At 45.6% G+C, this 143,466-nt stretch overlaps 7 protein-coding genes across 8 annotated transcripts in view; 4 read left to right on the plus strand and 3 right to left on the minus strand.

The window, feature by feature from the left end:
- Positions 1 to 30,912: 30,912 nt before the first annotated feature.
- On the minus strand, positions 30,913 to 34,007 carry IBSP (integrin binding sialoprotein; the record flags this gene model as incomplete). The annotated part of the gene is made up of 6 exons (XM_080344000.1): positions 30,913 to 31,479; positions 31,767 to 31,868; positions 33,386 to 33,439; positions 33,630 to 33,701; positions 33,820 to 33,870; positions 33,954 to 34,007. 6 exons carry the CDS (start codon positions 34,005 to 34,007, stop codon positions 30,913 to 30,915), a joined length of 900 nt encoding a protein of 299 aa, XP_080200126.1.
- A 10,065-nt stretch (positions 34,008 to 44,072) lies between these two features.
- On the minus strand, positions 44,073 to 46,399 carry LOC308040020 (uncharacterized protein; the record flags this gene model as incomplete). The annotated part of the gene is made up of 4 exons (XM_080343829.1): positions 44,073 to 45,362; positions 45,513 to 45,746; positions 46,186 to 46,233; positions 46,346 to 46,399. The coding sequence occupies 4 exons, from the start codon at positions 46,397 to 46,399 to the stop codon at positions 44,073 to 44,075; spliced, it is 1,626 nt and encodes a 541-aa protein (XP_080199955.1).
- A 272-nt stretch (positions 46,400 to 46,671) lies between these two features.
- SPARCL1 (SPARC like 1) lies at positions 46,672 to 83,986 on the plus strand (the record flags this gene model as incomplete). The annotated part of the gene is made up of 10 exons (XM_080343830.1): positions 46,672 to 46,803; positions 72,357 to 72,410; positions 75,131 to 76,291; positions 77,382 to 77,451; positions 78,077 to 78,195; positions 78,776 to 78,896; positions 79,700 to 79,836; positions 81,445 to 81,593; positions 82,390 to 82,538; positions 83,958 to 83,986. The coding sequence occupies 10 exons, from the start codon at positions 46,672 to 46,674 to the stop codon at positions 83,984 to 83,986; spliced, it is 2,121 nt and encodes a 706-aa protein (XP_080199956.1).
- A 3,315-nt stretch (positions 83,987 to 87,301) lies between these two features.
- NUDT9 (nudix hydrolase 9) lies at positions 87,302 to 94,614 on the minus strand. Its single transcript, XM_080344027.1, has 8 exons — positions 94,321 to 94,614; positions 92,101 to 92,340; positions 91,329 to 91,424; positions 90,444 to 90,530; positions 89,190 to 89,301; positions 88,649 to 88,795; positions 88,350 to 88,434; positions 87,302 to 87,892 (listed from the first exon to the last, which is right to left on the minus strand). Exons 1-8 carry the CDS (start codon positions 94,449 to 94,451, stop codon positions 87,717 to 87,719), a joined length of 1,074 nt encoding a protein of 357 aa, XP_080200153.1. The 5' UTR covers positions 94,452 to 94,614; the 3' UTR covers positions 87,302 to 87,716.
- Positions 94,615 to 94,801: 187 nt separating this feature from the next.
- LOC308040258 (estradiol 17-beta-dehydrogenase 11-like) lies at positions 94,802 to 104,192 on the plus strand. The gene is made up of 7 exons (XM_080344163.1): positions 94,802 to 95,534; positions 96,854 to 96,961; positions 97,599 to 97,730; positions 98,424 to 98,530; positions 99,799 to 99,936; positions 100,196 to 100,312; positions 103,620 to 104,192. Exons 1-7 carry the CDS (start codon positions 95,325 to 95,327, stop codon positions 103,705 to 103,707), a joined length of 900 nt encoding a protein of 299 aa, XP_080200289.1. The 5' UTR covers positions 94,802 to 95,324; the 3' UTR covers positions 103,708 to 104,192.
- Positions 104,193 to 108,970: 4,778 nt separating this feature from the next.
- On the plus strand, positions 108,971 to 115,630 carry LOC308040356 (estradiol 17-beta-dehydrogenase 11-like). The gene is made up of 7 exons (XM_080344321.1): positions 108,971 to 109,418; positions 110,709 to 110,816; positions 111,454 to 111,585; positions 112,150 to 112,256; positions 113,370 to 113,507; positions 113,764 to 113,880; positions 114,992 to 115,630. The coding sequence occupies exons 1-7, from the start codon at positions 109,209 to 109,211 to the stop codon at positions 115,077 to 115,079; spliced, it is 900 nt and encodes a 299-aa protein (XP_080200447.1). The 5' UTR covers positions 108,971 to 109,208; the 3' UTR covers positions 115,080 to 115,630.
- Positions 115,631 to 139,039: 23,409 nt separating this feature from the next.
- The window catches only part of KLHL8 (kelch like family member 8), a 14,718-nt gene continuing 10,291 nt past the window's right edge, over positions 139,040 to 143,466 (plus strand). For both annotated transcript variants that reach the window (XR_013922056.1, XM_080343224.1), the window contains exons 1-2: positions 139,040 to 139,429; positions 142,399 to 142,947. Coding sequence is in view for 1 of the 2 variants with exons in the window: in XM_080343224.1 (XP_080199350.1) it covers positions 139,223 to 139,429; positions 142,399 to 142,947 (756 nt within the window). In the remaining variant the exon portion in view is untranslated. The remainder of the gene's footprint in view (positions 139,430 to 142,398; positions 142,948 to 143,466) is intronic.

The raw sequence follows: 143,466 nt of genomic DNA on the forward strand, positions 1-143,466 counted from the left end.
TTCATTTGTAGCCCCTCTAAGTCTCTTTTATTTTCATTCACTCTCTCAGGTGGTTTAGTTGGGTCACCTGCTACAGATGCCTGCTGCACCAAACCTCCAAGGACCAGATTTCAGATATTTTCCTAGATGAAAAAAAGAGAAAAAAAAAGGCAGCTACGGCTCCAATATGAATACCACCATGACTAGCAAAGGACATCATGGGATGAAATTCCACATCTGCTATGGAGCAGTGCATTGGCCTGCTGAGGGGCAACAGATGGGCAGATGCTGCCCCATCCATGATGTGCCGTAAGACTCTCAGACCCTCTTCCATTCAGCGTTTCTTTAAAATGACAACGAGGTGTCAATCCAACACAGGAAAGCATTCCAAGGAGCCCTTTTAGAAGGCAGAATACTTGCAATTGTTTCAAAGCAGTTATCTTTCTCCTCATTTCTGATACCCAGCTAGTGTTGTGTCCTTAGTCAAGCAGCAATTAAACAGATATCTTGATGCCCCAGGCCATGTTACCAATTATCCTGTGCTTACTAACACTTCTGTGCCATGTTTAGAAACACCACGAGAAACATACTGAAGTTAGCTCAGCAACTGCCTACCGTATCATCACATGGATCTATCTAAATATATTTTAGAGCTGAGATCAGCAATAGTTAAAAGTTTAGCTTAGTCTGCTTAATATTCTAATACCCGAGTAGGTGGATTAGTTAAAAAGATAGTATGTCATTAGTAGTCCTGCATGTCCATAAACCACATATGTGTCCACCTGAATGAGGACTATCCTAGCTTTTATTTTTAGAGCTATGTGATCATTATTGCTTACTAAATCAGGAAAGACTTTTCAAGCAAAAAAGCCTTCAGTAATTAGGACTTCAGCAGTGTGATCTTCTGCAGATTTAGGTGGCTTATATAATCTCTGTGGCTCAGTGCTTCTGAAAACCAGACAGCCTACAGAAGCTCTTGAGTGCAGATGCAGAGCTGTAAGTGGGTTCTAGCTAGACGTTTAGGCTTGAGCATTATGTAGTAGCTGATACACCTAGATTGCAATACACTGTGATTAGTAACTGCTTCAAAAGGCCACTGTGATTGACACCAGGGAACCCCAAACCAGACCCTTAGGTGGCCAAGTACCTTTGATCTCAAACACCCATAGACATGAGCAGTGCAACTTGCAGCTTCCCAGCACTAGTAAGAAAAACAAAACAAAACAAAACAAAACAAAACAAAACAAAACAAAACACTTCCATCTGCCAGAACAAGAACCTGAGACACAGAGAAGCTCAGTGGCTCACACCGCTGAATGCAGGACTGGGTATGTCACATCCTGCTCTCCTGTCCTACCCACACATACACTGGATCAAATTTGGAGCCTGAAAAAATCAATTTTCTCTACCGACGATTCATCAAGAGACACAGAACTGAATAACATAGTGAAAAATTCCCTAGAGCTGTTGCCTGATCAAAACAAGAACCTTCCAGCACATGCAATTTGCATAATGGTATATTACTGTGTATCTGACTTTCAGGAAAATACATATAATGTCAGGACTTGTAAACAACCTGGTTCACCAAGTTCAGCAGCAGATGTCAGTCATGCTGATGGAGAAGCTCAAAGCCTTCAGAAACACAATCTTCCTGCAGTTTGTTAAAGACCTTCCTGTACAGGTCAATTATCACTGTGGCTTTTCAAGGCAAATGTTTTGCAAGTACCTGGAATACTTGTCTCCCAGCAGAGACACTGTGTGACCCCTAGGGAATTGTTTCTGGCAAACAACTGATATTTTCAGTGTGCTTAGCGATGGCAGCATTTCTCAGTACTGCTGCCAAAGCTATATGGTTGATTTTGTAAGAACTGAGGAACAACAGTGATGTTTTGCAGTAATCCAGAAGCAGGACGTGAAGAGACAGTTATTGCTAAATGGTTTCATTTTATGCAGGATCAGCCAGTACAGAGCTGTAGTAAATTTAGCACTTGTCTCATGCCCGTCATTATGTGGTTATTCATCCTGTAAATCATTTCATCTAGCTGAGAAATCCTTTGCCTTGGTTGGAGGTAGCACTGTCTCATTCTCTCAGGGATAAGGAACAAGCAGGGCAAAAAGGGGGGAACTTTCACCATTTTCACTTCCCACATGAAGATGCCTGATTCTGGAGAGAGCACTTGGCTGGCAGAGGCACAGCAGAAGCAACTTGCTTGGATTTGTACAGGTGGAAGGGTACATGATTTCAGCTTCCACGAGCTGTTTGGGTCTGTGTGGAACACGACAGTGACAGGCTGCAATTTGTTGCACATAGGTACATTTTCTACTCAGCTATCCTGTCAAACAAAGCTTTTGACCACAATTTCTTCCATCTTGGGCTGCACTAGGAACATGTGGTTAGGCTGCTGTTTCGTGTCACTGAGAAGTGCTATCAGTCCAACACATACCTCAGATCTTGAGCTGAGACATCGGTGCGATGCCTGGCAATGTATCTGGCCAGCATGGGAAGTCCCAGCCTGCCTGCAGTGATCTGGTCTTTCAGGACAGCTGGCTTTTTTTTAGGTTTGTTCACCAAAAAAACCCCACCACAGTTCCTGGCGGAGACCAGAGCAGCAGCATCTGTTTGGCAAACACCAAGACTGGGAGAGAGAGATTAATTTCTTCAATGGCATGAAGAACACTATCTAGTGAAAGCCCCCAAAAACCCAGCTTGGCAGTGCTCTTATAAACTCTTAACTTACAAACTGTTTGCAGCTAGAATGTCCCAAAGAAAAGCAGACTTAATAAACAGTGTTTTCTGTGAAAAACAGATGAAAATCAAGAGTTTCTTGCATTGCTACCATAAAATACTCTTGAAAAGTACCTTGGAAACCGAACATGTCAGCCGGTATTATATATCCCCAAAAGCCCTTGAATTATCGCAGTTAAAGCTTCAAAAGTGCAGAAAAGCTTACATTTGACACCTGGCAGGCTTCAGAGAAACCTTCTGCTTCTTTAAGAGACTACACAAACCACAACAGCATTCGTGTCCAGGCCTAGGAGTGCACTCGACATGCAGAAGGGATGCAAGTGTCAGAGCTGTTTGATAAAGAAATTACAGGAGAGATTTGCTCCATGCATGTGTGAGCAGGGCACCCCAATAACTCACGCTGTGCAGCACAGCCGCCTGTCTCCTGCTCTGCACCACTGGGAGCATTTCAAAAACAGAGCAGCAATCAAACCAGCAGCAGCTGCAAGAGTCTCCCAAACAAAACCCTTCATGCATTGACAGGGCAGCTCAAAACAATGTGGGGTCTGTGACCTTCCAGTCTCCCCATCGCTTCTGTTTTGTAACGCCTGGTTGGCAAGGTGAGCTCCATTTAACCCTTATTCAGGCAATACAGGGTGTTATGGTTTCTTACTTTCCCTAGCCGTTCGTGGGTGTGTTGGAGGACTAGGCACACCATGAACCTAGAACTGTACGAGGTTCTTAATCAGGACAGAACAGAGAGTTTCTGGGCAACAACCCCACCGTAAGCAGAAAGCATATTAAAAAGTGTCAGTGTTTGACAGATAGCATGTTCCTATATTCTGCGCTTATTTCCTAATAAGCTAAGGAGAGCCTGCTCTGTCTTCTGAGACTGGTTGCTACCCGTTGACATTATCAAAGGCCCTTTTTTTTAGGAAAAGCTTTGGAAATTGAAGGAAAAAAAAATATATTGGAGGAAGTGTCATACAGCTGTGGCTCACAAATCCTGGAGGCTGAACAGCCTCAGTCAGATCCCAGCTTTCACAGAGCCCAGAGGCTGCTCTTACTACAGCATAAATACAGTCCAGCTGTCTGTAGCTTCCTAAGATGGAGTCCTCCTGACATCTCCTCCCTTGACTAGAAAAAAAATTCTGGATCTTCCTGTTGAAATTCATGGATTTTAATATTGAAGTCAGTGGAGCAGCAGGAATTAAACCAGCACAGAAACATCACGTTATTTTTGGGTCATCACAGTTACCAATGCGAAGAACAAAACACCAGATACTCCAGTGCTGCTTTTGTGACTGCATTTCAGCTCTGAATTGAGAGGAAAAAAAATTGCATTTTTTTTCAGTTGGATAAATTAATAAATGCAATAATAGTCTGAACTAGTATTAGACTGGTAGTCTGAACTACTACTAAAAGCAACCAGTGAAAGTATAACATATACAGCATACCTCATTTTTTCTTGATTGTGCCATTTTGTGATGTATGTAACCCTCAAAAAGTAAATGTTTGAGAGTGGGAGAACAAAACTTTCAGCATCCCAAAGGGAGCTGAGCTCAATCTTAAGATGCTGGCTCCGAAGCCTGAACCCTGCCGCAGAGATAACGCTCCAGAATGAAGGAATGCATGCAGGGTGCCTGTCCTTAACTCCTTTATGTACTCATAAGAAAGTGGCCATCAGCTGCCAGCTCAGGGCTCACAGTCCAAGTACCGAGGGGAATTTAATGGTAGGAAGCAGCTTCACAGAAGACTGCTTTACAGACAAGCATTGCAAAAACTTTGTGACAAGTTGTTTCCTTCTCTCCCCACTCAGTTCCCCATTTCCTATCCTACTGCAAAATTTTCTCCTCCTCATAAGAAAGAACTTTAATGGAAACATCTGAATATGCAGAATGGGTATGGAAAGAACAGCATCTTCTTGCTCTGCATTGTGAAACTGTTGGAAAGTCACAAGACGCCTGTTTCACCTAGTGCAGGAACTTTTGGCAGGGCACCACAGGAACAGTACTGCACGCCCAGCACCACTCCGCTCACATCTTCACTAAGCTCCACTGGAAAACCACAAAGAGCCATGTCCTTGCTGCCAGAAACGTGAGAAGCAGAACAGATAACAGCACAAGAGAGAAGGACAGAAAAGATGAGGAGCCAACTCCTCCTCCACAGGCCTGTGCGGGGACAGGAGTTGGACTCGATGATGCTCGCAGGTCCCTTCCAGCTCAGGATGTTCTGAGTCTATGATAACCGAGGTCAGCACTGCAATCCCATACTGCACAATGGCGGACGAGTCCTAACCGTGCCCTCAATTCTTATCACACATCAGCCTTGATTTTGCATTCCACATAAATGAAGTTGAGCTCACGTCGTGTTTGCACACACAACACCACAAGGCTCACAGCACAAGAAGCACAGAGTCCAAAAAAGAGGTCACTACCAGTCCCAGAGACAAACCTTTTACAATGTACACTGTCCAAGTGCCTCCTGGAAAGGGTCAGAGCAAAACCAGATAATTTGGAGAGATGCCGGGCATTACACAACACAGGCTCACAGTCTGCATATCTGTGGTTCTCTCTACACAAGACCTCCTGCCTGCAGCTTCTTCTGACTTTCCTGTCTCCAGAAGGTCCTGAGAAGGTGAAGCGTGCACTGTACAAGCAGTACAGGACTGCTAGGACAGGTTGTGACCCCACCAGCGAACCTGACCTCAGACCACAGGCTGGGCTATGTGCCAGAAACCCTTCAGATTTCACGTGGTTTCAGGTTTTGCTGTCTGGGGCTGCTGCGGTCTGAGGTGGGACGGATGCAGAACTGAGTCAGCGTGGAAGCAAACATCTCCTGTGCACTGTGCGCTGGGGTCTGGAGCCCCTGCCAGCCAAGTAGGAGGAAAAACCCATCTGTGGGCCCGACAGAAAGGGAATTAAAGAGCTGGGGACTGGATTTGGGGAGGAAGTAGTTTGGCCGAGAAGCTGATTCGATTTTGGAGGGGGAACAGAAAACCAGCATTCGAGGGTCAAGGCCTCTGCCATCCCAACTGAGTCAGAGAGAGATTCCTCGCAGCTTGCTCGAGCTTGGAGGGTATGAGGCTTGTTTTCCCTCAAAGCCCATCCAGGCGAGCGCTCTGCTGGAACCACGCTTTACTACAGCAATGAAACATTTTGGTTCTGGCTTAGAAAGCCAGGATGCCTTCTGCATGTCAGGATACTTCATCTTAATCTGTATTGGGTAGCCACCTGTTGTACAATAAGCAAGTAGAGAACATCTCTCAGACCCAGCATTTTTTTCCTTGTGTTTTGCCTATTAAAGTTGTATTAATATTTTCAATTTTTAAAAATTAAGGTGGTGTGTTTTTTGGTTTTGTTTTTTTTTTTGGCTGTAACAGCCAAACTCACACCTGACAAGTATCACCATCAGCAAGTAAAAAAAATATGTTAGTTTTCCTAATTGTATAGTTTTTCAAGTAAATAGGATAATTGATACACCAAATGGTTCAGATGATGGGCAATACAAGTGTCTGGAAAAAAAGTAAAAAGGTTTCTTTTGCTTAGAAAGGTACCTTTTTTCGCTTTCTCTCATGCTCAGTCAGTTTTCTTTTTCTTCCCTGCTTCTCTTTCAGCAGGACTGGAACACAAATATTTTGTTTCCTAAAGTACCTGTGTGCTATGTCCTGAACTGGCAGCTCATGCTCATATACACAGGGCAGGTGCCATCCCCAGATTTGTCACCTCCTGGACCAGCCAGTCCCTGACCCTGCCCAGCACTGAGAACCAGCAGCCCACAATACAGGGGAGCTGCATGGAGGCATGCTGGGCTTGGCTGGCTGGGAGTACAGACAGACGGACAGACAGCCTGCTAGGTACAGGAGCACTGCAGCACACTTTTGGCAAGCCCCTGGTCTGTACTTCCTTGCTTACCAGCTCTCTTTGGAAGGGAGGTGGCTTTTTTGGAAAATACACAGCTGAAAGATAATCACATCCAGATTTAGGAAATAACATTTTGCACATAATTCCTACTGGCTACCTAGACAGATTATTGGTTAAGCATGTAGCTATAAATTTGGCAGAATAAATGGCAAACTGTGGTTGGCACATGGATGCAAAGCAGGAAGGAAGCTGCAGCTATACATTAACTAGAGGAAAGGAAAGCCTAAGAAACTGGATTAACCAGCAGGCTCTGAAGCAAACAATAAGAAGGGGCAGCTGATGGGGCAACTAACTCTTGAGAAGCATATGCAGCATCAGGGCTCTTTGCATTAGGAAAAACGTTACTGGTCAATAAATAACAAACCAGAACTGCTGTTTGCTCACTGAGTCTTGTTTATCAGAAGGAAGTCAAGTGATTTCTCCTCACCCATGGAAAATGTGAACACGGAGGATGACAAGCAATTTTGGGAAGCAACATCCGTTCTGTATGGAGAAACTTGATCTGCTCTACCCAAAAATAACCTATGTTGAAACACAGCCTAATTCACATCTAAGCAATTGATTAGACAAAAGGAGGAAGCACAACTGTCTGTTGGAGCTGTGTTGGTCTGGCCTCAAGCAGCAGGGCAGTAATGTGGGCTGAGCTGAACTGGAAATCACAGATATAACATTCAAGGCCAGGCTGGACAAGGCTCTGAGCAATCTGGTCTGGGTGAAGAAGTCCCTTCTCATGGCAAGAAAAAAGCACATCAAAATATTAAGAAATGCAAACTACCACAACAAGATTTTTTTTTTTTAAGTAGCCTTTCATTTAACTTTATGTCTACCATACCTGCTCTTCCCATCCTGATGTTGTAACATGTGACTTAAATAATTTTCAACAAAATTAATATTCATTATGTCTCTAATCTTGCAATGGTGCTATTGTGGGCACGAGCTTATCCTTATTGAGCGTGCAGTTATTAGGTCCTAGGTAAGGACTCTTAAACACCTTTTAAAAAGGAAGCAACTATAACATTTAATGATTTGCCCATTGTTTATCAGCTCCTGGCTCAATACTGCCCATGCCTCAGACAAGGAATAGATGCCCAAGAAATATTAAAAATCTCACTGTGAACTCACAGTTATGCTAGCATTTCTCTTAACACACTGGCATCCCATCATCATGGAGATGGAAAAGAGAGAACAATACCGAGACAGAAGAGAAAAAAAAAATTAACCTGGCCAAGTAATTGCATTCCCTAGCTGTGGGTTTTAAATACCTTTCTTTAACAGGAAGTCTTCACCACAGACTTCAGTGGAAAACAGCTATGTTCACACATACACAGATTGCATGTTGGAGGCAGGCGGAGAGGGCGGCTTTTTTTAATTACGTGGGCTACACAGACACTGCAAATTGAGGCTTAAGCAAGCAGGGCTGTTCCCATTTCACCATGATATGGCCTGCTGACAATTAGCCTGTCTGCTTGGGCTGCTCTACTTCCAAATCACATCTCCTCTAACCATCTTCTAATTAGACCCCCTGCAAAAATCAGACAGAAGGACTGGCTCCAGGTACTACTGACCCTAACAGCTGACGTTTGGCTGAACGCTGCCATGCAGCAGATTTGCTGCAAGCATTTCTTTTGTTAGTGATAACACTGGCAATGGTTCACTTCTAGGACTGTGCACATTTATTTATTGTGTGGGTTTTGTTTGTTTGTTTTTTTCTTTATTTCTTAATTTACTTTTTAAAACCACACATTAGGCAGCACAGTGCATTTTCCTAGCCTTCTGATAAGAGGTGGCTGGCTACTCATGCTTTATTTTTAAAGGAATATACCCTCCGATTTTCATTAACATCTTCAAGGTGCCATCAGTTAGTATGCAATGCTCCATTAACAGTCTTGCTAGCACTCTCATTTGCTCACTCCCAGTCATTCCTACTGAACTGGTGTTATTCTGTGTTAAAGCCATTTTCCGTAAAATCACATTGATAAGCGCAACTACACCAGCCATCTGTAACTCTAAGAACTAAATTATGCACAGGCTTCCCCATTGCTTCTTGTGAGCAAGAGATTATTCAGGCCTTTTATACAATTCAACTGCATGTAAACATGGCAGCCTGGCTCACAATTTTCAGTTGTATTCCAGCTTCTCCAGTACCACCATTAACAAGTTACATTCTTTTTTTAAGGGAGACAGCCCTGATGGCAATGTTGGCGAGGTTTTTCCAGCACCCTTCTGCTGATAGCTGAGAAATCCTTCCCAGAACACTGGCTTCTTGTCCTGCTCCAGTTTCGGACTTTGCTGCCCAGTAAATCTTTGCTTTACTGTACGGTGAGCAGGTCTGCACCCTCTAGGAAGTGTCAGCTCCCCAAACTCCACTAGGCTGCATGCACATCTCCTGGCTTCCTGGGAATCATAGAATAGCAGGTTGGAAGGGACCAACAAGGATCATCTGGTCCAACCTTTCTTGGCACAAGCACAGTCTGGACAAGATGCCCCAAACAATGTTTCTTCTCTCAATGATCCGCTCTGAACGACAGCAAGTTGACCAAAGCAGCTGAGCCTCTGATGAAAAAGGGATTGGAAGCACACATGTAATTTTAAAAATCTAGAAATTAGTACTGGGAGAAACCAGTCACAGTATTTCTCTGTTCCTCTCAATGCAATAAAAACTCCCTCTTGTCCACTCTCGTTATCCCACTCCAAGTTTTTGTCCTAGGAATCCAGAGGAATAACTTTTTGGGATTTGAAGGAATTAAAACAGAAGTGTGGGTCAGTTCCCAAAGCAGAGGACCCTTCCTGCCTGACACCTGCTCAGCATCTCTGTACGTAGGAAGCTTCACCACAGCTTGCCAGGTTACTCCATGTGGTGGAACCCAAGGGCTCTGTGCAGGGTGCCCACCTTGGTGGGGTCTCACCCATGGACACACTCCCCCTGGCAGAGTCAGAATCCGTCATGCTGGGTCTACCAACGCACCTGTACTTGGGCATCATGCAGGACCTCTGCCCAGGAGGAGCTATTCTTCATGCAGGTGGTTCAGCCATTACTCTCCAAGAAATCTCTTGGTCTGCCTAGGCCCTACTCTAGTGAGCGGTGAGGCAGAAATTAGGTTCTCCAATGCAAACAGCTGTTGGTTTATTTGTTTGGGTTTTTATTTCAACATAGTGATCTGCCCACAGAACATTCTAGGAAAGCACAAGTGAAACGTTTCTTCTGTGAAATGTAATTAACATAGTTTTCTTCCTGTCGCAAAGTATAATCGCAAATATAAACCAAAGCACAAGAATAGGGTTATTTTGGGCTATGGTTTGTGCATTTCAAAATATTGTGACAAGTTTGGTTTGTCAAACTGAAGACAGGGCAGACGTCTCACTGCCTTCCTGTTTAAGCCCATGGTCTGGGAAGGGCAGCCGTAACCCATAATGACAGCTGGCTCGCCCAAAGCAACTTGTTTCCCCCAATCTATAAATGCAGTTTTCCAAAGACTGAACATATGCCACAACATGCACATGCTTTGTGATCCTGTTCAACATGGCAACCCCCAATCTGATCTCAAGTAATGTTAAAACTTCCATAGAAATAGTTCTGACAAACCTGGTATGTGTGTATGTATATACGTATATGTATATGTATATACATACACACACTTTCTCAAACACAGCTCACATGAAGATGTGAAATATTCCTTCAAAGTCAAAGAAATGAGTCAAAGTTTCCTCTGCAAAAGCATTTCCTAACTGTGGAAGAACTTGACTGAACACAGGACTGCTGTAACATTTTGCTGTGTATTTGCAATTGCTCCCGAGGTGGCAAAGCATTTAAACACAGGTACGGCTGAGCTCCAGGAGCTGTCGAGAGAAGTGGAGCACAGCATGACGTGGCTGCAGGGTCACAGCCTAGGACAACAGTGGCAAGGCTTCTCCTAGCCAGAGGTAATTTTACCCAGATGGGTAATTCCCTGAAACGTGTCCCCACATGCAAAACGTATAATCCAAGATAGAACCCAGAGGACCAAAATAACAAATGGTTTACTTGCCCCTGCTCTCCAAACAAGGTCAATCATTAAACAAAAATGAAAAATTGCATTCTGTTGGGGAAAACCTCACTCGTATAAGTAGGTATAACACACTTACGGAACTGGCTTGGATCTGGGCTCAATAGTTAACCTTTCTGAGCCAATGTACTTTAAAAAATTATCAGATACTTCCTACCTTATTTTCTCAAGTCACTGCAGGAATTTACAAGTAAATACTCTGGCCTTCATCCATATGAAGAGACACTGCAGCACAAGTGTCTTGGCTGAATAAACCACAGGGCAACAGCATTGCACAAGCAAACTCCTCACATTGTATTAATGTTCAGGTAAAGTGACACCAGGCTGGTCTGGCAGGGACCACATGGGAGCAAAACCCCTTTGCCCGAGAGCTGCTCTCCCCTGACACATGAACACAGGAGGGCATCGCTGCTGCCCTCTTGTCTCTCTGCAGTGCCTGTCTGTCCATCTGTCCTCCTGTGCTGTCAGGGCCCAGGTGCTCTGGCCAGACTTGTGCATCTTGCAAGTGATAGGATGAGAGGAAATGGCCTCAGGTTGTACCAGGGAAGGTTTAGATTGGATATTAGGTAAAATTTCTTCATGGAAAAGGTTGTCAGGCATTGAAACAGGCTGTCCAAGGAAGTGGTAGAGTCATCATCCCTGGAGGTGTTTAAAAGACATATGTATGTGGTGCTTAGGGACATGGTTTAGTGTCAGAATTACATTAATGGTTGGACTTTATGATCTTGAGGGTCTCTTCCAACCAAAATAATTCTATGATTCTATCTTAGCAAGAAACTTGTTGCACCTTCTGCAGCAGTAGCATCACCCCTACTGCCCAGGGAGGTGGCAAAGTGACCTAGGGACACCAAGGAGTGCTTCTCCCAACAGCCAAGGCATGTGTTAGGAGGCTATAGGAGCACACACGACCAGGAAAAAGCAGTATATGCATGTAGCACATTTTTAAAAGTATTTTTTCCAGATATCAGAAGATATCTAGATATCTAACAGAAGGTATCCCCATCCTACCGGGAAGGTGTTTAAGATCTAAACCACATTTTCCAAAACAAGAGGAGCAACACAGAAAAAGTAAAGGAAGGTGAAGAGAAGGCTTTTTGATTTCCAGGTAATTGCACAAAGGCCAGTGCACAAAACCTGAAGAGCTTCTAGAACCAAATTGGTGCTGAAAGCCAGGAGCCTCAAAGATGTCCCCTCATATGTGTTTTACAATGTTTTGGCCTGTTAGGACCGGTGACTTACTCTGTTACCACACAACGTTGACAGCTAAGGCTCAGCGAGGGTTTTCCTGATGAGACCTGATGTTTCCAGCCAGCAGTAGGTTCCAGATTACTCTTTTAGTTCTGCTTGTGGAGCCTGTGACTGATCTAGCCTTGCATCAGGAACAGATGCTAAGGACACAGATGCTGAGACTGTTTCTCTCTGCAGCAGACGCACACCCCTGCCTTCCCAAAACACCCTTAAGGTGCTGCTGCCAGAACCTGCCCTCCTGCCTGTCCCAATTCAGGCCGCCTACAGCCAGGCAAGCGCCAGCCTTAGGCAGACACATTTCCCTCTTGCACAAACCTGTGACGAAAATGCAATCACACACACGTAAGTCACTTCCTTCATTAGCCACACACATGAGGAGGCACCAAATTCTAAACCAGTCCCGTTACTGGGCAAGATCCCACTGCGTTTTGCACCAACTCAAGCAGGGTGCTGGCAGCAGGGAGAGCGTCCGTGACACCCAGGGATACAGCTGCCCGGGTGGTTCATGCTCAGCCACAGAGGCAACACAGATGAGAAGGTCTGAGCGGGTGAGGATGCCAAATTTCCCCTTTGTATGTCAAACACAAAGAAAGACAAATAATTTCTGAGCCAGCTCCAGAGGTGTGACAGACCACTTTGCTTCAGTAACCTGTAAGCCTTTCAACTGGTATTTTCCAGCAGTCTTCCAGTGCTGGGCTGATGGCTTATGAATCATGTTTTCTCTGGCAAATCAGCAATGTAAATGTGTCAGTTCCTGTGGCAAAGGGGGTTATAGTGCTCTGTTGCTCACCTTAACGAGAGCAGGCTCCAGGCTGAGCAGTGCTTTACTCTCTTGAAAGAAAGAAGAGGATGTTCACACCAGCCACAGAACACCTCTCCAGCACAAGGTCTGTTTTCCTGAGGGTCTTTAAGAACAGCACATCATTATAAGGCAAGAACAACCCCAAGTGAGTCTCTCTCAAGCCCACAAACACTGAATAACCAGCAACATCAGGAAAACACAAGTAGCAATCGGTAGGTATTTACATACAAACTGAATTGAAATATACCAGCATTTTGCTGCCCATATCACAAGTCTTTATGGTTTCTGCAAGCAGCAGGGTTAAGAAAAAACATGCCATGCCACATACCTTATGCAAAACCTTCCCTTTATGCCTGCTATACTGACTGGCCACCAGCCCTTGCTAAGGGTCAGAACCTGTGGCAGGCTCTGGAAACACAGATCCTACATGCAGAAAGGGTAAATCAAAACATGCAACAACACCAAACAATTAGTTAGCAACTGTGGAGGATCAAGGAGAAACAAAACAAGTAAAATACCTTTTTTTTCCAGCTGTTTCTCATCTCCTGAGAAAGCACATCACAGTACCTGCTCTAAGTACTTGGGTTCCAGCTGCACACAGACCCAGCTGTTCCACTCTGAGCCATTTACAGCCTTGGGGCTTTATCTCTCCTTGAAGATATTAGCTTTTGACCTCTGCCTTTGCACCTCCTACATCTCTGAGCACTTAAAAACCTTCTCTATGGCCCTCATGGCTATTGGAAATCTTCTGCAGACTCTGAGAAGCAGAATGGCTGTTTTGAAAACATTCTGACAAAGTAGAACCATGAAAAAACAAAACAGCAAAACAGCACCAAAGCAAGCCCTGTGCATCTCTGGCTTCTGAGCCTAGCATCCCTGGGAAGGGACCACCTTGCTTGTTTCTTTCAGTGCTCCAGATAAGGCCCTGACACAAAGTTGAGAACTAGCCGCTTTGTCCCTAACAGTAGTCTTTGAATAGGAGGGAAACTGAGTCACATCAGTGACTGGCAAACGGGTTTGTACCCTGAGGCAGAAATACTTTACTGCTGTAATTAAAAATCCAGAGATTTCATCTCACTGCTATCCTAATGCATACCTTGTTAACTTAATGTCATTTTCTAGTTAGTCATAAACTCTCAGGTAGCATTCATGCCTTTTATTGGCCAAGGCTTTCAGGGAAGAAGCAGGGTGCATAGTTTGCTGCTGCCAAACACAACTGGTACCTTCCTTTCCTGTTAGGTGTGCCAGAGCAGACAGCCCAGACAGTCCCACACAGGACAGCACTCAGTCCCCAGGGCACTGGTGCCAGTTTCCCCACCCAAGAATCGGATGCAGTGGCCACGGGTTGCAGTAGAGAGGATGAAAGCTGCTCCCTCGCCACAAAGCTCTGCCAGATGACACAGACGCCCCCCAGTTCCCATCCATACCCCCGAGTGGAGAAATACAAGACCCTATCCCAACAAACGCCCCCACCTACCAACTCAGAGGAGACTTCTCTAGCTCTGAAACCACAAGCCTCAGCAGCCTTTGAGCCACATGAAGAAAAGGCACGGTTTTGTTTTTCAAGTGACCATAGCAATGCTCTGCTCTTTCCTGGGGTCTGTCCTTTGGTTTTAAATGGCACAGAGCCAGGCAGTCCTCATTAAGCAACAGCAAAACAGCTCTAGTCTAGCACAGCCCCTGTTAAAATCTTACTCCTGGCTCAGAGAACAGGAAGCTAAAAATTAACTACCTCCCTGGAGTACACATCCACAAAAGCCCCTTTTGTAGGGCACAGCGGTAAGTGCAGGCAAGACAACATGGGGCGAGGAATGGTCAGGGCTTATGGAGAGGCTGTACTGGGAGAGGAGACATCCTCCTGAGCAGGAAACTGGGAGAGGGTGCAAACGTGTCATGCCTTGTGTACCACAGCATCTCACCTTAAACATCTTTGGTACCCAGCACTCCATGGCTGGTGACAAGGGAAAGGGCACTTGTGGAGGACAAAGATCACTTTTTCTCCCAGGAGGAAGGCAGGGTTTCCTGCCACCCGGTTCCAGGATGGCTTACTCATTGCTGGGAAATGCTGAGAGCAGCAACGGTTCTCCAGATTTTGCACAGCAAATCCCATCTTGCCCCCAGGCATGTGTCAGAGCTTCTTTCCAGGAGGAAGCCCACGCAAGCCAGGACAGCAGCAGGGCAGTCACTGGGTCCAAATGAGGTGACAAAATCATCAGCTGCTCACGTCCCACCTCAAGCAACTTTGCTTCAGGAAATTAGCTTGGAGATCAACATACCAGCCTGTTAGTGATTCATACATTCATATATACAGTCATAATATTGATACCTTAACCTGGGTGCATGAAAGCCATCTGTGAAACTCAGGGACCTGTCTATTATCTGCAGCACAAGCCTCTCCTGCTACGTAGGGTCTGAACAAACTAACCTACAGGTCTAGAATACATTATAAATTATAAGTATGGCATTATAAATATCTCAAGGGTGGGTTTCAAGAGGATGGGACCAGACTCTTTTCAGTGGTGCCCAATGACAAGATGAGAGGTGATGGACACAGACTGATAACAGGCAGTTCCATCTAAACATGAGGAGAAGCTTCTTTGAGGGTGGCAGAACAGTGGCACAGGCTGCCCAGAGAGGTGGTGGAGTCTCCTTCTCTGGAGACATTAAAGACCTGCCTGGACACATTCCTGTGCAAACTACTCTAGGTGACCCTGCTTTAGCAGGTGGGTTGGACTAGGTGATCTCCAGAGGACCCTTCCAACCACAACTACTCTGTGATTCTGTGATATCCTACTTCTATCATCCCCAATGTAAGTAATTTACTTTTCATAGTTCATACAGAGCACAAGGTGACCAATTCACAGCAAGAACCATTCCTCTGCAATAACAATCTGCATTAATAATAAACAGGAATAAAGGCAAAGTTTTTTCAGTCAGCAAAAGAGACTCCAAGGAGATCTGCCAGACCACGGCAGTGCTCATCTCCCAAGCATCCCCCACCACATGTTCGTTTTGCTCCTGTTTTGGATCATTTCAAAAAAGCAGAAAACAAGGGCTGGAAACATAGAAGAAGCAGATACACTGAATAAGCAGGAGACAATTCCACAAAACTGATATCTAAGGAATATTGTTTGTTAAGAAATCCCCTGACGCCATTTGGCTGGGGATTTTGGACAGTTGGAGCAAGAAGGCAACAGCAGTTTCCTCAGGACGGAGCAAACTGAGAGGAGACAAGCACAGATGGAGGGCAGCACAGGGAGAAGTGAAACACCAGAGTGGGAATGCATAGCGGAAAAGGCAAGGCTGGAAAAAAAAGGCCCAAGGGGAAAAAACTGCAAACAGAGGAGGAAAGTCAGGAGGCTGGCAGGGGAGAAGGCTTGAGGCACAGGTAGCTGAGTAAATGAACTGGAAAGCAGGGCTGGGAAGCAAAATAAGGAAGGGGAAGCCATTTTAAAGGGCAGAGCTGAAGCAGAGGGGCAGAACAGGGTGCCAGCCACCCTGTCCCCACCAGCACTGCACAGCCCGAGTCTGCAGCAGTGGTCCCCACTGCAGCAGATCCGCCAGTCTCTGTACTCCTGCATCAACTCTGCTGCCATCAGACTTCTTATAATTACAGGCACCCCCACACCCTGCTTCTCTGCCGTACGCCAGCAAACCCTGTGCTGGAGCATCATCTCCTTTCTGCACAGGCTCTTGAGGATGCGTCACCTCCTGCTGGGTGCCCCCACCTGCCCTCCCCTGCCTGCAGGGAGCCAGCCCAGCCCCGCTTTGCTCAGGACACGAACGTGACTGCTGGCAGCAAGGCAGCTGAAGAACTAACCTCACGTCACAAGACATTTTTGCTTATTGCACTGTTCTCAAAAGAGGGATGATGCCACAGCAGTCAATCAGCACTGTGCTGCTATTAATGTACACATTCAGTTGCTCTAATAGAAAATAAACAGGAAAGAGTCAAAAGCCGGTGTGTTCCTCAGCTACGTGACTGATCCTCCCTGAGCAGAAGCATCCCTTTTCCAACCAAGTCTCTATTTCCAGCCCTAATCATTCATCCCTCTCTTGACTTCCAGTTGAGCAAGATGCTTTTTACAGTGCTGCTTTGCTCTGCTAAATCTTTGGCTTTCAATTGTTAACACTGTGGCCCCCAGTGCTGTCTAACTGCTCTCTCCGTAACCTTTGGCTGTGGCTGGGGTAAAGCAGACGATGGAAGAAGGAAGAGATGCTCCTCGGCAAGGATGTGGAACCATAACATGATCAAAACAAACTGTGTTTAACATGTGATGGCTGATCCACATGGTTGCTTCCCGCAGCAGCATCCCCTGCTCTCTGCCAGACAATCATTACATGCTTTTGTTAGATTTCTATATATGCTCTTTTCTGTAAATTTAAAGAGGACCTTCCCTTCCAGTAAATTACAGCTTTCTTTTGGCTTTCAGGCCAGTCTACAGTTCATGTTTTCATATAGTCTGACTCGCTCCCTTTTGGCACTGACTGTGGAGGAGGTTAAGCAGTTCAGCGGTTGAGTCGCTGGTACAAAAAATAAAACAAAACAAAAACAGGACAACAACAAAAACCAAACACAACACCAAAAACTACAGAATTCTGATCCAGAACATACTCCTAAACAACACACTACAGAGAAACAGCCCAGCTGCAGCCAAGTATAGGTGCTATTGCATTACACATCCCAATGTTTATTTACAGAGCAGCCCAAGCAGGACTGCCATCCAACCAGATTTCCTTAAACATGTACTTTTCATACTCAGAAGTTGTCCTTGGATCAGAGGTTTTTTTCTTTGTGGAAGGGGAGCGTAAATGTAGCACCTGCTGACGACAGGTTTCTCCAGCACAGCAATCGAGAGGCAAAACGTCGGTGAGCACGGGAAGTCTTGTCCATAGCTGCTGTGAACTTCAAGATACTCAACACACAGCAGCTTTCCTGCACCATGGCTCAGTTGTCACCATGGAAGAAAAAACACCTTTCCAGGGCCTCTGTGACTTTGTGCAGCCACCCTGTGGGCCATGGTCCACATGCAACAGTGCTGAGCTGGGTCAGCACCCTCTGAAATCTATGAGGACATATCTGAGGTTTGAACTGTGAGTGCTAGCAAGGGGAGGAAAGCAGTGGCAAAAATGCCCCCAAAAGGGCAATTTCCCCTAAGGGCAGGGGAAGTTGATGTTGATACCTGGAGCTGCATACTGATGCCTTTGCTTTTTACAGTTTCACAGAAGCCAGAATTTCTCTGTTCTCTACACCCACATTATTATGCACAAAGCACCTTTTTCCTAGAAAAAGAAATGGTTTAATTCTCACTTCAGCATAGCTGTAGAAATCACAGCACAAGGCAGGTGATAACCTTTCACTTTCTAAAAATGCCTCTGTATCCTCTAAAAACTGAAACAGAGTGGCTGTTAATAACACTTTTCCAGAACCCCGATGACACCCATTTGCCCAAGGGCTCAAAAGTTCCATAGACTGCAGCTCCAAGGCAACAGATTCCTAGTCACACAGGTTACAGCATCATCACCACCAGGTCAACAAAGCACTAAGAGAGGACTGAGGCCATGGTACAAGTCGTGATGGCAAGGAGAGGTGACGATAATTCACCCAGCGTGCCCAAGGATGTCTGTGAGGTACCCACAATCACACCAATTCCAGATGCAATGTTCTAAACACACACACGGTGGAGCAGCTCGCCTGATCAGATAAGCCCTGATACAGCCATGAGGCACAAAGCCATGAAGTTTAATTACAAGGAGAACTACTTTTAAGACATGTAGCAAAGGTTTAGTGTCATGGGGTGCTGTTTTGGGTGTTTGTGTGGTTTGTTTGGTGGGGTTTTTTGGGGGGTGGGTTGTTTTGGTTTTTTTTGGTCATCTCCCCCTCCTCTCTTTACAGCAAAGAAAATGGGGAGACAGCCAGGTTCCCAGTCCCTGACCTGCCCAGGTAAAAGCTTGTCCTAGGCAGGAGAGCTCAGGAAAGGCTGGCCCTGGCTTTCTCCCTGCCCAAAACCCCAAGGAATCACAACCCCTCTCACACTCTGCTGCTGGTGTCAGTACCTGCAGTGCTGCTGGCCCCATAGCTAAGAGCAGGAGATGCTGCACCCATCCTGCCCCCACAGCCTCAGGACCTCCCCAAAAAAGTCTGGAGGAAGAGGGGGGACTACAAAGGGGATAGTACCAGTATCTCTTCTAGAATAAATAAGGAGCCTTTCCCAAAGCGCTAAATACCAAAGGGCTGGGCTCAGCAGGTTTCCTTAACGAGGATGCTGCTGAAAAATGAATCACTGAAAAATGTTTTCAGCTGTGTGTGCTTCAGGGAGAGGACCTGCAACAATCCCCAGTTAGGGATGGTAGTTTACCCTTCTGGCATCTGGCCCACCTGACTCCAGGATAGCTGATACCCTTGTTACCCCGTGCCTGCTTTTTGCCAGAACTGCTGCACATACTGGCCCTGTTAACTGAAGTCCACTTTTGCAAAATCTGATGGGTTTCCACTGCCACAGCTGCTGCAGAAAACCCTCTGCACCTCACATGCCAGGGCTTTTAGGCACTAAAAATTAGTGAAGGCCCACAATGGCAGATGTTTCTCCTCTAAGCATGCCATTTACCTGAATAAACAACTGCCTATACTTGCCTGGCCACATCCCTGCAATTAGTCTTTGTAAGGGAAGTTGTGATCTTTAAGGACAATTAATTTCAGTTTCTGGACCCCTGGAAAGTGCTGTTCACTTGGGCTTATTCACTCACAGGGTGGGATGAGAGACCCTAAGGAACTTCAGCATCACCTCTGGCTGTCCCTATATGAAGAAACCCCTGGAGATAAATCACTGCTGCCCTTCAAAAAAGAAAAAAAACCAGATGGGAACAGGAATTAAATCCATGTGTATTAAAGCACTAAATTAAAGTTTTCCCCAGAAATACACAGCCCAACTGAAGAACAAAGCGCTGCAGAGGAATATGTCACAGACCTGCCTCTCGCCCAGCTGTAAGCTTGCTGCAGGTGTCAGGGCACAAGGGATGGCAGCAAGCCACTCTGTGAGCTCCCACCTTGCCAGTGTGCATCAGCTCAGGCCTTCACTGCAAAGGAAAAAAACACCTCCCTGCTCTGCTCCAGAACTCCAGGAAAAACCTTTTCCATGGGAAACCTGCAGTTTCTTCATTTGGTGGCCACTTGTGCTATGTGGCAAGCAAGTTTTGGAAAGATCACAGCCAGGCACCTTGGTGGTGGTGGTGAGGAGAGGGCCTGGGGTGAGCATCCCAAAATGCTGCATGCCCCAGCGCATAGCTCTGGAGTCACCGCACAAAAATCTATGTGCAGCTGTGCAAGGAGGTGGTGCTCTTTTGTAAATGTATGCCATTTATACCTGAACTAGCCAGCTTTATACCTGACCTCACCATTCGGGCAGGGGTCCCTAGGAAGTAATGTGGCAAGAGAGCAGCAGTGCCTGCCTTGGAACCAGGCAGAGCCAGTGATCATTCAACTGGCACAAAACTTTTCTAGCAAAAAGCTTTTATTTCCACTAGATGGTGCCCAGGCTTCGCTTATGAATGTTTCTTAATGTCCTGACCACACTCTTGTCGATGCCTGGGGACGGAGGTGCCTGGGCACCACACATGTCCCCATGCAACTGCAAACCCACCAGTCCCAGCCCTGCCAGCAGTGAGACCCCAAAACCACCCCCATCATGTGCCGGGCAATGGCACACCCTGAACCCAAGCTCTCTGGAGCATCACCACGGTCCAACAGGCTTGCGGTGTGACATGCTATGGCAATGCTGTGGCAAACTGCTGAGCTCAGGCTGTGGGCAGCCTTGCAGCTCCTTTCACTGTGAGCCAGGTGGGCTGGCACAGGAGGTCCCTGAGCCTTTGGGGGGTGTTCATGGATGCTGCCCCATGCTCAGGAAGCTACTTGAACCTCCATGTCCCCACAGCACCAGCACCAGGCTGCCTGGCATGGATCCCCTGGGGGCACCGGGGCCTGATGCCCTGATGTGGGTTGCAGAGGACACATGTAATTTTTAGCCCTTTCTACTGGAGTGCACAAGCTCTAGTAAGGCAGAACCCCAACAGCTGGTGCTACTGATAGCACCAGTGAGCTCTAGAAAGGCAGAACCCCAACAGCTGGTGCTACTGATAGCACCAGTGAGCTGCAGAGTGTTACCTTGCTCTGGTGGTCCCAGAGTCAATCACCCATGCACAGTCCCTAAGAAACCAGTGTTTGGACTGAAATGGGACCTGCCCCTTCCCCACATGTGGCTGTAGAGAGAGCAGGTGCGCTTGCAGGTACATCGCTGCCATCCTCGCTGCTCCCACCCTTTTCCCTGCATGGGCACAGTGCCCGTGAGGTGTCCCCTCCTGCATGTGCCAAAGTTGTCACCTCTCCCTGCGGGGCTTGACACTGCTCCCACTGCACCGTTTGCTCCGGCACACAGCCGAGCACTCCCATTTTAGCAGCTTCTCAGGCAGAAAAAAGCAACCTGCAATTGTATAAACAGTGATTAAGCTTGGGCACCATAGGCAGCACGGCTCCAGCATGTCGAAACCCAGCCTGGCTCACGTGCGGGGACCAGACGTGGGAATGGCGGCAGCACAGCCAGAGATTAGGGTGCTGCTGGAAGGGTGGCTGGGTGCCCAGTCAGTGTGCCAGGGGGTGCAGGGGGGATTTCCCTACTCCCAAGAGGGGACATGCTCTGTGGGGTTCCCCAGCAGGACAAACTGCCTGGAAAGGCTGGTGGCCCTGGGAAGGAGCCAGTGGGGTTTGATACCCCAAGGGAGGGATGTGCGGGGCCAAGGGTTAAGGGGTGTGCTGGGGGCAGGAACCCTCCATGTGCACAAGACCAGCCCCCCTGCAGCATGCTGCTCACAGCAAAGCAGCCACCTGAACCCCGCTGCAAACATCAAAGTCAACACAGCCTTAAGTACAGAAATGCCTTTATTTCTCTGTTAGGCTGGAAGTGAAACTGCGAGGACAGAGGCTTTTTCCTCACCCTTTATTTACTCGCTTCACATCAGTGCATGACCACCACTGCCCAATGCCGCATAGCGTGACTGCTGTTCCATGGCTGCCGAGCACGCCTTATCTACAGCAAACCTATGCACCCCTGGACCAGCGCCAGATGCAGCCCCCCCTCAAAATTAACAGCAGGATTGCATGAAATGGTGATTTTGGCTCCTGGGTTGCGAGCCACCATGAGACCCGCAGCAATCTGCGGGGTGCCCAGGCACAAGTAGCACCTGCAGCAGGGACGTTGGTGGGGGACAACATGTGGGACCCACCGGCTCCTCTGCTGGAGCAGACACCAGCAGCTCCTCAGAGGGTTCCCCGGCTCCAGCGGCTGTGGTGGTAACTCGGGGCCCCCAACCCCGAGGGCCGACGTCCCACCTGTCGGCTGTCACTGCCCTGCTCCCCCTCAGAGGACTGGCTGCTGTCAGCACTCCCAAGGCCGGTGTAGGGGCCGTGGGGGCCACCCCCTGCCCCACCAAGGGTGTAAAAGGCCCGTTCCCGGACATGGAGCTCGTCGGCGCGTCTCACCTGGTCCACCTGTCTGCTGCGGCCCAATGCCTTAAACGCCCCTGGTGCTGCAGCCCCCGGCCTCCGGCCACGGTGCCCTGGAAGGCGACTGCCCCCAGCCCCTGCTGCCATCACACTGGCCTCGCCACCTCGGCCCCGCTCCTGCTCCTCGCCTCCTGCTTTCACTCCATCCTTACCCCCTTGGTCCCGCTCCTGCCCCTCGCCTGCTGCTTTCACCCCAGCCTTACCACCTCGGCCCCGCTCCTGCTCCTCGCCTCCTGCTTTCACTCCATCCTTACCCCCTTGGTCCCGCTCCTGCTCCTCTCCTGCTGCTTTCACCCCAGCCTTACCACCTCGGCCCCGCTCTTGCTCCTCGCCTGCTGCTTTCACTCCACCCTTACCCCATTGGTCCCGCTCCTGCCCCTCTCCTGCTGCTTTCACCTCAGCCTCAATACCTCGGCCCCGCTCCTGCCCCTCACCTGCTGCTTTCACCCCAGCCTCACCACCTCGACCCCGCTCCTGCTCCTTGCCTGCTGCTTTCACCCCAGCCTCACCACCTTGGTCCCACTCCTGCCCCTCGCCCGCTGCTGTCACCCCAGCCTCACCACCTTGGTCCTCCTCCTGCCCCCTGCCCACTGCTGTCACCCCAGCCTCACCACCTTGGTCCTCCTCCTGCCCCCTGCCCACTGCTGTCACCCCAGCCTCACCACCTCGGCCCCGCTCCTGCCCCTCGCCCACTGCTTTCATCCCAGCCTCATCACCTCGGTCCTGCTCCCGGCCCTCGCCCACCACCACGCTGCCCCCAGCTCGCCCTACCTGCAGAGGGGGGCTGCCCCCCACTTCAGCGGTGTGCAGCTTCCCCTCGGCATCACTGCCACGGCTGCCAGCTCTCGCCTGGGTCTTGCTCGATGCCTGGCCGCCAGCTTTCCGGCGTGGGGACAGTGCTTTGTCCACCCTGGAGGGCTTTTTCAGCCCCACTCCCCCTGGCTGGACCTTTGCCCCTGCACCAGGCTGGCTCTCCTCGAGGGGCCGGGGGGTAGCCAGCCCTGCTTCGCCACTCCCCCCTCTCCCTGCCACAGTGCTCCCGCCTCCCTCGTGGCCACTGTTTGTCCCCAGGGTGGTGGTGCAGTCTCCCTCGCTTGTCCCAGGGGAGGCCACAGTGGTCCCCAGGCGGATGCTGGCCCTCTTGGCTGGGTCAGCAGCAGCAGCCTCCTTGTCACCCTCCTGGCGGGGGGTGGTGACAGCCGGGCGGCCCAGCCTCCCCCTGGACCTCTGCCCCTCACCTCTCACCTCCTTGTCATCATACTCACGGCCACCAGCCCCCATGGGGACAGTAACATGACCACCAGAAACCCTCCAGGGGCTGGGGGCCACCGGTCCTTCCCCATCACCGGTAGTGGTGGCACCATCCTCATCATCTCCTGTGGGACGGCTGTCTGCAGGGCTGCTGGTCACTCTGTCCCCATGGCTTGGGGTGGCTGTAGTGGCTGGTCCTTCAGGCTGCCTGCGAGCAGGGGTATTGTCATCGTCATCACCATCACGTGCAGTGGCAACATCCAACCTGGGTGTGGGGCTTCTGGTCCCCATGGTGAGGATGCTGTCATCCTCACTACCAACAGTGGCACTGGCCAGGGTGGTTTCTCGTTCCCCCACACGGATGTTGGCCTTCCCAATGAAGATGTTGACCTCGTCGTCTGCATTCGGAGAGATTTGGGTGATGCTGGTGCTGCCCACCTTTCCCTGGGTGATGGTGACACTGCCAGACTCAGGAATGTAAGCATATTCATCCACACCTTTGGCGTCAACTTGAAAATCCTCCGTCTTCTCAGTGACAGAGGAAAGAGCAGCACCTCCTGTCCCTTCGCCCTGCACAGCATCCTCCTGCCCTCGGCCAGGGATGGTGGCCTCACCACTGCCCTCATCCCCAGCCCCTCCAGTGGTGAGGGTCTTCTCCCTCCCAGCTGTCATAGGCCCCTCTATGGGGACCCAAATTGGGGCACCGTCATCGCCATCCCCGCTCCTGATACCCGACCTGTTCCCCAGCACTGCCCCGCCAGGGTGTCCGCCATGGGGGAGGATGGGAACACCACCATCAACTTCAACCACCAAATCCAGGTCACCGCTGCCCTCTGAGCTGGCTGGGGTGGGACCCACAATGCCAACACCGCTGCGCGCCCGTGTGCTGGTGCCCGTACGAGGACCACGGGCATCCCCCGCAATGCTCGTGATGCTGTGGTTTTCAGTCTTGAAGCCAGTCTCATTCTCCGTCACCTCAGTGCCACCATCACTACCTTGCTCCGGGGCTGCCCCATCCTCTGTCGGCCCTTGCCTGGCATCGTCCTCACCCAGCTGGCGTATGGGGCCGGTGCTCTGGCTGTTGGCCTCTTCCTTCTGCATGGCACACACAAGGGAGAGGTCAGGGCCACCCCAATGCCCACCAGATGTGTGGGGTCCTGCCCAACCACCTCCTCACCTCTATCTGTGTCTGGTTCCTCTGTGTCAAAAAGGAGTAGACATATTTGAAAAGGTAGAAGCCATGGTTGGCATTGCAGCCTTTCAGCAGTATCTGTGAGGGGGAGAAAAAAAAAAACCTGAAACCCGCATTTTTTTTTATTAAAAGTGGTGGGATGAGCTACCTCTGCTGGGCCCAGTGCCATAGCAGGGTCCTGCCAGCACCCACTGGCACCCATGGCACCAGAGTCCCCAGGGCGTTTTCTGTCTTTGCTTGCTTTCAGGAACTGTGAGGTTGTTTGTTTTGTTTTGTTTTGTTTTTCTGCAAGGCAGCCTATGGCTTGAATAAACGACCTGGTTGATGGTCCTATTGGATACGAGTGATGGGACCTACAGCAGCTGAAGCACTGGAAGGACAGCAGCTGGCTTGCAACAGGGAAAAACAGGCATTTTTTTCCATGCTACTCATCTGAATTTTGCTCCTGGTGCATTTGATGCCAATACATCTTGAAAAAACCTTGTAGCAACTGGGCCTGGGACTTTTACAACCTCACCTGTGGGTACATGAAGCATTTGTGTCGTGGAGCTGGGAAGGGGCTTGAAGGAGGAAGCCCTCACCTCGTCTGAGCACGTCACACCTTTCCCCTCCCCTGCCATTCATAAGGGGCTGCTCAGACATTTCTCTCCCATGTCTCCACCAAACACTGGACCCCAGAGGCGAGGAGACCACTGGTGTCTCTTCCTGCGGCTCTGCCCTCCGAAAGTGGTGCTTCCTCCCCATGTGCCGGTGCAGGGCACGCCCAAAACGTACCCGGTGCTGTCCCACGCAGTTCCCACCAGCTCTCCCAGGCAGCGGTGGCGGTGGCACCTGCGGGCAGCAAAACACAAGGAGATCTTCAGCATCAAACACTGCCCCAGCATTCAGGCAGCTGCCAATGCCTGCTGCCAGCTGCCTGTCATCCAGGGAAGGGTGGGAAAACTGTGTCGGTGAACTAATAAATTGCCAGGTACCATCTGGGGTGCTGTCTTAAAGCTTGCAATAGTAGGAAAGGTCAGAAACCCATTTTCAGGGTCTGAAAAATATGGCAAATTTTGCTACAGCATGCTTTTGTTTGTATGTTACTTTCAATAGAGTATCGTCAGTTTGCAAATACCCTTTCCCCAGATTCAGCTGCAGAGTGTTTTTATTGCAGAGCAGTTTCAATATGTTGCACCACTGCTCGTGCCACAACACTCCAACTTACAGATTTAACTGTGCTGGGAGCCTGGAGCTAGTTAACTGGGAGAAATTCCCAGCATTTGCAGTGATTAGCCAGGTTTCTTCACTTGCTTGCAAGCTTCTGGCTTCCCCTGATTATCCTCACATCTTTTGGGATCTATTAGCCAATACATCCCTTGGGGATGTGGGACCCAGGGGTGTGAGCATCCCATGAACTCCACCAAGTCATTTGGGTCATTTCCCTGCCTGCCACTCTGGTGTCAGCAAAATCAGCCCCTGAAGCACCCCAAACCCACCTGAAACAGGCAGAAAGGCACCTCAGATTATTTAATATTCCCAGGTGATTCTATTGTTTGTGAACAATGTCATGGGCTGGGTTACAGCCTCGGTTATGTGAGAGTATTAACTATCACTTTTCTGCACCCCTATCTGAAAAGCAAATCTGCACTGATTTATTGCCTCCCCAGCCCTGTGCTGCCCTGTGACAGGCCCAGTTGTGCAAGCTTACCTGGGTGGCTAAAGGACACACAGCAGGACCCAACCCTCAGAAAAGACGTGTTTTCCCTCCCTGTTGCTCAGTCAGAAAAGCAAGCCTTTGCTAAGAACATATTTTCACTCTAGCTGTGTATTTAATATGTTGGGCAACAGTTATGCAGGACAAAAGAGGCTGCTATTAAATTTATCTTAGTTTACCCTTTGTTTTGTTTATATCTGTCTGAATTTCACATTGGAAGAGCTGGAACATGACTGCAAATGCCCCTCCAACATCTACCCACATGAGTAAGACGAGTATCTTCCCCTTCCCATGGCTCCACTCAGGCTGTTCCCAGGCCAAAAGCTCTGGGTAGATCCTAAATCTGCAGAAATCAAGGGGAAGAGTCGCAGCAACCCGAACCAGTCCTTGTGCAATGCCCAGACAGCTAAATTTTAGGGATGGGCTCAGGGAAGTCAGTGCTAATATGTTTTTCCTGATGGGTTCACCTCTGTGCCTCAAAAAAAAAAAAAACCAAAAAAACCCACAACAAATCCCAGGTGCTATATACAAGTACAACTCATTTTCCTGCTACTGAAAGCATGCCAGGGCACACCAGGTAGTGAACTTTTGGCAGCACGCTGGGGAGAGCCATACTCACGGGTGTCGAGATGGCCATGCTGAGCAGGCACAGGCACAGGAGGGCTGTTTGCATCTTGGGCAGCTCCTGGGGGGCACAAAACAGAGCATTATCACCAGAGCTTGTCTTCCCAGGACTTGCCATCGCCCACACTCCTGGTCAAGCAGCAACCAAAAAGCTCCTGCCATCCCAAAGCCTCCATGGTGGCAGGGTTATCCAGTCACCCTGGCTTTCCCGGGGCTTTGCAGCACCCCTCGACATCGCTCTGCCTCTCTGCACCCCTCACAGTGAAGGAGATGCTCTTGCCTTGTGCACATGATGGTGAGGCAAGGGCATGTAGACAGCCACAGCAGTACGGAGCCTGGCACTCCCGACACCGGGCATTAAAGCTGCTAAACTCATTCCTTCAAAGTGGCTTATGTGGTTATTTGCAATAAACCACTATAGTCTGAAACACACATTTGTAAGTCTGAAGTAAGAAACTTGCATGGTGTTTTCAACAGCTCTGTCAGTTAATAATTCTTGTCTGAAATTACCAGGAAAGCGAGAAGTTTCTGAGGATTTTCTCTTTCCTTGTTTTCCCTGGTACACAAGCCTTACCCTCGCTAGCACTGACAAAGCAGTCCTGCTAACATTGCGGGGACCAATAGGCTGTTGGTTTCTTAGGCTAGACACAGGAAGAAATTTTACACTGAGGGTGGTAAAACACTGGCTCAGGTTGCCCAGAGAGGTGGTGGATGCTCCATCCCTGGAAACATCCCAGGCCAGGCTGGATGGGGCTCTGAACAACCTGATCTGGTTGAAGATGTCCCTGCTCATTGCAGGGAGTTGGACTAGATAAGCTTTAAAGGTTCCTTCCAACTCAAACTAGTCTACGATTCTATAATTCTATTATTCTATAGCTGTTACACCCGTTGGCCCTGGCTGGGGCTGGCAAGTCGAGCCTAGAGAATATTTTCAGCCATGCAAGCATTGCTACAGAAAACACGGGAGGGGAAGTCATGCAGGAGGCTCAGCAGTACAAAGTAAGGTCAGATCAAGAAAGCATGACAGAGAGATGCGCATGGCCAAGGCTTGGGCCATCTCCCTGTCCCCACCATGGCTTGCCCAGAGAAAAAGTGGGAGATGCTCTGCTCAGGAAGGGCTGGGGAGAGACAGGACAGGCAACTAAGGTAAGAAGATTACCTTTCGCTGTCGGAGGCAGATCCCAGCGGCAGACCGTGGAGGCTGTGCCCACTTTGCTGAAATTTAAAGTTGGCCCCCAGGCTCGCAGAGCCAATCAGCTCCTGCCCAGCGACATTTGTCAGGGCTGACAGCACCCGCAGATAACCAGGGGGAGTAATTTCCAGCTAAAAATGTGTTTGTGGTGGAAGACAGCTATCAAATGTTCCACCTGGCTGGATAAACAGAAAGCATGGTTTATAAATATCTGTTCTGAAGGCGAAATTGCTCGATGATTAGCGTAGATCTTAGCACGCTGCACGTCCAGCCTGGTTACTGATAAGGGGGGTGGGGGGTGCTGCAGGTTGCAGGGTGTTCACCGTGACCAACACAGGAAAGCTGCCAGGGCTGCAGAAAGGGAAGGGTGATCTACTGAGCCCAGATGCCACAACTGGCAACACTGGCCAAGCCACTAGCCACTGACACGGTGTAGCCCCCAACACTTGCTTTTTGGCTTTCAACCTCAACTCCCCTGTCCTAAGCCTGGTGAAAATTCAAAATAGAAGAGCAGTAAAAATGAAAAAAAAAAAAAAAAAAAGTCCATTTTTCCAGGCACTGCTGGCACAGGTCCCTTTGAATCCACTTTTGCTGTGGGAGGGTGTCACAAAGATGTACACAATGTAGGAGCTCTCCTCTAGTTTTGGTGGTATTGCTGGTCGCTTACGTGTACACCAAGCGGGGTTCCCCCTGCTGCGGCCATCCTGGCTCAACCGCTCCCTTGTGGTGACAATGACAGCAGCTCCCATCCCACCCACCACCCTGCTGCAACCCAAACCCTGGGAGAGGGCACAACCATTGCATTAACACCAGACGTGCTTAAACCATCAGCATCCAGCTCTCAGCTGGGAGCGAACCTTGGAGCCAGGAGGAAACTCACCCTTTTCCCTGGCTGGGGAGCTGTGGTTGGATGCTGCCCCATGTGTACCGGAGCGGCCACCATGCCTTGGCCCATGGAGACAGAGCTTTGGCTGGGTGCCCGGGACTGGAGGAGGGCCTGACGCACGTGGGGCCAGGCTGGGCACCCCGTGGGAGCAGGATGCAACCCCTAGCAGCACCAGGGCACTTTGTCCTTGCCAGTTCCCTGACGTCTTTGGATTCTCGTGTCTCCCTCACCGGCTGTGAACAGGTGCAGGGTTGCACAGCGTCGCCGGAGGGATCTGGCCCCAGGAGTGCCCACCCTGCAGGCAGCATCCCCCACCAGCTGCAGCCTGACTTGGGCATGTGGAGGAGGCTTTGTACAGCAGCCAGCAACTCGCTGCTGCAGGAACAGAAACCCATTTTGCAGTCAGACCTACCTCAGGAGCTGAACACAAGTTTCTTTTCCAGGAGCTCCAGGGCAGTAAGCTGTGAGAGCAGCCAGCATGGTGCAGAAGAGCCACAGCTTTTCCTAAATGGGGGCACCTGCCTGAAACCTGTCGGGATTCAGTCCTTCCCCATCCCTGGCGCTGAACCACACCTGACCAAGTCCACACTCCCACAGGGAGGTGATGCTCTGTGCACCACAAGCTGGTCATCCCCATCCCTGATGCAGGAGGTAAGTGAATGCCTTGCTGTCACCACAACAGCTCTACCTTGCCCTGGGGATGAGTGGGCAGGGAGAGACACAGACTATTTTGGCCTGCAGCGCCAGTGTCCGAAACACACATCTGAGGTGACTGACCCACATGCACGGTGCAGGGATGCAGAAACAAAGCTCTCATTACAGGGGTGTGCACCTACAGCTGGTGATGCATGGAAAGAGAAATTAGTGTCTTCACCTTTATTAATATTGCCTGGTGGGTGGTCAGGCCACAGGAGGCATGCTACCAAGGAGTGGAAGACATGGTGAAATTATCATTCACCCACACAGGGCAAATTCACATCGACACTACTGGATTTGCATAAGATGTGAGAGTAATGCATAGAACCATAGAATCATTTTGCTTGGAAAAGACCTTCAAGACCATTAAGTCCAACTGTTAACCTAACTCTAGCACTAAACCATGTCCCTAAGAACCTCATCTACACATCTTTTATCCACCTCCAGGGATGGTGACTCCACCACTTCCCTGGGCAGCCTGTTCCAATGCCTGACAACCCTTTCTGTAAAGTATTTTTTTCTAATCTCCAATCTAAGCCTCCCCTGGCACAACTTGAAGGCATTTCCTCTTGTCCTATCACTTGCTATAATACTTGGAGAAGAGACCAAACACCCTCCATGCTACAGTCTCCTTTCAGGCAGTTGTAGAGAGCGATAAGGTCTCTCTTCAGCTGCCTTTTTTCTAGTTGAATTCCACAGCAATGACCCCAAAAATGCCCTTCCATTTTTCAGATGGGACTCTACAGAGGCTTTCCTCATTAGCCTTTTTGTTCCTCCCTCCTTTTGTGTGCATCTCTGCTGGAATAAAAAGATTAAACTCAGTCCGAGGAGCACAAGCACCTGCAGCCCCTCAGCCCACCAAGCACTGCTCTTCACTCACTGACCCCAGCAAATTCAGCAGCAAACCCTTGCTTACGAACAGAGCTCAGTTCAGTTGCTTTATTTCAATTCCGCTTTGCGAGTTACAAAAAAGCAGCCTGGGACAGAGCCAGTGCATGCTGCGAGCTGCCCAGTGTCCCCTCCAGCGAGCCTCGAGGTGCACGTTCCTGAGTGGGATGGGGCAGGTGGGGGGCAGCACTGGGGCTGCCCCGCTGCCCGCTCACTGGTTGTAGTAGTAATCCTGGCCATACACGTCGTAGCCATGCCCCTTGTAGTAGCCGTACTCGTCCTCGTAGGCCCGGTAGCTGTCCCCACGGGCGTACTCATCCTGCTCCCCATAGCTGCCATCGGTGGCACCCTCGTCCCCACGGCCATGGCCTCCAGCTGTCACCTCATACTCCCACTGCTCCCCAGCTGTGGTGGCATCTGTGGGTGCCTGGTCTCCCACGGTGGTGGCCTGGGACAGCCCCTCTTCAACGGTGGTGCTGGCAACAGTGGTGGCTTCGGTTTCCTCCTCCTCCTCCTCCTCCTCCTCCTCCTCTTCCTCTTCTTCTTCCTCCTCTTCTTCCTCCTCCTCCTCAGCCACTGCAGTACCATTGTTATGAGGTCCATTTGCCCCCTCGGTGGTGTTGGTGCTTGTGCCATTGATGCTGTTCTCGTTCTCGGCTACTTCTTCCTCCTCCTCCTCTTCCTCCTCATTTTCATCACTGTCTTCATTTTCGGAGTCCTCCCCCTTGCCGACAGCACCGTTCCTGCTCCCGTTCTGGGGCCCTTGGCAGCCCTTGCCCTGGTGGGAGGAAATAACGCAGCATCAGGCGCATGTCAGGGGGTTGCAGATTTTGGGTGCTGTGCAGCAAGGGGCAGCTGAGCATCCCCCTGTGGCTCACACGGCAAGGCTGCCTTTGTGGGATGCCCCTTCCAAACCCTCAACCAGGTTACCACCCAGAGCTTGACATCTTGTACAGCAAACCTCCAAACAGAAATGGGCTGCAGGGCATCCCACAGGTACAAGCAGGCATGCAGTGAATGCTCCCCCCTCCACGAGTGCTCCCCTCCAGCCCCCCCAAACTGCACCTGCTGGAGGGATGTGATGTCCCGTCCCAGCCCGCCTTGGCTGTCCCCAGGGGCTGCTCCGGCAGGACGACCAGCTACCTCAGTGCCAGCATGGGACGGCTCCTGCAGGGACAGGGGTAGGAAGGGGCAGGGGTCAGCAGTGGGAGCACAGCTTTACAAAGCATTTAAAGGTTTGCTTTTGAAGTTTTCTCCCCATTTCCCATAAACAGAGAAAGCCACAGGGGCACTACATGCAGACCCACTGCACACTGAGTATAGATAGCTGGTGACAGTGTGGCAGCTCAAAGCCAAGTGCGAACCCAAACCCCACCAGAAATAAGCCATCAGCACCATTTGGCCCCAGAAACTATGCAGGAATCTTTCATTGGTATGCATGACAGTCCGTGCTGCTAAAAAAGAAAATTAATTTAACCCAAATACAAGCAGAACCCGGAGCAATCAGTGGGACAGCCTGGGAAGAGGAGCAGCACATTGTCACCCGCTGTGGTGGGGACACACAGTGTCACTGCCACCTCTGCCTCAGGCAGTCCCCACTGCTCACGTGCCCTGGCATTTTGGACAAACTCAGATGCTTAAAATACTGGTGCATGTGAAGCCAGTGAAAACCCAGGCTGTTTTCCTCCCCAAAATTGCACTATGCAGCTGGCCATGCTGATGGGAATGATTCTCCTCCTCATACAGCAGCTACAAACAGCTACTGCATTCCTGCACATCACCTGACGTCTTCCTTGGGAATGAAATTCCCCCCTTGGCTGTCTCATCCCACGAGTCACAATCATCCCCAGTGATCACAGTAGTATTGGAGAGCAACAGGCAGCAAGGAGCAAATTGCAGGGAGGTGCCTGGACTGGCACGCTGTAACCCAGCCCCAGGTGGGCCTCTAAAAGGAGTTTTAAGACAATAGGCCTGATAACACAGGTTTCCAAGCATGCAGGATCCCAGTCTCAAAGCACCTGTGTGCCTGAGACCATTGGATTATTTTCGAGTATTTGCAGGCCACTGAGGCACAAGAGACCTTTGTAATCCCCGGCGCTAAATTTTGGACCTGGGTGACTCTGGCAAATGCAGCAGAGCCCAACCTCATATTGACCCAGCAGACAGGAGCAGAGTGTAACTGGGCTGGGCTGGTACAAATGTGCATTTCCCAATATAGCATGAGTTTGTGTCACTCCACATGCACATGTGTGGACCATAACTATGTTTTCCACAGCAATTTTATCAGCTCTGCGGGGTCAAAACACCCTGAGAGGGGAAGGTAAGAGGAATCTTTACAGGGTCTTTTGCCTTGGGACTAAGCCTCCCTGCTTCTGCACTTTGGCCCGTCCTGCTCCCTTCTGAGCCACCAAAAATGGAAACCTGGAAAGTTTGTCTCAGGGTGGTTTGGTGTGTCCTCCGCCCATCTTCTTTAACAACAGAACAAAAAGGGGAAAAAAAATACAAAAAATAATAAAATAAAACCAAGGGTAGAAAATCCAGTTGCATCCAGAGCGCAAGGCTGTGGGCGGTCAGCAGCCACAAGTGCTGATGAGCAGAGACTACAAAACCAAAGAGAGTTCCCGAGTTCCTGTATTTGTTTTTTTTTTCTGGTTTGCTGGAAGAAGGGCCACAGGAGTACTCACCCCTGCATCCTCCTCCTCCGAGCCATCCCCCTCTTCCTCCGATGAATCGCTGTTCTGAGGAGAGGGAAAACCAAGCTGTAGCCGGGCTGGTGGGTCACCATCAGTGTCCCGAGTGTGACAGTTTCAGCCCAGCCCTGCAGGCCAGTGGCAGGTGGGTGCAGACCATGCCCCCTGTCCCATTTGGGCTGATATGTCCATGTTTGGCAGGTGGTGAAAGCATCAGTGACCCCTCCGAAGCACCCACCTGGTACCGTCGCTGCGGAGGATGCAGGTAGGCGTATCTGTATAGGTAATACCGGTGCCTGTTCTTGAACACCTATGGGAAAAAGGGGCAAATCCCATCAGTTTGAGGGCCTGGGTACAGAAGTAATCAAAACGTCCCCCCTCAAAGCCAGTGCCATGTGGGGAGGGATGCGCACGGGATGGTACCCTACCGCATTTTCTTCCGAGTCATCCGACTTGGCTCGCCGCAGCCAGCTCTTGACCTGAGGGAAAGGTGGGGTTGATGCACACCCCTCAAAAGCCTGGTGAGGGGATAGGGTTCCCCCCAATCCACCCAGCAACTCACCGAGAAGGCGCATGCCATCCCCACCAGGCAGATGAAGACCAGGGCAGTCCTCATGGCTGCTTTTTCTAGGAATGGCAAAACACACCGAGGGCTGGCTTTTCAGTTCAAAAGCGCCGTCACTACCCCAAACCGTACATGTGTTTGTGTCTGCACAGGCGAAGAGGGAGAAGAGTGGCTGGCCTCCAGCCACCTCTCGATGGGGTCACCCAACCCCTCTGGAGATCCAAGTCCTTCTTTTTTTAGACAGATTTGCCTTAATTTCCATGAATACATCTTGGTTTTGCAAGAAGCCACAAAATACCAGAAAAATAAGTTTCACCTGGTAGCAGACAAATTGCTTTCCCCGAGCAGGACAACTTGCTCCTGCTTCCCCACTGCCTGCAAGCAAATGGGGAAAACCAAACCCTGCCCAAGATGCGACCATCCCACTGTAGTCATCTCCCCACACCTCTGCAACCTCCTCGGGCTCTGCCCAGAGAACAGTGCCCCCAGGAATTACACCACATTGAGGAAAAATAAATAAGCAAACAAATAAATGAATATAATCAGCTTCTGCAGTATGGCATTGACAAAACCAGCAGTAACAAGGCAACAATGCAAGAGGACCCCCCATAGGCATATCTGGGGGAGGCTTGGCTTTCCACGGGTCCAAGCTGCACCTCCTAAGCACCAAAACCTGGCCCGCCGCGCTCCGTCCCTGCCCCAGCAATGAGCGCACCAGACCTTTCCTGCAGTGCCCCAGCCTGCCTCCTCGGGGGATACTCCTGGCAGCCCCTGGCCTCAGCCAGGCCCATTGACCTTCCTTTTTCTTACCCTTCCCTCTGGCTAAATCCGCTATCAGCTATGCTGAGGTTTGGGGCGAGTTGTCCTTATACTTATCCGTACTTGAAGTTTCTCCATCTTTCCTTAACTCAAGGAAAACAACTGGCCACAAGCGAGTTTCTCTGGCTGTGCAGCCAGGCTCTGGATGCACATCCCTGCTGTCTGAAGCTTGAGTGTTTAACAAAGCCACAGACCCAGGAAAGGGCTAAAAGCAGCATCCAACCCCACCAGCAAGCCAAGCCCCCCACACCCGAAACCATGCAGAATGCAGACAGCAATGCACAACCTGTCTGGGAACAGCAGCAGCAAGCTTACCCGCTGTGGTGCTGATGGCTATCCGTGGAGTCAGCCGGCACAGATTTCCTCCTGCTGCTGCCCCGCCGGGATATAAAGTCTATTTTTGCACCCCCCCCCCCCAAGCCAGTCACCGCCCTGTGACGCCAGCCTGCCGGCATGCTCCAGAAAACCCCCAGATTTCAATGCCGACAGATTTGGTGCACAAACATAGCACCCCGTGCCACTGCCAAACCCGGGGAGGTTTGCACCGCAGCGCTTAATTGAGGGTCTGGCCTCAGAGGAACGGTGGCAAGGCCAGAGGGTATAATAACACTCTACATTTAAATTAAAATAAATATTGGGAAATCTGTCCTCAGAGGGTGTCTACCTCCCTTTTTGGGAAATTCTGTCACTGTTTTTTCAAGAAGGCAAAGAAGACCAACCTCAAAGGCGCAGCTTCATGGTCACTTGGGCAGAGCTGTTAGCCAAAAAAAGGGTAAATCTGAACAAGTCCCTCTCCAGGCTGCCTGCAGGGGTGAAACGGGCCTTGTGAAAGAAAAGTGCACTCCGATACAGGTGTAACCAAACCCCTTCGAGAGCCATTTCTGCCGTAGCGACACTACAAAATGCATGGTTGTTTTGTTTCTCATGCCCCCCAAACCACACAGAGCCATGTAGGGGCCAGCTAGGCCCCTTGCTCCCCAAAACCAGTTATTCCTCAGCTGAAACCTAATAGCTCTGTACACATCTCCAGCAAAGCAAAATAACTGCCTGGGGCAACAAAAATATGAACAATCTACTCTCACAGCCACCCAAAGCTCAGCAGTGACCTTGGTGGCAGGACATGACCACTGATGTGTGCAGGTGGCTGGGGGGTCACCTCTCCTGCCCTGTGCCCCGTGGCAGGGGGTGGGGACATGGGGGTGCCATGGCTGCCCCTTTGTACCTACCTCCTCTGGGATCTCACAGCATCACAGAGTGGCTGGGGTTGGAAGGGTCCTCTGGAGATCATCTGGTCCAACCCACTTGCCTAGTGTTGAGGGAAGGGGATGGGGGTCCCCTCACTAGGGTCACCCCTCACTAGGGTCACCTAGAACAGATCTCACAGGAATGTGTCCAGGTGGGTTTTGAATGTCTCCAGAGAAGGAGACTCCACAACCTCTCTGGGCAGCCTGTGCCAGTGCTTTGGCACCCTCAAAGGAAAGAAGTTTTTCCTCATATTCAGATGGAACCTCCCATGCTTCAGTCTGTGCCCATTGCCCCTCATCCACATGCAGAGGAGCCCAGTTTGGGTCTGAATTTGGTTGGGAAGCAAAGGATTTCCACTGAACCGAATTCCCAGGTTAGGATCAGAAAGACAAAGCTGCTTTTTTGTTATTGTTATTCTATCTTCTTGCTCATCAACAGGTACAGTGTGGGAAGTTGCTAACTGCAGATGAAACGCCATGCATGTCATGTGCATTTTGGGACCGAGAGGTCCCTTGCAGCCCCCACAGGGGTCCGGTAGCCCTGGTGGCAATCTGGGCCACCTGCAAACCCCAGGGCTGTAGGGTGCAGCTGCGCCTGCCCCATGGGCTTCAAAGCTCGCTGTGTCCCTGCGAGGAGAGGTGTAATTACAAGGGAGGCCTGGAGTTGGCTACGGCTTTCGGCCGGTGCTTCAGGCCAGGAAAACCCACACACAAAGAAAAAAAAATTCAGTGATGCAGTTTTCTAACGCCAACGCAGTGGCTTCTGGTAAAGAGAGATACCAACACCACGAGGGACATGGGGCTGGGGTGGCTGGAGGGCTTGCCCTTGGGGGGCTCAGTGTGGGGCACACAGGGCAGAGATGGTCCCGTGTTGTCACAGGCTGCCCCGTTCAGGAGAGCGGTAAGTGTGCACCAAGCTTTGAGCTTAAATTTAATCAGAACCAGGGAACAGAGGGTGCTCGTGGGAGGTGATTTTTAATGTAATTAAAGGGTTGCTGCTCCAGCCTTCTTAAAAAAAGAAAGCTGACTACAAAGATGCATATTTCACCCAAGATCCCTAAAAAGCAGCAGGATAATTAACGTGTGCCGAAGAGCAACCATTATCTATGTTTAGCTCTCAGGCCAGGGAGCGGGCGCTGCCCGGGCAGGCCACCGACAGCAACAACCCTTGCGGCACTGCTGGTCAAATGCACCCAAAACATTTCCATTTAAAATAATAATAAATAATTTTTAAAAAGCATCACATCTCAGAGTTGGAGCATTGGCTCTCTTAGTGCTTTTGCAAGAACTCCAGCTCTCCAAGGCAGCAGGGCTTGGAAGAGTCACTGTTTTGCCCGAGAGCATCATTTGGTAGCTGTTACTAAAAGTGACTGTGGAATTTGACAGCTTCCTGGAAATAATCCCGCCTTTGAAGACAAACAGCTGGAAACAAAACATCTCACCTTCCTCCAGGAGATGTCCCATCAGGTGACAACAGAAAAAACCCCACATTTTTCAGGAGCAGGATGAGAGGATGAGGCAGCCATGCAGCACACAGCCCACACCTGCAAATGCAATGGTTTCCCTGCTGTGCTCCCATTGATTTTTAACATGCACAAATACACTGCCATGCTGTGAGGCAGCAGCCTGATCCCTGAGCCCTTCACAGACCCATCGCTGGGGGGGTCTGCACCATCCACTGGCACCAGCTTTGTGCTGCAACTGGGTGGGCTCAAACCCGGGATGGCGTGGCAGGGGCACAGTGTCGGGTTTTGGTGTAATTGCCCAAGGAGACCTCACGGTCAGAGCGTCCCTGCCTGGAGCAGGCTGACACGGCTCCTACATCCAAATTTAATTATTAGTTCTGCAGGGCGGTCATTGAGCAGAGCAGTGCGCTCCCGAACTGCCCGGGGCCGAGGCTGCGGTCAGGGCTGCACCGTTCTATTTCCACGCCCTGGAGCTATTCTGGAAGGAAACCTCAGGGCCAAAAATAAGTAAAGAAAGCAAAAGCAGAAGGATGCTCGGGGAATGTCGAGGAGAAGCTGAGGTGCTGGCTGCAGCCTGTGAAAGGGGCACTCTTGCCATGCAACATGGTGGCCAGGACACCTTCAAAATGTGTGTGCGGGACACCAGGGGCCACCCCTGTCCCAGCTCCCACCTCTCCCCACATGCTGTCAGGGTTTGGAGTGCACATGTGCAACAGCCACAAAGCGATGAATAAGGAGAGGGTGCACCAGCGACAATGTAAGGATTTGGGACCCCTTTCTCACCTCCCATACATCTCACTGCACAAACCTACATGCAAACCAACATCAGCCAGGCACAGAGCTTGTGATTTTTTTGCAAACAGTCAATTTTAGAATAAAAGTGGGAGGGCTAAACATCTAAAATGCACTACGTGTCAACCTTAGTTATTAGTACACAATATTTATATATTGGCCTTCTGCAACTAAACATTTTGTAATATTTTCTTTTTCTTCTCTGAGGCAGGAAAGCAAATGAAGCAAATTAACTCTACACACCTGGCAAGAAGTGGAACACAAGCAGCTCTGTAACCCGAAGCACTCTGAGGCAGCCTAAACTCTGGGAAACAGAAACACAGCAAATCACTGAGGCAAAATTACAGGGTTATCACAAATCCCAGCACTTCCCACCACCACCCAGGTCCTAATGTGTTTGAGCAACATCTATATATCGTGTTTCCTCTTTTTTCTTTTTCTTTCTTTTTCTTTTTCATTCCTTTTATTTTTATTTTTCTCTTTTTTAACCTTTTTTCCAGGAGGAAAAGACTATGCACATCAGCTAGAATAAGTTACCACAACTGATCACACCACCAGTTTGCTGCCTCCATCCACATGTGAGAGCCCTCAAACACAGCCATACAACAGAAACAGGAGAGGGGAAAAAAATAAATAAACCTCAATAAAAGGGCCCATTTTCAGGAGCAGAGCGGGCAAAGAGCCCAGGTTTATTGCAGAGTCAAATCACTGTCTTTGGACAGACAGACATCTGAATGGTGTGGAGACACGCTCTGCAGGCTTCCCACCTCCCCATCAGTGCACGCCCTGCTCAAACCTGCACAAACCCTGTGTTTGGGCTTAAAAGGCTGCCATTTACAGCAGAATCACAGCGGGCAGCATCGTAAGTGCTGAGTTTGCACCAGGTATTTGTTATTGTGTGCACATAGGAGCTGCACAACACATGTACATATAACCATATATACACAGACACGTGCGCGTCTGTTGCAATAAGCACCTTAACAATCAGGCACTCATTATATTTTTGAAAAAGAAGGCTTGGAAAGCTGTCATGCTATAAGAAACCTACTTTTTGCTCAGCAGGTCTGGGATGGGAGACCTCTGCTCCCCAGCTGCAGGTCCAGCTCCTGCTTATAGAAACCCGATTCCTACTGCTGAAACAAAAGAGCAGCCCTTTGCAGCTTTGTAATTCAGGGGATGAAAACAATAAAACTTGAACTGCAAACCACTTGCTCGCTCTGCATCTTGTATGTCTCCATAGCGAGTTAGAGGTGCGGTGCGGATATTGACAGCCTCGGTGGATGCTGACCCTCGCATGTTATGTGCCACCCCATGGTGCTCAAATCCTCAGGGCAGCACCAAGGGCATCACAAAACTCCCAGGACACGGCTGAGCTAAAGGGAGACAAAAGATTTTTTCTGCCAGTTTATCATTCAAGTGCATGACATTGAAGTAAGCTGGAAGAAAAATTTCCTTAGAGCATTCGAAAGGTTTGTGATGTTTGGGGTTTTCACTGAGGTCAGAGGCTGTTTTCCCATGGCTGAGACTTTTCTTTTGTTCAGACTGACGGCAGTGGCGATGCCGTCAGAGTTTTTTTCCTCCTGCTGAAAAGGGCAGAGAAACACGAGCAAATTCTCCCAGTCTCACCACGTGCTTGGCAAGGAGCAGCTCCCATCACAGAAATCCATCACAGGGAGCAAAGAAGAGGCATTCTCATGAGAATTTTTTCTTCCACTGATATTTCCATGTTGCTGAAGATTGAGAAAAGGGCCAAGGCAAAGGCTTGCAGCTGACTGCAGCCTGCCATGGGAAGCCCGGGGCACTCAGCTGCACCACCGAAAACGCTGATGCTGGGTGGAGGGTGTGCTCCATGGGCCATGAGAGTTTCTCTGTTTCTCCCGTCTAAGTCAGGAAAATACATGGGTTGAACAAACACAGCTTGCCTGCTGTTGTTACCTCAAGATCAGCCATTGCAGTTGGGCTTGGCACTGCTGCCTCTCACTGCTGCAGTCACACCGGCTACTTATTAAAAAAATATATATATATATATATTTTCTTCTTCTTCAAAAGGACAAAAACAAATAAACAAGAAGAAACCTTTCTTTTAAGATGACGCAGACTCATGTTTTCACAAACCCAAATGTGACCAAAAATTTCTGCTTTAAACCCCAAATGCGGAATCATTCACTGCATTCAGCTCCACAGGCCATGCCCAACATGCAAAACTTGTCATCTGAGTGAACAAGAAAAATGCATACATTGATGTGGGCATTTTTTATCCTTGCCTAACCCAGTGGGCAAGCTGACCTTTACAACTTCATCAGCCAATCAACCCGAAATGGGAAGCAGGGTCACCTCCAGCAGAAGCAGAGCCTGCAGCCAACCTTCCCAGCTGCTATTCGTGCCCGCCTGCCAGCACCGAGCAGGAACACTCACTTCAGATGTTCTCTGTAGACACACACATGCCGCAAAAAACAAGGACACGAGCTACAAATTACTTAAAATCATTAAAGTGAGCATCTTTTGGCCACGTTATCTCTGGCCATTCAAAACTTCCCCCTGTGGAGTGCCCCCTGCCGTGGAGCCCCTGCTGAAGGCGTTCATATATGGATGAACAGCATTCGGTGCTAAGGCTGTTCAGCCTGGAGAAAAGGAGGCTGAGGGGAGACCTTATCACTCTCTACAACTATCTGAAAGGAGTTCGTAGGATGAAGAGTGCTGGTCTCTTCTCACAAGTAACAAGTAATAGGATGAGAGGAAATGGCCTTAAGTTGCACCAGGGGAGGTTCTCATTGGATATTGGGAAAAATTTATTCCCAGAAAGCATTGTTGGGCATTGCAACAGGCTGCCCAGGGAAGTGGTGGAGTCACCATCCCTGGGGGCGTTTGTTTGAAAGACCAGTAGATCAGGTTCTTAGGGATAAGGTTTAGTGCCAGAGTTAAGTTAACTGTTGGACTTGATGATCTTAAAGGTCTTTTCCAACCCAAATGGTTCTATGATGGGGACAGCCCAGTGCCACCAGTGTGCCTGGACACACACCCACCCACCCTCATGGACACATACTGCCAGGTGCTCGGCATGTCCCTATAGCCAGACAGGAGGTTTCCCAAGCCAAGGGCTGAGTTTCCCAGCTGCGATGCCCACAAGGGACAGTTTCATAGGAAGCCAACCCAGCAGGACCGGCAGGCGGCAGCCAGCCCTGGCACCAGCTCCCTGGCCTTTGGGGAGAAGCCAGCCAGCAGGAGGCAAATTTTGGGCATTGCTGGCAGGGACATGTGTGCAACTACAGCACGTGCAACAGCAGCATGTCCCTGGGAAGGCACACAAAAGGGCACCCACGTGCTGCGTGCCCTGTTTGCAAGGCACGTGGCCCTCCCACTCAAACTAATGCCAAATCACCCCAGTTTTTATCTCTGTGTATGAAAGAAGAAGAAAAGGAGCACCTGCCGTGCCCTTTGCTGGAGGGCGAAGGCGAGCAGCCTGTCCCTGGCTGTGCAGCACTGCTGATCACCCCAGTGCCACTCGCAGGAGGATGAGGAATGGAAAGAGAGTTGTGCACAAATTGAAAAACAAAACAAAACAAAAAACCATTTCACAGAGCAATTTCATCCCATCCTCGCGATGTCCTGGCCATCCTGACCATGGGCTGGGCTCACCACAGAGCTGTGGGATGCTCCTCGCTTTCCATGAGGGGCCCAAATAAAACCTCCTGGTCACCATCCTCACACAAGCACCACCTCTCATGGCCCCTGGGATGTGATCCAGCCCCGTAGCTGAGCCAGCAACCAAAATATCCTGGTTGCTTGAGCAGCAGCACCACTTGCTGGCCATGGGAGAATTCACAGCAGCGCCCTTTGCCACACAGATGAGCCAGCAAACACGCCACTACTACAATTTTTAACCAAAGTGACAACTGTCACCCAGCTCTTTTTGCACCTCTGGGCTGCAAGGAAACCCACACTTGTTATTTTTCACCCCAGGTATGGGGCTGTGCACTGGCATTTTGGTACCTGCAACCCTGACAGGCATCATCATCACCATCACAGCATCCCCAACTCCTCATATAGCTAACGCAAGGGGTCCAAAAACTAAGGGGTAAGTCACAGCAAAGGTATCCACCGTGAAGTGGGGGGCAGAAGAGGCAGGATCAGGAAAGTGTCTTGTTCCTAGGGTGGTAGCACAGAGAAGCTGCACGTTTTAGAGCTGATGTCATACAGAAACAGAAAAAGCTTACACATGGTGGAAATTAAAACATAAATTCCACTAAAACCAGGAGCTGTTCAGCTCTCAGCTTTTGTGGTGGTGGAAAAAGTCTACAAATTAACTGCAGTTTTGCTATAAGTAGTTAAAAAAAAAAAAAAGTTTTTATTTCTTTACTGCTTCTTTAATTCGGTATTGCAACACCCAGCAATGCCAGCGCTGACTCTAGGCAGCTGAAAGGCATGCACCCACCTGCACTGCCTCCTTGGAGACCATTCCTGCAGAGCCACATCTCTTCTCTGCAAAACCGTGCAGCTACACAACAGCCCACGGCTTTCTCCATCAGCACCAACACCCACACTATGTGGCTTGTTCTACATACACAAACAGGTAAGAAGAGGTTGCATGGGATGTTTAAACAAATAACGTATTGTTTACTTGCTCGCTGGTAGAAGAAAAAAAAATATAAAAGGCACACTAAGTAATCTTGGATCTACCTGGACATGATAAGCCCTTTTCCATCGCTCATCTGTGTCTCTGCTGCAGCGGACCTGGCAGTGGGGCCACCACAGGCAGCCAGAGCCGGTGGTCTGGGAGAGCCCCTATGCCTTGGGAAGAGAACAGCCCTGGCTTACAGCAGGTGGTGGCCATAACACAGCAAAGCCCCAGATGCAGTTCACTGGGGTCATTAACCAGTTTTCCCCCCCACTGCTGGCTCACTTTGGGGCAGAGCTTGGCTTTTGGGGTGCCTGGAAATGGGGAAGAGGGGGGTGGGAGCACCTCTCAGTGCCTGCTTTCCCCTTCATCCCCAGCGTGCTGCAGTGTCCTGTGCAAACAGCCTGCCCTTTGCTTCCCGCTGACTCCAGTCTGGATCCAAATCACAGCACCCGACTCCCCCAGGAGACAAAAACCAGCAACACCTCAAACCACACCACTGTGGAGTCTGATGTTTTTAATGGTAAGCAAGGAAATCACCAGGGTACATTTCAGCTTTGAAATATGAGTGCCATCAATGCAAAAAAAAAAAATAATAATACAATATAATGTTTTCTGTACATTTCTTACAAAAATATTACATACATCCCATCCCAAAGTGGTACTTTGCACGCTGCTGAGCCCATGCACCACACGTGCACACACCAGCTATAGCTTTCCCTCCTTATGCACAGGACATGGAGCCAAGGGAAAGCTCCCGGTGGAATCTGGGCAGATACTTTTAGTGCAGTGGTAGGTAAATATGAGGTGTGAGCGCAGGGACCCTTCTGCTGGGCACACCCAGGCACAGCTCCTGGAGCAGTGAGCCACCACCATGCTCTCACAGCAAGTGGGCAGCATCACCTCATTGGCACTCACAACTCTCAGCTGCTCTACCTGGTTTGGTATCAGAAACAGCTTTTCTCACTGCAATTTGGCCTTTTCCCCATGTTCAGCATCACCTCCTGCTTCACACCCCGTGCCGGGTGCCCAGGTGGAGGCCTGGCGAAACCACCTCCATTTTGTCCACAGCATCTTCTCAGAAAGAAGTCAACCAGGCCATATAGCAAATAAATTAAACCCCTCCTCACGCCCCCCCATCCCAGTGCCCCCCAGCACTGACAACAGTGTTAGGTGCACATCAGTACCCATCCTGGCAGTCGTTGTCATCATAGTCAGCAGCGGGTTTGTTGCGGAGGGCGCCCGGCCGCCGCTTGCGGCTCCCGCTCTCCAGGCTCTGCAGTGAGCTGTCATCCCCACGGCTGCTGGACTCACGGGTGGCATCCTCTTGGGAGTGGCTCTCTTCATCATCATCATGATCATCCTCCCGGGACTCACTGTTGTTGCTCTCCGTGGATCTGCTGTCCTCACCCGCATCATCCTCTTGGCTGCCGTCATCTTCTGGCGATGCGCTCTGGCTCTCAGCTGATGTGCTTGGCACATCCCCATCGGGGCTGGAGTCATTCCTATCCTCCTGTGACTCCTCTCTGGTGTCCTCTGGAGACTGGCTCTGATCACCATCATCTTCCCCAGACTCGCTCTGGTCGCCCTGTTCTTCCTCAGACTTGCTGTCGGGTACGGACGGCACGCTCCTGTCCTCAGCAGACTCCTGGTCCTCCTGCCCTTCCTGGGACTGGCTGTCTCTGTGCTCACTTGATGTGCTCACCACCTCCTGGGAGATGTCCTCTGGGGAGTCTCCCAGCTCTTCATCCCTGGACTTGCTGCCCTCACCCTCTCTGGAGCGGCTGTCCTCCCTGTCCCCTTCCTCCTCCTCAGACTGGCTGGGGCTGTTTTCCTCTGACTGGCTGCTGGTGGGCTCTTCCGACTGACTTTTGTCCTCCACAGATGGGCTGTCTTCTTCTGAATGAGTATCCTCCACCTCTGGGGACCTGCTATTGCCCTCTTCCCAGCGGTAAGAGCCAGCCCTCCGGATGCTCTCCCGGCTGCTCCCCAGGGCACGGGGACCAGCACGATGCCCCTTGTAGCTGCTGCCAGGGCCATCGAAGACAGAGGGGTCGTCACCCTGCATGGCTTCATCCTCAAAGTCATAGCTTTCCTCTTCCTGGCTGCTGCTGCTGCCCCCTCCCTGCCTGTAGGTCCGCTCGTACCAGCTGCCGCGGTAGTTCCTGTACTGGCGGTGATCTGCGCTGATGCTCTCGCTGCTGCTACTGCTGCTGCTGTCACCGTGCCCTCTGCCAGCCCCGGCGTCCCCACGGCCAATGTCATGGCCATCCTCACCTGCTCCATCGACACCAGCCACGTAAGTAGGACCTTCGCCACCCTCCTCCTCCTCCCTGTTTGCATCAAAGGTGTCATCCCCACTGTCATCCTCCTCATCCAGGAGCCCACCAGCATGTTGGGGAAGCCCATCACGTCCAGTGCCGGGGTGCTCTCCATCATCACCATCAGCAGCATCACGTGCATCCTCCTCCTAAGGAGGTGACAAATAGAGACAACTGTGAAGGCTCACATGTCATGGGCACTTTTGGCATTGCTGACCGTGCACAGGCCAAGCAGTGCCCTGATTGACAGGAGATTTGGGTCTCCTGGCAGACCAAAACTCCCCTCTCTTCTCACTCACCAGGAAACCAAGGCTGTTCTCCCGTCCGGCATTCGTGTCCTCATGGTCCACCTGATTCAGGTGCTGGACCTCCCGAGCTCTGTCTCCCTCATCTCGGCTGCTGAGGTCCTTGCCTACAGCGTTCCCACCCGCCAGATCCCCAGCAAGGGCATTGTCTCCCCTCTCCGCATGGGCAGGAGCATGTCTGCCATCTCCACCAGCCAGCTCATTGATGTCACCTTCATTTGCTCTGTCCTGGAAGTGAAATATAGAAACATTTTAGTTGGAAGAGACTCTCAATATCATCAAGTCCAACCATTAACTTAACACTGTCACTAAACCGTGTCCCTAAGAGCCTCATCTACGTGTCTTTTAAACACCTCCAGAACCGTGACTCCGCCACTCCCCTGCACATCCTGTTCCAATGTCTGGCAACCATTTTGGTGAAGAAGTTTTTACTTTGGTTATTTTAAATGCCACTGCATGTTTACTGCTATTGCTGCAGGACAACATATTGCTCCTATAATCCATGCAAGCACTCAAGCCTTTTTCATTGCTTGCACCTCAGCCCTTCACCTGTTTCTGCTGATGCAAGAAAAAAACAGCCACCAATAAAAAAGCAACCCAGAAAAGCCCAAACCATGATGGTTCAGAGCACAGAAACTCCCTTTTTCAGGAGCACCCCCCACCTTACCTCCTGCTGGGCGCCACGTCGGAGACGGGTCGGATCCTGGCTGGGCACCTAAGCACATCCAAGAGACATCTGATCAGTGACCAGCAGTTAAGCCGTGTACCTCAGGTGGGGAAAAACTGCCAGGGCTTGGGGTTTGGGTACCTGTGCAGGGGGTACTTACAGGGTGGGCATAGGCTACAACCCAGAGGAACAGCACCAGGAACACAGATCTCATGTTGGTTGCGGTCCTTGCGGCTGCAAAGGGGAACAAAGTATTTTCACATGCCCCACAAAGCCCTTCTGAATGACACAGCCTCACCATCCCAGCACACGACGCCCAGCCTGACAATGTCATCAAACGAGCCAAGGATTTGTGCTCGTGACACCTCCTGGCATCTCCTGTACAGGGACTTTAGTTTGGAGTTTGAAATACCTGGCCATGTTCTTACAGACTTTTTGTCTGAGCATCATTAAAGAGCATCATCCAAATTTCCTGTTCCCATTACGATGACAACCACCACCCCACCAAACTTGGTGGCCAAAATGGGAGCTAGTGCCATGAATAAGCAGCACTTTGAGACCACTGGCTGCAGAGCTGTGCCTCCCACCTGGCATGGTCCCCAAAAGCAGAGCACCCCGGTAAGATAACCCTGCAGAGAGCCACATCCCTGGTGGCCTCTTGGTCAGTCTGGCATCCTAGGGAAAAGCCCCTCAGAAGTAGGAACCCTCTGCCAACTCCAGCAGTAGCTGCTGCAGAAAGCAAGGGCAATGCCATTGATCAGAGAACCATAGAATCATAGACTAGTTTGGGTTGGAAGGGACCTTCAAAGCTCATCCAGTCCAAACCCCTGCCATGACCAGGGACATCTTCAACCAGATCAGGTTGCTCAGAGCCCTGTCCAGCCTGGTCTGGGATGTCTCCAGGGATGGGGCATCCACCACCTCTCTGGGCAACCTGGGCCAGTGTTTCATCACCCTGAGTGTAAAAAATTTCTTCCTCATGTCTAGCCTGAATCCTCCCCTCCTTTAGTTTAAAATCATCACCCCTTGTCCTTTTGCAACAGGCCCTGCTAAAAAGTATGTCCCCAAATCTACAACCCCTCTCCCCAGATATTGCCATTTTCACTCAAGGCAATGCCAAAGTAACCCAAAGTAACGAAAACCTTTACCTCGAGGTGTTGTACAAACCAGCGCTCTCCTCCAGTGCTGGGGATGGGGCGAGCTGGCTGCCTGCAGTGGGATGTCCCAGGCTGTGTGTCCCGGCGTGGCCGTGCGGGCATTTAACCACTGGCCAGCACCGGCCCCGGGCCGGGGGCAGCCAATGGCACCAGCGGGCAGCACTGCCCCACGCGGAGGTGTCACCGGGAACCGGCCTCCCACACTTCCTCTGGCCTCCGCCGGGACGCCGGCCCTAAAAAAGCTTCTTGTGGTTTTAGGATGACGAGACGAGCTGGCAGCTAATGACTGACTGTGCCGGCCCTGTGTTTTGACTGCTAAATTTATTCCCTTCTCACACACTTCCCACCGTGACACACACACACACGCGCGCGCAAACAACGACGGCATCACCCGTGCCGAGCACTGGATCTCGTCCCAGGGACAGCATCCTCCTAACGTGTGCAATTGGGGTGGCATTTGCCCCGTGCCATGGGGAAGGGTGCTGAAACCCACATGAGATCATTCCCTTGCCAAGACTCAGCCTTCCCCTGTGCTTCGGGGCAGAAGCACAAAGCGCCATTCTGCAAGGAGAGGTGAGAGATGCCCCATCCCTAGAGACATCCCAGGCCAGGCTGGACAGGACTCTGAACAACCTGATCTGGTTGAAGATGTCCCTGTTCATTGCAGGAGGGTTGGACTGGATGAGCTTTGAAGGTCCCTTCCAATCCAAACTATTCCATAATTCAAAGATTCTATGGTTGACATACCTATTTTCATGCCCACCTATGCACATGGGCAAGGGAGAAAGGAAATACTGAAATGCAGGTGCATAAGGAAGATTGAAACAACCCCCGCAGCCTCAGCACAAAGGGACAACAGCACCCCCAGAGCTTCCTCAAGCTGCTGGCCAGGGGACAAAAACTCTGCTCTGGAAAACATGGGCAACAATGCATGTGTATGGGCATAAATACACATGGGCACATGTATAGAATTATATATAAGAATACACAGAGATGCACGCACATACCCCAGGGTTTCTAGATGTAGCACACATTATCTTCTCCAAACAACACGGTATGCTGGAAGCACAGATAACCTCTCCTCACTCACAGGTAATACAAGTAGGAGTTTGCAAACCCCCATGTGCACACACATGCACAGACCCTGACACGCCGCACCTCTCTGCCTGGGGGGTTTGGGACAGGACTGGCCATATGCCCGGTGTGGCCCCTGCCTCCTGCCCCTCAGCCGGCCCCAGCCTGGGCGGAAAGAAGTTGACTTCCTCACCTGGATTTGGCTGCTGCTAAATTCTCCGTGCCCACAACACCCCCTCTCTCCTAATAAAAACATGCCCCAAGTGCAAATAGGCTGCTTTGAAGAGGGCAACACGTTCCCTGCTCTCGAAGCTGGTTTCTCCCCATGGCCAAGCCACAGATGATGAGTATGACCATAGGGAGAGGGGCCGGGAGTAGAGTGCATACGGATGTTTTATTAGGGGTGAAGTGTAAATGATGGCATTCATGCTCTGTGAGGAGTGTTGGCACATCCTCGCTGGCTGGGAGGAGGTGTTTCTGCTGCTCTGGGTAGAAGAAAGAAGCCTTCAGATGGGGATGGGTGGGCTGCTGTGGCAGGAGAAGCCTGCAAAACACGTCTCAGCCGGACTGTCCTGATGTAGAACCATGGAATGCCACTGTCACCTGCAATGGCCCCTTAGTGCAGGGACTCGAATTTGCCAGAGGTGCAGGCACAACACAGGGGACACAGCTGCGGGCTTACAGAGATTCATAGGAGATGCTGGCACTGCAGAATAAGTGACTTAAGGAAACTTGAGCAGGGTCAGGATTGAGACGGCAGCTTATCTGAATTTGCCTAGGATATATCAACCCCAGACAACAGCATCCCCTGTAATGTGACACCACCATGGCTCAACAGAGCCTCTTGTGAAAACAGACAGACCACTCTACTTAATTGCACCCTCCAGAATCTCCTGCCTTTTTCCCCCACCGTTATCAGCTAGCAGACCATGCGGACTGTGCAAGGACCACACCGGTGCTGAGTGTGATGAGCATCTTTTTCTCCTTCCTCCTCCCCTCCATGCAGGGATGCCCTGGTGCAGCCCTGGCCCCACCACCCTCCTCGCAGCGCTCACCCTCGAGATGGGCACCACTGAGGTGCTGGCTCTCAGGCACACGTGCATCCTTGGCAGATGTTTTCCCTCTTCTTCCTTACCTGGCCGCTGTTACAGATACTGTGGGATGTATTTTCCTCTTGACACGCAACAAAATTATACCCCTGTCCCCAGTTAGATATGAGTTCATGTTGCCAACCTTTTTTAGGCGCCTCCAACAACTACCATAATATTTTTTCTTTTTTCTTTTTTTTTTAAACATCAGACCTGCATTTAACTCAGCCCCCAAAGACCTGGTGCTGCCACAGCTCCAAGTGCCACAGTGTGAGAAAGGGACAAACACCAAGCTCTGCATGCCTGGCCTTTTTATAACACAGGTCACTTGCTGGCCTGCTGGCCACTCGTCCCTGAGGTCACCTCCCTCTCTTCAGGTGGCCCCAAAACACTGGTGGCACCAGCACACCCAACAGCACCAACTGCCAGGACTCTGACCGGACTCCGATCCCCGCAGCCTCTGCTAGTCATGGGTCAAAAGACCAAGATCTTTCCGCCAAATCTCTTCCAGAGAGCATCCCCCAGCATCAGCCTGCCCAGGCGGTTCTGCCTCTGTTTTGCATGGAAAGGAAGCCCCAGCCAACACAGGGTAACCTCACAATAAGCCTTTAGAGAAAAAAAAAAAAAAAAAAAAAAGGCAATAATATTTAGGATTACTGTTGTTACATCAGAGGTGAGAAATGGACTGAGGGTGGTGGAAGCAGCTCTCTGACTGGCATTTTAAATGCCACCGTGTTTCCCCAAGTCCCACTAGAAAGAACATCCTCTCCCGAGGTGCTCGGTCCCCAGCAATGGCTGGGATGGGAAGCAGTGGGTAAGGGATATGGGGACATGGGGACACCTGGTCAGGCTAAAGCTGGCACCCTCAGATGGCTGAGTCAGATACAAGACAACTGGTAGTGCTAGTAAAAAGACGCAGGAATATCACTTTTCTGTTAGGCAAGTTGGACTGCATGGTATTCACAAGAACAGGGAAAAGATACGAGCGCAGACAGCAGGAGAGATTAGAAACGCCAAAACCAAGCTGGCACTGCAGAGAGCAAGCTGACGGTGGAAGTACATGACAGCTGCTCTCCTCCTACAATTGAGATATCTCAGCACTAAAAAGTCAAGAAATTTAAGTGTTTTGTTTGGGGTTTTTTGGTTGTTGTTGTTTTTGGTTTTTTGTTTTTTGGGTTTTTTAAAATTTATTTTATTTTTTAAACCAACCACCTAATGATGCTCTCCTTTTTCTTTCAGTGTAAGTAGTTACATAATATTTACATTTCTTGGGCACTTCTCTTCTGAATATACCTAAGGGTTTTAGCAGCAGCATCAAAAGAAAAAGGACCCATGAATGGACTAGAACAGGAGAGACCAGGATGAGAGCAGGACTCAAGGCACACGTCCTCAGCCCTTTTCCAAGCACTCAATGCCTGCTCCTGCCTCATTCTTGAATCCACATCCCTTTGCCAAGCACATACTGGTGAGAGGTGCTAAACTGCAGCACTGTGTTTGCAATGGGGAACAGGCAGGAAAAAACGTGTCTCCTAAATGCTAATTTCACCAGTATGTGCCATGTTAGCAGTGGGAATTACCCAGTGTCCAATGCTGAGATATTTGTTCCCATACTCCTCTGAAAAAACGATGCTCGACCTTTCAAACCAGCCAGGTCCCCATGTCACTCCTTGCTTTGCAGGGAGACTGACCATGACCAGAGGCTGAGGGCAGAGAGCAGAGAAGCAGCCTGGATTTTGTCTCCTCTGTACCTGCAAGGGAGCTGAGCAAAGGGCTTGTGCTTGTTCCCTGAAGTCTGAGTAAATATTATCTGCATTAGATAGCAGTAATATGACACATAATGCAGTAGCTAATGGTAACATTTTAGATTTTTGAAGAACAGCATTGATATTTCAAACCTTCCTGGCAGCAAACCTCATATATCACACTGTGATATACGGCTGATGGATGTTAGCATTGTGTTTTTTCACAGCACAAAAGTATGCACAAGTTTGGCTTAAGCTAAGTCTTTAAAATTTGCTATTTCTCCTCACTGGGAAAAACAAACAAACAAACAAACAAACCACAACACAAAAACCCCACCAAAACAAGTCATTAGAGCCTGAGTTCTGGAGCCTCAAATGACAGACCCATACAGGGGTCCCCAAAAGCCAGACCCTGCACAAGACCAACAGCCCTCTCTCCTTATCCCCTGACAGGATGGAGACAGGATCATTAACCCACCCTTACGTATCTACCATGATGTTTCCATTTACAGTTTGAGAAAACAAGCATGTTGAAGGCACCGATCATTTGCCCTGTATCAGGTACCTATCTGAGGCTGAAATACATAGTGGATGTTTAAAGTCACAGTGACATCACTGATGGAGAGTGACCAGCGTGATCCTGTCCTTCCCACCCACCTTGTGGGTATCAAGAGGATGGGACCAGGCTCTTCTCAGTGGTGTCCAACAACAGAATGAGGGGCAATGGGCATAGACTGAAGCACAGAAGGTTCCAGCTAAACATGAGAAGAAGCTTCTTTGCTTTGAGGGTGGCAGATCAGTGGAACAGGCAGCCCAGAGAGGTTGTGGAGTCTCCTTCTCTGAAGACATTCAAGACCCACATGGACACATTCCTGTGCCATCTGCTCTGTGAACCTGCTTTAGCAGGTGGGTTGGACTAGATGATCCCCAGAGGTCCCTTCCAACCCCAACCATTCTGTGATTCTGTGATTCCAGCAAGATGCACCATGCTCTTTCCAACACAAGCTCCCAAAACCCCTCTCCCCATTTCTCAAGTTAAACCTGTGCTTGCTTCACTTCTATTTCCAGCATTTTTCTCCCACCTCACTCTGAGCATCTGGGCCCTTGCTCTTCACAAATGTTTTCCCCTAGAAGAAAATGCCACGCAGAGAGGCACTTGCCAAAGCAATGCCTGTGCAGCCGCCTCCACCTCTGCTGGAGGCTGCAGGTAGACGGGCTGGGCTCTGTGCAGAAGGCAGAGATTAACTCTTAAAACTAAAAACAACTATGAGAGCAATGATGCGATTGCTTTTTCCATGTACAAGATGTGCTTGTGTAACAGGTGCCAGCTCCATTTGTTTTACAGGAGCCACAAGTTCTACTTGTGAATAACTGGGTACATCCCTAATTGCCAGGTTTTGGGCACGCTCGACCATCACATGCAGAAGCCCCTTACTAAATGCTGGAAAGTACAAATGGACGCTGCTCAGCCCCTTGCACTTACATTTTTGGGGACAGGTTGAGGCTGGTCCCTTCCACAGCCTCCATCTTTCCTTGGCACTGTCCTCCACACATACGGCTCCAGCTTCTTTTTGGCAGGGGAGCTGCAAAAACAGCGTGTGGCCTTCACAATCTGTTTGGATGAAGCCTCGCACGTATGTGTGCCTATTGGTTGTCTAGACATTTCATACTGTTCTGATTTCTTGTTGGATGGGGCAGGGGGTGAAGAAAAAAACAGCAGAAGGATATGGCTGATGTGAATTATTATATGAAACAGGGACCGCATGAGTATAAATGAGTGATGCAGAGGCACAGGTTGCCCGGAATGGGCAGAGAGGTCAGGACAGGGCTGAAGACGTCTGTACAGAGAGCCAGACCCTCCTCCTGGAGGCTGGTCAGCCCTCCTCTGGTTCCTGTACTGTCATTATGGCTCACTTGGGCTAAATTTATCACTGCTTGGTGTAGCTGGGCAGGAAGCGTTACCATAGTCCCCTGGGAGCCTGGAAAAGCTGGATAGATGCTGTCAGAGTAGCCCTGAGCAGGAGACCGGCAGCAATTTAGCTCTTACTTCCTAAGGACAGAAGCAAGTTTTCAAAAGCTTGCGGTGCTTTCTCCACTACGAGCTGTTTCCTGGAGAGATGCTGAGCAACTGGGGGCCAGGACAGCCCAGCCTTCTGCCAGCTGGCTGGGTGCTGAGAGCAAGGGGACCTGCCGTCACAGCTCTGTGTGAAAGACAGTCCCCATCACCGACCAACGCTGGACTGCAAATCCTGCTGCACAGCCAAAGCATCAACTGTTGTGCCAAGGTCCACACGCTCCTTGGAAAGCGTCCCATGCCGGGCCCTCTCACAAAGAGGGTTACCCAATCCTCGTTCTGGCTTGGGATGGGAAATCATATCTCCAAGCTGGTCCAGTCTGCAATGAGCTAAATCCCTGAAATGCCTGAGCTGAGATATTCTCCCCTAATGCTGACAACATGCCTTCCCTTACCCTCTTTTTGTTTCTTTTTTTTTTTTTTTTTTGACTTCAAAATGTTAATGGACATTACCAAAAAAAAAAAAAACCAAACAAACACACAACGAACCCAAAGAACTCAGAGAAGACTCAACAAATAAATACATCCACATAAAATAGAAACAGTGCAGAAGATACTAAATTTGTGGGACAGCAGAAGTGCTTTCCAGGAATCAAGGCAGCCTGCTTCTTTACGTGCAAATTTCCTCCTGTGCTTACAAAGTAATTAAAACCTCATTGTTCAAAACTCAACCCAAACCAGCCACAGGACCACATCAATGCCCTCACCAGGCAGAGGGGCACAGTGTTCCTCCTGTTTGATTCATCAGAAACAGCCTAATTTCCAGTGCTAAACGCATTTTGAGTAAATTATTATCTAAATCATTTCACAGGTGTTTGACAAATCCTCTACATTTAGTTGATGATCTAACTCTTTATTAACTGTTATTACATGAGTTCTGTAGCCGCATCTTTCATAACAATATTCCATATTGTATAAGGGTCTACATAATAAAAATGCTATAGAATTTAATTGACATTATATAGGATTCTACATGCCTGTGTTAAACCACTTTCAGCGATAAACAAATATTAAATCCACATCCACACCGACTGCAATAAGAACTGAGTGTTACAGCTTTTAAGATCTAGTTTCAGAACATCTTCTATCTATTCACCCCAGGGATCAGTTTTAACTGACTCAGATATCAGTTATAGGGCTGGATCAACTGCTCACTCTCAACAAGACAACTTCAACACTCTTACTCATTTGATCTATTTGTGAATAAAGCTTTATTTTTTTTTTTTTCCCCTAGTTGTTCTTTGTAATTCTGTACTGATCAGCTTAAACAAGCACAATGTCAATGCCAGACTGAAGTCTTACACAACAGACTAATTCTGCTGGACAAGTATATCCACACCCTGTTAAACTTCCAGCTGAATTCAATGGTTCAAAGGAGTTACATACATATGACTGCATGTGCTAATCACAACCTTCTGACTTGGGCCATTTCCTCTTCACTATTCCCACTGGAAGTCCCTCTTGTCACACAATGCTTGTTTCGGCATGCTGAATACACACAAGAATATCATGCAGCAAGTATGATCACGCAAGCAAAAATCTTAAAAAAAAGTCTCCTAAGAAGCGAATACTGGATAAGCAATTAACCACATGCACAGAATTCACACTTTTGCATAACAATTCACAAACAAGATGACAGGCAGATGTTTGATAACCAAGCAGGGAAGGCTGATGCAAACACACGCCTGCAAGGTGCTGGCTGGGGAAGCGGGGTTAAGAACTGCTGCAGTCCCACAGCTGGAGCAGGTACACAAAACTCCTCTGCAATTTTTTTTTAATTTTTCTTTTTTAGTGACCTCAGGGCTTAAGTCACTGACGAAAGCTTTCCTGAGGGTTTCTAATACTTGTGCCTCTTGAAACGCCCGTGAGCTCCAGCACTGCTTGCCTTCTCAAGTCACGTAAGCTAACTGCGGGCGCAGCGCTGCTCAGCCCAGATGTAATTACAACCTACATTTCGTGGTTTTCTATAAGGAAGTGGCATCAACACCTCTGTCTTCCGCCAGGCACCTCTCCAGAAGCTGCCCAAATGGGAACACAGAGCCATGAAAGGACTTCCTTCATCCACCCAGCTGGAGGAGGAGCCCTGGCAGCGTCACCCCTCAGCTTACACACCCGGGCACCCTCTGCCTTCAGCAGGCTCCAGGCACTCCTCACTGAAGAAGTGGGGCCAGAATCACAAAAACTGTTCCATCTCACCTGTAATCCTCTCAGCACTGTGGGCTTAAATGCTTCACTGCCCAGCCCACGTGCAAATCTTGCCCATGCCCACAGCCGTCATTTCTATATATGATTCATGTGCTCCAGCTCCAGCAGGTAAGCTCAAATCTTTCCATTGCTTCCAATGCCTCGTCACACAACTGAAAAATAAATGGAATAAGAGGAGGTTTGGAGGTTTTGGTTTGGCCCTCTCATAGTTATTTTTCCTTTTAATGAAAACCAAACCCATACAAACTGATCAAGCATTAATGCCAATGGTGTGCTCAAACAGATATCATCCAAAACCATTCACGTTAGCTGACTTCTTAAGAAAACTCATTTCCCAGCATAGATCCACTAGCAAACCAATGCTAGCCACATGCTGTACTGGGAAACACCAGCCAGGTTTGCTCCATCTGAGCTTGTCTTGACTCAGTGTGTGTTGTACTAGGTCTGGCTGTGACAGCCACATCTGTAGCTGGCCAGGTCTTTATGGCCACAATTCCAACATGGTGACACAGTGTAGGGAAATACTGCCATGAAAGGAGTTTGTAGCATGGAGGGTGTTGGTCTCCTCCCAAGTAACAAGTGATAGGACAAGAGGAAATGCCCTCCAGTTGCGCCAGTGGAGGTTTAAATCAGATATTATAAAAACTTCTTCACAGAAAGGGTTGTCAGGCATTGGAAAAGGCTGCCCAGGGAAGATGTGGAGTCACCATCGCTGGAGGGGTTTAAAAGAGACATATATGTGCTGCTTAGGGACATGGTTTAGTGCTAGAGTTACGCTAATGGTTGGACTTGATCTTGAGGGTGTCTTTGAGCCAAAATGATTCTATGATGGAGGTGTAGGATGCAGCATGGGGAGGAACCAGTGTGGGGAGGAAGAGACAGGCACATGCTGGGCACTGCAGACTCCTCAGCTAAGCACAGCACACCAAAGCTCAGGCCTGGGTCTTGTGGCTTCAGGGTTAACAAAAGAACTATTAATAGCAAATGTATAGTGTTATATTATTGAGAATTTTACATGTAGAAACATTCTAAATTATTATTCTTTCTTTACTTTTCTATAATGATTAGATCCAGACTAATAACCATGAAGGTCTGGAGCTTTCCAAATCCATGTAGCATAGAGGGTGTTGGTCTCTTCTCCCAAGTAGCACGTGGTAGGACAAGAGGAAATGGCCTCAAGTTGTGCATAGGAGGTTTAGATTGGATGTTAGGAAAAAATTCTTCACAGAAAAAGTTGTCAGGCATTGGAACAGGCTGCCCAGGGATGTGGTGGAGTCACCATCCCTGGAGGGGTTTAAAACGCATTTAGACGAGGTTCTTAGGGACATGGTTTTTGCTAGAGTTCAGTTATGGTTGCGCACTCAATGATCCTGAGGGCCTCTCCCAACTGAAATGATTCTATTATTTCAATAATACCGTTGGTATTTTCTTGGTTTTATACTAGCTGTGAATGCTCTCAGCCCCCTCACAAGATTCTGAGTGCAACTGCTCAGAAATGGGCACGAGCTCATCCTGATGTGATGGCCATGGAGATCTTGCTCTACAATGGTGGTGCTGATGACAGACTTTTTTTTTTTTTTCAGGCTGTGAACTTCAGGAGCTCAGTTTCTGGGGGAAGGCAGGTGACAGTCACAGCCCCCCACAAGGTTGTGCCTCCACATGGTGCTTCATTTGCTCCTGATTTGGGTCCCACTTCCCTCTGAGGGCAGGGAGAAGGTGCAGCATCCTTCTCCTTCCCACCACCTCATCCCATACTAAAACTATAATTTGATTCCTCTCCCCACAGCTATTTTTGGGATTTTCAGCACTGAAATTAGTACAACTCATTCAGTCAGGAAGTCATTGCTACAGCTCTAGAGAAAGGTACCTGGAAATGAATACTAGTCTTTGACTAAAAGATGTCTAAAACCCTTTTAATAAAATGCACTGAAACAGACATATAAAAAAAGGCATCTCAAAAGAATGCTCTGCTCTATTATCCTTATTTCATTTAGGCAAAAGGCAGCAGAAACACTTTTACAACAATACTGTATAATTGACCAAGATGTTTCTGCAATGGCAAGGAAATGATCAAACAAGAATTAAATAGCAAGAAAATGAAATAAATAGAAATAAAAGTTTTACTACGTGAGACACATCTTGAATGGTTTAATTACATCAAGCCTTTACCAACTGCAACCTTTTGCCTAATGGAGAAATGACCACTCAGACAACCTGTGAGACGTAAACATCTTCTGCACTTCTGGTGCTGGAGGAGCTAGAGAAGATGAACATCTCATGGCAAATGCATTTGTCTTTCCTCACTCCTCCTTTCTCGCAGAAGGTCTCTGGCACCACATGAAAAGCAAGCTGCCTCTCATTCCCCTCCCAGCCCACCCCATCCCATCACCTCTTTGTTCCCCTCTCCCCATACAAATCTAGTGACCTGAGCTACCCCAAAGAGGCATTAGAGCTGCGAGAAAAGCCACCAGCCACTGTAACACCAATGCTGCTCGAGTCTGCAAGATATTTATCTCCTCTCAGCATCTTCTTCTCTTCATGTTTAGTTAAATTTTGTTTAAAATAAACATCTCTTCAAATACCTTCCCCATCAGACAACTAAATTGTCTTGGGTGTGGAGCACCTTCTAAAACTGCTCCCCTCAGGTAGTTGACAAGTGTTATTTTTAAACCCATCGCTCACTGAACAACTGACATTACACCCACCCACTCACAGACACTTCTTGCGAGAGGCTGTAACAGCGAGACATCATACGTTTGATAGGAACCTGACCTTCAGGCTTGCACAAACAACACATGCTCGCTCCTCTGTATTTACTTCTATTTGAGGAAGAGGCGACTGCACAAAGTCCGGCATGCACAGAGCAAACCCCCAAGGGAAGGGAGGAGCAGTCACCCAGGGCAGAAGACAAGGGGCACAATGCTGCAGGGGATACCAAAACAACAAGGGAAGCTCCCTGAAATGCTGCCTTGGAGGCAGGGTAAAGAGACACCCAGGAGCAGGGCTATGCAATACCACAAATTGTTTTTTGCTGAGTCATGAGAAAGAGAAAGCTGGCATTAGTGCTGAAATAATTTTGGTTGGAAGAGACCCCTCGAGATAATTGAGTCCAAACATAACCTAACTCTGTCACTAAACCGTGTCCCTAAGAGCCTTATCTACACATCTTTTAAACCCCTCCAGGGATGGTGACTCCACCACTTCCTTGGGCAGCCTGTTACAATGCCTGACAGCCCTTTTCATGAAAACTTTTTCCCTAATATCCAATCTAACACCCTCACCCCTGCCCCAGGAGGCCATTTCCTCTTGTCCCATCCCTTGTTAACTTGGGAGAAGAGACCAACACCCTCCATGCTACAACCTCCTTTCAGGTAGTTGTAGACAGCTATAAGGTCTCCCCTCAGCCTCCTTTTCTCTAGGCTGAACAACCTCAGTTCCCTCAGCCACTTCCAGGCTATATGGGATATGAGCAGCAGAACCATGACCATGATAGGAAATGCTGACACTCCAGGCTAAGTCCGTGCTGTTCCTGCATCAACAAGGAACAGATTAAGTGCAATGATCTTTTGGACAGAGGCTTTGCTGCTTGTCATCACCAAAACACTTGTTAAATACACAGTCTTGACAAACTCCTTTGTGAGTCTTTGCGTGCTTTTTACATCAGCTTCCCCGTCACAAGCGGACACGGCTTTTTTCTCCGCTTACATTTGTTGCATGGTGTTCCCCAATGGCTGCAGAGCCACTTCACATGGCAGGGGGGTTTGATACTGAATGATCCATAATATGTAATGTGTTTTAAACCCCCACTCCAAGACTTAAATCCATCTACATAGGCAGTCGTAAGGTTCAGTGAAACATCAGCAATGAGGAAGATGAGCCACAACACACGAGGCTATTGGGACAGCAGTCTCTGCTGGATAACTCTCTGCGTTACACTTCCCCAAAAGCCTCTAACTGCACCGTGTGTCTGAAGCGATTAAGTGAAATAACCACCAACTCCTGAGCTACACGTGGAGATTGCATGACTTCTGTGAGTGCTTTCAGCAGAATTGCCCTTAAAATACTCCCGCTAGCCTCAGGCTCTGCCTCTCATTATCAAAGCAAATGCATACTTGAACAATACAGCAAAAGCCCATCTCTGCACCTCTGAACTATGGCAGGGTTCAGGTATAGATAAGAACTTCTCAACTTAGAGCCATGTCTCCCTTATGCTGGTTTAAAGACCTTTCCTGTTATTTTTTTTTTTTTCTTCTCCTTTTAAAAATTTGGTCAACAAAACATTTTGAACAATACAGACCATTAGCTGAGTCTGTCTGTCTGAAGGGCAAAAATAGCCGTCCCTCAGTCTGAGCTTTAAAATAGCTCCTCCCCAACAGGACTCAAATGTTCCCTGCCTGGGAGAGATGTTTATTTCTTTCTCTCTTTTTTAAACTTTTAATTTCAGCTTACATAGGCAATGTGGTCAAACACAACACAGCCCAGCGCAGCAGCTCACAGGAGACAGGACGAGAGCTTCCAATACACCAAACTGCATCACACCTCGAAGGACGTGTGCCCAATTTAGCAGCCTCAGCCCATTTTGGAGTCCGTTCCCACGCATCACAAGTGCGACTCATGTCCGTGCACGCAGGAGGCAAGAGCCCTGGCTGGCACTCCCCAGGCGTCATGAAAATCACACACAGAAACAAATTCAGCACAGCACTTAATAGGGGAAGAGGGGAAGGAAAGGAGGGAGAGAGACAGAAAGAGAGAGAGACAGAGAGAAAAGCAATTTTTTTTAAAAAAAGCAATATATGTTTTTGATAAATCATGATTCCCATAGGATCAGGTCTTTGCCCTGTGCAAGCAGATAATGATACAGCGAAGAGATCAGCTTCCCCACTGAAGAGAGGCTGCTCATGAGACCTGAGATCGGTGCAGGACTGGAAGATGCTGCATAGAAAGTCAAATAATTACAATCTGCAAGCGGAAAGAACTCCTCTATGGAATAAAACTTTGATGATGGGGGGACTACTGGACTAGCACATGAGATAAAATGTGAAAATACATAATCTGTATGGCTCTTGAACCTGTTTTTAGACACAGAGCTGGCCACGTAACAGGCTAAAAAGAACATATAGGAGGACTTTTAACTTAGTCTCTCTGGGATTTTAAAAATGTTTTTAATGCTACATTTTGTTGAGCTTTTTCTCTGAAAAACCTTTTAGGAGATAGACCAGTTTGAAAGTATAGATCCTCAGCTCATATACATTTATTATTATCCTCCATCTTAAGAGATCCTTGTTAATCTCAGAAGGGCTCAGGACTTGGCTGATCTCTAATTGAGAAGGGCAGCTTTTAGAATCAAAAATACTGTGCTGAAATTTAATTTTTCAGAGTATAAAAATTTCAGTCCAAATTCAGTACAAGGACCCTTCAGAAGGCAGTCAAGTTTTCTTTCTTTTGAGGTAAAATAGAAGGAAGGAGTAATATACTATTGTAACTTAGTCTAGAGGATGTATTATATATGTGTGTATATATACAAATATATATTATATAAACTCTATAATTATCAGTGATTCACTTTACATTTGGTAAGGAAGTTATAGAGACCTTTCTTAATTTCCTGAAGAGCTGTTAATGAATAACTAACAGGCAATCAGACATCTATATGCTCAGAGACCTATCCACACCATGCGGCAGACAATAATCTGCAATGCCCAGGGAAGCCCCAGCACACACACATCAGCGCTGCATGATCAGCCCTGGCTGTGATCAGACCCAAACTGTTTTCATGTCCATCTGGTTTTATTTGTGGTCTTCGTTTCCCCCTCCGGTAAAAAGAGAAAAAGCAGGAGCACACAAACTCGGTACAATATAACGGATACAATAGCCAGTGTACAAGCACAGTTCCTTTATAAGCTCTAAAAACCCCACTTGAATTCCAATTTGCTTACTTTTTTTTTCAGTTCAACGTAAAGCATATTTGACTGAAAAGCCAGAGTTTATTTGTGAATCAGAACTAGCACCGATGTCAAAACATACTTCACATTTACAAAGCCTGTGAATTGAACCCTGGTACCCGGTATGGACGTGGATGGCTCAACACCACTCTCTTGTGGGCAGAGATCTGCAGGTCTCTGGCTGGACCACGCATGCAGACGGGCAGACAGCTCTCTAACAAAAAACAACTTGCCTTTTCAGCCTAACTCCCTCTCCCTCCGAGTCAGTCATACCCACAGACCATTTCTGCCAGGGAATACAATGCAAGACAGATATATTAATAAATGTCAGGCAAACTTTACTGAGCTTTTCCTCTTCTTCGTTTCAAGTGTCCATTTAGCAGCTGTCATATTGAGATGATAAATCAATTATCTTCACCTCCCTGTACTCATTTGTGTTCTTTCTTCTGTCTTTACTTTTTCTTTCTTGTTTGCTGCATATTAGCCCTTTCCCTTTCCTCTACATGTAGCTTTTTTCATTCCGACAGTCACACTCCTCACTGCCAGTTAGACTTTTGAAGGCCATCATCAATATTCACCAGTAATTACTCATTTTGCATAAAAATACTCTTAAGGAGAACCCCACATGTCCAGTTTTCCCACCCTCCTGCTGGATAATGCATGACTTCACCATAACAGTATAGGGTGCAATTAAAGAGTTGAGATCTAAAATGAAACTGTGTATTTTATGTGAGGTACATCAGTAATTGCACAGTAGAGCAGCCCTCCAGAATGTGACCCACTGACACTTCAAGCACACATTCATGAAAGCTGTCACGTTCACTGCTAACGACCATGTGTGGATCCGGCAATTTAGGGAATATCTGAGTTTAATTAATTTAATTGGGGATTAGTCCAAAGTCCACCAAAACAAAAAAGTGGCTCTCCACTGACACGTTTCCATATCCAGCACACAGGCTACAAGCACAAAGCTGAAACAAAAATGGAAACCAGGATATAAATATTCTCTTTCCAAATGAAATCATCTAATGAGTCACAAAAATAATTTCTAGGTTGCAGTTTCCCAGCACAGCAACTACATGGCTTCCCTCTCTGTGCCCATACTTTGTCACGATGGTACAGCACCTCTTTCTGGTGATACAACTGTTAATCCGTCAATAAAAGGGTTTCAAAAAATTACAACACCTCGCTATAGACTCATCCACTAGCGCTGACGGCTCTGACACGAGTTCAAGCCGCCTGATGACACTCAGAATAAAAACAGGGATCTTTTCTCAACCTGAGCATTTTGTCACCAAACGCAAACCAGAAATTTTGATTCAATGAAGCATTTTGTAAATATGTAACAGTTTTGATAAACAATGTATAATCCCTCAAGGTCCTCAAAATCAAAACATTTCCTCCCCCACCCCTTAAGTCCCAAGAAAGCTGTTCAAACACAGAAACAGAAAAGCTTAGAAATAACACCCACATTTTTCAATAATAACCTTCAAACCCCTACAAGTTTCAGCTTCGAGTTCCTGCACAGTTCTTCTCAGCCTGGTGCTTTTTTTTTGTGAATTAACAATTTGAAGGCGATGTTAATAGCCATTGTCTGAAAGTCTTTGGAGAAAATGAGATACACACTTCGCTAGCATAAGACTAGTTTTGGAATATTTGTCCTAATTTCTGGGAAGCTACCTGAATATCTTCTGTTGTCTGAAGATCAGTCCATACCTGGAGTAGTTAAACAATCACCAGAAACCACTTACCTTCCATCCCCCAATAAAGCTAATCTGACAGTACAAAGAGGCATGTTTGTGGCACAGAGCAAAGTTTCAAACAGATAAAACCATTCATCTTTTTTAGAAAAAACAAACACAGGGAGTTCTGAAATATCACTGCTCCTTTCAGGCGCTGACTGGCTGACAGACCAGCAGAATTTCAACTCCAATAAGCATGAATTAGTTTCCAGGCAAAGCAGCAGAGATAAAAGGGGAAGGGATTTAAAGAATTTCTCATGGGCTTTTGTCAAGGTTTTATTTTCTGCTTGGTCCACAGAGATGGGGCTCAGCTGTGATTCCAGCCTCTCTTTTATTTTATTTTTTTTTTAATTAACAATGAACTTCACAGTTGGTCACATGAACCGTGGTAAATCTTCATACATTTCTTACTGTGTCTTCTATAATCACCTTGACCATGTCTACTACCATTTGAGATGAAAAGAGTAGAAGACAGTAAAACTGAAATCTTAAAAAAAAAAAAAAAAAAAAAAAAGCAAAACGTTAAAACATTATCTGAAATGACTTCATTTTCAGCATGTGCATTACAGTTCTTACTTTATTTTGACCTCGCTTTCAATTATGTCAGCGCAATATACAAAGTGTCCTCGCTAGTAAGGCAAAATATTGGCAGAATGGGAAACCGGAGGCCTGACCTGCTGACTTTACCATATGTGCCACTGAAATGACTGTCTTCTTACATTGGTGCATCTGCTCAACTATTTCTGATCTGAGAACGTCTGAGGAAGTATTTCAGCTCAGGAGGTGCATTTTATGGAAGGATGAAAGGGGAAAGAAAAATAAAATTAAAAAAAGAAATATTAAACTCATTCATACTGAGTCATTGCAAAACCAAAAGCTGCAAAGCATCTGCTGCAAGCAGGCGCCACTTGTAGGGGTTTTCACACTTACACCAGCTTGCTCTGTAGCATCGCGATCAAAGAGACAGGACAGCCATGGTAACAGCTTCCAAGTAGCTAATGCTTAAAAGTTATGCAAGATCCTCCAACCGATCCTATTTATTACATTTTTAATTTAGAGCTTTGCTTTTCACTTCTCTACCTTCTTTCTTTTTGCAGGGATGCATGCCCTGATTTATCCATAGTGACATGAATTTACAGTATATGGAAACAAGATTGAAAAGCTCAGCAAGGAGCAGCATTCCCCGTGTTTTACCTTCCCCCAGGCCCACGCTGTGACCACCCTGGCTGATCCCTCAGTTCAGCTCTTCTGGGACCAGCCAACACGGGAGGAACCGCTGCACCCTTGGGCTCCCCTCCCCGCAAAAGGCTTAATATGTCCTTCCCACACAATGGCTGAGCTCCACTGGCCCACAGCCTGTGAGCACTGAATGGTCTTTCAGATTCAATTAATTCAGCAGAATTACATGAGCCCTTTATCCCCCCACCTCATCCCATGGAAGCCTAGGAGATATTTTCCTTTACTTGCACCAAAACCCACAGAGTATCTTCCCTTCATTGAGGCTCACAGAAAAACCCACTTGCTGAGAGAGGCCACATCAGACGCCAAAATATATCACAGGAAAAGCAGCAAGATTCCACAAGGCTTGAGGATTTCTGGTTCATCTGTGGCTAACCAGGGAGGAGCACCTCTTCTACTGCTATGGTACTGTTTCTCCTTTATTTTTAATTAAAACCTTACAATACATTGTATCTAACCCTCTGCAAGCTTTTTTCATTTACTGTGAAATAGCTGAAGCTTTCATAGAGTGGCAGTGTTTGAGGATAAATCGATTCAGACATTTATACCTAGAACTGAAAGAAATGTTCTGTAGAAGAGAAAGCACTGGACAGTTATTGTGTCGGGGAAGATTACCTTTACCTTATCACTGGGACCATTATTTTCCATGTGATCCTGCAAAACAATAAAGCGTTATGCGATGGCCAACAAGAATCAAGCAAAATAAAAGCCTCTTGCAGAAGCATACAAACTGTGGTGCAACCTGATTCCTTAACGATTATCACAGTCTCCTGTAATATCAATTCATGGACCTCAATCCAACAGAAAAGGCCACAAAAAGCAGGTTCACCCTCCTTTTTTCCCATAACAGAGAGGAGAGATAGAAACTGTGTGGCTGGAGCCTCTCACAAAGGTGTTGGTAGAACTGGTAAAAAGTTGTAGCAAACAGGGCATCTGTGAAGGAAATGCATATTTTGGGAAACCGCAAAACCTGCCAATTCATATCAAATAGAGAAAATTATTCTGGCTACTAAAAAGGTTTTATTTTGACTCTTCTCGTATTAAATCAAAGTATCTCCTTTTGGCTTGAACTGGACTTAAGCTACACATTCTCTAGGAAAAAAAAGAAATCTAGAACTCAACAAGTGAAAAATTAATTCAAATGGTAGAAGGGAAGTGTAACAGATCAAACAATTACATTAAGTGAACCTGAATAGTTTATTTAAAATTGTCTTAACATGTCCTGAAATACTGGGGCTTGGGGAGGGGCTTTTTTTTTTGTTTGTCTAGTTTTCTGTTTTGTGGGGTTTTTTTCCCCACTCCTCTTCTTGTTTGTTTGCTTGTTTTGCATGAAGGACTTTATGGCCATGAGCTGTTGCAGCTCTAAAACTGGTAGCATCGGAGGGATCGATTTCCACTAGCAGATATTTACTGGTACAAAACAAGTGGAACAGTTTTATGGTCTGGTTATTTATTTTCTTATTAAAATCTCTTCTTTTAGTCAGACCAGAACTCTGCCTCAAACTCTGCATTTAATTTTTATATACGTACATGCATGAACCAGCTTATATGCATATATAACATGCATACAAGGACTCTCACAAGGGCTTTTGATATAGACCTATATGTAAAAATGTGCTATACCAGTTGGAATGCAAGAGTATCATGTACACCTGTTGGTTATAGAAACAACAGATGTTGCACAGAGAATTTTCCGTTTCCACACTCATTAATTCCCCCTTGTACACAAATTTCCATCCTCTCAGAGTATTAGTGCTTTAATCATTACCTGACCACGAGGACCACATTGTTACAGCACCTACCAGCGAGGATGTGGGCATCAATATTTCTTGCTAACAATCTTGATATAGCACCAAGCAGAGACTTTTTACAAGAATTACAAGACATCAAATTTTATTGCAGTCCAAGAAAGTTTCAATGGGGTGATTAAAAAAAGAAATAATAATCACTCTTCATGGATTCTCATGAAATGAGCTCGCATGCCCATTCTACACAATGAGACACTAAAATTAACCTGTAGTCTTCCAGTTCTCTTTTCAAACTCATTAGTGATGGCAGCAGACTGGGCAGCAACTTCTTCTAGAGCCAGATCCAATGAGAAAAGCCTATGAAGAGTTCTCTGCCAATGCTAGAGTTGAAAGTAGGTCAGTCTGCATGATTTCTTTCATTAAAAATGAGACATTTATTGTCACCTTCAGCCACTGTCTTTGAGAATTAATCACTTCTGGGGGCATTTCAAAAGGCAAGAGAACCTGCCACGTTGCAGCTGCAGGAGGTTTGCTGTGCCTGACAACAATGCTGAATCAGAAACAAAATACAGAGACGGCAGGAAAGACTGCACTTGGCATCTCATCTATTCTTGAAATTCCCTCTAATTTTTTATTAAAGAGGCAGACTTCCTGCTGTGAACAACAAGAAACAGTGAACCCTGTTGAATCTCCTGGGTAACTGAGCTGGACTGGTGCACAAAATGCAAGTGATAGCTGAGAATAACAGGCAAGACCAGCAGGCATGTCAGATGCCATTAATTCAGGGCCTCTAGACAAAAATAATGTCACTAATCAGTATTTCAAGTGACCACTGACACAATTTATTAGATGGCAGCCCTTGTGCAGCCTTCCCACAGGGATAAGCTCCCAAGTTGTCTCTCTGATACTCAAGAGTGCATTGCTTGAGTGCCAGCAAAAGCACCAGCAACTGCAGCAGCACGAGGAATGAAATAGCCCCCGAGCAGTAATCTCTGCAACTGAAGGCTGAAGGACATGAGCCATCATCTCAGTTAAAACTTGAGCTGTTGAGTTATAACCTTTGGGTTTCTGAACAGAAGACACACGATCGTGAACCTTTAAATGGCATATTTTAAAATGCGCTTATCTCGAGGATTAACCGACGTTTAACTTTATATCTCTTTTTCTAACTCTCCTTACTGGAGGGAAAAGTGCTACTGTTTGCAAGCTTAGCAAATCATGCATATAGAACCATAGAATAATTTTGATTGGAAGAGACCCTCAAGATCATCGAGTCCAAGCATAGCTGAACTTTGGCACTGAACCTCATCTACATATCTTTTGAACACCTCCAGGGATGGTGACTCCACCACATCCCTGAGCAGCCTGTTACAACACCTGACAGCCCTACCCATGAAGAAATTTTTCCTAACCTTCAATCTGAACCTCTCCTGGCACAACTTGAGGCCGTTTCCTCTTGTCCTATCTCTTGCTGCTTGGGGGAAGAGACCAACACCCTTCGTGCTACAACCTCCTTTCAGGTAGTTGTAGACAGCAATAAGGTCTCCCCCCAGCCTTCTTTCCTTCAGGCTGAACAGCCCCAGTTCCCTCAACCACTCCTCATCAAACTTGTGCTCCAGGCCCCTCACCAGCTTCGTGAGAATAAGATGAGAAGCATTCAATCTTTTAAAAATCTGATAATCAGAGGTTTCAGTCACCCCGACAGATACTTCTGCAAGACTGCTCACAGGTTGGGACAGACGCTCATGCTCAAGGGGCTCTTGGATGCATAGACAACAACATATGGCTGCTGCCTGCAGCCCATCATGAGAGAGGCAACTACTCTGCATAAAGCAACTCTGCTCAAGCCCTGGCAGAGGCTCGCACGAGATGGACGAACTTTGCCGTGCAGTAGCTGCAGGATCCTACTTTAGAGCTGTCAAACATGGCCCACTGCATCTGTGTCAATAGTACTTGGTGCACAGATGTACCCTTCACTCTGCTTCAGCTGGGCAGCTGTGCACCGTCCTCTGAAAAAGGGTCATTCAGAGCAATTATCACATCCACATCAAGAATAGCAATATGTTTTTATTTTCCATTTAAAGCAGAGCTACGTGTCTCCTGCTGGGAGCTCACTGCCATGGAATAAATGACTCGGAGCTTTTGCCTTCTCCAGGTTTCATAAAAAACATATTCTTCTTTCCAAGTCTAAAAAAGGGGCAGGAGGACCTAGTTAGTGTTGCTTTCTCAAGACCCCAACCTGAAGTCTTAAATTCTTCATTCTTAGTTTAAAAAAAAAAAAAAGAGAGAGAAATTTCATATTCATCTTTTGACTAAGTTTTCCTATGCATTATAGAGACTAAATTTCTCCAGGGAGATATCTGCTTACTTTTAAAATAGTTTCTTGTGTAATAGTTCTATACTCAGAGTTCTGGGGACTTATGCTTAGAGTTGGGGGACTGGACTAGATGATCTTTCAAGGTCCCTTCCAATCCCTAACATTCTGTGATTCTGCTAATCTTACTTGTTGAAAAAGCTTGTTTTTAGAAATTATGTTCTGTAGGACAAATTTGGAAACTAAAGCAAGAACAAAGTGTCTTCAAATTTAGATCTCAGCATGAAAAAGTGAATGTCACAATGCAGATCCTTGTATCATATGACAGTTAGCTAATGCTTTATTTCTTCCATGACCATCATCTTAATTGCCAAATATTACATATAACCCACAAGAGCTTTCTCATCTCTGTACCTGCTAAGGCTAGCTATATTATCACTAAACTAAAATTGACTTTTCTTTCGTAACAGTGAAAGACTAAATGAGCAAGTAGAAAAATCCCATTGCCATGAGAAACAACCCTTGCAGTCAACAGGGCTGTAGGCTTGCAGGAAGAGTTCCTTGTGTTTGTTTGGTTTTTTTTTTTTTTCCATCTAACTAAGCTTCATCCTTCGAGCTGCAAATCCCCTGGCTCTGGCTCCAGCAAACCACCTAAAACCCTTCACATGATCTACATGTAGCAAGCAAAGAAATGCTCTTGAATTCTGGCAAAAGTTCTTGGCTGCCCAACCAAGTCAACAGAGCCTAAGTGACCGTGGAGTGGCACCAACAGAAGCACTTCTGGAGAACAGAAGGGACCACAGACCATTGTATAAAGATTTTTGTTGTTGTTGTTTTTCTCCCTATGTTGATTGATGTTGCAGCTTTCATAGCAGTCATCCCAACTTCCCCTACTGCTCTCCCTTCATGAGCACCGTCAGCATTGAAAAGAAAAATCTTTGTGACTATGGCTTTCCAGCCACCAGTCACCAACAGCTCCCTGTACTGGCTGCACAACGGGACCGGTGTCACAGGAAGGAGACACAGAATTACGTGGTTAACTTAGAACAGTCAGGTCCACTACAAGGCACTGTCTGAACCCCAAAACTCCTTGCTCTGGAAACAGTAGGAGGAGACACTTGCTGCACAGGAATCGGTATTGCTGCCATATTCAGAAAGGCAAAAACTAATAACTGACATTGGCAACACTTGCACACACATTACAGTTTAAGAGTGAGTTTAGAAATGCTACTTGATGTTTTGGGCAGACTACACTATGGGAAGAAATATTATAAAAGTTTGCAACTCATTTAGACTACTATGACTAGAAAAAAAGATACGCAACTAGGTTCCTATACTCCATTCAGAGTGTTCAGACTCCTCCAGTAACTAAAGATTTATGCTTCCTGTGGGCCACTAAGCTTCTAAGAGAAAAAATAATATAAAAGCCCTGTCCTGCCACCTTAACTCAGATTTATTCCAAATGCTTTTTCATTGTTTGGACAAAGGTGGCAGAAGCAACTTTTACAGTCAGTGCCAAATTTGAAAACTATAAAACCAAAATACAACATGCAAAGCTTTTCATTTGTAGCTCTCAAACTAGTTTACCAAAAAAAAATATGACAAATGAGATTTTTAGAAGGAGAAACTTGGGTAAGTGACATGCCCACAGCTGTGCTGCTCACCAGGAGATGCAGAAATCAAGATTACCTGTCTTGTAGTACTGCCATTCAAGAACTTCTTTCTTCAGTCACCTGCCAGGCTTTCAAAAGTATGGCATACAGTTTTTACAGCTATACATGAAACTGGATGATGCCCCTGCAGTTCTGGCAAGTTGCCTGCACGACCCTCAGTCCAACAAAACTGGTCTTGATCTGAAGTGACTGCCCATACACAGCACAGTGAGGCATTTTGCATGTGCTCATTAATGGCTGTTGTTGTTTTCTGTCTTTCCCTCTGAAAACATCTTAAACAATTAACTCAGGATACCAAAGGGATAATAGATAATTAGATAAGAGAAAGTTAGGGGACTAAATGAGTAAACTGAGAAAAATCGTTTGCATACTAGATATGCCCCACTAATAATTTTGCTCTTCATTACCAAAAAGATATTGACATTAAATAATGTATAACACAGGGATCTTCCAAGGTGTACACTTCGGAGGTAAGCACAGCAGTAGCCAGGATGCTTTTGCAAGCTTCTACATCTAAAAAACCCCCCATCCAAACAACAGCAGCAGCAACAGCAGCAGCCAACATAAATTTCAGTGTAAGGCTCCAAGTCCTTGCTTCTTGCTTCACCACTCTGGCTCCCATAAACATCAGCTCCCCTAGAATTTTCCTTTGGGGGTTTTGTGCTTCTCCTCTTTCCCAAGAAAAACCAACTGGATGAACAACATTTTGAAACTGTACATTGAGCTTCACATGTCTGAACATGGTTGACCAAACTGACTTGAAATCACTGCCAGTTCCTTCATATGCCAGGAGGTTTGACCAGCAAAAGACATTATGTTCTTCAACTAAACATAGGGTGGTGTTTGTTTCATTCATGCTTCAATCAGCAAAAGAAACATGATGCTATTCAACTAAGAACAGGGTGACATGCCTTTCATTAGGAAAGGGGGAGAAATGAAAAGGATATGTGTGAGATGGAAAGTGAAAATATTTTAAAGGGCAAGGGAGGGAAGACCAAGGAGATAATTTCCAGGGAAGAACAGCCAGTAGAATGAGAGCAGAAACAGAAGCAGAGTGGAAAATCCTAGTGATTCTGTATGAATACAGAAAATAAAGGTAAAAAAAAAAAAAAAAAAGAACAGAAGGACATTAAAAAGAAGAATGCAATACAGTTTTAAATAAATAAATAAATAAATAAAAGGGAAACAGCAACAATATGACTTATTTTTGCTTTTCCCAGTGACACAACTACAGCCATAGAAACTTCCAGTTCACGTGCACTGCAAAAGTGAGATTTGCTGGTGACACTCTCAAGGTAAAAATGACTTGCCTTTCACTCAAATGAGGATATTAGTGCAGCCTGAAAAACATTCCTGATGCACCGTGTGTTCTTTCCAGCCATTCGTCTCGCACACTACTGTGCAACAGAGTTGGGTTTGTTGCTTCCAAAGCAGAACCACACCAGCCCATCAAGCAGCCCAGACAGCATTTCTGGGCTTTTGAGACCTGCTGAGCAAAGCTTCGTCACCGAATTCTTCATACTACAGCCACATAGCAAAGAAGCCAGGAGAAACCTTGGCTGGAGAGATGCCACAAACAGACAATGTCTCAGAATGGAATAAAAAGGGATATTTTTCACAAAGTAGTACCCCAGAAGAGTGGGTAGAACTTTACAGGGTTGTATCTATGTGCATGCATAACTCTGACTTTCAGTGACACCACTAGAGTTTGTGAGCACCTAAGCCCTGTAAAAGAACTAAGACCAAAGTGTCCTCTAGATGAGCTGCTCTAATGCCTGAGTTAACATACAACTAAACACGGCATGGAAATATTGTGGGTGTTCAGACTCAGCAAGTTACATCAGCCACTACATTGCTTACAGTAATCATTTTTAAACCATTATACCCAAATTGTGACTTTTTGTTTGTTTTCATGTTGTTTGCAGAAAGGAAACCTCCAAAACCTGCCACTGTACCATTAACTGTTGTCCTGTTCGAGATCTGAAAAGCATGAAGGCTGTAGCTCTCTTCATTTGTCTTCTAGTATCAGCTTCTGCTATTCCAGTAAGTCCTCATCGTGCTATTGTTGCTGTGCAGTTAAAATTTCCCTTTCTGTGAATACTCTGTGTTTTCCCATTGCCCTGTACAAGATTTTCATTTACATGCAGATATTGAGTGTATTTGTCTATTCTAGAGCCATCCCTTAAACTACGAACTTGGAACCCACAGACAGAAAACTCCAGAAAAGGTACTCTCATTGTTCTTTAAATAGAAAAACGTATATTTTTCATCTGAAATATGTAAGACACATGACCACATATGCAGTGGCTGGTAAATAGATTTGGGTTTAAAAAGTACACCCCTTTGCCCCAGGAATTTGTACAAAGCATCTCATGCTTTGCATATTACATAGCTAGAAACAGAACAAGACAAAAATCTAAAGCTCAGAACAGAAGTTTCACTTATTTGAAAAAATTACTTAAATAGATCCCCACATAAAAACATTACACTCATATTTGTATAAACAATAAGCCCCACTGACAGTCAAATTCATGGTCATCACTGCTCCAGTAAACAAGGATGCAATCCTCAAATTATCATACATCAAGTGATCGTACACAGTCTCAAATATGCAAGAATTTTAGCCAACATAGATTTCATTATTCACATTATAGAGCGTTAGAGAGATCCAGCTTATCTTAGAAAAGTGCACTGTGGCTGACAAGCCAAAAACACAACTCTCATGGCAATAAGAGAGATTACTTCAGCAGCACTTGACATATACACATGCTAACAACAGAGCTTCACAATTTTGTACTCATGGTTAACCCAAATTAAAATTATTTCTTATTGTACCATTCTGGTGAGCATCCGTGGTTTCAGAAACAATGGGCCTTGGCTCCAAGCCAATGAACTTTTTATAACATCTAAATTCAGAGCACGCTTTGCAGAAGCAAATGCAAAATCCCAGCTCTTATGATAAACTTTTTTTAAAATTACACATTATATCCCACTCTGTGCAGCTTTCCACATGCATTTCCTGCTGATCTGGATGGTGCTCTGCATTATAAAAACCAAAAAAACCCAACTTTTCATCATGAAGTATCCAGCAGAACAAATTATAGTACAAACACTCATTTGCAGCCTGCAGTCTCCCAGAAACACTTCATACAGAAGACACTTGCATCAAAACAAAACATTGCAACACCCAACAAATCATCAGTTCCAAGTGAATTTGTGACATTTACCAAAGGTCAGTTGTCCCTTAACAGTAGCTAATTACAGCTACGTTGACTGAAATTTGCCATCATGTTAAGAGACCCAACTATTTTCACAAGCAACTGAGTCTTAAAAGTTTATTTTATCCTGAGGACAAAGGTCTAACAAAAAGCAGCAGCTGAAAGCCACATCCAGGAACACCTACATTGAGACTGTGGTGCACAACAAGCCTTCTTGTCAAGACATGAGCCACAACATCTTTCTCAAATACTACTGCTTCAAATATAGGCACCCAGAAGAGGCAATCTTAATGACTGTTGGCCTTATATTAATATTTTCTAACTCTAGAATGGAAAGCCCTTCACAGAAGACTGCTTTTTGCTTAAAGACATATAATATGTTGTACACAGCAGTGCCCAAAAACACATGTAAGGAAAACTCTTGTTAAAACTTAATTTTCCAGTGTTTTAAAGTAATTTTTAGATACTTGGCAAAGCATCAATCACTTTTTGTAAGGTCTCCAAGAAACACGCATTTAATCTGGAAAAAACTCTCTTCACCGAATTTTCATTAGATTTTAGCAAACCTACAACATTTCCCTGGAAAGGAAATATATCGCCTGGTACTTTTCCTGCCATCAGCAAGTACACGAGGCAAAAGATAAACTCGCAAAACACTTAGATACCACTTTGACTGTAGGAAATAGGATACAGCTGATCTGCCACGACCCAAATTAATATTTTTAATCCTACCATTTTTTAAATATTTGTATAATTATTTGTTAGTGGAGTGTTTATTTCCAGTTAGTCTGCCCACATCAAAGGAAACGTTATTTTGGCAACTTGGGCACTGAGGTCTTGTCTTCACAAATAACTCCTCAAGAGTTTTAAGGAAAATCCTTGTTAGGTGCTATATTGTAGTAAGCAATGAACAACATTGAATGCCCATAGCAGTGTTTCAGACATACAGATGTTCCTGCTACTGGAAATGCCTGTACATACCCAGTGAGTTTACGATACAGTCATTGCCACCAAATACAAAAGCTACTGATGAATTCAGCTAGGAAGCAATGATGCATCAGACTCAAAGTACATAAATAAACTGATTATGAAACAGTTAAGATGCAGCACACTCCTCAGAAATTACTATTATACCACAGTACCTTGTGAAAGGTGCTCTCTCCCCTTGCTCCTCTTTTCCCAGGCTTCCCACTGGTCTCTGTAGGAAGAGGAGTATCACACCCACCTTCTCTAAGTGATAATTACTGCAGCCTACAAGTGCCTGAAGTTATGACGCTAAATTATCAATTAAGCACTTAGGGATTTCACAAGACACCCATGTGCCATGTATCTCCTATCAGATCGTAAACAGAGTTGCATAGACTCCTTGAGAAACTCCAGCAATAAAAGAAGGGACAAACCAACCAATTTGCTGGGAAATGGAAATTACATCAGCAGTGAATTTCATGCTCTGGGCTAGCTTAAGAGGTGCATTTACAAAGAAAACAAAGTCGGCATCACGCTTTGCAATGCAAGGCAAAATTAACATTGCATTGGCTTCAAATAAATTCTAAGATTTATTAGATTTATTGTTTTACTTGGTTTTGGTTTTGTTTGCTTGGGGTTTGTTGGTTTGGTTTTTGTTTGGTTTGGGTTTGTTCGTTTGTGGTTGTTTTGTTTTGTTTGTTCCGTTGTTGTGGGATTTTTTTGTTTTTGTTTTTGGTTTTGTTTTTGTTTTTTTTTTTTTAAGATTGAAGATATTAATCCTGAAGCTCCAAAGGAAGAGAACACGGAGTATGTAGACAAGGGTGATCTGCTGCCCAGCCACAGAAACCTAAGACTACAGTTATCAGTGCCAGACACTGAGCACAGAGATGAGCCCTGGACCACTAAAAAACAAGGAAGAAGCGGTAACAAGCATCAAAAGAAAAATAGCCTAAAAAGCATCAATCTCCTTTCACTGCACAATAAGCCAGGTTTGGCTTTTGATAACGAAGACAGCGATTCAGAAAGCAATGGCAGAGAACAGTCTGGCTCTGAGCATCACCAGATAAGGAGGCAGGAGAAACAGAGCAACATGGCCAAAGAAAATGTTCTGGGTGATGCAGGAAGTCCCGTGGACACTCTCAGTCTTGATCATCAGCCTAACAGGTGGAAACATAACAAAAATACAGTTGGTCTATCTGAAGACAACCATGAAAGCGATGAAGAAGAAGGTGTGGAAGAAGAGGATGAGGAAGCTGGTTATAGAGATATGAATCACAAAGGCCACAGGACAAATCAAGGTAAACAATACAAAAGACAGCAAAATGAAAACAGTATGCAATCTGACGAAATCCTGAGAGATTCCAGTCAACCAATCCGGATAACCAAGAGACACGGTGAGAAATTTGACCTCGAAGAAGACAAGGAGGACAGCCAGATGAAACCCTATAAAGAAAAAGAAAACATCCTCTCTCAGAAGAAACACAACAAAGAGCAGGATGACAAATGGCAAAGCCAAGAGAGGGAACATGATATTCAAGTAAGTTATCAGAGTGATCATGACACACTGGTGAAAAGACAAGATGCAAAGGACAGTAGTGTTGATGATGATAGTCATGACAGTGGTGATGTTGATGGTGAGGAAGATCTCAGCAATATCTGGAAAGAAGCGGCCTATGAGGAAGAGGAGAGAATCCAGAGTAATGACCAAGAGACCACCAGCACTGAGCATGAAGAGGAGAGAACCATGGAAGATGAAGCTGCAGGTCATAGAGAGACTCAGGATTACCAAAATGTCAAGATTAAAGACATCATTCATTCTGAACAAGACGATTATGATCATGAGACACCAAATTCTGACAGCGAGCAACAACTGGAAACAAGTAGCTCTGTTCAGAGCATGGATTCAATGAAACATGAAAACAAGGTAATTTCTTTTTAAAATAAAGCTGGAATACTAGGAAACAGGGAGGAAACTAGTTCCAAATTTAAATTCCTAATGACCAAAAGGACATTTTGGAGAATAATAGGTATAATTTATTAACATTTGGCAGAATCTTACCTTGTTTTCTTCACTATTAATCTGGTTTGTGCTCTTTCACTTCACATATAGTATTTAGATGAATTGTACCAGAAAGGAAGTTAGCACAAGTCACATAAGAACTCCAGCCCAAATAGGCTGTGTAATGAAACACAGAAATAAATACAGATACATACAAAACCTGGAAGCCAGTCTCAGGCTTACTAGGAAAGCCTGTTCACTCCCCTCTCCCAAATATTTTAAACATTACCACACAAAAGTGAACAGCTTGGAAAGGCAGGGCTAGAGTCCCCAGAAAAATCACCATCCTGGTGGATATGATGCTTGCACACAAGATGAAGAACGTGAGCTTTGCCCCTTCACACAAAGGAGGATGATGCTCCCAGATCTTCTGTATTGCAGTCACACATTAAGTAACCAGTGGACTATCAGGGGTGTTCTTCAGCAGAAAAGAGTGAGTTTTGCTATGGTTGTTAAGCATGGATCTGTAATATTTAAAACAAACAAACAAACAAAAAAAAACAAACGGAGGCATCCATTCAAAAGAGGGCAGATATCTCCCCACAGCACCAAAGTGGGGTCTGGACTGAAGACACATTGAGAGGCAGTTCTTGCCCACTGCACCTAGAGAGACCCAGCACAAACTAAGACTTGAAATACCAATTCTGTCAACCTCAAGGCATTATACTGCTTGTGTGTCAAGTACTGTAGAACTACCAGGTGTGCAGGAGCCTTACTGGGCTCCTGTATTTCTCTCTCCACCTCCTACATTTTTTTCCAAATAACAGAGCACCTTAATACTACCAGATGCTTTATGCGCTTCTCACACATTCTGCATAGCAACCTCTTTCTGCTACAAACAGAGCAAAGTCTGCCTCAGCTCTAGAGTTGTCATTGAAAAAAATTTTATCCGAGTACTTTCTTTTTCTTCCCAAGATTTACCACAATTTCTGCTTTTGTCTCTGTGATGTTACAGGTTACGACTGCAGGCAGTTCCTATGGTAAGATGGAAAGTGCAAGCAACAGGAGTGAGAGGGCTCTGCTGGGTAAGTCACAAGGCAAAGCTGTCATGTCACTGCTAACTCTCTCTGGCTGGGGAATTTGCTGGTCTGCATTTCTTTTCTGCCTTTGGCAGCACATGTTTCACATGACTGAACTGCACTTGTGCATAATTCCTGCAGTGCCAGTTACATTCCCAGAGAATCCCATCCATTCACCCTTGGATTTATTCATTTGTCTGTGAATAACTTGTCTAGACAGTGCACAAATTGTGTCCGTTATACTGGACTAGGAATTATCTTGCATTGAAATCACAGAACAGGATCTTGGATTCATGTAGGAACGGGACACATGCCAGTGCTGGGTTCAGCAAGGACAGACGGGATATGCTTCAACAAAGGAAGCTGAAAGAGAATGTCATCCCTTAGATAAGAAATACCTTTTTCTATAAAATGTATTTCACCATCCAGCTCAAACCTGGGACTACTAGAAGTCCCACAAAAATCCTAATTTGAAGTTTGTCTTTATTCAATGCTAGATCCAGCTGCATTTTAACAAACTTACAAAAAGCACTTGACTTCTTGGTGAATGCTGGGCTGTATTTTGCTTTGACTGTCATAGAACCTGACAGGAACACTTGACTTTGTCCTTCCTTCTTCCTACAATCGCTAGACCCATGTAGGAACTTCCACTGCAAAATAGGTAAAGTCTGCCATGTGGACAAACAAGGGAAACCCAGCTGTATTTGCCAAGACCCTGCTGCTTGCCCTTCCACCAAAGACTATGAGCATGTAAGTATTTCATTCATTGCACAGCATGGGGGAAAAACAATTAAGATGTTTACAAGCTAACACATTCCGCTGCTATTATTTAGAACAATTCTACCCTAAAAAACATGCAAGTAATTGTAAAAGTATAAAGTACCCAAACTCACTGACTATAGCTTGAAAATAGTATGAACACAGGTAGCTACAAAGTACCTAAAGTGATTTGCTTTATTTGGTCTCTCAGGGATCATAGCTTTTCCCTTCCACTCAAAGTATATTTATTTATTTGATGTTTCAAAGCACGTACCAAATACTAGTACATATCTAATATGATAATCCTGTACCATCTCAAACTATACTACTAGTATGCAAAAATGTATTCAAGCGTCTCAAGACTAGGTATATAAATACAGAAGAGCTAATCCATAGGTAGGCATGATTTTCAATACTTCCCACCACATGCATTGCCTGTGGGTATTCACAACTTCTACACCAGATGTTAACAATGCCTTTATTATTGTAACGCCTATAGGAGTGAGCAGAATTTTTCTCAACAGAGTGGTGGTGGTGGGGTCGGTGGTTTTGTTTTTCTCTCTTCCTCTAGGTTTGTGGTACAGATAATAAGACCTATGATGGCACATGTCAGCTCTTTGCCACCAAATGTCAACTTGAAGGGACAAAAATGGGACGTCAGCTGCACCTAGACTATATGGGCTCCTGCAAATGTAAGCCTTGTTTTCTACAAAGAAGTTACCTGAGTATAAAGAGCCAGTAGCCTTGGCTAGGAGCTGGCTCCAAGTTACCTGGTTTCTTCCTGTGCTCTCCTCATTCTGCATCAGTTATCTGCTAATTAAGACCATCAAACCCTAACCATGTCTAAAAAGTCACTTTTTCTATAGGATTCAGATGCTTAATACACTTAAAGACATCCCTCCAGCGCTTAGACCAATTTGTCGTCAACCCTGTCTTCCCACCTGCACTGTCTTACATGCTCCCATTGCTTTAGCATCTCAAGATTTTTTTTTTCAATACCTTGACCAGAAAACCAGTATTTACAGCCAGTTAATAAATTAAAATGACAAGTAAAAAACCAAAAACCCCACACACTACTTAGATGCCAAATGTAGAAGTTGGGATCTAAAATCCAGAATTGATTTGCAAGTTGTTTGGCTGCTGCATGCACTGGGAGGAAAGTGCACTCACTCTCAGCCAGAATGTTTCTTTGCTGTCAAGAACTCTGCTTTCATGCAACTGACTGATAAAGGCTTCACTGCAAAACTCTGCTCAGAAGCCGAACGGATATAAAATGGTTGTGGCTTGCACAACCGGTTAAGCATGTGCACCAAAGACTCATAAATTTAAAATTGAACCCATTAGCAACATTCCCAATTTTATTTATTAACAGCTCCATCAATTTTGAGCTCAACTGGAAGTTTACTAGCAAGAATCAAATCTATCTTTGCTCAGAAATGCTTAAATGAGGACTTAATGGATCACTTGTTAACAAAAGCTCTCTTGTTTGGCACAGACATCCCCCACTGCACTGATTATGAAGTGGATCAGTTCCCCCTCCGGATGAGAGACTGGCTCAAAAACATCCTGATGCAATATTATGAACGTGATCTGGACAATTCTGGATTTTTAACTGAAAAGCAAAGGAGCAAGGTCAGCAATCCTTTTCAAGTAAGACCATGCAGTTCCACTGTTAGAGCTGGACAAACCATGTGAAACAAGTTGCAAAATACATTTACATGTGCCCTTGCACTCATTTAAGCTGAGACACATTTCTGCTACAAATGTTCCTTTTCTCCAAGCAAATGCAAGCCAAGTGTATCACTTTGAAGCCCGTGTCTACAGACAGGAGGCAGAAAAATCAGAATTGGTGCACAACTAGATAAAAATAATTTGCTTTAGAAGACACAAAGCGCTTTCTGTTTGGGAAAGTGCTTTGTGACAAACCTCCTGGAAAGGTCAACTAATATGTAGATAACAATGACCCAACTCATGCAGTCAGTGCCTTTTTCCAAAGGACTTGAGGAAACTGAGCAGCATCCAGGTATGGGTAACTCATTAAAAGACAGAATAAGAGCCAACAAGCAGCCAAGAGCTCACCTGTGGAGACCCACAAGTTAAAAGGACTTGTGCTCTTCAGCTTTTGTTGACTGAGCTGGTAGAGGGAGGCAGATGACAAAGTCTGCTGACAATGCACAGGTATTCAAAGGAAGTCAGGACTTGGACTCACCATGAAAGAAATTGCTCAAGGACCTCATGAGACTGAGCAACTGGGCAGGATTCGAGACAGAATTACAATAGAGAGTTCAGGGGCAGAGGTCCCTGCCCTGGACCAATGAAAAGTAGCTCCTCTTCTGTTCTTGGGACACACCTTGTACTTGGCAATCAATACAAAAGTACCTGAAAATGGACTCAAGAGTTAAGGGTATTGTTTGCACTTGCTAGTAGTCACATACATTGTCCACCTACACCACGATATTCAAGGGCCATAAAATTACATGAGTCCCATGCTCAGTTTTTAAGAGACACAAGCTGCTTTCTACCATTCAGTAGACCTTAAGACTAAATAGTCTTAAAAACCAGCAAGCATCTATTACCATTGGGCCTTTTAAAAAAAGAAGAATTAATGACAAGTGAATTGGTGACAATAGTTTATTTTTGAAGGTACAGATGCCTTAACTGCCTAAAAAGCCATAACTCTTGCAAAATAGTTTCAGTTAGACCAAGCTCTGGGCTGTTCTAACTCTGAAGTAGGTGCACACAGTAGGTCACAGCAGGTTTACACAAAATACACTTGAGCAACACCAAACCCCACATACACAGTTACCTGTGTAGGACACTGACCTACCTGGAACATCTTATACTAAATTATACAAATTAGATGATTTCTCAGATGGCTTATTTCATGACAAGAGCTGAGTTGCTTGCCTGAGGACAGAAGGTGGACAAATGTGATAAAATTGATTTCATATCCTACCAAACTGAGGACACTGCCCTGCTTAGCTGAGTCTGATGATTAGGTCACAGGAATTTTACTTCCTTTCCAGTTACTACAAAAGTTGACATGGACAGCAACAAAAATCATCTCGACTCCTTGAAGCAAGATTTTCTTGCTGTGTATGGTCAGGAACACTAAAATCTATTTCCACAGTGGAATTTTATCAAGTTTCATTTCTCCAAGCCACCTCCTTTGCTGGATAGTTCTCTTCAGGACAAATCTTCATTCCTAAACAAAAATATCCATTTCTCTGTTGTGTTCAGGTCAAAAAAATCTACCAGAATGACAAGCGCCTTGTAGCTGGTAACCACACAGTTGAGCTGCTCCTACATGACTTTGAGAAGAATTATCACATGTATGTATATCCTGTGCACTGGCAGTTTCACCGGCTTGATCAGCACCCTGTTGACAGGTAAAGAAAAGCAACCTTTGCAGGTTCCGTTCTGATTTGCTGTTTAAGCTCAGGCTGTTCTACTACAAAAAAACTCAAAGGGTTCTCTACATAGAGGAGCAGTTCCTCAGCTGACAGAAGCCAGCATTCCCCTTTCTAAGGAAGCATTCATCTCTGACACAACTTCTCTCACTGTTTTGCTGAAGCCATGTCTTGAGGACAAGAGCAACAGGCCAAGTAAAAAGGGCAGAGGCCTGTCAGCAACAATTCACTAGCAAGGTACATATAGTTTTCAACTAATACTACAGAAGTCTCTCAGTTTAAGGAACAGATATGGTAAGAAAGCAGCAGTGTAACAGCTCAGAGGAAGCTTCCAGCTTACTTTGGAGAACATGACTCATTTCAGTCTTTCGGTCATGACTCAGTGGTGGGATTCATGTTTCAAGGCTGTAGGTCCTTAATACCTCATGCTGATCACACCTACTGTCTTAGAACAGAACTTGGCACCATTGCAAGCTTGCTCTCTCAAATTCATGGCAAAATGACAAAACTGATGAGTTGTGAACAAGTCACAGTAATAATTGTTCTAGGAAAAAAAACCTTAATGAACAAATAGCAGTTAAAATTTGAGTTTATCACGTATTATACATCATTCTAGTGACCTGGGACAGAGTTACTCCAGAAGCACCACAAAAGAATCCATCAGGGAATCTCTGTCAAAGCCATCATTGTCATCTTCTAGCAGCTTAGATCATCTTTGATGATCTGGATGATTTATTAATGAGAGACAGCTCTACATACCTGATCTTTCTTTCAGATTATTAACACACTCTGAGCTCGCACCTTTGAGAGCCTCCCTTGTTCCCATGGAACACTGCATAACCCGTTTCTTCCAAGAGTGCGATGGAGACAAAGACAGACTCATTGCTTTGGAGGAATGGTGCCACTGCTTTGGGATTAAAGAAGGTAAACCTAAAAGAACAGGCAAATGGACCAGACAAAATGTTCTGGTCAAGGCTAGGCACATTCTTGGACCACAACATACAGGAAAGGAACGGTAGCCAGAAGCTCATGGCTCCTGTTGACAGAGGCAAACAGAACAGTAATAAGACTGCCAAAGGTGCAAGGTTCTGAATTGTTTTATAAAGATAGGAAAAAGTCATATTTTCTATGAGAAAAAGTTTGGGACATAGTTTGTACTAAATACTGAACCATTCCTGTGTGGTGTCTAAACCTTTACACTCTGCATGTCTCCATCTCTCAAGAAATACTCACTTTATCCTTCAGTGCCAAGGGAAAGGCAAAGAGAGCTTATGCTTCTAAACCAGCATATCAATTTAAAATGCATTTAAAGGTCTCAGGCCAAGTAGGGAAAATAAGTGAGATCTCTCACTAATCATGTAACTACGCTCACCTCTAGATTACTAGATACAACACAAATGCTGTCATCAGCTGTCATCACCTTATAGTTGCAGGCCCAATCATCTATCTTACCTAACTTGTCAGATGCAACACATGCTCAGATGGTGCTCAGACTGTGTGCATCAGGAGGCTTAGGCAGAAGCAGGTAGAGTTTCTGAATCCTAAATGGGCTCTGCATGTGTTTGGTTTAGCTCAATACACACCAAGAGTTTGAGGAAAGTGAAAAACTAGGTACTACTGTGCTGCTGATGTCTCTAGAATTAGGCAGCAGCAGCTGAGCAGAAGCTGCCATGATAGCAGTTTGAGATTCGTGGTACTACATTCAACCTACAGCATTCTTTCACAATTCACCTTCTTCTGATCTAGCCCTGAGCGACAGCTGAACAATATCACCAGCCATTAAGCAAGGGTAGAAATAGCACAGGTTAATCCTAGAGCAGTTACATGACTGAAAACATTTGGCTAAGTGTGTGGACTGAAGAAATGTGTTCAAAATCCTACTAGCAACTCCCTAAATTTAAAGTGGAGGCCAATTCTTGTCAGAGGTCAGACATGCAGAGCCTTCACTCTTCTTTTCAGCTCTTCTGATGACAATTTACCAGTCACAAGCCACACATGGAAGTAAGCTGCAAGGAGTTACTGTAATACACACAAACTGCTGCCAGTGATCGTTCATCCAAAGAGGGGTTTAGGGTCAGTAATCTGGGAAAAGGAGGTGGAAAGGATTCTTGGCTCACAAACAGATCAAGGAGATCTAACACTAGAAACAAGAAAACACCTATCAAGAAGGGTCTAAATGAATGGCTCCTGAATATGATAGCAGCAACCATACTTTTGTTGTTGTTAGGGAAAGCATTCCCCTACATGAACCCTCTGAAGATTTGGTGTATCACTTAAGAGTCATACAGCATAAAAACGTCTTTCTGGCATCAAATGTTCATAACGTTTTCTTCTCTGTTGCAGAAGACATAAATGAAAATCTCCTGTTCTGAGCCTGGCTGAACAGAATCCCAGTGCTGCACTAAAACTAGTGAAATATGTGAAACCCATTTATTTCTTTAATTAACAGCTTCATAGTTTAAGACAAAAGTGGCGTAAGGTTCACTTCATTCTTATCAACTAACACAAGTGCAGAAAAGTCCTACATTCATTAACAGCAGGAAAATTTGACTACTCCAAGTGGTTCGTAGCTAAACAACCAGCATCTTCCCCTGCATGTATCCATAATCTCTCTGAACCTATAAATAGTACTAACCTGACGACTGAGCTGTTCGCAAAGCTCTTCTTCAGCAGAATTACAGGATGTGGATTTTGCCACACACTGAAGAAACTGGACTTGTTTCCTTTATTTATTGTATTTTGTCAGTTTAACATTCTGCATAGAAACCTTAAATAAAACTCTACACAGAAATACGGGTTATGGCAGAACTCTGCAAAGAAAAGGTATCATGGCAACAGTTCAATGGAAATTTCATTTCAGATTTAAGGGAGAAGAAGAAACTAGAGTATTCATCACATACACCAGTCCTTAAACCATAATTCCTAAAGTACATTAAAAAAACAAAAATCAGCGCTTTCAGATACTTCTTTCCCCCGCCCCTTGAAAAGCAACAGTAATAGCAGCAATGCCACACAACAGAACTCCTGCTGACAAACTGTGTCACGAGCTAATTGTATGAGCTAATTGTATGAGTGAGGGTGGATGCGTGTCAAAAAACTGATTAGCAATAGCTCCACCATCACAAGGAGCAGAGGATATCACAGCTTCAATGCCTCCTTATTCTCCTTAGCAGGCACATACTTGCTTTCTCCCACAGAAGCACCAACTACTGCTACCCTTTTTCCTGAGAAAGAAACGGTAACTGTTTATTTCACTGTCTCCCAACTTTTGCTTGCCTGAAGATAGGCACAATTTAAGCATCAAAACCAGGACAGAATGAGATTATTCCAGAATCTGATTAATTTCATGCTGTTAAACCAAGCACTTGACTGTAAACACTCTAGGCATGCTCTGCTGTAAGCAAGAAGCCCCAAATGCTATTCCTACAAGAGAAGATTAGAAAACACTTTTCACATGAACCACATCACCTTTCCAATTAAAGGAAAATGGGATTCGGAAATGCTGGTTTGGTAGCTCAAAGAGCAGAAGTCCACTCACCCCTCGCTGATTTGCTCTTGAACCAGTAAGGGCTGCTAATCCTTGTCCAACTCCAATGTGATGTCCTGGGAGACAACAAATCAAACTACAATTCTTTTCAACACAGGAACCTGTTACACAAACAAAATATTATTTTCCACCGAAATCAGTTTCACTGTCAGTTTCTCCCATAAGCCTGACTTGCCACACACTTCACATTCTGTTACACCACACAGCAGTGTAAACAAATCAACCTGGATTGCATGTATAAAAGCATGTTCTTTGTGCTAATTCCATTTGAAAAAGATACTTTTTCTGGGACTTGAAATGTCTCAGGGATAAAGACATTTTGTCAGAATTTTTTCTGTCTGACTGCAGCCTGTTGCTAAGAACAAATATGCTCTTTCTACAGCCAAGAGTCAGCTACCTTAAAACAATCAAATACAGTCCACACAAGGACAACTCACAAGGCACTGACCTGTTCTCCACTGAGGCTAATACCCACCATTGCTCCACTCAAAGTACTAGAAAAAGATGCAATAAAATTGAATTTGTCAAGGCAAACAGGGAAGATTTTCCTTTAAACAATTCAAATTCTGCAGGGCTAACAACATCCATCACCTCATTGCTCACATTTAAACCATGGCACGATCTTATCTGCTGGTTATAACGTGAGCAGGACCAAAATTACCTGACCTACTGACTTATCCTCTATGTCAGCTAAAACAGCAGGTCAATAATAAGAGAGAAGAAAAGCAGATGGGGATGGATGTTTTTAGTCAGGTCCATTAAGGGATATTCAAGTCCAGGATGTAGCCATAACCTCCAATCTTAATGGAAGGCTGACAACACAAGGGATATTCCATGAGAAACCTCACCCTGCATTTCTCAATCTCCTCACATTCCAAGCCAAAGCACCCACTGCTACAGACACAACAGCCAACCAGAGCATCCTTCCCTCTGATCCAGGACAACCACTAAATCCTCTGTAGATGAAGTATGTCCTCAGGACCTAGAGCTGCACATGTTGGGGCAAGTACCTTCATCAGCTACAAGCGCTAATCCTTGTGACAACAAATTCAACAGAAATAGCCTGCTCTCATCCAGTTTGGCTTTACCTGCTAAGAGGCAAGACATTCAGCTCTCAAGGCAAGCATGAGCTCCTCCTCCATTCAATGTGGCATCTTTGAGTCACTGTGATTAGAGCTTTCAAAACAACACAAACAGGCTTAAAACAGGGGGAAAAGAAAAAAAAAAAGATTAGCCATATTTCAGTTTATGCTTAAGAACAGATAAAACGCCATAAACACCACAAGTGAGCAACACCACCTCTGTGTAGTTTCCACCAACCAGCACCCAACAGCAGTTAACTCACAAAATCTTTCCTTCAAAATATAGTGAAATTGCTCAGTTAACTCCACAAGATTCCCAGGGTTCCCTGTATAAATGAACATGACTTCTCCAGACTTCATTATCTAACTGGAGGGAAAGGGTGGTGTGAAAAAGGAGTAAGCACTAAAATCATTCATTAGTTAAGCAGGATGTGGCCAGTCTCAACAATATACAGGCATATCACAGTACTGTTATGCAAGAAAAATCCAGACAATGACATTTAACCACCACCCTATATCAACATACAGTTCAAAATTCACAAAGATACCCTTCCCAGGTCTCAACCACAACTTGTAGCTGTTACTGTCCTCAGCTCTGACACTATTACACAATGGACAGCAACTACCCCTTGGCTAAAAACACAGGGAGAAGTGTCAGCAGCTGTTGCGCAGCTCTTTATCAGCATCAATGCCATGTAAGGCTCATGTTGGCTCCTTGACTGCAAGTTACTCATGTTACCTAAACTGCAAAAAGTACCACAATTTACAAGATTATACTTAAAGGCTGCTCTTTCCACCAATCCTCTTTATGGCACAGTCTCCCCAACAGCTGTACTGCCACAAAGAGTGGCAAGAGAGGAACCCTGAAATCCAGCTCTCCCAAAACAGGTCATCAAGTTACATCAGACATTCAGATCTGAATACCATCCATACTGTAAACTAAAAAGCAATTAAACATAAAAACTCATATCTCAAAATAGAAAAAGAAAATCATTGAAAAGGCTCGTTAAATGAAACCACTCAGAAAATTAACTTCCCTTTATTATACAGCACTTAAAATAAGTAATTATTCAGGTTCTCATTATACAAGTCTCACATCCCTTAAGGATTCATACTCCTGAAAAGAAGTCGGAGCAAAATTGCAGAGCTGAAGTGAACAGTTTCTGAACTATGAGTCAGAATCCCAATGCTGTCATGCAAATCCGCAGATACGATGAAATGGCTGAAAATAACGAAGACAAGAAAGGAAACCAAGGCAACAGCTCCACGTTCATCTCATTTCACACTAGTTGAGCAATACAAAACAGCAATCTGAAGCCTCTGAGAAAGCCTCTGTTTATCCCTGCCAAGTGTTTTGACCAGACAAATTTCACAGAATTTTCACTGAACGTCCACTGGAAACGACAATGTTATCTCTGTTTCAAAGCTGGAAAACTTAGTTATCCCTTGCTGTGCACTGGTTTGTTGTTGGTGTCACTCATGGCATGCACGACTGGGATCCTCACTCCAGTGGGCTTCCCGTTTGTCCGTCACAAGCTTAATGAAGTAGTTATGACTTGCATAGAGCTTGAGGTCCTCACTGATGTCGACCCACTTGACTACTCCAGCATCATCACCTGCTTCCAGAGGCAAATTGTCCATTGTTTCACCTGTTCACAAAACAAGAGTGAGAACATGATGCTATTGCATCTTCTGTCTGACTTTTTCTACTCCCGTCTGATCAGTTTTGCCCTTCTACATGGCTCCTCCACAGGCAGCAGCCTTCAACTGCTTCTCAGAAACCAATACCATTGCTCACTGAGTCTATGCCAGAACCATTTTTCATACACGCACTATTTTACGGCAAATCTGACTGGCAGCAGTGTAACTCCTCATCACCTCTCCTGGGGTACCATCAGCCACACAAAGAGTTCCTAGAAGTCATTAGGACAACACATAACCACTACCACAAGTTTAGTCAAATCCTCCTACTGTTGTTTCCAGGAGAGGTCTTGCCCCTAGTCTCTCCTGATTTGCACACTCCTCTAATTTCAGCCCAATCTCATCCCAATTTCAAATCAATATACACAATAAAAGGCAACTATGAGCCTACATGGAGATACCCACCAGTTTCATCATGATAGTTCACAGCCTCTGTCTCCATCCAGGCATTATCTGTGTTCCGGGGGTCATCCACATATCCTCTGTACACCTAAGGCCCCAAACAAGCCCAGTATCACAACAGGAAACAAGGTGCAATCAAAATGATGGTTTTTGTTTTGTTTTAATTTCCCTACAGTACTTTTCCTACATTGCAACAACCCCACCATGACAAATTATCTTCATTTCAGCTATATTCTTTCAACTTATTTACAGCTGCAGTTATAGGCACAGCACAAGAGGCTGCCACAAGAGACAGGGCTCACCACAAAGTGCTCCTGGCTGAACAGCTTGTGAAGCTGCTTCTCCAATTCCGCTTTCTCCTCAGGGGATTTCTGCAAGGAGTTCAAGGCTTCCTCCCCAAATTCTCGCTTCAGGGTAGCACTGATCTTCTCCCCTGGGTCCACCATTCCCTTAGAGGGGGGGAAAAAAAAAAGTTACTATCCCTCAGACTCCACTTGTTATTATTCCCCTTTAACTGGCCCTTAGTATATTCCATGAATCTATGCCATACTCTGGACATCGAAGGAACTCTACACTTAGTAGTAAAGAGCAAGCACTCACATCCTTCAAAACCTGCACTGGATTAAACTGTTCCTGCATTAAGCACAAGACAGGGTCAGTATTAAATGCAAATAGCGCCTTGCAAGGCAAGAACAACAGAAGGCACAACCAGCTTATGCAGCATTTCTTCTCACCTTTGCAACATGAGGTCATTCACCAAAAAACATGCTTTTATCACGCATACACCATGTAACACCCCACAACCTCACCAGTGGGGAAATGTCCCCGGAGCTTTCTTCTTACCCCTGGAATGGCCCACTCCCCACAGTCTCGCCTCTTGATAGCTACAAACTGCAGAATGTTTTTGCCGGTAACTGGATGAGCAATTTTATTGCCACTTCCATCCCTCTTCCACCTGCAGCAAACAACAACAGGAACATTCTTTGCTGCTTCTGGACACAAAAGGAGGAGAGGAAAAGTGAGAGGCACACTCGCACAGCCACACTGCCAGTAACAGCTCCTTGGACAGCTATGTGCAGCATCCGACCGACTGCAGCTGCACCAGTACTGGCCCAGAACACACGGGGAAGCGCTGCTGCTAGAGCAGCACATACGTACAGCCTGCAGCACCTCCCAGCCGCGCACCCAGCACCATGCCACAATCACCCACCATTGCCTTCAGTAAAGAACTTAGAAGAATTACCAATAGTTAAAGCAAAAAGCTAGCTAAATGAATACAAAATATTTAATTTCTTTTACTTTCAAGAAAACAACTCAGTAGCACTAGCAGCCTTCTGATAAGGAGAAGACGTAAAACGCATTAGGATGACTTTCACAACGGCTCTATCTTGCATGGCACTTCCTTGCTTGCACCTTATTTTACTATGTAATCTTCTCTGAATGCCTTCTTTGTGTAAGAAAGTTACCATGTACATGCAGACCCCTCAGGTAAAACTGCCATTAAAACAGAGCATACACGGACCCAAAAAAAAAAAGGCCTAACGCCACCTGATATAGCTGGCCAAGTTATTATTTCCTACAGAGCGAAAGCAGGCACACCAATTCTTTTGCAGTTGAGTCTTTATAAGATAAAACACACTCCTGCAATTTAGCATGCCTCATTTAAGGCCTTTTGGCATATTACTTACACAGCATCAAAGTAATACGTAATCCTTTCAGTTTTCATGTTTGTTACTGAAGATTATTTTGTACAATCCACTTCTGTTGAGTTACACTTCCTGGGTTGGTGTTGGTTGGTGGTTTGTTTTGTTGTTGTTGTTTTGGTTTTGTTTTAAATCTGCTTCCTCTGCATTTCAGAAGTGATTGCTTGTCAAACAGCAAGTCCTTACTCTTTTCGAAAGACAAAGACCAATCAAATTCAAGTTCCACACATCTATATATCTCTCCATTCAGATACCCCTATCTGAATCAGTTTAGTCAGAGGAACATGCACAAAAGGCCCATGAAAAGTAATAACCTGCCCAGAGATGCACAGAAAAAGCAAAATGCATACTTTTTGCTCTACTGCACAGCACCTTTCAGTCGTGTGTCCCTTACCTGGTAACAATAGGATCAGCAGCGTGGTTTGGTCCCCAGCGCCCCAACAATCCTCTGCCTGCGAGGCCAGTCCTTCCCACTGGATTTCTGAAATAAGTGGCACAGTACATTAAATGTACTTCCCCATATTCAAAGTATGCTCTAAATGTTCTTAAAAAGCAGCTTTAAAGAAGCTTAGATAACAACAAATGAAAAGATAGCAACATGCATCCAGTACCACCATACACTTTAAAGAACACGAGAAACAAAGCAGAGTTTTGTCCTTCATCATCCTCTTTTTATGTTGAATAATACAGAGAAAGGCAACGTACAAAATGGCTTTGTCATATCCCAGGTGTCATGTCCTGAGATACTACTGATCAAGCATTACTGTCATTCTGCATACAGCATTGTCTGAGAACAGAATCTAGTTTCCAAGACTACAGATGCACAGAGCATTCAACTATGGACAAATGGCAGAAAGAAGTTTTTAGGTGAGGTTAGTTATCTGTGCTATGCCAGGATCTATCAGCGGAACAAAATATTCTTCTGCTTTGCCATAGCAGACAAGTGGAGTGGTACAAAAGCTTCAGAGCTCAACATCTGATCAAACTGTGGAAACAATTTATTCAACAGACCCTACTATTAGCAGTGTTGGACATCCCCCATCTACAGCGTCACCTCAAGCCTCTGCTGTGTGGCAGGCTGACCTTTTAGTCCCTCTCTGCCACAACCTTCCTCCAGATAGAACTCTAGCACTGAGATATCATTTTTCCTCTCTCTGGGGGAGACTATCTTGATTTTTTTCTAGTAGGTACCATAAATCAGAACTGAAAGACCCCTAAGAGCTCTGAAACTACATCACTGAAATGAATATGCAAATAAAAATAAAACCACCACACTCACCGGGGCCTCCCATTTTCAACCACATACAAGCCATTCAGACTCTTCCTCTCCACTTCTCCATCTCTCTCATTGAATTTGGGAGAAAAACTTCTATCACTGTGTGGAAAATAATAATTTAACAGAGATTAGTTATTAAACACAAAACATTCCTCTGCCCCACAAAAGTCTGAAGGCCAACCACCAGATCTACAGCACCCATTTGACCAATAAGTAGTTTTTACCAGAATTTAAGTTGCAGGTCCTTCCTTTTCTACAAGGGACTATAAAGTCTCAACCTTTACTGCGTGTCTTCCTGTATTTAATTTTGCAGATATATGTGCACCTCCTGAAGTATTTATTTTATTCAACCTGTCATGTTTCTTGAGTCACTCAAGAACTACAATTCTACTTAAATTCTCTCATCTCCCATTCAATTTATGAACAAACAAACAAGTACATTATGAGAAATTATTCCAAAATTCTTAAAAAGAATTTGGAGATTTTTTACTTAGGTCACAATCAACACAGAGAAGCAGCACTATACTGGATCAATCACTGTCCGTTATTCCAATCAACACTACTCTTATCTCAGTCACCAGCTCAGTAAAATCACGTGTCAAAGACTTTCAGAGCTAACCAAAACCATTCAGCTAAGTACCATTTCTCTAGGTCTTTACTTTCACACCTCACTGTAGACTCACATCTCACTTAAGCTGATAATCTTCTTAACTCAACCAATCACTATTTCCTTCTTTCACATTCAAAGAAGAAAAGAGTCACCATCTCCACTCACTTGATTTGGGGATCTGCCCAACTGGGTCCAGCCAAAACAGACCTCGCTGTGTACTCCACAGGGTTATAATCTTCCCACTCAATCAGCCAGCCGACTTTATCTTCAGGAACTCGGCTACGCTCCACGTGTGATCCAGGATATGGGGAGGTGAGAGCTTTGCTGTGGTAGAATTTCTTAGCATCGCAACTGTTGAACATGTTAACAGGATGAAGACGAGACCAATAGTCTGCAGATAAGCTACTGAAAGAAAGAAAAAGCACCTAATTCCTTCAGCTTTAATCCTGTTATTTAATCCCAGATCTGCATAGTACATTTTAGCAAGCAGAACAGACTAGGCTTTTTCCACAAACCAGCTTTCAGTAATGTGTTACTGCTTCTTTCAGACACCACACAAATGTATGCTTGGGACCAAAAAATTCTGAATTTCACCTTCAGCTTCTTCAAGCAGAAGAGTACTCTACTAGACATAAATGAAGATTTCATGGCATGAGTGAGAAGGTGAGAACTAGAACTCCCATTCTGGACTGTGTGGAAAACTGACCAGTTACAGAATATAACCATAAAATCATTTAGGTTGGAAAAGAAAAAAAAGTGATACCTCTAGTGATTTTACTTTGCCATGTGTTTTCAGGAGCTAAAATACCAGTCAACAATAAAATACTAAAAGAGGCTATGGTGCCTGACATCAAGCTCTTAAAAACTCTGCATGGATTTCCTTTAACACACAAAGTGGCCCTTCTGTACTCCAAATAATATTTTTTTAACTATTACAAAAATAAAGAGGATTACTCTGGATAGGAGAGTCAAAGTTCAGCAAGGGGCTATAACCTGCAAGAATACTGTAAATATCTTGGGTTTAGAAGTTCATAGGGAAAAGTGGTGGTTTTTTTTAAAAAAAAAAAAGAAATAACCACTTCCAGCATTTAGGGAAATACATCTCCTCTGCAAAAATGCATCCAGATTTGAACACATCAACAACACTATGATTGGACCAATGCGTTTCAGATAAAGAAGAAAGCAATGCACACGTTAAGTAGTAACCCTGCTACTTGAAACCAGATGTGAATATTAGAAGTAACAGAACAAACCAGGCTTTTTCAAACACAGGAGTTCCAGTTCTAAACTCCTCAGTCATGCTACGAAATCTTCAGTGGTATCTAGGAGAGGAGGTTCTGCTTCACAAAGCTGAAGTTGAAAATGCACCAGTCACAGCTCCAGCATACAGGCTCCATCACATTCACTGCTGAGGTGATGTTTGACAGAGCACAATTCAACTCACAAACCACTTGAGGTACAAAAAATCTTTGGCAGACACAGGGGAAAGCACATAGCTGATGCACTGCAAACTTCCTCACATGGTTCACTGTTACATCAACTTTCTATTTCACAGAATCACAGAGCGGCTGGGGTTGGAAGGGACCTCTGGAGATCATCTAGTCCCACCCACCTGCTAAAGCAGGTTCACCAGAGCAGATGGCACAGGAATGTGTCCAGGTGGGTTCTGAATGTCTCCAGAGAAAGAGACCCCACAACCTCTCTGGGCAGCCTGCTCCAGGGCTCCATCACCCTCAAAGGAAAGAGGTTTCTCCCCATGTTTAGATGGGACCTCCTATGCTTCAATCCGCACCCATTGCCCATCATCCTTTCATCGGGCACCACTGAAGAGTCTGGACCCATGCTCTTGAAATCCACCCCAAAGATGTTTATCAGCATAAATAAGATCCCCTCGCAGTCTTCTCCTTGCCAGGCTGAACAAACCCAGCTCTCTCAGTCTTTCCTCATAAGATGCTCCAGACCCCTAATCAACTTCATAGCTCCCTGCTTGACTTCCTCCAGTAATTCTTTGTCCTTCTTAAACTTGGAAGCCCAGAACTGGACACAGCACTCCAGATGTGGTCTCACCAGGGCAGAGTATTTTTCAATAACTGGACCAGTTCAGGTTTACAAGACAGCCCAATTTTTGCCCCTGCCATGGCCATGTGACACCCTAAGCTACCCGTACATTCCTTGCCAAGCTTCCCCTCGGCTGGCAGGGGATGGCAAAGCAGCCCTGAGCTCTTGTCCCAATGAACAGCTGACTGCTCCCTCGAGAACTGGGCATCCCCCAAAGAGGCGAAAAGCCGGCAGAGCCACCGAGCCAGGCCGGTCCCCAGATTCGGGAGCACCAGCGCCAGCCTGGCCCGGCCACCGCCCGGCGTCACCAGTCACACGGCAATGTACCTGAGGGGCAGCCTGCGCTGGAGGACACAGCGGGCAGGCGGGATGGACAGCGTGACCGTGACAGAGAACGCGGCGAAGGCCCGAGCGAATCTAGGCACAGTCGCACGGAGGGCGCCGGCCAAGAGCAGCATCGACACCGCCAACAACCCCACCTCGCCAAAAGCAATCCCTGACACAGCTCCACGGGGCCGGGCACAGGACGCGAGGGCTGGAAGGGGGGAGCCGATTCCGAGCTGCCGCCGGCTCCCCAGCCCGGGCACAGAGCCACCCGAGGGACACCGCTAGCTGCGGGCACGGAACCCCCGCTAAGGGACCTCGCTGCAAGTTCGGCTCTGATTGGACAAAGCGCCACCAATCGCGAGTGTCTCCAGCACACCGGCTTTCCCTTCCCTTGGCCACGCCCCACCCAGATTCCCGCCCTCTCACTGGTGGCCGCGCCGCCGGGAGGTGGGGCCGGGCGCGCGGCAGGCCGGACAGTTAACGGCCACAGCTCCTCGCGCCCCACTCGCGGCCCGGCCTCGGCAGCCGCGGCTCCGCGTTTCACGGAGCCCCCAAAAGGCGAGGGGAGCCGGGGCCGGGCCGGGCGGCGCGGAGAGGGCCGCGGCGAGGGGGCGGGGCCAGCAGGGGCCGTGGCCCCTGACTAACAGGACGGTAGTGCGTGCTCAGGCTTGCGGGCGCCCCCTGGCAGTAGTGGCTGAGGGAAACGCCCCCGGGTCGGTCCCCGGCTGCTGCGGGGCTGAGCGCCCATCAACGCTCACACAGGTCCGCCCCTCCCGCCCCGCTGCCTTCCCTCTGTGCAGGGTCCAGGATATACTTTCGCTTTCTCGACGATCCCCTTCCCTCGCCTGGAACGGGAATTGGGACGGCGAGACGGGTCCCGTCGCGAGTTACACCCGGCTGCTGCTGCCCAGGGGTGGAAGGGGTCCGGCTGCTGGTAAATCAACAGCCCACGTCCTTGTCAAGAGAGATCAGAGCTCAGGCAATCAAAGGACTTCAGAAAAACAATGAATCCACTTCTGCAGCTTCTCTTCTTTTTGGGTCTGCTCATCTACTCCTACTTAGAGGCTTTTGTGAAGCTTTTTATTCCCGTGAAGAGAAAGTCTGTCAGTGGAGAGCTCGTTCTCATCACGGGTGCCGGCCACGGCGTAGGGAGAGCGACCGCCTTCGAGTTTGCCAAGCGCCAGAGCAGGCTGGTTCTGTGGGACATCAATAAGGTAATGGTACAATTTGTATCTTGACTTGCTCATCCCTGAGGCCACTGGGTTTGTAACAGTGGAAGAGAGGCTGCATTCACACTGTATCTGCATTGTCTCCTTCCACACCTGCTCACAGGTGACTGGGTCACTGAGTGTGAGTAGAAGGTTTTGCCCCACTTGCACTGGAGAACATGGGTGTCTGGATCCCACAGTTACTCGATGCTGATGAGCAAGGCAGAACGCACAGCACCTCAAAGAGTAGCTGCAGGAGGGAAACGGAGTGCTCAGCAATCTGCTGGTGGAACTGCTGCCTAAGGTTGTAGAAGGCGACAAACTGAGACTAGAAGCCTGTTGCTACAGAGAAGCTGGTTTGCCTTCTGCTCACTGTCTCTGTTCCATCACGTGTTATGCATAAATCGTTGGAAGACGTGTCTGTTTACTGATACAGGTGGCCATCGTTGTTTTGTGCTGTGTGTGATCCGTGCTGCCCTCTGGCACAGTTACCTGCCTGGACAGGTCCTTGATAAATGTTTACACCAGCCCAAACTCTCATTGCTAATAATTTGACTAGAGCTTAAAACAACCTTGGAAAGTGAAGACGAACAGATATGAACATGCAGAATGGTGTTCAGTAAGGATCAGAAGGTTGTGCATAGGTGTGATCAGGTGTATTGGAGGAGGAAGCTGTGGGCAGCAGTGTGCAGGAATGGGTCCTGGCACAGTGGATCAGAAAGCATAGAGGAGTTTATCATGTCATCCGAAATGTACAAAACAAAATAAAAAAACCTACCAATACCAATCCCTAAACAAACCAAGAAAAGCTTAATGTAAGGAGCTGTGCAAATAGGGAGGATATTGTGTAATACTTTCAGTGTCTCTTCATGCTACCCATTGCAGCTAAGGCCAAGCTGTGGTGGGGTGTGAGGAGGTGTGGCTCCTGTCTCTTGATGTGCAAGGGCTGCTGCCAAGCAGAGTGTTGTCCGTGTTCACTGGAATGGGGAAGAAGGTTTGGGCAAGCCCTAGCTTTGGTGCTGGGAAATGTATTGTAAGGCTGGGTAGAAGCAGGCACTGAAATACATGGCCAAGGGAGGGGGTTTTAGGCGTGGGCTTCCCTGATGCAGCTTAGAAGAAAACTGTCTTGGCAAAGGCCTCGTTCCTGGGGCCACCAGCCTTAAGCAGCTGCTGGGGCTGAGTGGAGCTTCTGTTCTGTGCACATCAAATGCTGTTCTCCTAGGAAATCTCCAGCCTCTACCTTGTCTGCTGCAGTGCCCAAGCGGCAACACACAGGCAGGGTACAACAGTTATGCATATAAGTCTTTCTCTTCTGCCTCTGACAGCATGGCCTTGAGGAGACAGCAGCAGAGTGTGAAAGGCTGGGAGCCACTGTGCAAGCCTTCGTGGTGGACTGCAGCAAAAGGGAGGAAATCTACAGCACTGCAGAGAAGGTAGGGGAGCCGGAGCACACCCAAAGGCTTACCCAGAGGCGCTTGAGTTTCAGAGAGGTCAGGAAAACAAGAGAAGTGGTATCGTGCACAAATCATGCCAGCCCTTGGAATCCTCCCCCACTTTTTGCTGCTTTCAGGACGGAGCAGAAAGTGGCACTTCTGATACCACAGCCACTCTCATCATCTTTTGAAAACCTCTGGCATATCACACCCCTTTGCCAAGTTGGCTCTTTAAAATTCCAACCCCCCAAGGAACTTCTGCCTCTTAGTTTCCCAAACAGCACACAGACAACACTGAGGACAGTTGAAACCTTTTATTGTAAAGAACATGGTTCAGCTCCCTCAAAACAGCCTGTATGTCCAGAGTCACAATAGTCACTACACAGAGCATACTGTGTCTGTGAGTGATGTGTGGAAGGCTATAAATACTGACAGTAATTAGCGAAAAGCATCAGATCTACACCAGATTTCCCAATACCACCGCACAGTTCCTATCCCAGCTGGAAATGTGGCACCATCTTCCTCTCCCTAAAGAAACAACATTAAGAATTCAATTAATTGTCACTCATCTTCCACAGCCTTGCATTGTTTGGGTAATGAATGACACACACCTTTCTGGGTTTCTTCTGTCCTAAAGGTGAAAAAGGACATAGGGGACGTCTCCATCCTGGTGAATAACGCTGGTGTAATTACGTGTGCTGACCTGCTCTCAACTCAGGACCACCAGATTGAAAGAATGTTTGAGGTCAACATTCTTGCTCACATGTGGGTAAGGTCCACCACCATCTTCATGCCTATGTTCTTTGGGGAATGTTGCTGAGGAGGCATATTTAGACTAACAACTATTTTCAGCTACCAGTGAATTAGAAAAGCATCTTTCTGATGTGTGTAGCTGGGGTACAGGGGTACCCAGTGAGACTGACTGTTGGAAACTTGATTAACCTCTTACTCATCTGAGCCTGGCACAGTTTTAAGTCCTTCTTTTCTTTGCATGAGCTTACCTGTGACAGCCTCATCTGTAGCTTGGGTTGGTCTCAGTCACAGATGTATCAGGGCTCTTCTTTCAGCTGCTCAGGGCATGCTGTTTGTGGCAGAACAAGAGATGCTGCAGATTGATGAGCCTTTTCTTGTATGTGCTGGGGTGAAACTCTGGCGGCCTTGTCGCTGACACCTGAACCCTAAAAAGCAGCACAGGAGAGATGTGAGAATCACTCCTCTTTATAGCAAAGTTCCTGAAACATTTTCTTTGGAAAAGTGGTTGTCAGTTGTACCAACTGAACAGAGAGTGTGTGTCTCTGTGGTTCTCAGAATCTGAGGTGCTGTGCAACACAAAGCATTAGCTATAGCATGAGTTGCTTAATTAACAATAGACAGTGTCATTGCTGAACATGCCTAAGAAAACATTGTTTTCGTCCATCTTCCCCTACCCTCTTTCTGCTTCTTGGTTGAAATGACTTTCAAGACCACAAGAGCTTTCCTGCCAGCCATGATGGACAACAACCATGGTCACATTGTCACAGTGGCTTCGGCAGCAGGTCATTTTGTGACTTCTTTCATGGTGACTTATTGGTAAGTGATTTCTAAATCAGCTCTCTTCATTTTTATTTTTAATTGTAACTACTCCATCAGCCAGTGCAAAATAATTGAAACAATCCTCCTACTGAATATGGTACGTCCAAAAGATGGTGCTAAGCAGGAAAAAAAACCACAACAATCAGGACTTAAGGATGCCTGCAGGTTCCTGCCGACTGGCTTATTAGCACTGACTGAATCAGGAGCAAGGCTTGTATGAAGGAATAGGGATGTGACACATCAACTAACAAAAGCTGCTATTTTTTTCCTCTCTCTCTCACTAATTCAGACTTTTGCTTCACAAAAAAAGGTATCCTCTTCCCTTCTCCTTAGAAAGCAGGACTTGTGTGAGGTGGTGTCTTGTCAAGTAAACCCCCAATGAGTAGCTTTGATCTTTCTACCATTGTAGCAATGACTGTAGTGTATAGAAATACTTCTAGTATCATGAGATAAAATTGCATTTTGACTTGAAACACACATAAAAAATATTACAGTACCTGAACAGAAAAATTTAGAGATGGCATATTGTCCTTCTCCATCAGATCAAGCCCTCCATGACAGCAGCTCCAGTCAGAGCAATATTCCCCTGCGTCTGCTCATTCTTTGAGAATCACTCACTGTTAGCAATGTGATAATTCCCAAGCCATGGATTTTGCCTGGATTACACTGTCCAAATGAACAGCAATCAATAAACTGAGTCTTTAGGTTCACTTTCATTTTAGAGTTGATCTATACTCTTGGCCTGCACCAATTTCTGTAGCATTATGTGTCTCAGTTATGCATGGATAACGCTCCTCTATATCAAAACTCACCTGTGAATGTCACAAGATACTCCTATGTGGTGCAAGAAACAGTAGGGAGTTGTTATCCATTTCTAAGATGCCCATCATTCTGGATTTTACAGATTCAGGCTGCATTCCTTTTCAGAATCTTCTAAGCTGGGGAAAAAAAAAAAAAAGAGAAGTCCATAGTTTGATGTACATTAGCTATAATTTTCTAAGATCTCCTTATGTTCTCTCTGTTCACCACTTAGGTGGCTTTTTCCTGAAGGATACCCTGTTTGCCTTCCATAATTCCCCAAGCAGCAATATCTATTCCATCACTACACTCTTGTACAGAGAAATATAAAATTATTCCCTGCCCTCTCTCTCAGTTGGGTTACATTTTTTCCCCTCCCAGTCAGTACTGTGCGATCATTTAGGCCACTTGTGGAAAGTTAGAAGTAGTATTCCTGTCTTCTCATATGTGCTTTTCCTCCCCTGCAGCTCAAGCAAGTTTGCTGCAGTTGGATTTCATAAAGCTCTCACAGAGGAGCTGTCTACCCTGGGAAAGGATGGAATAAAAACCACATGTCTTTGCCCGGTGTTCATAAACACAGGATTTGTCAAAAACCCCACCACAAGGTAACTATCCAAACTGTTTCTTACTTTCCTTCATGGCATCTGGGCATCACAGATTAGCCCCAGGTTTAGGGCTTGTATTCCCACTGACTATATGAAAAAGGCATGTAGAATTGGCTACAGAAAATCTGCAGCGTCACTTCACCCACATCATAGTTGCATTTGAACTACTTAAGTTTGTGCATGTGTGAAACATCCTACATCAGGTAATACCACTCCCATTTTACCACTGCAGCTCTTACAGATGTGCTTTCCTTTACAGGCTTGGAAGGATTTTGGAGATTGAAGAAGTTGTAGAGGCCCTGATGGAAGGAATACTGACCAACCAGAAAATGGTTTTTGTTCCATCAAATCTAAACGTTGCATTACTTACTGAAATGTAAGTAGAAAACTAAAAACAGGTGTGTGGGGAGTACATTGTCAAAACTGAGTATACAAGCAGCAAACGTATTGGGTTGGTACAAAAGTAATTGTGGTTTTGAACTGTGAATTTTAAATCATTGAAGCTATGCTCAAACACATCTTTATTAATCAAAATAGGAACCATTACAATCAACACATTTTTGCCAATGAGAAAAAAGTTTGTTTATTCCTGTAGCATAAAATTTAGTGCTTTGGGATTCAACAAACCCTTAGAAAACATTTTCTGCATCTTGCTGGTTGTGGAAGCATTTTCCCTGCAAAAAGTTGTTGAGATGCTTGAAGAAGTGGTAGTTGTTTGGCAAGAGGTCAGGTGAATACGGCAGATGAGGCAAAACTTTGTAGTCCTATTTGTTCAACTTCTGAAGTGCCAGTTGTGTAGCATGCAGTTGGGTGTTGTCGTGGAGAAGAATCGAGTCCCTTCTGTTGACCAATGCGGACTGCAGGCATTGGAGTTTTCTGTGCATCTCATCATTTTGCTGAGCAGACTTCTCAGATGTGATGGTTTCTCTGGGATTCAGGAAGCAGTATTGGATCAGAGCGGCAGCAGACCACCAAACAGCAGCCATGACCTTTTTTGGTGCAACTTTGGCTTTGGGAAGTTGTTTGGAGTTTCTTCTCAGTACAGCCACTGAGCTCATCATTGCCAGTTGTATCAAATCCACTTTTCCTCACAGGTCACAATCTGATCAAGAAATGGTTTGTCATTGCTGCATAGAATAAGACAACACTTCAAAATGATGATTTTTTTTATTTTGGGTCAGCTCATGAGGCAGCCACTTATCGAGCTTCTTCACCTTTCCAATTTGCTTCAAATACTGAACAACCATAGAACAGTCAATGTTCTTTGGCAACTTCTCATGTAGTTGTAAGAGGATCAGCTTTGAATAATTGCCCTCCATTGGTCATTGTCACCTTCCAATGGCCGGCCAGTGCGCTCTTCATCTTCAAGGCTCTCATCTCTTTTGTGAAACTTCTTGAACCACCACTGCACTGTACAGTCATTAGCAGTTCCTGGGCCAAATGTGGTGTTGATGTTGTGAGTTGTCTCCACTGCTTTATGACCCAATAATAAGAAAATTACTTGAATTGGCTTTTTGTCTAACATCATTTCCATAGTCTAAAATAATATAAAATAACAAAGTATAAAATAATAAAGTAATAAGTGAGTAGCAAAAGAACTAAGTGAGAAAAGCACCTTAAAATGATGTATAAACACAACCACATTTATTTAAGAATGTATTCCAATATCAAATGGCAAATTTCAACAATGCAAAAAACACAATTCCTTTTGCACCAACTTAATATAACACCTCATTCAAGATTAAGTTTTATTTTATGAGCAACTCCATTTTGCGCTCATGCTAGTAAAAACATGGTTTGGCAGCACAGAGAAACCCTGATATGACAGCTGGACAGCAGAAGTTCACATTCATCCCAGTTTCATTTATTTTGTAGTATAATTTTCAGTGTTTGACATCACTGTAATCAGTTGTTTATCATGCCAGATTTGACATCACTATGCCTATAGTAGCTAGATAATGTATAACTGTCTGCAGGAGAATATTTTTTAAACAACCACCTACTTGAATTATTTTAGTATGAAAAACACATACCAGTGTAATGAAATAGCAGTGCTTCTTTCAAATGGCAGCAGCAGGCATCACACACAGGAAGATATTTTGAGTCTTCTTGTAGGTTGTTGTGATCCACTTTCTGCAGCTCACTGTTCTCAGTGGAGAGCTCAATGGCTCTACAGGCTGATAGGGAGGGAGAAGGAGAACAAGAGAACACTTGTTCTGCACAGCTGGCCGTTTCCCTTGGGCTTGCAAAAAACAGCTTTTCTGAGCCAGCAGCCCCAGTGTAGGTTCAGAAAGGGCTGAGAACCTGCTGCTTGTTAGTGTTTGTTTCTTCGTGTCAACACCAGAGACTTAAGTCACAGAGGCTGGGAAAGTTACTTCAGAAGGGCTATACTGCTTCTCTCTGCCATGTAAAGCAAGATTGGTCTTCTCGTACATCTTTAATATCCAGTGTAGCTGCTCTGATGAGGAGGTATTTTCACCAGAGCTCAGGTTCCAAACCTAGAATTCACATCAGAACAACTAAATTATGTTTTATGTTAACTTTTACAGTACTTCGTGAAACACTTGCTAATATCTTGTTGGCAAAACCCAACACCAGACAGTGGGGAAAAAGCTTTAAAGTATTTTTGTATCTCCAAGAGCTGCATGCTGATAGCACAAGTCTGCAGACGCATAGACAAGTCAAACCTCATGTCCTCAAAGCCCTGAGGGCAACTCTGCTTTTTTGTTTTATTTTGGGGCAGGAGGACACAAAGAGACATGGCTCATGTTATAGATTTACACACACCGGCCACCATCATAGGGTCTGACGGTAGTATCCCACCGAGAATGCGAAGTCTGAGCGAAGGTTTCCAATTAGACTTTTATTAATTCCTAGGTTACAGCTCGTGCTGAGTGCCTCTGAGAGGGACCCCTATCCCAATTCATGCCTCTCAGTTATACTTGTACCACCCGTCACCTGATCCTCAAGTCCAACCCCAAGTCCAACCACTTAGTTCTGGTCACTGGTCTCTTAATTTCTGATAGGTTTCACTGTCAATGGGATGGCCTTTTTCTAAAGCTACTTCATTCTCTTGGAGTTTCCCTTATCTTCTTCATAGCACTCTTATCTGCCAGATTCAGAGAGTTCTTTGTTAGCAGCATTAGTTTTATCAAAAATTTTACACCCGGTCAGCTCTTGCAGCCTAAGGCTTTAGCTACTTTAGCTGCTAATGCTAAGCAAGACTATTCAGAGAGAATAAAGTAGTTAATCAAATTTCTTCTATAACACTCCTAAGGGAAGAAATCCTAGGAGAGCAAATTGCATCTTGGGTCTCATTTAACATCACATCCTTCTATAGGTCTGCTGCTTTTCAGAGCATGACAACACTTAATATGCACTTATTTCTGTTCAATATTGAACCTTCCTGGACCCTGCAGCAGTCTTGACACCCAAATACTGCCCAGTAGCTACCTGTCCTTAGAACTGTCATGAAAGGACGTGGGTGGGGTTGGAGTTAAAACCAGTTAGAGATTGACAAGAGCTATGTATTCTTTGGAAATAACACCTAGTTTAAGTCTTGCTCTCAAGCCTCTTTGTATGCACACTTCTGCCAAACCAGCTCCTCTCTCAACTGCAGAACAACTTTCCTATATTTTAAGTTTCTTATCCTACATGTAATTTCATGTTATTATCTCTTTCAGATTGTTTCCAGAACGTGCTGTGAATGTTCTGAAAAAGATGACCAATGCCAAGTTTGATGCAGTTGTTGGGCAGAGAAGCACTCAATGAAAAATGATTCCTATCTCCCAGTGGCACAAGCGAAACCAGAGCATATGCTGAGCATAGTTCATCTGGCTTTATGCAGGACTAAGACAGATGCTTCCAGGTCACCATTTCCAAGCACACCTAAGGGTTTATCCCACACCTGCAGCAGGGACGTACCTGCGTAACATGGAGCATTAACAAAGCAGAGATGCAGCTCTAGAAGCCTAAAGCGCTGCTTTGGCTGTACATCACAGTGGCTCTATCTCCTAGTGCTGAGTCAGACAGGAACTCCCACAAAGCCCGTCTTTGGGGCAGCACAGCTGCTTACCTGAGTGCAAAGGGTTTGCCTGAGAATATGTTAATCTGGATACATCCCTGAGCTAAAGTAACTTGCAAGAAGCACAATTCATAGAGGAGGTGCGTGGCCTGTTTCACCTTAATCTATCTTTTCATTAGAACACATTTTTAAAGTTAAACACTCACAGTTTCATTTGCTTCCGTAGTGACTGCTTGAAATAACACAGCCTTGTTTGTAATGGAATACCCAATTATATTGATTATTAATTGTGCATTAGCACCGTCAACACTCCTTATTCTGAATAAATACGGTTCTCTAACCTGAAGTTGTCTCTTGGCAGTGAAAGTCGTAACCAGGTCCAAGCAAGGACAGTGGAGCAGGTGGCACAACAATGACTGAGTCAGCCAGAGTCTGCCAACCCCCAGGCCGGGCTGCAGGAACGAGACGAGTCCCAGGTCACACCAGGAAGTCACCTCAGGATCAGCAAGGTACAAGGCTAGGCATGGCACCCAACAGCTCAGCCCATGCAAGGCCAGAGCTTAAATCCGGGTGCCAGGGCAGAGGGTGCAGAGGGAAAGGCTCCAGATGAGCCTTCTCACAGCTCCTCACCACAAGTGAGCCGCCTGCTCTAATGGGACCCACCTCAACCAGGAGGTTAAACCCCAAAAGGTCTTTGGCCTGTGGTACAGGAGAACAGTACCTGATGAAACACAGGTCAAAGACCTCTGCAGAGCATGGACCACCTTTGGCCTATGTGCACAAGTCCCACCTGTGCCAGGCGTGTATGGCTTGCAGCCACTCAAGAGTGGCCTGAACACGTGGCCATCTTTGGCACAGCTAGAAATGGGTGGCTTCCATCAGAACCCGTCCTGCTCACTTGAGCATTTCATGTTATTGGGGAAATTGAGGTTCTTCAGAAGAGGCAGAGCCCTCATCATCTAGCTCTGCCTGTTCTCAGTTAACAACAGGTAGAAGTCTCTTCTGCCAACAACCTAAGTGGCACAAAAATGGTTACACATTCAGGTAACAAGACATTCAGGGTGTGTTAAAGTACAAGTTGTCAACTTTGGAAGTCTGGCTTCACAGTGCAAGATTCCTGGAGCCAAGAAAGGAAAAAAAAAGTAGGGGTTCAAAATTCAGGGCATCAAAAAATGTTACAAGCCAATTAAAGCATACTTAGACATGGTTTGTATTTAAAACCGAAGCTCAATTGTGTGTTTTGTGCTGGCCCAGCTTTTTTTTGAGCTGCACATTGCCTTCTTGCCAAGATGACAGTCTTATCACACACGTAAGACACTTGGAGCCAGAGCACATCTGTTTGGCTTTTTCATTATGTTCATTTCCACCTATTTTTACCTAGTGAGGAGGTAAAGGTTCTAAATATACAGATGCTTCAAAAGCCCTATCAAAGAGAGTCCCATACTGGCCAAAATGATTGTTGTAAATTCTGGAGCCTAAAGGGTAATTCAGTACTTCACTTATCTGCGGGTATTTGATAGGTTTCCCTTGCATTGCTGGCAAACATTCCTAACTTTCCACCCAGCTTGACCTCTCCTGGTACACACCCTCCAAGTTTCTGCCATTTCATGGCTTGAACCCTTGCCCAAAGGAAGCCCTTTTAGTACAGTCCAGTCCAATGAGTCCAAAGAAAAGTCCAAAGAACACCCCAATATAGACATCCTGATGAGGAGATCCTCTTCTCAGACAGGGGAAGGACTGGCTCCAGTAAGACAAGAAGATTTGGTGTCTCCTGGCCTGCTATTCCCACCAGCCCTGAGCATCTCTCACATTCCGATGACAACATTAAATTGGAAGACAAAAAATCCATCTAGGGGATGACAGACAGCACCTTCCTGCAGAGCCTGTTTCTCAGCACACTATCACCTAAGGAAGAGAGATTGTGTTCACTCCCACTTTGCCAGATCTCACTCAGTCTCTCAGAGCCCAGGGGAATCATGAGGAAACGCAACTTGTGTGCTACTCTGTACATGGCTGCAGTTCCTCTCTGTGTCTCCTATGGCTGCACATCTTCTGCTTGGCATAAATAAACAGACAGAAAAGCAAGGATTTAAACCGTCTCCTGAACACCAGTGACAGAACAGAACCATCAAGCCTCCTGGACTCCTCAATCCCTTCCTAGGCACAATAGAATCTTATCCCAAAGTCTGGTCATTACGGGTGCCTAGCAGGAGCCTCTATGAGCAAGATTCATACAGCCACCTACAGCTAAACCTCAAATTTGTAGAGTGGTACCTCACATCCTGACTTAGGACTCTTTAGGAGGCAGGTTGGTGACTCTGGTCTTGTGTTCTGACTCCCTCTGAGGTGTCTCTTGGAATCAGCGCTTCTCTGCCCTCCCCGTCTCTTCCGTCTCAGCTACAGCACTGACAGGAGCCTGTGCCAGGAAAATGACAGCACTGCTGAACCATGTAATTAAGGCCTGGCCCAACCATTGATGTGTTAATTAAGAACAGAACACAGTTCCAAGAGAAAAGTAGTAAGTGCCTAGCTCTGAATCTCTCTGCCAAAGTTGACCCAGTGTCCCACAGACTAAATAATCAATGCTGCAGCCAAACCACCAGGACAAAAAAAAAAAAAAAAAGGAAAAAAAAGTCCTTTTCAATAACTCTAATCTTAACTGGAGACTGATTTTGGTCAGAGGACAGATATTCATACTACCTTCACTTTTCCCTAAGTGGCTCAAAAATAGCAAGTAAAATTATGAACATGATCTGGATATATCTAGGATTTCTAACCAACAAGCAAAGGAGTTAAGGTTATCAATCTTTTTCAAAATAAAATCATGCAGTTATATTATTACAGTTGGATGAACCATCTCAAACAAGTTTTCTCCAGTTTCCTGTAAGGATTCTTGTACTGCTGAAAGTCCTAGATACTCCATTACACACAAACAAGTCCAGGTGTGAGTTGTGCAATTTAGACTCAATTAGACAACAAAGACCCAATTTATGTAGTCAATGCCTTTTTCCCAAAGAATTGAGGAAACTGAGCAGCCATAGTATAAGATGGAAGGAAGACAGAATAAGAGCCAACAGACAGCCAAGAGCTCACCTGTGGAGACCCATGAGTTGAAAGGACTTGTGCTCTTCAGCTTACCTTGACTGACCTGGAAGAGGAAGGCAGGTGACAAAATCTGCTGACAACACACAGGTATTCAAAAGAAGTCAGGACTTGGACTCACTGTGAAGAAAATTGCTCACAGAATCATAAGACTGAGCAACTGGGCAGGATTTGAGACAAAATTACAATAGAGAGTTCAGGGGACACTCATGGGGGCAGGGGTCCCTGCACTAGACTGACCCAAAGCAGTTCCTGTTCTTGGGACACCTTGTGCTTGGCTATCAAAACAAAGGTACTTTAGCCTGAACAGTCAAGGGTATTGCTCGTAGTTTTTAGTGCAGCTTTATACACTCTCCATCTACAGGTCAAATTTACACCATGATATTCAATAGTAAAAGGCAACTAAGTGCACACGTGGAGATAGACACTGTTTTTGTCATGATAGTTCACAGCCTGTCTCCACCCAGGTGTTATCTGTGTTCTGAGGGTCATCCACACCTCTGTACACCTAAGGCCCCAAACCAAAGCAAGCTCAGTATCACAAGAGGAAACAAGATGCAATCAAAAAGATTTTTTTCCTTTCCCTGCAACACATTCACCCTTACAGAGCTTCCAACAGCTCCTTCTGTCTCCTACATCATGACAACCCCAGCATGACAACTTATTTCAGTCACACCTCTCCAGCTTCCATACAGCTGCAGTTACAGGCACAGCACAAAAAGATGCCACAGGAGACAGAGCTCACCACAAAGCACACAGCTTGTGGAGCTGCTTCTCCAATTCTGCTTTCTCCTCAGGGAATTTTTGCAAAGAGTTCAAGGCCTCCTCATCAAACCTCTTGTTATTACTCCCCTTTGACTGGCCCTTAATATATTCTATGCACCAGCACCATACTCTGGACTAGATGAGCGATTTTATTGCCACTTCCATCCCTCTTCCACCAGCAGCAAACAACAACAGGAACATTCCTTGGTGCTTCTGGACACAAAAGGAGGAGCGGAACAACGAGAGCCACACTCACGCAGCCACGCTGCCAGTAACAGCTCCTTGGACAGTGATGTGCAGCATACGACCACCTGCAGCTGCATTAGTAGTGGCCCAGAACACACGGGTAAGCGCTGTTACTGGAGCAGCACATACGTGCAGCCTGCAGCACCTCCCAGCCGAGCACCCAGCACCAGCATAAACCAAGATGCAGTGAGTGCGGCGCTGGGCGGGCGGAGCAGCAGCCCGCTCGGAGCACAGCTGCAGCCCGCTCGGAGCACAGCTGCAGCCCGCTCGGAGCACAGCTGCAGGCCCCCCCCGAGCCCCGGACACAGAAGCGCCGCGGCCGCCCGAGTGAACCCGCTATCTGCAGGGCCCGACAAGCTCATATGTCATTGGACAAAGCGCCACCAATCGCGAGTGTCTCCAGCCCACCGGCTTTCCCTTCCCTTGGCCACGCCCCACCTCGATTCCTCGCCTCTCACTGGTGGCCGCGCCGCCGGGAGGTGGGGCCGGGCGCGCGGCAGGCCGGACAGTTAACAGCCGCAGCTCCTCGCGCCCCACTCGCGGCCCGGCCTCGGCAGCCGCGGCTCCGCGTTTCACGGAGCCCCCAAAAGGCGAGGGGAGCCGGGGCCGGGCCGGGCTGGGCGGCGAGGGGGCGGGGCCCGCAGGGGCCGTGGCCCCTAGGGGCCGTGGCCCCTGACTGACAGAACGGTATTGCGTGCTCAGGCTTGCGGGCGCCCCCTGGCAGTAGTGGCTGAGGTAAACGCCCCCGGGTCGGTCCCCGGCTGCTGCGGGGCTGAGCGCCCATCAACGCTCACACAGGTCCGCCCCTCCCGCCCCGCTGCCCTCCCTCTGTGCAGGGTCCAGGATATACTTTGGCCCGGGCGAGTCCCGCCCCAGGCTTCTCGTGCTCGCGTCGCCCCGTGCGGGGTCAAGGGTAGACTTCTGCCTTCTTGCCGATCCCCTTCCCTCGCCTGGAGCGGGGATCGGGACGGCGACACGAAAACCGCGGATTCTGTGTTACACCGGCTCCCGTCGCGAGTTACACCCGGCTGCTGCTGCCCAGGGGTGAAACAGGTCCGGCTGCTGGTAAATCAACAGCCCACGTCCTTGTCAAGAAAGATCAGAGCTCAGGCAATCAAAGGACTTCAGAAAAACAATGAATCCACTTCTGCAGCTTCTCTTCTTTTTGGGTCTGCTCATCTACTCCTACTTAGAGGCTTTTGTGAAGCTTTTTATTCCCGTGAAGAGAAAGTCTGTCAGTGGAGAGCTCGTTCTCATCACGGGTGCCGGCCACGGCGTAGGGAGAGCGACCGCCTTCGAGTTTGCCAAGCGCCAGAGCAGGCTGGTTCTGTGGGACATCAATAAGGTAATGGTACAATTTGTATCTTGACTTGCTCATCCCTAAGGCCACTGAATTTGCAACAGTGGAAGAGAGGCTGCATATACAGTGTATCTGCGTTGTCTCCTTCCACATTTGCTCACAGCCCGTTCTCTGACTGGGTCACTGAGTGTGAGTAGAAGGTTTTGCCCCACTTGCACTGGAGGATGTGGGTGTCTGGATCCCACAGTTACTCGGTGCTGGTGAGCAAGGCAGAACACACAGCACCTCAAAGAGTAGCTGCAGGAGGGAAACGGAGTGCTCAGCAATCTGCTGGTGGAACTGCTGCCTAAGGTTGTAGAAGGCGACAAACTGAGACTAGAAGCCTGTTGCTACAGAGAAGCTGGTTTGCCTTCTGCTCGCTGTCTCTCTTCCATCACGTTATGCGTAGATCGTTGGAAGACGTGTCTGTTTACTGATACAGGTGGCCATCGTTGTTTTGTGCTGTGTGTGATCCGTGCTGCCCTCTGGCACAGTTACCTGCCTGGACAGGTCCTTGATAAATGTTTACACCAGCCCAAACTCTCATTGCTAATAATTTGACTAGAGCTCAAAACGACCTTGGCAAGAAGAGGACGGACAGATCAAAGTACTGTGTATAGGAGTAATTTGCCTTAGGCGAGGCAAGGAGAGGCTGGACAGCAGTGCAAAAGAATGGTTTCTGGTAGAACAGATCAAAAACTGCAGAGGAGTTTATTGTGTCATCCTGAGTGTGCAAATAAAAAACCTACCAATACCGATTCCTAAACAAACCAAGAAAAGCTTAACGTAAGGAGCTGTGCAAATAGGGAGGATATTGTGTAATACTTTCAGTGTCTCTTCATGCTACCCATTGCAGCTAAGGCCAAGCTGTGGTGGGGTGTGAGGAGGTGTGGCTCCTGTCTCTTGATGTGCAAGGGCTGCTGCCAAGCAGAGTGTTGTCCGTGTTCACTGGAATGGGGAAGAAGGTTTGGGCAAGCCCTAGCTTTGGTGCTGGGAAATGTATTGTAAGGCTGGGTAGAAGCAGGCACTGAAATACATGGCCAAGGGAGGGGGTTTTAGGCATGGGCTTCCCTGATGCAGCTTAGAAGAAAACTGTCTTGGCAAAGGCCTCGTTCCTGGGGCCACCAGCCTTAAGCAGCTGCTGGGGCTGAGTGGAGCTTCTGTTCTGTGCACATCAAATGCTGTTCTCCTAGGAAATCTCCAGCCTCTACCTTGTCTGCTGCAGTGCCCAAGCGGCAACACACAGGCAGGGTACAACAGTTATGCATATAAGTCTTTCTCTTCTGCCTCTGACAGCATGGCCTTGAGGAGACAGCAGCAGAGTGTGAAAGGCTGGGAGCCACTGTGCAAGCCTTCGTGGTGGACTGCAGCAAAAGGGAGGAAATCTACAGCACTGCAGAGAAGGTAGGGGAGCCGGAGCACACCCAAAGGCTTACCCAGAGGCGCTTGAGTTTCAGAGAGGTCAGGAAAACAAGAGAAGTGGTATCGTGCACAAATCATGCCAGCCCTTGGAATCCTCCCCCACTTTTTGCTGCTTTCAGGACGGAGCAGAAAGTGGCACTTCTGATACCACAGCCACTCTCATCATCTTTTGAAAACCTCTGGCATATCACACCCCTTTGCCAAGTTGGCTCTTTAAAATTCCAACCCCCCAAGGAACTTCTGCCTCTTAGTTTCCCAAACAGCACACAGACAACACTGAGGACAGTTGAAACCTTTTATTGTAAAGAACATGGTTCAGCTCCCTCAAAACAGCCTGTATGTCCAGAGTCACAATAGTCACTACACAGAGCATGCTGTGTCTGTGAGTGATTGGTGGAAGGCTATAAATACTGACAGTAATTAGTGAAAAGCATCAGATCTACACCAGATTTCCCAATACCACCGCACAGTTCCTATCCCAGCTGGAAATGTGGCACCATCTTCCTCTCTCTAAAGAAACAACATTAAGAATTCAATTAATTGTCACTCATCTTCCACAGCCTTGCATTGTTTGGGTAATGAATGACACACACCTTTCTGGGTTTCTTCTGTCCTAAAGGTGAAAAAGGACATAGGGGACGTCTCCATCCTGGTGAATAACGCTGGTGTAATTACGTGTGCTGACCTGCTCTCAACTCAGGACCACCAGATTGAAAGAATGTTTGAGGTCAACATTCTTGCTCACATGTGGGTAAGGTCCACCACCATCTTCATGCCTATGTTCTTTGGGGAATGTTGCTGAGGAGGCATATTTAGACTAACAACTATTTTCAGCTACCAGTGAATTAGAAAAGCATCTTTCTGATGTGTGTAGCTGGGGTACAGGGGTACCCAGTGAGACTGACTGTTGGGAAATTTTATTAACCTCCTACTCATCTGAGCCTGGCACAGTTTTAAGTCCTTCTTTTCTTTGCATGAGCTTACCTGCGACAGCCTCATTTGTAGCTTGGGTTGATCTCAGTCACAGATGTATCAGGGCTCTTCTTTCAGCTGTTAAGGGCATGCTGTTTGTGGCAGAACAAGAGATGCTGCAGATTGATGAGCCTTTTCTTGTATGTGCTGGGGTGAAACTCTGGCGGCTTTGTCGCTGACACCTGAACCCTAAAAAGCAGCATAGGAGAATCTGAGGTACTGTGCAGCACATAGCATTAGTGACAGAATTAATCAATTAACAATAGTTGGGGTCATCACTGAATATGCCTAATATCCCTTTCCCCCACCTCATTTCTGCCTCTTGGTTGAAATGACTTTCAAGACCACAAGAGCTTTCCTGCCAGCCATGATGAAAAACAACCATGGTCACATTGTCACGGTGGCTTCAGCAGCAGGCCATTTTGTGTTGTCTTTCATGGTGACTTATTGGTAAGTGATTTTCACATCGGCTCTCTTTATTTTCATTTGTGACTACTCTATCAGCCAGTGCAAAGTAACTGAAATAATCATCCCACTGAACATGGTACACCCAAAAGATGGTGCTTTGGAGGAAAAAACCACAACAACCAGGACTTAAGGATGCCTGGAGGTTCCCACCAATTTGCTTATTATCACTGACTGAATCAGGAGCAATACTTGTATGAAGGAATAAGAATGTGACACATCAACTAAGAAAAGCTGCTAGTTTTTTTCTGTCTCTCACTGATCCAGACTTTTGCTTCACAAAAAAAAAAAAAGCTATCCTCTTCCCTTCTCCTTCTTAGAAAGTAGATCTGGTGTGAGGTGGTGTTGTGTCGTAAAATAAACTCCCAATGGGTAGCTTTGATCTTTCTACCATTGTAACAATGACTGCAGTTTATAGAAATACTTCTAGTATCATGAGATAAAACTGATTTTTGATTGTAAACTTACCTTTCTGAAGGTAAAAACATGATAATACTTCCTGTGTTATGTGAGCACTCTGACTGATACACCTGAGAGGTTGATGCATTGCCTATTTCTACTAGAAGCCCTTGAAACACACCTAGAAAAATCACAGTCCATGAACAGAGAAACTATGAGACTGCATATTGTCCTGCAACAGATCTAGCCCCTATGACAGCAGCTCCTTGCAGAGCAATCTTCCCGTGGGTACGCTCGTTCGTAGACAGTTGTTCATTTCTGCAATATGAGAACTCCTGAGCCAAGGATTTTACCTGGATTACATTGTCCATATCAAGAGCAGTCAATAAACTGATTCAATAGTTTTATGTTCTTATGGAGTTGATTTATACTCTTGGCCTGCACCAATTTCCGTGGCATTAACTTCCTCAATTTTGCATGGATAATGCTCCTCTATTTCAAAACTCACCTATGAGTGTCACAAGATGCTCCCGTGTTGTGCAAGAAACCATATTAGAATCACTCCCTGCCCTCTCTCTCAGCTGGGTTACGTTTTTTCCCCTCCCAGTCAGTACTGTGTGATTTTTTAGATGATCTCCATTTGTAGGAAGTTAGAAGTAGTATTCCTGTCTTCTCATATGTGCTTTTCCTCCCCTGCAGCTCAAGCAAGTTTGCTGCAGTTGGATTTCATAAAGCTCTCACAGAGGAGCTGTCTACCCTGGGAAAGGATGGAATAAAAACCACATGTCTTTGCCCGGTGTTCATAAACACAGGATTTGTCAAAAACCCCACCACAAGGTAACTATCCAAACTGTTTCTTACTTTCCTTCATGGCATCTGGGCATCACAGATTAGCCCCAGGTTTAGGGCTTGTATTCCCACTGACTATATGAAAAAGGCATATAGAGTTGGCTACAGAAAATCAGTGTGATTTCACCCACATCATAGTTGCATTTGAACTACTTAAGTTTGTGCATGTGTGAAACATCCTACATCAGGTAATACCACTCCCATTTTACCACTGCAGCTCTTACAGATGTGCTTTCCTTTACAGGCTTGGAAGGATTTTGGAGATTGAAGAAGTTGTAGAGGCCCTGATGGAAGGAATACTGACCAACCAGAAAATGGTTTTTGTTCCATCACGTCAAGGCATTGGTTTACTTCTTGAAAGGTAAGTAGAAAAAAGAAAACAAATAAACACCACCACATATATTAAAGATAACATGCTGAGTGTACAACTAACAAATACGTAACATCTGATTCTAGATTAAGTTGTATTTTAGAACACATAACAAGGTAATCAAACACCCCAGTCATTCTTTCTAATGGCAGCAGTATACATCATACACAGAAAGATTTTTTTGAGTCCTCTTGTAGGTTGTTGTGATCCACTTTCTGCAGCTCTGTGGAGAACGCAACCACTCTACAGGGTGACAGGGAGGGAGAGGGAGAACAAGAAAACACTTGTTTTGCACAGCTCGCCGTTTCTCTTGGGCTTGCAAAAACATTTTCTCTGAGCCAGCAGCCCCAGTGTAGCTCCAGAAAGAGCTGAGTACCTGCTGCTTGTTCGTGTTGGTTTCTTCATGTCAACACCAAAGATCGAATTCACAGTGGCTGGGCAAAGTTACTTCAGAAGGGCTACACTGCTACTCTCTGCCATGTAAAGCAAAATTGGTCTTCTCACATGTCTTTAATATCCAGTGTAGCTGCTCTGCTGAGGAGGCATTTTCACCAGAGCTCAGATTCCAAACCTGGAATTCACATCAGAACAACTAAATTAGGTTCTCAGTTAGGTTCTACAGTACTTCATGAAACTCTTAGTAATATCTTGTTTGTGTAAGCCAGCAAACTTGGCTCTAACCCCAAATTTATTTTAATGAAGCCGTGCAAAGGTGTTTGTTTTTATTTGTTTTTTCCCCTCAAATTCCCCAAATTAACCGGAGATGTTTTTGAAGGCAAAGAGAAAGCAAATGAACACACCTCTGTTCAATATTAAAACGTCCTGGATCCTGCAGCAGTATTGCAACCTAACTCATGTCCAGTACATACCTGTCCTGGAATTGTCATAAAAGGACATGGGTGAGATTGAAGTTAAAATTAGTCAGAGATTGATGCAGGCCACATATTCTTTTGAAATAACACCTGGTTTAAGTCTTGGTCTCAGTCTGTGTGTGTGCACGCTTCTGCTCCCAGACCAGCTCCTCTCTCACCTGCAGTGCCACTTTTTCCCATAATTTAAGTTTCTTATCCCACGTGTACTTTCACATTATTTTCTCTTCCAGGTTGTTTCCAGAACGTGCCCTGAAGGCTCTGATGAAGATGACCGAAATCAAGTTTGATGCAGTTGTTGGGCAGAGAAGCACTCAGTGAAAAGCAAAAATTGATTCACATTTCCTAGTGGCACAAGCAAAACCAGAGCATATGCTGAGCATAGTTCAGCTGGCTTTATGCAGGACTAAGACAGATGCTTCCAGGTCACCATTTCCAAGCACACCTAAGGGTTTATCCCATACCTGCAGCAGGGACGTATCTGCATAACATGGAGCATTAACAAAGCAGAGATGCAGCTCTAGAAGCCTAAAGCGCTGCTTTGGCTGTACATCACAGTGGCTTTACCTCCTGGTGCTGAGGCAGACAGGAACTCCCACAAAGCCCATCTTTGGGACAGCACAGCTGCTTACCTGAGTGCAAAGGGTTTGCCTGAGAATATGTTAATCTGGACTCATCCCTGAGCTAAAGTATCTTGCAAGAAGCGCAACTCATAGAGAAGGTGGGTGGCCTGTTTCACCTATCTTTTTAAATTTAAAATATGCTCTAATGATCACTGAATATCATGTGCCTTTGTAGTGATTGCTTGAAATAATACAGTCTTTTATGTTATGCAATACCTAATTACACCAATTATCAGTTATGCATTAGCACCACCAACATGCCTTATTCTGAATAAATACAGTTCTCTAACCCAAAGTTGTCTCTTGGCAGTGAAAGTCATAACCAGGTCTTAGTGGTGCATTTAAGGTACAGTATCAAGTAATACACCTTTTCCCTGTACCATTTCTCACATTTCTTGTCTGCAATTCCCAGATACCTTTAAAACACCTTCATGCGAAAACAGCATAATTGCTGGGTCCCCTCCTGCATTTCATGAATGCTAGAAAATATTATTTGTTTCATGAGAACACACACCAAGTTGGGATATTTTTCTCCTTACAAGGCAAATAATCCAACTTAATGAAAATTCTGCAGCCTGTCTGCTTCAGTATTCGTAAGTCAGACTCATTTATTAAAGAAAAGAGCAAGGTTAAACTGAGCCAGGAAAGCCTTCATTCACATGTGGCAGGCAAGATTAAGTTGAAGTCCACAGACATTCTGCACCTGTGTACAACACAAAAGAAGGCCAGAACGGAGGAGCTGGAAACTCCCGAATCTGTCTCCATCTCAGCTAATTAACACATTAATCACAGGACAAAAACACAACCATGCAGACAGCAGATGACACATGTGTCTCCACATATCTCTTTTCCTTCTGTATTTTCAAACACATATGCACCAGACTATATTCTGCTCCTCTGAAACAATGTCATGCTGCCTGGAGAAGATGCTGCAGCAACAACATCCCTGTGTGCTCCTGGGCTTTACCTTCCCACCTCTGCTCTGCCCCTTCCAGGTGCAGGGGAGCAGCAGAGCAGGAATGCTCAGCAGGAGGAGGCACACCAGGTGCTACGAGTGTCAGCAAGGCAGGTATTGCACCAATGGGGCTGCACCACCTCTCCTGAGCGAGGATGGCAGAGCAGGTACCACAATGGTGGCTGAGTCGGCAGGAATGAGATGAGTACCAGCTCATACCAGGAAGTCACTCCAGGATCAGCAAAGTACAGGGCCAGGCATGGCACCCAACAGCTCAGCCCATGCAAGGCCAGGGCTTAAATCCGGGTGCCAAGGCAGAGGGTGCAGAGGGGAAGGCTCCAGATGAGCCTTCTCACAGCTCCTCACCACAAGTGAGCCGCCTGCTCTAATGGGACCCACCTCAACCAGGAGGTTAAACCCCCAAAGGTCTTTGGCCTGTGGTACAGGAGAACGGTACCTGATGAAACACAGGTCAAAGACCTCTGCAGAGCATGGACCACCTTTGGCCTATGTGCACAAGTCCCACCTGTGCCAGGCGTGTCTGGCTTGCAGCCACTCAAGAGTGGCCTGAACACGTGGCCATCTTTGGCACAGCTAGAAATGGGTGGCTTCCATCAGAACCCATTCTGCTCACTTGAGCATTTCATGTTATTGGGGAAACAGAGGTTCTTCAATAAAGGGAGAACACTCATCATCCAGCTCTGCTCGCTCTTATGTGGCAGCACATAGAAGTTTGTGCTGCCAACAGCCTAAATAGCACAAAAATAGTTTCCTTTTTACTCATGTAACATTAATGTAATGAGACATTCAGGGTGTGTTAAAGCAGAAGTTGTCAGCTTGGGGAGTTTGGCTTCACAGTGCAAGATTCCTGGAGCTGAGAAAGGAAAATAAAGAAGGGGTTTGAAAAATCCAGGGTGAAAAAAATAATAATAATAAAAATAAACGTTACAAGCCAGTTAAAGAATATTCAGACATGGATTGTATTTAAAACCAAGACCCTTCAAACCCCAGAATATCTGAGAAGCATGTTTTGAATCCCGAAGGATAAAGGAGGCCAGTTTGCATGTCTGTTCCATGAATTTTGTAAATCTGTTTTCCCTGCCTCAGAGGCATCACTCAAATCTGAGAACCATGATTTAATATCTTGTGTCTAATGTGAAGTAAGTTCTTTGTTTTGTGCTGCTCCAGCTTATATTTAGGCTACATATTCAGCTCTTGCTAAGAGGGCAGACTTGAGAGCCACTTGCTCTTCCCCATATTGCCCAAGACTTCAAGTCGTCTGCTTGGCATAAATAAACAGATAGAAAAGCAAGGATTTAAACCTTCATCTCCTAAATACCAGTGTCAGAACTGAACCATCAAACCTCTTGGACTCTTTAATCTCTTCCTGGCCACAAGAGAAACTTATCCCAAAGTCTGGTCATTACAGGTGCCTAGCAGGAGCCTCTATGGGCAAGACTCATACAGCCGCTGTCGAGGGTTTAGATTGCGGGGTGACAATAAAACCCTGGCAGATGTATTGTTAGCCTCCTCCCCCCCACCCCCTTCCCCCTTCTGCCCCTCCCTCTCCCCCCTTCCCACTAAGGACAGGCGATCGGGAGGAAAAGAAAGAGAGAGAGAAGAGAGTTGGAAAAATTAAAAATGTTTTACTAATGCTACTAATAAGAATAGAGAAAATAATACAAAATATACAAAACCAATCTTGAAAGTCTCAGCAACTGCAGAACCGGCACCCAAAGTTCTAGACTAGACTCTGCAGCCAACCAGAGCTGGATTCAGTCTGTCACTAGGCCTCAGTTCGCAGGGATGACTAGCAAGGTCCTCTCCTAACGTCAGCCATAAGCAGAAGGGAAAAAGAAGGAAAAAGGGACGAGATCCTCATGATCTCCCACTTTTATACGAAGTATTCACATGAATGGAATGTTATACACAGTTGGTCAGTTTCTTGGTCACCTGTTTCTTGTTGCCCCTCTTGCGAGATGCCCATCCATGCTTATCAATAGCTTTGCATTCCATTGCTATGTTTACCAAAACGTGTATCTGGTTTTCCAGGAAAATGCAGCTAATATGAAGGCTTTAGCTGACAGGCAAAATTCACTAAAAGAGAAACTTGGTTTTTAACAAAACCAGGACAGCCGCCTACAGCTAAACCCCAGATCTAAAGAGTTGTACCTCACACCCTGGCTTAGGACTCTTTAGGAGGCAGGTTGGTGACTCTCATCTCGTGTTCTGACTCCCTCTGAGGTGTCTCTTGGAATCAGCGCTTCTCTGCCCTCCGTGCCTCTCCCATCTCAGCTACAGCACTGTCTGGAGCCTGTGCCAGGAAAATGACAGCACTGCTGAACCATGTAATTAGGGCCTGGCCCAACCATTGATGTGTTAATTAAGCACAAAACAAATTTCCAAGAGAAAAGCAAGAAGTGCCTAGCTCTGAATCTCTCTGCTGGATTGACCCAGTCTCCTGCAGACAAGATGAGTAACTGCAGCCAAACAACCAGCACACTGGCTAAAGGTCTGTGGAGCTCCTTCCCCAGCTCCTGCAGCTGTTTCACTTCCAGAAGCACAGGGGTGTGAGAACCCCAGGGAGTTTATGTACCATGTGCACTATGTGTTCTTTGAATTGCTGCACCCAGCATGCAGATGCTACTGGCTTGTGTACACTGCTAGCTGACAGAGGCTCTGTTCCCCAGTATGGCAATAAAGAAAGAAAACTATTTATATCACAAAGCCTATAGCTGTATTTGTAAGCTACATGGGCCAGACACCACACTGTTCTGCAGGCATCCATACTGACCAAGGGTTAGCAGGCTTCCTGGCATAGCTCTGGCCTGTAACTGTGTCTGGCAGCAGATGCTCTGACACCGTGCGGGCCAGCATGTCTCCAGGTGTTGCTGGGCAGGCAGTGTGGGTGAGACCATCTGTTGTGCAAGAGAAGTAGAAGTTTTCAGACATGGAAGCCTTCCAAGGACACCATCCAAATCAACAAATAAAGGAGCAGCTGTGATATTTTCTTTTTGACCACTATATATGCAGACCTGACTGGTCTGAAATTTGAGAGGCTGATTATCAGAGGAAAGATCCACATTTAACAATATTTAACAACAGTACTTAGTAGTAATAATTACCGTCTTCATTGTGATAAGTAAAATTTTCGGAAGTCTCTAGGTGGCTTCAGCTCATCTCAGTCATATCAAGTCTTAATGAATTTCTAATAGCATGGACTAAAGATCCCCACACCACTGCAGCCTAATCTGTCTCTAGCAAAGTCTAAGAATACTTATTTGGAGAATGGCTCTGCTGCATTTTTCCAAAGTCCTTGAATTGTACTCAAAATGTTAGAAGAATCATCCCAAATTGTGTTTCTTGTCACAAACCTAGGCCACTTAAAAGTGAAAATCATGGCTGTATATTCTATTGCCTCTGTCTCCTAACACCGAGACAGCACTGAGGCCCCAGCCTCACGACTGGGGCAATACTTGTATTTTAATGCTTGCAGGTAATGCCAGTATGCGTACAATAATATAATAATATGCAATTTTAGGCAGCATTTCAGAAAACGGATTTCTAAATGCACAGAACTTCCTGAACCCAACAGTTCAATTAGAAAGTTTTGCCCCCCCTTTTTTTTTTTTTTTTTACAACTGCTCCTCTGCAATTAAGCATCTGATATCACTGGCTGTTCACAGGGTTGCAAAATGTTTGCCAAATTCCATTCTGAAACAAATTTTTGGTACCTCAAACCTTTCAGATTCTTCCACTCTGCATTTGGCATCTGGCTCTTTTCCAAGCACATCTCCTGGGTTTTGTACCTGCACAGTATGAGCTCACCACTAAGCAGACCACAGTCTTACCAAAAAACATCTATTAGACTATGAGTAAGGCTACATTTATCCAACAAGCCAGATGTTAGCAGGAGTAAACATGCTCTCATGCAAACTATTTCCCCTCTATGTTATCAGCTTATTAATGTCCACAGCTGGTAGCTGAGTGTTTTCCAAAATGTTACAATCAAAATGTTTTTCAAGAAATGTTCTAGTTAAACAGATACTGCAACAGGAAGATATGCTCATTGCTCAAAAATAATGCAGTGACAAGAGTGCTTGTGTTTTTAGATATTCCACTCACGTTTACTATTGCCTACCAGCTTGCTAATCACAAGGTAATCTCCAATGGAAAAAAAAGCTAAACAAACAAAACCACACCAGACAAACAACAACAAAACAACAACAAAAAACCCCACAGCACAAAACCAACACTCAACAGGAACTTGCATCAATCTTTCAACGACCATATAGCTTTGATGATGAAATGCTGCTGACCTGGAATATAGTACATAAGAAGTTCTTTGAACCTTATAATACTGACACCTGCACTCTAAAAGAGGTGAAAATTTGAAGATCATATAATACACCTAACTGTTTTTAATATTGCGCAGATATTGTCAGTGTCACCTTCTCAGCTAAACACTTTGCTCACGTGGCACATTTCCACTTCCATCCTCCTCTCTCTCTCTGACATAAAATAATATCGAGACCCCTTTTAAACACAAGCACAATTCCAAGGGGATTTTAATTAGCCTGTCTACTGAAGGCTACATAATGATTTACAGCAAGCAAAGTAATATAGGACAAAAAAAAAAAAAGATAAAACATTTTAGATGAATTTATTATTTCCTTAGAAGTACCCTTCTAAGTCACTCAGAGCTACATGTCAGTTCCTGTGAATTTAATGAATACTTTCAGGCAAAAAAAATGTGTAAAACATTTTGGGGAAGATAAATTGAGTCAAGTTCAATTTTACAGGAGAAAAACCAAATTCAAACTTGTCTTTTTTATTAATGCATCAAAAGAAAATATGTGATTTCCATGGCTCTGGTATGAAAAAGAAAACCTTTACTCTGGGATATGATGCAGATCCTGCTTCACAAAGGCCCTGCATTTTATACATACAGGCTGTTACATGGCAAGCTTCCCTTGGGCCACACAGCTAACATTGGCCACAGGGCACCTCCAGATCTCACTGTGCTGGTTTAAAATTACACATTTGCTAACTGTTTCTTATTTTAGGAAGTTTAAATGAGTACAAGTGCCATAAGAATATTCTACTAAGCATGAGCTAAACTTTATTCCTCACAAGGAAAAAGAACATACGAGCAAAACCAATCACACTAATTAATGGAGGCACAATCAGAGCTAAACCAGCTAGGTTGCTCCCAAGATTCAAGTGAGTATCTCTGCACAGGACTACAGAGATACTTTGGAACGAATACTCCCTTTATACCTGTTAACTGTGCTGAAACCCCCAGATGCAACGTCGGGAATGAGTGGCTGAGGATAATTTAAAATGCAACACCTTATGGACGTAATTTATACTCCCTGTTTATAAGTTCATTTTCTATATAAAGAATTCATGACCCACAAGAGTTATTTTGTGCTTAATCTCTAGGGTTAATCAGTAATCGATTTAGGGGCAGGAGTGACTGTAGCTCAGTTGACACTTTCTCTTCTCAGGAGCAAGGAACAGATAAAAATGAAGGAATGGCAGCATGTGCCAAACAGAGGTGTATTCTCCTTCAGCAGGATGACATAAGTCCACATATACCCCAGGACTATCTATAAGAAAACAGCAGCACAGATTTTTCAGGTAGTTATTTTTAAACCCACGGATTGTTCGAATCTTGCCCTGTCACACACAACACGGTCTTTACATCTGCAGCCTCAGAAGTCATGAACCTTAGGACAGTCCATACACAGTTACATTGAGCACAGTTCTCAAGTTCCTAAACACATAATATGAGTCCTAGGCAACCAAATCCTAAAGCACAATCCTCAAAACTGTAAAAGCAGTTTTAGACAATGCCTGTGCTGTGCAACACCATGCTATCTCAGTGCTCATTCAAATGCACTGAGAAAGAGATACTTTGCATACACAGTCCCATGCTTATCTACTATCTTGGATCACAGCAGCGGTTCAGCTGCCTTAGTGCAACTCTGTAGTAACGTGTTTGGGAAAGGGATTGTTCTTCATTCAGCAGCTAACTCGAGGATCTCTGGATGATAACCCAGTGCAAATTTATACTCTGTGCATGACACCTTCTTGGCAAGATATAATACAACTACCTCGCGTTTGCTATCTGAAGCCTCCTCAAGGTAGGTTTTTATGCTCCTGTGGGATCTCACCCTGGATACATATCTAGCACACACACAGATTTAGCTGAGCTTAGCATACAAAGCCACGGTCACTCAACATGCCAAAATTCTTTTCACCCAAGCTAAAGTCCTGTCTCTGAGCTGTCAGGTCATCGTTTCTCTTTTGTACCAAGTGAACTTCTTTTTTCCCCCCTGAAGAATAACATTGACAAATAATCAGATATTTAAGCTTTCACAGTTGGTTCTTTAGTAATATATCTGATGCCTTTTTGTTGTGGTGGGGTTTTTTGTTTGTTTTGTTTGTTTTTGGTTTTTTACATTTGTTTTGGTTTTTTGGTTTTGTTACTATTAGGGAATAAGCAATAAATTTAAATTAGTTTTTCAGAGGGCAATCCTGTTCCCAAAGCATCTCTGCTTGATAAAAAAGTCTCTATCATCACTTAGCTGACTGGGCACAGTTGGAAACTATTTCTTATTTTGTAAACATTAACCCTGGATAGAAGATGTATTAAAATTAGGCAGCAAAAAAAGATACTTTACAATAAAGGCCAGTTTTAAGAATCTATGTTTTAATTTTTTGTGTTTCTCATTTAATAAGTCAGCCTTTACAGCAAGGAGGTAAAGTTTTAAGGTCTTACAGATCTCTTAAAGCCAACCAACCAAGTAGCTTAACAACCACCCTGGCTTTATTCTTTTGTTGCAGGTTATTTTAAATTATCATTATTCTGCTACAAACTTTCCCATTCAACAGGCTCTATGCTGCCTAACTTCAGATACAATTCAAAGCCTGGGAGTCTGAAATCCCTTTCACTACTAATATGCATCATAGAACACAGGCTGGTCTTTTGTGTTCTTGAATTATTGTTGCAAAGCTAAGGAGATGGCTGAATAAACTTAAGTAAAGATATTAGGATACAAATCAGATTTCCATTTCCTAAAATGTAATTTCTGACCGGTGTAATGATATAAATATTAACTGCATTTTCTAGAAGATGTTTTCTTATTCTACAATTGCTAACCCAATGAGCCAGTATAGCTTTAAATTCAAGTCTTTAAGAGAACCAAATCACATAACTTATTTTATGTTTACTAACAGAAGAGAGGAAGAACATTTCCCAGAATACACTGCAGTCACAGTGAATCGCCAGAAATCCAGCCTCAATTCAGGAAAAGGTAACCTCTTCCTGTCATTAGAGATTATACATTACACATGTAAATCACTACTTGCAAAGACTTAGTAGATATACGTATCTGAGGGCAGGAGGGGTTTGGTTGTGCTGAAACCCCCAGCAGCAGCAAAACTATACAACAGCACCTTTGTGGGTTGAAGGCCTGATGAAACTATTACTGAAATCAATGGGAGCCTTTTCAGTGATTTCCAGGGACCTTGGATGAGAGCCACAATACATTACAAGCAGTATCACGACTCTCAAAACCAGAAATAAGAGCACAAAGGCATTAGTTTCTTATTTAGAATAGCAGTCTGCCCACTGATTCCTCCTACTTCCTTACAGAACAGAGCAACCAGCTCGCTCCAACCCCTGGTGCTTGTGTCAGGAAGATGGGATGTAAAATCTCCTGTATCTTCTTAAGTGTCGAGGTTCCATCTTGAAGAGAATCCATCTAGGGAAGTATAGGAGCTTCCAGGCAAAGGGAAATGTGCTGTGAAGGAGTCAGACATACGATGTACAAGCAATGAGTCCAACAAAGAATCAAAGTGCATGCTGCAATAGAAAATAAGGAGAAAACTGCAAAATGTAAAGGCCTGACAAAGTTGTTCCCATCAGATCATTGGCTGCATGCCTGTGGTTCTGGAGGCCTGCTGGCTAGCCCTGTTCTTAATCCTCTGCCCAGGGGCTCTGTCTACATGGGTCAGTCCGTCCCACCACAGTCTTCTGGAAACTGCTCATGGTCAGTAGCATCTCTGCCAGGTACATGCAGGTTAGTGCCCTTCAAACACATGGATGGATTTGGGGAGGATTGCTAGTTTTTTTGTATTCAGAAAAAATAGCCACTAAGGCATTGCCAAGTTGGAATTTTCTGAAATGTGTTTATGCAAAACCTGCAATGTTTTGGATTGATCCTAAGTAGCATGCTCTGGGCAGTTCAGCACATCAGATAATCACTTCAGCTGTTTGCTATCCAATTTTCACCATCTTGGACATCTGTGAAATACATGACAGGGTGGGGGTGGCAGGAATAACAACCATAAACCACAATATACTTTAGATAACAAATATTATGCCAGTTTCCCCATGGATAGTGTTCTGGTTCTTTCTCAAATAGGCCAGCTCAAATAGCAGTGTTATTTAGTTGTAGATTTTTGTACGTAGTGTATGTGCATTCCATGTGGAACTGTAAACCTCCAGCCACCCATTCTCAGATAAGCATGGATTTATAAAACTCCTGCTTTTCCTGTGTTGCATTCAAGAAAAAAAAAAAAGGAAATCCTAGAATTATTATGCAGCTCTATAGAGGCAAACTTGGCATCCAGCACAAGAATCCAGCTTTCCATTCTGTGGTATGCAACTGGAAAAACTACAGAGCTATTTAGCTGCATGGCTGGAGGCGGAGGACATTTTCAGTTGGCTGGCTGTGCTTGCTTTTGTGCAAGGCAGATATTTAAGAAGACTCCGTACTTCTCAGGGCATGTATTTCTTTAATAAGGTCTTTATTCAGTTCTAACAGCCAACAGAACCAAGGCTTACCCACATTGTTCTACAGGCAGAGTCACTAGAAACCAAGAGACTGAAACAAACATGGGGGAAACAGCAAGCCAACAGACTTACCTTTGCTGTGAAACTGTCCTGAGATGGATGCCTGCCCCATGCTCCAGCAGCACTCTTGTGCCTTTACTCACGTGCAAACTGTGTTTTGTTTAAAACTGATCTGGAAAACATTTTTCACAAAAAATCACTTTCTGTTGGAAACAGTCAAAGTAAGAGGTCAACTGTAGCAGGAAAAGTAACTATCCTCAAATGCTACTTGATAAGCAAGTGAAGCTGACTTAGAAGCATTAGCTGCCCTCTGCGGCCACCAGCTCTTGATGACTTCTGGGGTTCTCCTCTGCCTTAGAAGATAAAGGAAGGTGTGCCCAGAGCATCCCTGCATCACAGCCTGCCATCAGAGCTGCAGCAGCTGCTTTGCACCATCAGCACCAACCACCTGAGCTAAAATAACTCTGCTGGCCCACTGTTAAATAGTGACAAAGTGCACGTTTCAGTTTTTACTGAGAAGCTCGGCTTCTCCCCTTTTTCATCTACCACATCATTTCACAGCAGTAAAACCCTCATGTGCAACCGCCTTCCCCATAGTGTTATTATATTTTGCCTCTATCTTAAAAGGTGGCCCTAGAACTACAGCTGCTGTATCGTGTGAAGCCCTCGCAGCACAAAATTCCTGTCCCACGAGTTACGGTGTGGTTTCAGTGAAACACCAAGGGAACTACAAATTGGGATAGTGGCTCAGACACAGCCCAAACGCTTCCTTCTCGTACCCGGGCTTTGAGGAGAAAAAGAGAGCTTCTGGGTTTCTGTAACGTGACAAGCCCGCGGTGGAAGGAGCAGCGAACCCAGGAGCCCCGCTGTGCCGGGTGCGCACAGCCGCTCCGTCACCGCGGCCGGGGGCACAGCGCTGACCCCAGCGACACTGCCGCCCGCACGAGGCAGCCCCAGCGGCCGCCCCGCCCTCTCGGCCGCGGCGCATGCGCTCGGGCGCCCGCCCTGCGCCGTGTCCCCTCCTCCCGCGGGACCCCGGCCCTCGCCGGAGCGCAGGTGAGCGGGGAGGGCGCCGGGAGGGAACCGCGTCTGTCGGCTGAACCGGCGGGGCCAACCCCAGCCTTCCCCCTGCACCCCGCTCCGGAGCCTGGCCCCCGCGCTCCTGCTGCCAGCCCCCGCCGCCGTACGGCGTGCTGCCCTCGGCCCGGGCCCGCTGCCGCCATGGTGGGCTGCCCCGGCTTTATGTAACTCGCCTCCCCCAGAGGTAACGGGCAGGCGGCGTTGTTCGCTCCGCTGCCGTGTCTTTATTCTCCTCCTCATATCCCTCCCCGCCCCGATTCGGTGTTACCCCTGGACCCCTCCCACGCACCTCGCACGGGCCGGGCAGCCCGCACTGCGCTCCCGTGGGCGCTCCTCGGGCCCGCGGCTGCGGAGCGGTACCGGGCCCGGCTCCCTGGCGTGGCAGACGGTTATCGCCACCAACGGCTTCGGCCATACAGACCGAGCCTGAGTTTCTTGTGAATTAGCCTAGAATTGGTGCGGATCACCCACGGCTGGGTTATGCCCCCGGCAAGAGCAGGGCTGGCTGCCCTCAGCGTCTGAGGCGTTATTCTTTGGGAGGCAGCCCTGGAGCCCTGTGCTTACAGAGCTCTTAGTTGCCATATAGATTCAAGCACAGAGACTAAACGACACAAACTGAGCTATGCTGCATGCAATTCACTACTGTGGAAACGGCAGCTCAAGAAAAATGCCCTGATCAGCTTACTATGGACCTCTGGTAATGGATAACAAGTAATTTCAGTTAGCCTAAGCCAAGTGGTTCTTATGTTAGAAAACAATAAGAAATTAGCTGTTGCCACTGGAGAAGAGGCTCAGGAATTCCTAGCCTCCCCTTCTTAAATAAATGAGAATTTCAGATGCTTCAGCTCCACCGGTTATTTGTATTGCCTACTTGAGTTTCCTTCCTTCTTTGATAGGTTCCACCTTCTCATCTCCACTGAAGAAATTGACTACTATCTGCTGGGAGGTGTGAGTTCATCAAGCTCTTATCTATAAAGGGGTGTGTAGATAGTTCACAAACTAAATAGGGCTGCCTAGTTTGTAGCTGTGCATTTCCTCCTTTGCCTAAAAATTGCTGTGTATTCTGTGGTAATGAAAGTTAAAAACCTCAGGCTTTTTGTGCCTGTTGCAAAGGCTTCTAGCAGTATAATCAAGAAATACTTCACACGTGTCACTAAAGTGCCACTGCAGGTAAAATAACTCATCAAATGTTAACAAGCTAAAACCACAACAGGCGTGTTACATACAGCTTGAACTGCTTGTAACTGAGGTTCAGGTATACGAGGTTCACCCTTCATCTTCAGGCAACTGAGTCTGAGGATTTTTGAGTTAGTTTGGGCTGATTCACCTGTAATCTCCATGTGAGTTCTTGTGCTATGCAAGAAGTGTGTCTGTTTTGTAATATGCCAAGATTGTACTTGTGGTTTCTATGCAGCATTTGATAAGCAGTATATCCGTGACCTGGTTTATTTTATAAACTCTTAGCGACATGTCAGTAGGCTAGTATCCAGTTTTCTAGTTGGCTCTTTATTTTTAAAAGCAGGTTTAATCAGTGTGATTACAACAAAGGACACAGTGATGGTGTAATTACTGCCAGTAATTTGATGCAAGGCATAGTAGCACCATGTTAGCCAGCATCTTAGTTCTTCCCCAGCAGGCTTCACCAAACAGATTTTGTAATAATAATTTCCTGCGTCAGTAGTTGTAGCTTCTTGGTTGTGAAGCCTTTTATCTTGTATTACCTTTGCCCTGTCCTGATTTGAAATGGATTTTGAAAGAGCCTTACAGCTCTGGGACAAAAGGAAGATGATATTGCTTTATGGTTTGAGCTGTTTGACTTGTGTCACGTGAATCTGCAGCCTCAGTGAATCTAAACAAGATAATATAATGATGGTTGGCAGCTAAGGCAGGAAGGACTGAGAGGATGGCAGTGGTGGGTAAATGGGAAACAGTGGCTACAGCTCTAGGATGCTCTGGTGGGTACCGTGCCTTGATTTACAGATATAGGATAAAGGGCAGATGGCAAATGACTTCGAAATTATGTTGCTCTTAGTTAACACTTCCCAGGAAGGGCTGGACTAAACATTGCTGTGTAGATCATTAGACTATTGTTATTTTTAATCAGGTCCATCACAGAAGACAATGGTGCCTCTCCTTGGTAAGGGCCTGGTCCGTGTTCTTACGAAGGTAAAGTACTAGTTAAAATTTTTACCACATATCTATCAATACTTCACTATCCTCCCAAGAATTGAACTGATTTGCAGTGGTTTTTTTTTTTTTTGTATCTACTTTTTGCATATTCTCAAGGTTATCTAGGATAAATAAACCACTTCTTAAGTACACCTGTATCTGCAAAGCAGAGTTCTTTGCTTTTCTGAGGCTTCTGATGGTTTTGGTGGTTGTTCTCAAGTAAGCAAAAGTAGTTCAAGTGTAAGTAAATCATGGCATATTAGGTTGTTTCTTTCTTTTTATTATGCAAAATTGAAAAAAATTGTCAAGCTGCCATCCCATAAAGCCTAGAAGACAGTTGCCTTTTCTGATATTTGATGGAAACTGGGAATAAAGCTCAATAGAACTTTGTTGATCATATTCATATATTGGATCAAGGGAAGAAGCTGTCTCAAAAGAGGATTATTGCCAGCAGAATGATTTCCAAAATTAGATTTCACCTGACTATGCTTTTCATGCTCTACAAAACACCTTTTCTGTCTTTTTTCTTGGTTATATGAGCAGATTAAAGATCTGCTTCCAAATGTAAGGAAGGTTTTTACTTACCCATTTTACTGTGTTCTGAGCTACTTATGTGACAAGTAACACAAAACAATAATGTCAGCTTTTGCTACAAAGAACCTTTGAAATACTGAAAGGATCTGGAAATTTTATTTTGGTGTTGTTTAAGAAAATTTTATGTAGGTTTCTACAAAAGAAAGCCTCATGGTTTTAAACCAGCTGAACCAGTTAGATGTGTGGTATCTGATTTTTTTTCTGCTAAATTATGTTTCTGCTGAAAAGTACAGTAGGCTTGGGCTTGTAATACAGTGCATAACATGAGCTTTACCGTGTTTTCCAGCCCTGTCTGATTTGACCTAATTAGCACTGGCATCTGAGCAGTTTTGCCTGAGGTTTCCATAACTCTTTTGGTGGAATTTGAAACGGGAGAGCACTGAGGTTTTTCTCTGCTATTTTGTCTATCTTTTTTCCTCCCATGTTCCTTCCTGGTGATACAGCTGTAAACCAGACTGAACAGCAAACAGCTGCTTGTGCAGTCCCTGCCGAAGCTGCTGCTTGGCTGCAGCTGCCTCCTGCCCCTCCTGCTTCTCTGCCAGCTGCTCTCTTTTCAAACTTTCAAGTTTTCTTAGTACAACACAGAAAACTGAAGTACTAAGGCCTGAGCAATGGGCCCCAAACCAAAGCTGGCCTCTAGATGAACCTCCCAACCAAATGTTGCATGAGTATCTAACAATTAGTGAAATCTGTATGATCATTAGTGAAAGATGTGACTTAGATAAAATCTTTAGCAAAGATTAAATGTCATAAGAATATGTTTCCTTGTTTACATTCAGAAACCAGATATCAGGCCTTGTTTGGAAATACATAGTCAAAGCCAAATCTGGCCATGAGAATCATCCCTGGAAGCTGTCAAAGCTAGAGATCCATTAGCAGAACAGCAGCTCCTCGGATGTGCCCGGGATCCTGGCCAGATCTGAGACGTGCCCGAGTGAGGATGCCAATCCACCACATGGTTTTGTGCATTTTGATATATGAATTTGTTTGTTAAACTGTATAAAAGCACGATCCTCTCACAGTGATGATGGAGACCTCACCTGTGAGTGGACACACTGCATCGGACCTCCCAGTTACTGAGAAAGGTTCTCTGATCCTTTGCTGTGACAGGGGCTCCCCAGCTGAGGCACGGATCTGGGGGATGCTGAAGTATCAAGGCAATTGGTGATGTATCTTTCTAAATCACTATAATTAAGGTACATTGCCTTGCTTATTCTTTTGCTGCTTTAAACCAAAGTAAAAGTGTCATGGTTTAACCCAAGGTAGCAATATAACCATGATAGCCGCTTGCTCACTCCCACCCCTCCCACCCTGAATAGGGGAAAGAATTGAAAGGGAAGGGAGAAACTTGTGGATTGGGATAAACACCGTTTAATAAAATAATACTAATATACTACTACAAATAATATATAAAAAATTGAAATAGTAGATGAGAGATACTCAATGCAGTTCCTCATGAACTCTGTCTGCACAGAGCAGCCAGTCCCAGGAATTGGCACCCTGGTCCCAAAACAGCCGATTGTGGAGAAAAGAGGAAAAGGCAAAACAGCAGAATGGCAAAAGGCTGAACTAAAGAAAGTCCCAAACACCTGTCCCCCAAACAGGTCTCTGTCCTGGCTCTGGCTGAAGAACCAACAGGAAGGTACCAACTCTCCTTAAATATGAAGCATGACGCTAATAGCACTGAATATTCTTCATTATCAGTCTGGATGTCAGTCAAGATCTGTCACATCTCTGCCCCCTTTCCCAGCTGCCTCACACCTGTGGGCAGAGCACTCAGAACATCCTTGGCTCTCAGACCAGAGCAATTAAAAACATTAACTCTGTCCTGGGATGTTATCTTCTTATTCTCAAACTTAGTCCAAACAATGACCGTGCTAGCTATGAAGAAGAAAGGTTTCTAACTTAATGAAGGAAAATTAACTAGTTTTTAGTCAAACCAGCACAAAAAGTAAGCTTATCTTTTGTACTCATTGTCTGTGTCCTTTATGCTGACCCCGTCAACTTGCAAAACAACAACAGCTAGACTTGCTCTCTTAGCTAGATTAAACTAGAGAAGATCTGTTCACTGTATATGCTTATCTAACCTTGTGGTCAGCAGCACCAGCAGTGTATAATTACCCACAGAGATTTATCACGCTCTGTATTAGACAAGTTAGTTTTAGAGAGCCACACATATGATCTTGTACATATTTATATGCATTCAGTCTGTGCTCAAGTCACTTGCAAAACCTCCCTGCTCATAGGGCTACAAACTTTGCCTTGACAGAAGGCAAGCTTCTTGTCTCCTTCAATTAACAGGCCTTTTGCTTTCCAAGTGAGACTAAGTGCCTTTCTCTGCACAGATCATGACATTATATTTGTTTGTCTTGTGGGGGAGTAACCAATGAATGCTGTCTAGTTGCAGTTATACTGGGAGCCTTGGTATCATTTCCCTTCTCTGTCACTGAAATGTCTTCCTCCCTTGTGCCAGTGGCAGAATGAGGACGATCACTTTTTTCTGGGGCACTGTCTCTTACGGTACCTGACAGAAGAGGAGACTGTGAACTCCAACATCTAGGTTGGCTTGGCAGTCAGGATTCCTGGGGTTTAATTGCATGGCAGGGGAAAACAGCCATGTTCGTGTCCTGCCACTGTTTGATGTCTTCCGTTTCTTCCAAAACTGAGGTGTTTTACCTCTACTGAAAGTAAGTACTCTGTCTGACTTGAGGAATTTTACACTTAATTCAGTTTCAGATAACTTAGTGAGAATGTCTGAACCAAAATTTCTTCACTTTGGGATGTTACTGTTATCTGAATTGCAACAGATACAAGATAACACACTTGTTCTCTGGCCTCCCATCCCTGCTTCCTTTCTAAGTTTGATAGTGAAGAATAGCAAGGAGGGGACCCTCAGTCCCTTGCCTGAGGACAGGCCTTGAGGACCAGAACACCAGCTCTGGGGTCTAGAACTGCTGTGCTCTGGGAATAGTAGACATCATCAATATTTCTAAATATTTAACTTGAAGAGGAAAATTGCTGACCTGGTGTCAGCAAACAATGGTGAGCTATAAACAATGTGTGGGGTTTTTTTTTTTGTTTGTTTGTGTTTTTTTTAATACAGACAGTTACTCCTTCATAGAAAGTGTCAAGCAGCTGTCTACAAGGAATAACAACAGATGATGTTATGAATGAGGCACTTCCTTTTGTTTCCTTAGAGTCAGTCACTTCCGTGATGGTCACTTACACTCTTGATGCAGTCAAAATACTAGACTGTAGGGAGGCTGGAAGATGTAATTGCCAAGATAAAAAGGGAGCACGTGTTATTAAAGTTTTGAATGGCCATGGCAGTGTTTTGTTCTAAAGAGGAAAGACTGTGTATGTGTAGGGCTGCAGCATTCACCCAGTAGTAGACTTAGCGAAGCAGAGGAATGTTACTGTTGCATTACTATTTATTTGAGGAGCAAATCTGTAAATGGCTTTTCTGCCTCATTTTGTGGATTCTTAGTACATACTTAAGAGAGCATCATGCACGCCAACCTAAATGCTGACTAATCCTCCTAGCTAGTGGTTCTTAAACGAGTGAACGTCTATATAATTAAAGATGTGAAAATACAACTTCAACTTCCTGCTCTTTTCATATGCCATCCCTTTAAGGGTGTGCAAGGACAAAACTATTCACGCTTCCACTTCAGGCTGGAAGGAGGAGTAGGTTTGGAGTTGAAATATACTGACATTCATGACTTCTGCATGACCCTCAGATTTACAGAGTTTGTTATCTTGACTGAAGCACTATTAAAACTCATTTCTGTTCCATTTTAAATCTGAGAAGGGTAAAGGCCTACAGCCAGGCAAACCAGTATTTTCTGGAAATACCTGTTCTCTCCTCCTGCCTGGATCATGATAGATTGTATCACACACTTCAATACATCTGTAATATTATTTCTCTTTGTGTTTACTAGTGCACCATGTTGATAAGACTGGCTCTTTACAGAAGTATGGTAGTGGCACTTGACTTACTTAAACCACTGACTGTGAAAATTCCTTGATTTTTCAAATGGACAACGTAATTTAAAACAGCGATATTTCTAAGCCAGATACATATTGTTAGCCCTTAATTATTAACAGTCAACTGGATATATACAGTGACCTAGCTGTATTTTAAAGTTAGCTTTACAGCTGTATCATGTGTACAGCTTGTACTTTCCATAGTAGATAATCTTGTTTGAAGACTCATAACTGTGAGATGCAATAATTAAGACAAGTGGAAGGTTTGTGGATAGATAATTAAAAAGATTTGGATCATAGAGATGTATCACAGAAACAGGTTTCTCCTGAATTGGTGACTTGGGGGATGAATAAAAATCTTATCTAAGGTATTATCTGTCACAAAGATTCATTAGAATGAAACTCTGTCAGACTATTGCTGAGTATTTCCTTAAGGTTATATTAAACATGTCGTGGAAACTTCTTTTTACCGCAGTAACTGACTTGGTCTCATGGTCCCATGAACTTACTTAATATTGCTGTACTGGGAGTTCCCCGGTACATGTGATTGTCTTGTCTATGGCTGTGTGCCTGAGTAATGGCCTTGGTCTCCTCTGGTGTGATTTCTAGTTTATTCCCCTGCATTATCAAGTGTGTATTTAGTATTTACTAAATATATCAATCCAAATATATGCTCAGCTTCTTTTCTTACAGGTGAGAGCTCAGAGCATCTGCAAGAGCTACATTTAGTATAACCATCATATATAGATGAAAAGCATTGTTTAAAATCAGTTTACGTTTGGCTTGTGTGTTATGGCTTAGTTTATTTAACACACAAAAAACCAGTCACCCCAAAAGCACTGATCTGTCTTAGGACTCATGGGTTTTGTGTTGGTGTTTACAATGGCGTACCCAGAACAGGTAAAACATACAAAATCAGCCTCTTTTACAGTGGACCACAGAACAGTTTTGGGAGGTATATATGCCCTTGAAATTAAAGCATGAGGATAAATGTAGGATTTAAGCCAGATGGAAAAACCTTAAGACTTGGGAGCTGTGAAATACAGTTAAGTGTGAGCAGCTTGAGAGAGGTGAAGTGAGAACATCAGTTACAGAGCAAAATAAACAAGTTTCTGAGAAATGTAGGGTTAAAATGCTGTGTCTTACTTCTTACATGATGCTTTTCAAAACCCTTGTGTGGCATTTCAGTGTCTCTTTTTCCTTCTTTTTCCTCTCATTTGTCTACATTCACTTTTGTAACATCAGTAGGTTGCACCTGAAGCTCTGTGTTGGCTTCATATCTCCATGGTAATAGTGATGACTTCAAAGTTGTTAAAGTTGGCAAGTACCAGTAGTGGATGATCAATTTTCAAGTTAAAAGAAGAGAAAAAACGTATCAAGATTTATCCTCCTAACAAATTAGAAAAACATCTTAGCATAATGATTTGTCAAATCTGGCATAATGGAAGTTAGGATTTCAGCAGAAAAAGATATTCCTTGCCATAAATATCCCATGATCTGTAATATCTTTGAGTTAGTTTGTGCTTTTAGAAAAAGTGAGACCTTTCTCTTAGATATCTTTTAAAGGAAGAATACTTACCTTGCTTACAGCATAAGTAAATATTGTAGGCACATTTAACCTGCCAGTGCAGCTGACAGCCTTGTTACCACAGAGGACATGGAGCTGGCAACAAACCTGTGATGCAGAGCAGAAATGAGTATGATCACCTGAAGTCACTTCCTGCTCCTTCTCTGCTACTGATGCATGGGGAGCTGTAAATTCACTAAGAGGCATAGATACTTTGAAAGTATTCCAGAAGATAATTCTCCCAAATACATAACTTACATTTTCATTGTAGAAGAATCTTTTGTTACTACAGCAGTCTTCAACTCTTAGTGCAAAATGAAGTACGAATGCAAAATAAATAAACCAGAAAACAGGAAAACCAAAGCTGGCCAGTGTAAGAGACAAACATGCTACTAAATATCCTTCCTGCTCTCCAGAAACTTCATCATAAAAACCCATTTGCTTCCCCTGCAAAAAATCTAACAAAACCATTTGCTTCCTTTGCCAAAAATCTAACAGAACTCTAGCTTGTAAACTGAATCAGTAGCCCCACGCTTTCAAACAGTATTTAATTTTTTTTCTTGTGGGCTTCTTAATCTCTGCCACAAAGCATGTAGATGCACAGCCTCAATCCCCCTGAGGTGATGGGATGTACGTTTTCATGGATTTTAAACACACAGAGCTGAAGCTTAAAACGTGCTACTGAAAAAAAAAAAAAAATCACCTTTTCCCTACTGCTTAACTTTTTTTTTGCAAAGCAAAAAGTGGGCGTAAAACTTAACCTACCAGAAGTTCACAGTAGCAGGAAGAATAAAATATTTGAGTGACAGAAGCAGAATCCTTCTCCGCATTGTCTGTGGTATTCCGGATTTGCCTTTCAGGTCTGGGAAAGCTGTGATGCCAGTACAGCTAAGATTCCCTTTGTCTGAGCTATGTAAATCTTGAACACCTTAAATATCTTCAGCTAAGCTGAGTAAACATAATCTAAAATAAAATCTAGCAGGCAGGGATAAACTTTTACATAATGCTTATTTCCATGCTTTAAATATCAATCAGTTGGATTAGGAAGTTTGGTAGATAAAAGGACATTATTTTCTTGCCAAAATTTTTCTGTAAGTGTAAATTCTTGTTCTCTGTAGTTCTGTAGAAGCTTTTTATATTTCACTTACATTTGCATAAACGCACAAAAGACTTGAGCTTGCTTTAGCTTTCTAACAGACCTAGGAAGGCTGAGTAATAAGTATGTACAAAATAACTGCTGGGGTCAGATCAATTGTCCATCTGTGACAGTGCAAGGGTGAAAAACACGGGCTCCACACGATCCAATGTGAATCCAGCTAAAGTCCTTTATTGCTTGTTACATGTCTCCTTAAGTATCTTACTGACCTGTCCAAGCGCTTACAGGCTGCATGTAATCGCACAATAGCTACTGTTCACTCGCTGCAAACTGACAAGGGGTTGGATCTTTACAGTTAGCACGAGCTCTGGCATTCAGCACTACCTCACTACAAAATTGCCAACTTGCTGACTCCCAATTTCTTCACCAGACACACTACATAAGACATGTAGGTTGTTTTGCTCTCTTCTTGGTCATATAGGGCTCACAGGCCTATTCAATTCAGTTCCATATAATGTCCATTCTTTTCAAGAAAATCTCTCGAATCTCCCACCATTCCCCCTTTTTTGTTTTTGTGCAAACCAAGCATTCGCAAAGGCTTTCGATGCCATGCATTCGAGCAATTTTATGAAACAAGGTACAATTAACAATATAGCAGCAATCACAAACATTATTACTAATCCATGTAAAAGCAGATCCCTCAGCCATCCTGTAATTTCCAGACTTGCTAACCACCCACTCAATCCATCTTCTACAATGGTGAATTTCTTCTACATATCTTGCAAGTCTTTTATTTGTTTGTTGTCTCAGCTTACTAGCTCTATACTGTGTTTTATGTTATCTGATTTTCCTTTTTGAATCAAAGGCTTTATGGCTGCTGCAAAAGCGCTGGCCATAAAACCGGCTTGTTCTTCTGACGTGCCAACCCTTGAACACGCCTCCAGCATATCAACCAGAGACGCGCTCTTTGGCAACACCTGTAAAAGGCGCTTACAAGCAGGATTAGCGTTCTCCACTGCTAGAGACATAAGCAGTGCTTCGTGAACTGGATCAGTCAACTCTGACTGTTCCAACACATTGTGCAAGTGATCTAAAAAAGCCATGTAAGACTCATTTTGATCTTGCTTAATGGTAGTATAAGGAGGTATAATTTTCCTGTCCTCAGGCAATGTTTTCATCGCTTCCCTGGCTAACGTCGTTGATTGATGCAGTATTGGCACAACTAACCTGGCTTGCTTTTGCACATCAGCAAACTCTCGCTGTCCTGTGAGCATATCAACAGTTGCTGTCCTCAGCAGATCACCATCCCCTCTTTCTAAATTTTGCACTACTGCTTGGCCCACCAGATCATACTAGCATGTCCGCCAAAGTATCTGCTGCATTGGTGTTAATACCATTTGCATCAATGTATGCAAATCTGACAGAGTCATAAGGTTAGTAGTAAAAATATTGTCAATAAATGCTTGAGTAAAAGGTGACTGTAACCCATGTTCTTTTACTGATTTCCTTTCCTCTTTAACTAATTCCCAGGGAAAAGGAGCCTAGTAATTAGGCTTTTGTCTCCCATCATTCCCAGTACCTCCCAGCATTACTGGATAGGCAGAGGGTAGTACTTCTTCCTCAAGTAATGCATTTTTTATGACATCCTGCCACCTCATGATAAGATTGCTACCCGCAGCACCCCCTGCTGCCCGCCCCCCCGGAATGTTTATCAGAGATGATCTGTTCTAGTCTATGCATTGTCATGTTCTCTCTCCATTCTTGGTCCACTTGATGACTCTTTTGTTGTCTCTCCAAATCCTCCAGCTTCCGAATAAGTTCTTGAGCCCATCTGGGTTTATCCGGAAACTCAGGATGTATCGAAATCAAATCAGGAGTAGGCAGCATGGTAGCAAAGGAAGATAAAATGGTTTCATCTTCGTTGGGTCAGATGGCACTTTTTGATCAATCTCCATATCGTCATTACACTGGTTCTGTCTTTCCAGTGATTTTTCTTCCAGGAGAGGCACAGACGGTTCCTTTGATGGCTTTTCTTCTGGGAGTGAATATTTTGTTGGATCCGGGAAAACACTTGCAATTTAACTGGCAATTGAACTGGAAATGCCTGTTTCAAATCACTGAGGCTTGTAACAGTCTTTTTGGGCGCCTTGTGCAACAGTCTTTTCGGCCTTTAACTGTTGCAATGTAGTGATTATCAAGCACCAGGCGGCTGCAAGGCCATTAGTATCTTTTTCACCATGACTAATCGCCTCCCACAGCGCATTTCCCACTTTTTCCCAAGTCTCTATTTGAAAGGCTCCAGATGGATCGGCAGGAAACCCATTGTCCTGGCACCAAATTAATAATCTTTTGAGGTTTCTTTCCTCATATTTCACTCCTCTCCTAGAGGAGATATGCGAGAATAGCTGCAGAATTGCTTTTTCTCCATTAAATACATTCTGCCCCATCTCGCCCCCAGCTACTCACCTCGCCTGTGGATGTCTGTTGCGCAACGGTGTTGGATCCCCTCCGACTATTTTCCCACAGCCCGAAGACTGTGTCCCGGTCACAGTCCAGCTGTGCCGGTCAGCCAAGGCTTAACCCTCCTTCAGCAGTCGTCTCCTTGCTGTATTCTCCTTGCGGATCATGTGGGGGTCACCACTTGCGAGGGCGAAAAACACAGTCTCCACACGATCCAATGTGAATCCAGCTAAAGCCCTTTATTGCTAGTTACATGTCTCCTTAAGTATCTTACTGACCTGTCCAAGCGCTTACAGGCTGCATGTAATCGCACAATAGCTACTGTTCACTCGCTGCAAACTGACAAGGGGTTGGATCTTTACAGTTAGCACGAGCTCTGGCATTCAGCACTACCTCACTACAAAATTGCCGACTTGCTGACTCCTGATTTCTTCACCGGACACACTTTCTGTTGTTCTTGTTCAAGGCTGCTCGAAGTCACATAAGACACGTAGGCTGTTTTGCTCTCTTCTTGGTCATATAGGGCTCACAGGCCTATTCAGTTCAGTTCCATATAATGTTCATTCTTTTCAAGAAAATCCCTCAAATCTCCCACGTGTCAGCAGCGATGAGAGGTGCTATTCAGGGACCAAAGGAGCACAGCTGTCTGTGGGCCATGTTCCCTCTGCTCCTCTACCATGCACAGCAGTGAGATCAACAATGTTGGAAGAGACATTCTTGCCTGTTCTTTTTCATGAAGTGTGGCCCAACAAGTTAACAAAAAGTGGCTTTTCCTAGAGATACCTGCATAGGATTCTTGTCTGCGGGTCTTCCCCCGCACCACGCCTTCTCCTTCCACCTTCCCCAAACAAGATTATAGGTAGTATTTCTAAGATGTGATCAAAGTGTTAGGTACTAGCAGTACCTAATGTCTCATCTGCTTTTTCTGTGGTGTTTTGTTTTGTTTTTTGTTTTAAACAGGAAGGTGAACAGAACGTAACTGCCTTTTAGGACTTGACTTCTGATGGGCTGTATTTTGTCTTGGCGGGAGTTTTTCAAGATTCATGCAGTGAAAGAAGAAACAGCTAATGGCTTCAGAATCCATGGTCCCAGAGCAGGCAAAACAACATCTGACAAAGGGAAAAAGGCGGCAGCAGCAGCAGCAAACTGGGTCTTCCAACAGTGACGGTGAAGGTGACATCTTTGTATTTGAAGCAAATGAGGCTTGGAAGGATTTTCACAGTTCTCTTCTTCACTTCTTTGAAGCTGGAGAGCTCTGCGATGTTACACTGAAGGTGATATTGTCACACATCCTTTACATTTAACAGTCTGTGGTGCTGGAGGTAGCTGTGAATTTGGGCAGGGGTGTGGAAGCCATAGAATGCCTGTTGGATCTGAGCCATCTCTAGATGCGCTCTTGGTTTTGTTTTCTTTTGTTTTTGTTTGGTTTTTATTATTATTTAGAAACTTCACAACTGAAATGTAAACACTTCAGGTATTGACAGTCGGAAAGAGGACCTATGTGACACTGACCTCACCCAGCTCGCGTTCTAAGCAAATTCCCACAGTTAATTACGGTGCATTTCAGCTCCTTGCAGCCTCTTTGTTCTCCCCCACTTTCATCCCCAATTTTATCTTTATTTTTGCACTCTGTGTTGCTCTGCTAGATCTTTCCTGGCAAACAGAGTTTCTGAAACAAGTCTTAACTTCTAGAAAGAAAAAAAAAAACAAGACAAAAATACCCCAGACAATTATGTTCTGCAGTTGATTGAAGAGTAAAGGAGAAGGAGGAAACCAGTTTTGTGATTCTTGCACAGCATTGCTTTAATGCATTCTTTGTAACTGAGCTGTGTATTACTTATATCCTGATCACAATAAATTTATATCTGGCATCCATAACAGTGGTTTCCCGCACCTACAGACATTAAGCACTGCTTAGCTGTACATTCTAGTAGTGCAGAATAGTTATTTAAGAAAAAGAGATGAATCTTAGGTTCCTGTGCCAAGAACAAATGACAGATGCCTTTGGGAGAAATTGTTTGCCTGCCACTTTTACATATTAATAGGGAAAACCTCTGACAGATGCCTGTCCCTGGTGCCCTCTGGCAGGCATCCCGTCTTTTTAAAATGCTAGGGAGACAATGGATATCTCTAAGAAGAGGGTTTCTCTCCCTTCCACACGCCTGTGGACAAAGGAGTAGAATAAGCAAGAACATTTTTCTGTTCTGCTTCACAGCAGGTACTAGATTTTTAACTCACCTGCCACTAGGCACAAGATGCAGCAGCAGAACAGGCCCAGTGGCTTGGAACAGTCAAGCTAATGCTCAGAGGACACAATGACAAAGCTGCTGAAGCTGCTCTGAACAGCATTAGTGCTGTAAAACACAACTTGCCTAAAAGCTCAAAATCAGGTCCCTTTATATCTGGCATTTTAAAAGGTCTTTTTGGGAAGAAAGTTCATATTAAAACTCTTAATCCTATTCTTTTTTCTTGACCTTATCCTCACCTTTTTCCATTTCAACCCACTCTTGCAAAGAAGGAAGAAAGTCTTTTAAGAATAGTTAAATGTATACTCCTGCTAGGGAAACCTGGATTGGAAAACACTTTTTCCTATGGCTGCAATTTAATTTTCCTTAAGTTAGGCTGGTATTACTGTTCATTTGTATTATTTGTGTGAAGATACTTTGGTAGCGTTAAGAGTACATACAATCTAATGATTGTATGACTTGGCTTCCAGTCCTCAAGTGGAGAATATAATCTATGGAGGCTAGAGCAACCTATGGATATCTTACCATAAGGCTTCCTAAATCAGTGATTTTTGGTAACTGGTATCTGTATATTGCACTAGAATTTTCTTGATTTTTCTTTTTGTAGTGCTCAGGCATGTCTCGTGTTTTGAGAAGAATTACTTCACTATGACCTTTCTGCTTTTGTGCATGATCTATGATAGGGAACAGTTTCGGCACTGTTGTTGTCAGGCCAATTATTGATTTACCTGCTGGCTCTCAAAACATGATTTTTGTAATCTATGATAGTTAATAAGTGGAGGAGAACTCTGATTTTGGAATACAAAGAACATGTTAGAAGCAGGAGGGCAGCAGACACATACCATCTGCTTTTCTCTCACTGGTTTGGGTTTTTTTTGTTCATTTGCTTGGTCTATGAATAGTTTCGTCTGGAGCAATCTAATTAACTTACACTGAACTGTTAATCTTTTCCATTCTTTTAATTTCTGTACTCTTTCATGTGCGTCTGCTTTCTGTATTCAGCTTGCTGCTTACCAGGCAGGTTATACTTGTGTTGATAATACTTTTAACAAGGGTAGAACAATCGTGTATTGAATCACAGCTAGAAAAAAAACTCCACGTTATCCTTTATAATTTAACATCCTTTTTTAAAAACAAATTGGAAGACAGCTCATTGTAACACCATCTGAAAACAAAGATGTAATTTGAGGATGTCAGGGAAATTGGTATTTAACTCGGCCATTGCTTGATATTAGCACAGACTGCAGAATGACAGAGGCTGTAAGAAAGCACTGCTGTAACACAGCTAAGTACTGGATTGGTCATTTACCTTCAATATTTACACTATCTTTTAATGTAAATGAATTCTAGAATTTTGTAAGTGAATACCTGTTTTGCACTTTCTGATCAGAATTTTGAGAAATACCTCTTCTTTGTAGGGAATATTGTATCTTTTGTAGCTAAACAACTTCTAAATTCTGAAATTGAATTAATTGGTAATTTGTATTAATCTCTGTAATAGCTGTTATTACTGCAGTTTTACATGAATTTGCTTCTATACACAGCATTATCAATTTCTTGACAGTATTAAAAGTCCAGAGGTTTAAAGTAAGTAGTCTAAAAATGTCTCATTACAATTTCCTTCCCCTTAAAGTGTCTGCATATACATAAACCAAACAGAGGGCCAGCAGTCTCCTCCTGTCTCCACGATACTTCTATAAGGTTCCTAAGGAAGTTCCATTTCAAAAATAGGACATGGCTCTTTAAGGCAAAAATAATTTAAGTGCACTAAGGCCATTGCTTCCTGGAGTAGCCTTGTGCCACTCCGGTGGTCAAGTTACACTCCCATCTGTTTGGGATACATTAATCTAATGTCGGCAGTAGAGGGCAAAAGGAATGCATTTTTTTCAACAAAATACAAATCGAGTCCAGAATTCACATTTCAGCTTAACTATCCTTTCTTTGGAGCTGAAAGAAATTAATGTTTCAGTAAAATACTGTTTTGTTTTGTTTTTCAGGTTGGCTCAAAGCTCATCTCCTGCCACAAACTGGTGCTGGCTTGCGTTATACCTTACTTCAGAGCTATGTTTCTTTCAGAAATGGCTGAAGCCAAGCAGACGTTGATCGAGATCAAGGACTTTGATGGTGATGCGATAGAAGATCTGGTGAAGTTTGTGTACTCCTCCCGGCTTACCCTGACGGTGGATAACGTCCAGCCTCTCCTGTACGCTGCTTGCATCCTTCAGGTGGAGGTGGTGGCCAAGGCATGCTGTGAATACATGAAACTGCACTTCCACCCCTCCAACTGCCTGGCGGTCAGGGCATTTGCAGAGAGTCACAACCGCATTGACTTGATGGACATGGCTGATCAGTACGCTTGTGAGCACTTTACCGAGGTGGTGGAGTGCGAAGACTTTGTGAACGTGTCACCGCAGCACCTCCATAAACTCCTGTCCTCCAGTGACCTGAATATAGAAAATGAAAAGCAGGTTTACAATGCTGCTATCAAGTGGTTGCTGGCCAATCCGCAGCATCACGCTACGTGGCTGGATGAAATACTTGCACAGGTAGGGCAGACCGAGGCGCTGGGTGCCTGGCTCTTTACTGGTTTAATTCTGAAATCAGCTGTTTGTACTTAGGCAGACTTCAAGATAAAAAATGTTCTTACCAGTCGGTGCCTCATCTGGTATTCACAGTTGTGTGTTGACAGTGGAAGCAGGTCAGACCTCTTGAGTATCAGGAAGGAGTTGTATTCCCCAATTTCTGTAGAGAGAAGAGTACTCACTTTATGCTTATAGCTGGGGGGTGGGGAGCCAACAAAACCCTGCATCTGTGCTACAGCAGAAACTTCTTAAATTTACATGTAGTGAACATAAAGCCATCACTTCAACCTGGTTTGATACTACTACAGCCTGAAACACTTGCTTCCCTTACTGGTAAGTATTTGTACTTAAGGAAGGAGAGCAAAGTTTTTCAGGAGTTTTGTTACATGGGTCAGAAAGTAAAACTCATGGAGATAGCACATCCAGTTGTGCTACTTCTGGAATGTTCTGTATATTTAATTAGCAAAAGACCAAGATGTATTA

This window comes from Nesoenas mayeri (assembly GCF_963082525.1).
Source record: "Nesoenas mayeri genome assembly, chromosome: 4".
In the NCBI taxonomy this organism is placed as follows: Eukaryota; Metazoa; Chordata; class Aves; order Columbiformes; family Columbidae; genus Nesoenas; species Nesoenas mayeri.

Bases quoted from the DNA above. Each gene is read 5' to 3' on its own strand.
- NUDT9 (XM_080344027.1), bottom strand. From the start codon at position 94,451: ATGCTGCTCTTGGCCGGCGCCCTCCGTGCGACTGTGCCTAGATTCGCT. The intron at 91,425-92,100 runs GTGAGTGGAGAT...TTTTCCACACAG, and splicing joins TGGGCAGATCCCCAAATCAA to TGATAGAAGTTTTTCTCCCA. The intron at 88,796-89,189 runs GTAAGAAGAAAG...CCCCCCTCTAAG, and splicing joins GGGAGTGGGCCATTCCAGGG to GGAATGGTGGACCCAGGGGA.
- LOC308040258 (XM_080344163.1), top strand. From the start codon at position 95,325: ATGAATCCACTTCTGCAGCTTCTCTTCTTTTTGGGTCTGCTCATCTAC. The intron at 96,962-97,598 runs GTAGGGGAGCCG...TCTGTCCTAAAG, and splicing joins TCTACAGCACTGCAGAGAAG to GTGAAAAAGGACATAGGGGA. The intron at 98,531-99,798 runs GTAAGTGATTTC...CCTCCCCTGCAG, and splicing joins TCTTTCATGGTGACTTATTG to CTCAAGCAAGTTTGCTGCAG.
- LOC308040356 (XM_080344321.1), top strand. From the start codon at position 109,209: ATGAATCCACTTCTGCAGCTTCTCTTCTTTTTGGGTCTGCTCATCTAC. The intron at 109,419-110,708 runs GTAATGGTACAA...TGCCTCTGACAG, and splicing joins TTCTGTGGGACATCAATAAG to CATGGCCTTGAGGAGACAGC. The intron at 113,881-114,991 runs GTAAGTAGAAAA...TTTCTCTTCCAG, and splicing joins ATTGGTTTACTTCTTGAAAG to GTTGTTTCCAGAACGTGCCC.